This window comes from Anser anser (genome assembly GCF_964211835.1).
Source record: "Anser anser genome assembly, contig: HAP1_SCAFFOLD_136, whole genome shotgun sequence".
Classification (NCBI taxonomy): Eukaryota; Metazoa; Chordata; class Aves; order Anseriformes; family Anatidae; genus Anser; species Anser anser.
Genome location: NW_028154175.1, coordinates 29,901 through 152,548, shown reverse-complemented (window position 1 = coordinate 152,548; position 122,648 = coordinate 29,901). Strand labels below are relative to the sequence as shown.

General features: G+C 35.7%; 2 protein-coding genes across 2 annotated transcripts; both read left to right on the top strand.

Moving 5' to 3' along the window:
- Positions 1–4,299: 4,299 nt before the first annotated feature.
- LOC310890429 (adhesion G-protein coupled receptor V1-like) lies at positions 4,300–18,310 on the top strand (the record flags this gene model as incomplete). The annotated part of the gene is made up of 10 exons (XM_083852788.1): positions 4,300–4,335; positions 4,375–4,984; positions 5,931–6,146; positions 7,125–7,340; positions 8,539–8,628; positions 9,875–10,717; positions 12,143–12,352; positions 16,590–16,720; positions 16,979–17,078; positions 18,072–18,310. The coding sequence occupies 10 exons, from the start codon at positions 4,300–4,302 to the stop codon at positions 18,308–18,310; spliced, it is 2,691 nt and encodes an 896-aa protein (XP_083708914.1).
- A 640-nt stretch (positions 18,311–18,950) lies between these two features.
- Positions 18,951–112,660, top strand: LOC310890428 (adhesion G-protein coupled receptor V1-like). Its single transcript, XM_083852787.1, has 60 exons — positions 18,951–20,629; positions 22,641–22,719; positions 23,209–23,347; positions 23,852–23,993; positions 24,482–24,744; positions 26,331–26,506; positions 27,348–27,472; positions 28,310–28,476; positions 28,562–28,705; positions 29,948–30,055; positions 31,075–31,179; positions 32,594–32,707; positions 35,596–36,161; positions 37,366–37,636; positions 38,435–38,764; positions 41,869–42,045; positions 42,526–42,749; positions 49,977–50,009; positions 51,760–51,886; positions 51,975–52,160; positions 54,010–54,190; positions 54,805–54,968; positions 55,606–55,729; positions 56,120–56,386; positions 58,873–58,999; positions 61,096–61,313; positions 62,537–63,280; positions 64,635–65,008; positions 66,841–67,017; positions 69,995–70,175; positions 70,796–70,998; positions 71,652–71,781; positions 73,402–73,482; positions 74,806–74,945; positions 77,333–77,942; positions 78,889–79,104; positions 80,083–80,298; positions 81,497–81,741; positions 81,936–82,117; positions 82,861–83,675; positions 85,101–85,310; positions 89,548–89,678; positions 89,937–90,036; positions 91,030–91,209; positions 92,767–92,930; positions 93,494–93,587; positions 95,599–95,677; positions 96,167–96,305; positions 96,810–96,951; positions 97,440–97,702; positions 99,289–99,464; positions 100,306–100,430; positions 101,268–101,434; positions 101,520–101,663; positions 102,906–103,013; positions 104,033–104,137; positions 105,552–105,665; positions 108,554–109,119; positions 110,324–110,594; positions 111,393–112,660. Exons 1-60 carry the CDS (start codon positions 20,419–20,421, stop codon positions 111,771–111,773), a joined length of 12,741 nt encoding a protein of 4,246 aa, XP_083708913.1. The 5' UTR covers positions 18,951–20,418; the 3' UTR covers positions 111,774–112,660.
- Positions 112,661–122,648: the final 9,988 nt, after the last annotated feature.

Sequence of the window (122,648 nt, the reverse complement as noted above, 5' to 3'; positions counted from 1 at the left end):
ATTTTCCCAACATTTTCACTTTGTGAGAAAATATTAGAATAAGGAGCTTGAGGGACTTTATCGTCTCCCCTACCTTTTTTTTTTTTTTTTTTTTCAATTTAGATTCCTCCATGACAAGCCTCAGTTAGGAGTGAGAAAGGGGAAATACAAAATGGGGACACAAAGAGGGAAAGAGAGGAAAGATAAACTATGTGTATGTGTTTTCTTTCATTCTGACTTCCCATTGCTATTTCCAATGTCATAAATTAAGTAAGAGGTGGCATATGTAAATATTTCAGTCTTTATTAGAACTCCTGTACACTTTCAGAAGCAAAGTTGATACCTTCCTAGAGTGCTTCCCTCTTTTTTTCCTGTTGTCCAGAATAGTTTAAATTTCTCTTTGCTTGCGCTCTGATTTATAAATGTATATATGTGTATATATCTGTATGTCTGTCATCTTAAAGTTGCTGAGCTCTTTAGAAATGATGGCAGTGGTAGTGGTGATGGGAACATGGATTTCTTCCTTCCAACTGTCCATCAGCATGGTAAGCATTTTGGATTAATCTTTATTTCTTTATGCTAACTGTAATATCCCTCATGAACTACACTACTGACACAGTTTATCATAGTGTTATTTTGCTTGTGGTTTGAGATATATCATAGAGTCCTGTCAAAACATTCTTTCCCATTTTAAAAAAGGCTTAATTTCAACAACAGTCAATACTAACCGTAATACAGAAAATAACAGCTTCTCTATCTTCAAAGCTGTATTTTTATAGAACACAATGTAGTTATTCCAGAAGTAGTTAGAAAAATTAGCTTTGTTTGTAAATTTTGTAAAATTTTCTGGAGAGCAAAGAGGAGAGAAACTTTTTAAATTTAAGGTAATTTAAAAATTACCTGACTGTGTGTTTTGATACTTTCTTTTGCCACTTGCTTTATGCTTTGATCTCTGCATCTCAAAAATACTCTTAATAAAAAGTGGTGTTAGCTCTTTTTTTTCTAAAAGAATGCTTTGATTATTTTTCATTTTTGAAGTCTATTTTTGTCACAACATACAGAAAACAAAGATAATTTAATCTTGAGAAAATTAAAAACATACAATATGCAGAAATAAGATGAAAACAAAAGCACCTACTATGAGGGAAACGCTAATGATGGTGGATTTTGAATTAAACCCTAGAGACCTGAAAATATTGTGTTAGCACCCATTATCGAAATCAAATAATTTATTCCACAGTGACAGCCTGATTTTCTGTTTTATTTGAAAATACAAAGGAGTTCAGTTTGAACCTGAGAGTAAGTCTGTGGTTTAACCACTTTTTGGAACTTCCTGGGAAGTGTTGTTTCCTCTTCTGTGTTTCCAGATTTTTTTTAAAATGCCAGGCTCTTTCTCTTTCTAAGCAGCAAGTTATCTCACACAAGATGATCATTACAGTAGTAGAATTTCCTGGACTAGCTTTTTCTTTGTTCCAGCTTCAGTTAAAATAGTACCTGCTTTTGTCCTGTCTGCACTGCTTACACTGTGTTTTACCACGTAACTCTCCCCTACCCTAAATTCTAGTTCATTTTCCTTAATTAGACAAGTAATTTTATTTTTGATCCTCTCTTAAAATATTTGCATTTTATATGTTGCTTTGGAGTGTTGTTCCATAGAAGGGCTGCCAGGACTGCATTATTGAAAGTGAGTTCCTTATCCATGTGGATAATTATTCCACATTTAAAACAAAAAAAAAACACACCACAAAATGCAAAACAGCAGAAATATTCCAGTTATGCTTTTCTGTGTGCTTTTTGTAACAAACTTCCTTAGCTTTTAAGAAAAGATGGTATAAAAAAATAACTCATTTTGGCACTTGCACTTACAGCCAGCTTGGGAATTGCATCCCACATCGTTGTGACTATTGAGGCTTCTGATGATGCTCATGGCGTCTTTGAGTTCAGTACTGAGTCACTCTCGGTAAATGGAACTGAGCCTGAAGATGGAGATAGCAATATTATGTTGCAGGTTAGAAAGTTTTGGGTCTCATATTGCTATGCAATCCTCTTTTATGTCTATTTTACAGAGCATTCTGCAATATTTTTATAATAGGTCTACAGCATTTTAACTTAACTTTATCATGTACATTTGTCTTGACATTTTATACTTCACTTTCTAAAGTGTATCTTTCAGCTTAAAACTAAAATGTTTTATATAAGTTTAAATTTACTTCTACTTGTTTACATTTGAGGTATGAATATTTTAAAGTAAGTGCTGATGACACAACAAATACAGCAAAGCTAAGATGATAAAGATTACACTGTTTTTAAAATTAGTTTATTTTTAACTCATCATGTCAATGACTTTGCACTGTATATAATGGAGGGGCTGGATTGTGTGCAGCTTGCAGTTGGCAATGACATGCTTAAGATCCTCCGGGTAAGGATTAAGGGACATGGAAATAAGTTATAACAATAAGATGAAGTTGTTGTGGGAGTCTGCTATAGACCACCCAGCCAGGAGGACAACATTGCCAAATTATTCTATAATGAACTAAGGGATATCTCTAGGTCATCTGCCCTTGTCCCTGTGGGTGACTTCAACTTCCCAGATGTTAGCTGGGAATACCATACAGCCAATACAAACAGGTACTGGAAATTCCTGAGGCACGTTAACAATAACTTGTTGGTACAGTTACTCTGGAAGCTGACTAAGAAAGGTGCCCTCCAGATTTGTTGCTTGTAAACAGTGAGGGTCTTGTGGGTGAAGTGGTGATTGGAGGCTGTCCTGGCCATAGTGACCATGAGATGGCTGAGTTTAAAATCTTTGGTAATAGGAGGAAAACTGCCAGCAAAAGTTCAGCCCTAGCTATGGAGACAGCAGACTTCAGACTACTCAGTGAACTAGTTTGTGAGGTCCCCTTGGAACCTGCTTTTGAAGGTATTGGAGTCCATCAGTGCTGGTTAGTTAAGTAACACCTCTTAAGAGCACAGGAACAGGCAATTCCAAAGAGTCAGAAGTTGAGCAAGCTGGGCAGAAGGCCAGCTTGGCTGAGCAGGGATCTTATTCTAGAATTTAGGCGAAAAAGGAAAATCTGTGGGCATTGGAAGCAAGGTCAGTTGAACAAGGACTACAGAGGTGATGTTCACTCAGAGTTGAAGCTGGCCAGTACTGTGGGGACAACAAAAAGTGCTTTTTTTAAAGGATGCTAACAGCAAAAGGAGGAGCAGAGAAAACATTGATCCATTACTTGTTGAGGTTGGTAACCTCACAAATAAGTACGCCAATAAAGCAGAGGTTAATGCCTTCTTTGCCTCTGTCTTTAACACCAATGATGGGCTCGGGGACACCCAAAGCTCTGAATTTCAGGACTGTGATGATGATAAACTCCCAGCCAACTTTGAACTTGTGCAGGATTTGCTGCTCCAGCTGGATGCATATAAGTCTATGGGGTCCAGTGGGATTAATCCCAAAGTACAGAAAGAGCTGGCTGATGTCATTGCAAGACCTCTCTCAATAATTTTTCAATAGTCTTGGAGTCTGGAGAGGTCACAGTTGACTGGAATTAAGTTAAACGAGGAAGTGCTGGATTCTGCACCTGGCAAGGGGCAATGCTGGCTGTACGGACAGGCCTGGGGACAAGAGGCTGAAGAGCAGCCCCATGGAAAGGGATCTGGGGGTTTTGCTTGACAGCAAGAGAAATATGAACCAGCAGTGTGCCTTAGCAGCCAAAATGGTCAACTGTGTTCTGGAGCATAAGGCACAGCAATGCTGGATGGTCAAGGGAAGGGATTGTCCTGCTCTGCTCTGTGCTGGTGAAGCCTCACCTCTAGCACTGTGTGTGCTACAATATATGAAGGACATAAACTATTAGAGAGCATCCAAAGGAGGGCTACTATGGTGGTGAAGGGTCTAGAGGGCAAGAAGTATGAGGAGCGGCTGAGGTCCCTGGGTTTGTTCAGCCCAGAGCAGAGCAGGCCGAGGGGAGGTCTCATGGCGGCCTGCAGCTCCCTCACGAGGGGAGCGGAGGGGCAGGCGCTGAGCTCTGCTCTCTGGGGACAGCGACAGGACCCGAGGGAACGGCACGGGGCTGGGACAGGGGAGGGTCAGGCTGGGGGTTAGGGAAAGGTTCTGCACCCAGAGGTGGTCGGGCACTGGGACAGGCTCCCCAGGGACATGGTCACAGCACTGAGCTGCCAGAGTTCAAGAAGCATTTGGACTACTCTGTCAGACATGCGATTTGATTTTGGGTGGTCCTGTGTGGAGTCAGGTGTTGGACCTGATAATCCCTGTGGATCTTTTGTAACTCAGGATATTCTGTGATTCTGTGACTTTGCTGTATGCCATTTTACACTTTTATGTTCTTCTTTCTTATAGTACAAAGAAATACATAAATCTTTGTGTTTTCCACTTAGGTTGTGAGAACTCATGGGGCCCTGTCTGAGGTGACTCTGTATTGGGTCATAGTCTGTGATCTTACAGAAGACCTGGTCTCTGCATATGGGAATGTAACATTTGATGTTGGCCAAGTGAGAGCAAATATTACCATACAAGTTTCTCCTGACAACGTGCCTGAACTGGATCAGGTGTTTTCAGTTTTGATCATCAATGTGTCCAGTGGTCGTCTTGGAAATCACACTAATGCAACATTAACAGTTTTAGCTAATGATGATCCATATGGACTGTTCATCTTTTCTGAGAGAAACAGACCAATAAAAGTTGAGGAAGAAACAAAAAATATCTCCCTGACAATAGTAAGGCTTGGTGGTCTTCTTGGTACAGTAGTGGTTACATACAGAACTTTAGGTGATGATGAAAAGTCACCCTTTCTTCCACCTGATGTTGTTAGAGCAATACAAGGAGAAGATTATATACCCATTACTGGTTATGTGATCTTCGCAGCCAATGAAAGCGAAGCCACAATATCTTTGCCTATTTTGGATGATTATGATCCTGAGAGGTCAGAATCTGTTTTTGTGGAGCTAAACAATACTGTTTTGATCGACAAAGTACAGGATCGGCCAAGTAAGTGTCTTTCATATGTAAACCAAAAGCTTAAATATGTAGGCTAATATTTATATTTAATAGGATAAAATGCAGCAATTGAAATTACAGTAAAATTTTACCTCTGCCTAACTCTGTATAGTTAAGAATCCTGTAAGTTATATGTCAGAGTATCTCACATTAAGTATGAAGATTCTGTGTGTCAGCATATATTTCCTTTACCACAAAATTTTGTCAGGGGTGGACATTTCTTTCTCCCTTCTGCATCTGCTTTATCCCAGGTGTTTTAGGCCAACTGTATTACTGTATTGGTTTTGTGTGCTAATACCTGCTCACCTGTTGTTTCTGTAAAGCACAATGATAGGAAATAAGCTAGTTGCACTTACTGAAAGCGAAAAAAGCCTTTTAAACATTAAGTGGTGTAGAATTGCAGCTTCATGCTGGCTTTTTAGCGTAGAGGATGTTTGCCCGATCAGATAAATTCAGGTCATTACAGCCTTATTTATGCTTAAGAGCTTCTTGGCATGCCTAATTTCCCTTCCCTCTCCCCCATGACTCTCCCACATTAATCTTGATTTTTAAGGGAAACACTACAAAAAATTCTACTGGGAAACTGAAAGGTTACTTATAGTTCATCATTGCTAGTGTAAAATTCTATTGTCCTATGGACAAATAAATAAGTAATTTTGCTAGTACCTCACCTCTTCAAAGAACTGGTGTTTTGTATGCTCCACAGCAGGGTAGAATAATAAGTTAGTAAGAATGTGGATTTTCTGACATAATATAATTCAAACATCAAAAATATGCTTGTGCAGTTTGTAGTTATATTTTGTCCAAATCTAAAATGAAAATTTTATTGAAAGCTAGTAGTGGCCATCCACTAAACTCAGGTGTATGTATATGAACGGTATAGCCATATATAGGAGGCATTTCAGGCTTGCTCTAAGAGGTTTTTTTTATATTTCAGTTGTAAATTCTCCTCGTCTTGGATCAGTGGGTGAGACTATAGCTCATGTAATTATCAATGCCAATGATGATGCTTTTGGAACACTTCAGCTTTCAGCTTCAGCTGTGCGAGTTGCTGAAAATTATGTTGGACCAATCATTAACGTGACCAGAACTGGGGGAATTTTTGCAGATGTTTCTGTGAAATTCAAAGCTATGCCAATAACTGCAACAGCTGGTAAGAAATCAAAATAGCAGAAATACACATTCTGTGTTAAACCAGAAAGAGCATACTGTATGCTTCGAGTAACCAAAGCAAGCAAGTGTGTATTGAATGCAGTCTAGTAAAACAAGTAGAAAAAATACCAAAGTGTGAGATACTTACTGAGTGTACTTAGGAGACAGGAATTCAGGTCCTATAGAAGAGACCTTACATCAAATTTAAAAAAACTCAGAGATATCATCACTGAAGAATCTAGCAAGAAAACTAAGGAAAGGAATTGGCTGTTTGTTTCCCTGGTGGCCACTCACTTTCTCAAAAAAATAAAATAAAATAAAAAATCCTGTAGTAGTATATATAGCTAGTACTTAGTCCTTTGTACATATTTCAACCTACCATACATGGCTTATTTGAGTTTCTTGGAGGGAAATTGAGAGCTGGTGACTCCTCTGTGAAACAGACAAATGTTAAGCACAATTCAAGAAGACTTTTACTTTGCAAATGAAAGGTAAAGCTCTCAGGTGATCCCTGAAAAGCTCCACGAGGGAAGGAGTGACCTTATGTCCTTTAGTAAAATCTCCTTTGAAAAAGGTACTTCTGTTTCATTTTATCTCTTGGAAAGCCAGACAACTATCAGAAATCAAATATAGAAATGTCACAGTTGTGTGATCTTCTCAATGGAAGATAATAATGGACCTTTTGTAATTGCTTCTTGGACTGACAGTGTAAACTCTGTTTTGGCCAAGATGAGATTTATTTTCATCCATCCAGATATCTAAAAGGCACTAGGAAATAAACAATTGTATTTTCTGGGTATGAAGATAAAGAAAAAAAAAAACACAAAAAAACACACCAACATATGAACACAAGGGAATGCAAAAAGAACAGATAAATATTAGTGCTGATAAACATTAGTGATGTTTCATAATGAACCAGAATGCCTTAATATTCTTCTGTGTTTTGATTGTTTTGTTATTTTTTCATGTACAAATCTAGGTGAGGACTACAGTGTAGCCTCATCAGATGTTGTCTTACTAGAAGGAGAAACAAGTAAAGCTGTGCCAATTTATATAATTAATGATATCAATCCTGAAGTTGAGGAGTCCTTTTATGTTCAGCTGCTGAATCAAACGACAGGAGGAGCCTTGCTTGGATCTTTGACGAGGGCAGTCATAACCATTGAGGCTTCTGATGACCCGTTTGGATCCTTTGGTAAATGAGTCTTATTTGCATATTTTCTCTTGTCCAGTAGCAATCTGCTGATTTGTGGGTGAGTTATTACTGGGCAATGGAATAAAAATTTTCAGAATACAAAAAGGGAAGTCTGGATGAACACAGTAAAGGACAAAATAAGATAAACTAAATTAAAACGTGTAAGTAAGGGCAAATGGTGCCCTTATATAGCGAAATTGAAGCATTCAGTCAACTTATATATCAAGATTTTGTGAGACGAAGGTGGATTTTGGAGTCTCCTAATGGGGATGGATTTTAATTTAATTTGTATTTTTTTATCTATTCTAAATGTTGCATTTCTGCAATAGCTTGAAGCTTAAGTTTACATGCCAAAACCTGTTTAGATAGTGCAGTGTCATTGTTTTACAAAATAATCAGGCAAAGCAGGTTTAAATATCTGGGGAAATTGGAAAGTACAAATATGACTTAAATTGCATTCTTGTATGTTCTGGTTGTTAGTTATTGTAGTTTTTCTTCTTTCTATCATTATCAGTAAAATGGATTGTGGACACTTTCCAAAAATAGTTTCATTACACAGGTTTTGAGAAAAAAATGGTAATTTCAAAAATTTAATGACATTTTAGAAATTTATCTTTTCTATTTATTTTTTCTATTTCAGTATTTCTGGTGTATGTTTTCCAGCCATTTTATTTGACTTACTCTTTCTCCCTTTAGTACCCTACTTTATTTCAGTTATTCCATTTTATCAGCAAAATGTAAAGGAAATTGACAAAAGTAAATAATTCCACATGGATAATTCATTAACTTCATTCTTAACAACTAAAGATTTTATACAAGAAAGACTTATATTTGAAACAATTTAGATGGAATATGTTGACACATTTTTTCCATACGTGACATAAAAAATGATAAAAAATTTCCTCACTGGGAAAAATTACCTTCTGACCGTCTTCTAAAAACTTAGATCATGGCTAGCCTTGAACAATGGATACGTTGGAATAAACTCTTGGGTGGGGGCTGAATTTTCATGCCAATTTTATTTGCAGATAAAATGATACTGAAAGTTCAATTTGAAGTTTAAACCTGATTAACATTTTTTTAATTGTGCAAATGAATGCAATCAAGTGAAATAAAATATATAATTCAGTAACTAGGATGGTGTTTTTATTTTAAATATTACTGTTAATGAAATACACCTCTTTGTGCTGCACTTCAGTGTTCCAGATGACCGAATTTACTGTGGAGGAGCCTGAATCTGGATCAGTACCCATAAATCTGCCAGTAATCCGCAATGCTGGGACACTTGGTAACGTTACTGTTGAGTGGGTTGCTACCATTGGTGGACACCCTGCTGATGAGGACTTGCAGGTTGCCTCAGGCAATATTACTTTTGCCCCTGGGGAAGCCTTTCAGATGCTACTATTGGAAATCCTGGCTGATGATGTTCCAGAAATAGAAGAAGTAAGTCAAGCACTTACATCTTCCTTGAAGATGGTATTAATTTTGACTTGTTCTAGAAATATGTATGATGGAAAACAAGAAATGTTCCGGCAGGAAGGTGCTATAATTTCATGTTATACTTTGCTTGTAATTATTGTTAGAAAAACCACAAATTGTCTAGCTGCATTACTTCTTTTTCTTTTCTTCTCTTTGAGATTGTCCGTGTAGAATTAACTCAGGCCTCCAATGGTGGTGCTATTGGGTTAGATGGCGTGGCAAGTATTATAATACCTGCCAATGATAATCCTTATGGCACAGTTTTCTTTCATCAATCCTTATATCGAGTTCAGGAGCCACTAGAAAGAAATTTGCTGGCAAACATAACAGTCAGGCGAAGGTTTGTATAATGTTTGCTTTATTTGTAATTACTATTTATTCTTCACTTTTGTTTCCACTATAATGTCAAATTTCATGCTCCTCTCATAAAAATATGTGCATCAATTCTTTGATCTGCCATCTCAATGTATTTTCATTTCAAACACATTGTTTTTGAAGTAGATGTCTGTGTATTACATAAATTACTTAAACGTAGTATACATTGAAATGCACAATGTAAACTCAGCGTACACAGTGTACTATTCATTTTGTCCGTTTAATCATCAAATCATTTAAACCTGCATGGTAGCCTGTTCCTGTGATTTGAACAGGAGGACAAAATGGCCAGCCCTTACAGGATGAAAATAAGAGAAGGAAAACAGGTTTTATGCATGTGATCCTAGAGGAAGGATGATAAGTCTGGGTGTCACCGGCTTTTTCTTCCTTGCAAGTAAGGAGAGCTGCCAAGTCCTGAAGAAGACTAAGTTAACTCCTAGAACCAAATGTTTACAAATATGCATTCTTAACAGACTACTACCTAAGCTATAAATAATCAAACTTGCTATCCACAAAAAAATAAGATAACTCAGTTATTCTGGTACTAGTTTCAAAGGGAATGCATTTTGATGTGTTATTTGGAATTTTTCAGCAATTCAGAAAGGGTCAGTTGATTTTGTTCACTTCTATTATTAACCCAGAAACATGTAGAATATTAGACATCCTTTGTCAACTAACAGAACTTTATTTTATTATAATGTCTTTTAGTGAGGGAAGATTTGGTCAGCTGCAGATTTTCTACAGCACTTCTGAGACTGACGTTGTAGCTCTTGCTGTGGAGCAAGGTCAGGATATCCTGGCCTACTACGAGCCTCCTGTACAAGGAATTCCTGACAAACCATCCAAGACCAGAGTGAATGTGTCAGCAGCAAGTGACCCTGTGTATTCCTGTGCAGCTCAGTGCCTAAAAGAACAAGCATGTTCAGCCTTTACATTTTCCAGTGCCTCAGGGATTCCTCTCTGCCTTTGGCTGACGTCAGATATCAGCCCATTAACTAACAACACTTCAGGGTTCCGGACCTACAAGAAAAACGTTACCAGTGCATTCGCCCTCTTCAGCACACAAGCCATCGCTGGCAGTGATTATGAACCTGTTACAAGACAGTGGGCCATAATGCAGGAAGGGGAAGAGTCTGCAAATCTAACAGTTACCATACTGCCTGACAGCCTGCCAGAACTGGATGAGAGATTCACTATAACCCTTTTGAAAGCAGAACTGATGAACGTCTCAGCCAGCTCAAAAAACCAACCAACCATAGGACAGCCAAATACCTCCACAGTTATCATAATGATGAATGGAGACGCATTTGGAGTGTTTAAGATCTACAGTGTAAGTCCCAATGCAACAGAGAAAGGTCTGTATGTTGAAGTAGAGGAACGTCCTCAGACCAACGTGCAGCTAATGATACACAGAACAGAAGGCAGCCTGGGACAAGTGACAGTGGAATGGCGTGTCATTGGTGGGACTGCTACTCCAAACTTGGATTTTATAGGTGTCGGTGAGACTCTGGTGTTTGCTGAAGGTGAGACAAGCTCTCGTTTTGGCTTCTGTTTTGTAAAACTAAGAAAAAGAAAAAAGAACGTGACAAGTACACGATACTGTGGATGTTTTGACAACTGATATCTTCTTCTTAGGCTAAATTTTCCTGAATGCTAAGGATACACGTGCAAAAGAGTATGGTTGTTCATTAGCATGTAGCATTATCTTGCAGAACACACACAGTGGTAGCAAAGCACAATGAAATATCTAAGCACAATAAATACCTAAGGGTTTTTATTAAAGAAATATTGCAGTATAAATATTGCACTATAAAGATTTCCTTTACCACATAAGTAAGGATTAATAAAGTCGAAGATAGTTGTTACAGCAAGGATAATGGAAATGAGAATCAGGCCTAAGTGGTCTTTTGTTAGCCCTCGGTCACTACAGTACTAATTTTTCATGACATCTCTTTAAATTCTGAGATCATATTGTAACATAACAAAACATATTTAAACGTAACATAACAGAACATATTTAAAAGAATTGCAAACAGGACAAACAAGTCCCTCTCAGACATTACTTAAGTACCATGCAGCATGCTGTATTTTATGCTGTATTTTATTTTTTCAAAGTCTGAGTTAATCGAACTGATATTTTGAAAGCAATTTCCAGGTGCGTAGTAAAGATTCTAGTGTGCTAGCTTGATAAATCATCTGAATAGTAAGGCATGGCTGCTGGCAATGATTGTGAGGCTGACATGTAATTACATTACCAGTTATAAGTTTAGTAAAAACTGATTTTGAAGTATTTTGAAAGACAATCTAGCAGGAAATACATATGTATTCTGTAAATTGATATTCTAATGATCATAAAACACAGCTGGGTTATGCACACGCACTGAACAACAGGATTGTGTTGTAAATTTTAATGGATATATAGCGACTAGAGATTAACGGTGTTTGCTGCTTACATTATTATTCTTTGATAGTCCCAAAGGCAAGGAACTAACAAAATGTCATCCCATTTCAATGCATTCCCTGGCTCAGTAAATGTACTCATATTGAATGTACACCCTTGTGTAAATGGTTCATCGGAGAGCTTAGCACCTGGCAATTTATTTTTTTTTCAAGAATGATATTCCCCTTTTCTAAGTTAAATTTTAAAGTCATAGAATTTGTAATGAAAATAAAGAATTCTAGGCACTCCGAAATAATTCCTATATAATTAATTTCTACATAGTATATTTAATGATGTGATCGTTTTATTGGCTTAATGTGACTGATCAATAGTAATTAGATAAAATTTCATAATGACATTCACTGACTTCCAGAAAGGTAAATAAGTTTGTTTCATGCAATTTTAATATATTTTATGTATTTAATTATTTTCAAAATGAGATGATTGAGTCTTTTTACAAGGTGGTTTCCAAGTGGACACACGGTTGTATACGTTCTTCTCCTTGTAGGTGAAACAAAGATGATGGTCACGCTGCCCATTATAGATGATCCAGAGCCAGAGGATGATGAAAGTATTGAAATCAGCCTGGTCCATACTGAAGGAGGGAGTCGAATTTTGCCCAGTTTTGACACTGTCACAGTGATTATTCTGGCAAGTGACAATGTGGCAGGAATTATAAGCTTCCATACAGCCTCAAGATCTGTTATTGGTTGTGAAGGTGTGTTCTTTGTGTTGACCACGCTCAAATTTTAATGCCAGTTTCCATCTTTGTGCTTTCAGTTGATAATGACTCACAATGATTGTGTTTCACTGTTCAGAGAACACCAGCAAGAAGTGAATATCCACATACCTGACATGTACTTTGAACTCTTGCAAGCATTCATAGAATCACAGAATGCTTAAGGTTGGAAGGGGCCTCTGGAGGTCATCTGGTCCTTTCCCCCTCAAGCAGGGCCACCTAGAGCAGGTTGCTCAGGACCATGTCCAGGCTTTTGAGTATCTCCAAGGAGGGAGACCCCACAATCTCTCTGGGCAACCTGTGCCAGTGCTCCCACACAGCACAAAAGTGCTGTCTGATATTCAGAGGGAACCTCTTGTGCTCCAGTTTGTGCCCGCTGCCTCTTGTCCTGTCCCTGGGCACCACTGACACGAGCCTGGCTCTGTCCTGTTCCACCCTCCCTTCAGGTATTGAAGGACACTGATGAGATCCCCCTGAGCCTCCCCTTCTCCAGGCTGAGCAGTCTCAGCTCTCACAGCCTCTCTTCCCTTCCCTTGATCACCTCGGTGTCCCTCTGTTGGAGTCTTCCCAGTACGTTTAGGTCTGTCTTGCACTGGGGAGCCCAGAGCTGGACCCAGTGCTCCAGGTGCAGCCTCACCAGTGCAGAGTAGAGGGGAAGGATAGCTCTCTCAGCCTGCTAGGGATACTTGGCCTAATTCAGCCCAGAATGCCATCAGCCTTCTTAGTAACAAGGCATGTTGCTGGCTCCTGCCCAGTGCAGTGTCCAGCAGGACCCCAAGCCCTTTCTGTCAAGCTGCTCTCCATCAGGGTGCACGCCCTGGTGCCTGGGGCTGCTCCCCGCCAGGGGCAGGACTCTGCCCTTCTCTTTGTTGGCCTGCACGAGGCTCCTGCCAGCCCACTTCATGACTGCCAACATACACACACCTAATAGTCATAAGCAAATCAGATCTATCAGCGACTTACAAAGAATTTAAAATATTCTAGAAAACATTCCTGCAGAAACACTAGGGTAACATCTTCCCTTTGTCTGTCCCATGAACCTGATGTTTTTTTATGGCAGATGATTTGGGAAGTAGCAATTATAAGAGAAAGCAAACATTTGAGAAAGAACAATAATAATTTGGTATGTACTAAACATTTCTACTATTGTTTTAAAGAATACACGGCATGTTTCATCTACAGTTTGATGCAGTTTTGCATAGGATGATAATAGTACTGGTGGTGATTGCTTTAGGTGGCCTTTGATGGAATCTCAGTGTATTGCAGTATCACGTTTCTCTGATGTTTGAACTGATGGGCAGGGAAAGTTCACAAAACAGGAACTTGTCCCCTAATGTGTGCACTACATTTTCTGTTTGAAGAAAAATGGCTTTCTCAACCAAAGGTTTTTTGTTTTGTTTTCCCAACATGAAAGGGCATCATAACCTTTGGTTTTTTATCTAGGTATGGTTTGTGTTAATTCTGTGCCAAGCCAGATGTGATATGATTAGCTAAGAAGAGCTGTTAATGAGCACAAGGAATTAATAAAAACTGTCTCAGTCCCAAAGTCCCTGAATACTTTCAACTGGTTAAATGTTATTCATAGCATGCTACCAAATGCTGGCTGCTTGAAACTGAAGTACTTGGCTATAGTTCTATTATTATATATAGTTATTATTATATTATTTTTCCAGGTTGTGAAAAGAAATAGTTCATTGCCTTCCAGCCAGAAACAAAACAAGTGAACTAAGTGTCTTTGATTAAAAAAAAAAAGAGAGAGAAAAAGGGAGAAATAGAGAAAGAGCAAAAGAGCTAAGGCATTTAGATTATTTTAGTTTGTCAAAATATTTTTTTCATTCGAAAGCAAAATTTACCAGACATAAATCCAAATATCATTACTTTTACAGTTATTGTGTTATTGAAAATTTTCTGTTAAGTGAATACATTTTGTTTTCACAATGTGCATGTTATTTTTTACCTTATTGAGGATAAGTGTAGTATTTTTTATTGGACAGGGGTCTGCGACAGTTGTGTAACTGTATTACAAGAAAATGCACTGCAGTAGCTTAAAGTAATGAGGAAGAGGAGAGCGGCTGATGCTCCCTTCTTCACAGCGATAAATACCCACCTCTTTGTTTCTCTATGTAAGAGATGCATCACTTATTAAGTCACAATGTAGAAATGTAAAAGTATGGATAAGGATTAAATATTAAAAAAAATATTGAATTTAGCCTAATAACACTTTCAATCTTCAGAAATCAATTAGTGTTCATATTAGCATTTCTTCTGGATAGGAATACCAAAAAAATCTTGGTAAAGCTGGTAGGAAACATGGATCAGTAAATAACTACTTGGAATCTGTAATAATGACTTCAAGTTTCTTCTCAGTGTTTGGATTATAGTGGAACAGCTTTCTATATCATAAAGCATTTTTCCCAGTCTTCAATGAAAATTCATTATAACTTATAGAGATATATTGAAATAAGCTTTGCCTTATTTGTGTGTGTGTGTGTTTTCCCAATGGTACTAAACCATTGAAACCACTTTTCTTTTAAATCTTTATTTCTTTGTAATGGATATGCAAAATTCTCAAATAGAACATAGTGGATTGCAGTGCAGTGTTAAACACTGTAATGATTTAGCCTCAGAGGAACCTGTAAATTGGGAGTCTACCATCCAGATATTTGACTGTAGAAGTGGAATCCTTGTGATATCAATAAATTTTGAATTCCTTAATTTTCTTAGAAGCAACATGGACCAACTTAAGCCAAAGATGTCGACATCAATGTCGACATCAATGTTGACATCTCTGAGACTTAACTGAAGTTTGAAATGTTGGGGCTGAATAGCACATTTATGTATTTGAAAATGGGTGTAAACAGTTTTTGTATTACTTCTTTACAATATTAAATTTTATTTAAGTATATTAAGGGCTCTTGAAGTTAAGAATTCCTTTCTCTTTCATTGGTAGCCAATATACATGCATATCTCTGACTCTTCCTTACAAAAAATAAATGTAACTAGAAAATTTTCAGATTTTTCTTGCCAGTTTTAGCTGTACAATGCTGTACAATTCTGTAAGGTAATACAGTAGAATAGCAAGACAGCATCCTAAGTTGCTGCTCTCTAAATTGCATAATCAAAGGGACTAGTTGGGCAGCATAATGTTATTATAACATTATCTTATGTTTTGTTAATTCTTCAATAAGCAAAAGAAATCTCATGTATTGTTTTCAAAAATCTCAGAATTGTAGATTTCTGCATATTTCATGTCTCTGAAAGCCAATGCAGGACAAAATGTGCTGTTGAACTTAAATTCTGTGGACCTGAAAAATGCATATGAAATATGAATGCCATGTACCTACCTATTATAAATAACCATCTGTCCTCTATTGTGAATGTTTTGCAAAATATTGCCTACTGATCTATTCCATGTTGATATAACATGCTAATTTCACATGTCCACATTTAAAATATTTAATGGAAATTTTGTGAAAAACTTGTGAATATAAAACAATTTCCACATTTTACAAAGCCTACTAAGAGGTCTACTCTTTTTAATTAAAGTGCCTTTGGGGTTAAATGTTATAAATGTGCAAAATACCATAGTATTTGCTTCCTTTATATGCACATTGTCCAGCAATACTGATTACCTCTGAGATTATAAGAAATTATTAACATTTTCTGAATGTTTTGTTTTCTAACAGTGACCATATTTGTAAGTTCGAACTCACATAAATGGAACTTACAGATAATTATAAGCATTTTTTTCTGCATGCATTGAATAAAGTCACAAGACAGTGCAAATGTTCAGATAATGTGTATTCTTTCCAGGGAACTGTTGTAGAAAACTACTATTATTGTTGGTACATACAGTAGTTACTGTTTTGTACAGTTTACAGACTTGTATTGCTCTAATGTTTGCGCATGTTTTCATGAACATTCCCTTTCTAAGTTATTCATCTATACCAAGTTCCCTCATATGTTCATAATTATTTCCAAGTGTGAACTAAAAACAGAAAAAAAAAAACTAGAAGAGTTTAAGTTTAGGTTTTTCTTTTCAGCATTAAAAGTGAATGTGGTATATAACTACTGTGAAATTCAAACTGACAAAAATAGCAATATCTTTCAGGAAAAATACTTTAACTGTGTGATGCATGTTTTTGACCTCTCATTTTTATAACCAACATGTAGAAGAGGAGACCCTGAAACACTGCATCTTGTCCTTTATTCCTAGGAGAACAATTACAATTCCACATCGTAAGAACTCCTCCAGGACTGGGAAATGTTACTGTTGAGTGGAAGATAGTAGGACATAATGTAAAACAAAATTTTGCAAACTATTCTGGAATACTTTTTTTTCCTGAGGTAAGTCCATAAACAGTGATGTTGGCTACAGGAAAATAGTGTGATTAGAACTGATCTGAGAAAAAGTGTGCCTTTTCAACAGTCCTTCTTTCTTGGTTTGATTATTTAATTTCTCACTTTTTGACTTACAAACTGGAGGGAGCTTACAATTCTTGATACTTAACTCTTCTTAAAGAAATTGTTCAAAATACTTGTCATTATGATATCACTTGTGTTTTATAAAATAATGGCTAATCAATTTACCCTTAAAACAAATAGGGGACGTTGAATACAACATTGTATGTTGATCTGCTGGATGACCATATTCCTGAAGAAAAAGAAGAATACCAAGTCATCCTATACAACATCAAAACAGAAGGTAATGCAGAACTATAGCCAGCTACATCTTAAAAATACCATTTAATAATATAATATTTTTAATTTTATTATTTCATTTTGGAGGTATAGGACTGAGCAAACTGCAGCTGGTGCAAAGTACGCAAAGTTCATTAACATTTTATTGAAATAGGCTTGGTCCTTATGTATGTATATATAAATCCCACCGTGTCTCCACAAATACACTTAAATGGTTTTCAATCCTGATTTAACTCTGCCTATTTAATTCAATGGTTGTTTCTTCCCTTAATCTTAATGCAAACTGAGTTTACTAATATGTCATGGATAGAGTTGCCATGAAACATGCAGATATTTTTATCTTTTTAAACAATCTTGTCAAGCTGCAGACTTACTGATCTGTCCCTGAATTCAAGGTGGTCAGAATATTTTATTCTTGCCATTAAAATTATAGTGAGAAAAGAAGCCTTAAACTGCATCCGTTCTGAAATACCTTTCTTCAAACTGAAATTAATGTCCAAACACCAAACTAACTTGACATGGATTGTGTTGCTGCGAGGTGCCTTATCAACTTCCGAGAGTCACTGTGGCCCAACGGGATGAGCAAAATTATTCATCAAAGCAATAGTTGGAAAACATATCAGTTTATTGATGTAATGATTGTGAAGTGGAATATAGTTTTAAGCTTTTGGAGGTACTTCCTGGGAAAATGGTTTATTTCCTTTTAAAATATAGGGAAGTTGATATTTGGCACTGGCCTGTTAAGTTTTCTTATTTTTTAATACATTTTTGTGACTTTGTACTTGGTATGCATAAAATTTCTGTTTCTATTTGTTATAGAATGTAAGTATATATATGTGTGTAGGTCCCACACCATCCACATACTTCAGTGAGCTTTGGTTTCGTGGTATTTGCATGGCTACTGAACGTTATTTAAATGTAATATTAACAATAATGTAAGACAAAAATATTAGTTGCATAACACTTCATTCACTGCAGTCCACTGATTCTCTTGCAGGAGTTTCTTCTACAGGTGCTGCTGTTTTGGATAGTCAAGGATATGAAGCTGTTCTAACAGTAGAAGCTAGTGATGAACCACATGGAATTTTGAATTTTGCTTCCACATCCAGGGTGGTTTTAATCCCAGAAGAAAACAAAACAATTCAGCTTTTTATTAACAGAGAATTTGGATCTCTAGGTCTGTATAACAACTCCAAGAGAAAGGAAGTTTTGTTTTGCTTATCATTAGGCAAATAAAAGCCATGATAATGAAAGTTTGGAAAAATCTTTGTTACAGTTGGTATTTTTTTCAGAACTTCTAAGCTTCTTTCTGCAGACTTGGAAACTAAATATTACTTATTACTAGAGTCATAATCCTCATTAATACAGCAAGGGATCTGAAAGCTGTAACAATCAGGTGGCTATTAAGGTTACCATATTTTTGTCTAATGAGTCTGTCTCAAAGCATTAGTCTCTTCAGAAAAAATAAAAAACATGAGAAAAGTGACATGTACACACATCCCACATATTTTTTCTCTGAATTTCAGGAAGTCAGCACCTTAGGAATGTCACATGGAAAAAGTTGTGTCCAGACCATTGAATTCAATTTATGTCTCCTCTGACAATTTCTGATTCCTCTTTGAATCAATTTATCCATTAACATCCTTTAAACTATATAGTATTCAATTCTACAATACAATAGTGTGCTTCATGAAAAAAAAAAATGAATCTTGTGTTTGTTGCCTGAAAATAGCAACTTATGTTGTGAGAAAACATGTATAATAATTTCCTATTTGCCTTTTTGGACTATATTTACACCTCGGTGATAATCTGGCTGTTTCTTTTGCCATACTTGTTTTGAAATGAAGTAACATTTACAGTGCTTTTCAAGATCTGGAGACACCAGAGAGTTTTAGAGACATTTTAATGACACTATTTTTCCATTTATTTTTTAATACCAGTCCATACTCTAGTGTACTCTTTGAACACTATTCAGTAAACTAATGTTTTAAGATAATTGTTCATAGTAAGTGCAAGATCTCTCACTGAATTAAAATAAGCATCGTTACTTATTTATTAATTAGGACTCTTTTATCTCTTACATTTTATTTCATATAGAGCAGCTTTTAATTTCATCTATCATTTTATTTCAGGTTCATACTCCTTATGTTTGCCACTTGACTTACCCTACCAGATTAGCGAGAGGTGGCTTTATTCTCAAAACTATAATGTATAACTTTTCTGCTTGGTAATATTTATCCATGTGTCCCCTAATTTTGTTCTCTATTGAAGTTTGTCAATCTACCCAGGAAAGTATCTAGATTTATTAATCTGTGTTTCCCAGCACTGTCTTTAGAGCCTTTCTTAGATATCTGTCATTCCCAAAAAGTGTCCTTGTTGCAAAAACTCATATTAATGGTACATGAGATGTCCCAGTTAGTCTTTCAGCAATTTCATATTTATGGTCCACAGAACTTCAAATTTCTGGATGCATTTGGACCCAATGATTTTTGAGTCCTATGCAGACAGACAAGTCAGCAAAGGTCAAATTGAAGGCATATTGATAACGGTAACAAAGGTACACTAGCTCCAATGTACTTTGGATAACTCTTTTAATCCTTCTGTTTTGCAGTTAGTCTTTTTATTTTGTGGATGAGAATTTGATCTCTTGTCTTTATCCATTCCAGTGAACATTATATAAGAACTGAAAAACAATTTTTTTTTCTTTTTTTTTTTCTCCTCACAAATTAAACAGGTACTATCAATGTTACTTATGCCACAGTTACAGGATTGCTCACTGTAAGTAATCAGACAGAAGAGACTGTGGCTGAACCAGGAGCTGATTATGTACCTGCTTCTGGCTCACTGATTTTAGAAGAAGGAGAAACATCAGTTGCCATAAATATTACTATTCTAGAGGTAACCTCTAAACCCTTTAATTCTGTACTTTTCTGTATGATTTCAAAAGGGTAATATTTTGGGAACTAAAGCTTGCAGCCATTATTTGAAGCCCTGTGTTATATTTCACTATCATTTAGAAAGATGGTTTCAATCTTAATATTAAAATCACAAGGGATCAAATAGTCACAGAAAGCAGCTCTACCTCTGTCTAAAGGTAATAAAGTTGTCTCATTAAAACTTTACCAACTATCTAGTAGTATTTAGAACAGTGTGCTTCATGGCTGGCTACAGGCTCATACTTTTTCATTGCTGGAGATACATGCCTCTAAAATCGGTCAGTAATTTATTTGCAAGAATAGTTTAGCGTCACCACAGGATCTTTTTCATGATATATAATGTCTTACTTAATTCTTCCACGATAATCAGTTTCAGACCCAATAAAATTATTTCAGGAAAACAGAAAAATGAATTCTAGTGTCACAGTAATATTAGAGACTTGTTGTGTGATCCTTTTTGGTGACTTCTGTGGAAGTTTCTTAAAGGACAATGAGAAGAGGATGTACTGTATTTGTGTTTTGCAGGATGATATACCAGAGGTGCAAGAATTCTTCTTGGTTAATTTAACTTCAGTGGAACTCATCATGAACCATTCAACGTCATCCCCACCTAAGCTAGGTAAAAACATCTTATAGCAAATTATTTTTACTTTTCCTTTTTAATGGTTTATATTATATTACCTTGGGAGATTACCATTATTCCTCTTACTTACCAACTATGCTGAGATGAGACATGGTTATTTAGAAGAAACATCATAGAATATGAAATAGATTTATTATTACACTTAATCTCTTGCTTTTTAAACTCTGGGAAAATTTAAATTAATTTTCGTAGAGGAGTTAGTAATTATCAGTTGGAAAGGACAATTATTTGAAAAGTTTATTGGTGATTTTTTCATCTGATTTTCATTTACAAACTACAAAATGGAAAAAAAAAGTAAAAAAAAAACTTTATGTGGCTACTCTGCTCACTCTTTTAAAAAAGTCTGTTTTTATTCTTTTATCACTTTTAGGAAACATATTTTATGGTTTTCCTACTCTTGCAATGATCTTTATTATTTGCTTAGTCTGCTTCTCATTTTGCTTCTTCAGAATTCAGTAGAATAGTAGTCATTAGCTTTAAGAACTGTTGGATTATCCTGTGGTACTAAAGACTAGTTATATAATGTCAGACATCTTCTTTGACTCTTTTCCCTTTTCTTTGCATGCTTATAGAAGTGACTGAGTTAATTCGTTACAGATTGAAAGGTAACTTGCAAGACTCATTGCTGATTTGTGAATAGTTGAGTCTAAAATATGAAAGGAGTAGCATATAAGAATGAAAGATTCATCCAAACTAAACAGTGTTGTATAGTCTCACTTTCTCTTTGGCTGTCTCCTTGAACCATGACCATTTAACACTGATGTGACACTGCATTGGGTCAGCTTTACTTACAATGAGAAAATAATAGTTTTAAGTCATAAGGAAAAAATGTGTTCACATAACATGTCAGTGAATTCTTCTGGTAGAAGAAATAGCCTGACTCAAATACGTGTGTCCGCGTGTGTGTCTGTGAGCAAACTCTTACAGATCCTGGGTGAACAGATCTGACTTCAGGGTGACATGAGAAAATGCAGGAGTGAAGCAGAAATGTCTCTAATTGCCATTACTCCCTCAGGATTTGTAAACCTCAGTAACACTTCTGTTGTCTGTGTAGAGCTATTGCTCATCGTCATCTCTACCTCATAGTGACAGGCTTAGATTCATGGCAATAATCTTCTACTTTTGTTCAGTTTTATCTGAATTGATGGAAAAATGTATATGGATCTAAACATAATATACTTATGGCAGACTCGGTGAAGTCAATTTGGTTTTAGAAAGTAAGTTGAAGTTTATAAAAAGTAAACAAGTAAGTTAAGGTAGTTGTGTGGTGCGGTTGTCTGAAAAACAACCTATTTTCTGAGAAGTATTAAGTTTTGACTGTAAAGTTCTGGTCTCTGAAGTTAGTAGACTTTTCTGACATTAACCTATTATTTGGTGTTTTTCACACTGCAGTGTATTCAATTACGATTTCAGGCTAATTGTAAATACCTGTATGTCTTTATGGAGCAGTAGAATATTACAGTATGTGAACACCCCACAAATAAATTAATAGTTGTGTATTTGTAGTGAAATCTGAGGTGTGCCATTAGAATGTATGATGAGGCACTGAAGCACAAATAGAAGATGAAATGCTGAATCATTTATTATTCTTCCTCATTGTCTTTCTCATACTCAGAATGGCAAATGCAAAATATTGAATGTCATTGTAATAAACACTTATAGTGAAGACAAATTAAGATTCCATCGCAAATCTAGACTTTATTATTTTCTAATGTTTTATGTGCTGTTTAACTTTCTACATTTTCCTTAGTCTTTTTTTTTTTTATGCATTATTAAATATTACAGTGCTAATTCAAGACGCATTATTGCACTTCTAGTAGTAAGGACTCTTTCCAGTTATCTTGCCCACTCCCATTTTCTCCTACACATTTTTTGTAAAGACACTGTAATATTAGTACCGATTGAATAAATGCTTCTGTGATTCTTGAAAATCAAGAAAATTGATTTTATTGTTCTTTAATTTTTGTCTTTCTGTTTTGCCTTTTAGATGTGGAAGGTTTAGCTTCTCAAATTGTTATCGATGCTAATGATGGTGTAAGAGGAGTAATTGAATGGGAAGGTACCAAGTAAGTCTCATCTTCCTTGAAGAACTTACTGTGCCAATTAGTGATTGGTGTTGCCCATTTTCTTTCTAAAAGTAAAACTCCTGTTAAAAATAGGGCCATGTCTTTGAGATGGTAAAGTAATCATTCAATTCAGCTGAACTAGAAAGTGGGATTCCCACACTGAAAACAAAAATTCACTATTCATCTAATCAGAATTCTTTTACTTATTACTACTTTCACTGTTGTCCTTTTATATCACCAATTTGCCTAACCTCCCCAGCCTGCATCAACTCTTCCAGCCTCACCATTCATGTAAGCAAAAAACAAAACAAAACAAAACAAAAACCTCATGTTACTTAATTCAATTTAGATAAGAGAAAAAAGGTAAAAAGGATGCGTTAGAGAACTATAATGTAGGGAATAATTCAGAGTGAAAATGTAATAAAAATGTACTATCTTTTTCAAAAGAACATAATCAGTGAACATTGAGAATTATTCTTTTTATTTTAGTTTTGAAGTTAGTGAATCTCATGGGAATCTGACAGTAATGGCTTACCAAAACAGAGGATCATATGGCAATGTGTCTGTATTTTTTTATGCCCAAAATTTGGAGGCCCAGCTGGGTTTGGATTTTAATGTAACCTCAAGGGTAAGAAGCAACTCTAAATCTAGTACTTTTTATTCTTTCAGCTTCCGTAAAAGAATATCTTCTTGATTATTCTGCAGAATGATCAGTAGTGATGCTAGATGTTTCAGCTTGTTTCAGTTGCTTTGGTAATCTAAATAGAATGAAATAAAAATATTCTTATTCTTACTATTTATTTCTTTTTTAAAAATATATTTTTTAATATAAAGCAAAATGTAAACTTTCAAACATCGATTTCAAATTTAATTTTGATTAGACATACAAACTTTTTCATAGACTATTTTTGCAACAGGACTTTCAAAATAAATTATTCTTTCTTGTCCTCATTCTGTAATGTGCTGAACCTTTATATTTCTGATTCAATCAGTTTATAAGGAACAGAGAATATGGCTCTTCCTATGCTTTCCCTTCCTTCCTATTTCACAGAATTCTGTTTACCGTAGTCAAAAATTTCTGTGTGATATTAACTGATGTAAGTATTCGGTGCTTTATGTGTTTCAACGCTAGACTCTTTTTTTTGCTGATGGAGAAAGGCATAAATCTGTTGATGTCATGATTTTTGATGATGAGATTCCTGAAGGTGATGAGAAGTTCCAGTTAATTTTAACAAATCCATCTCTGGGGCTGGAATTAGGGGAGAACACAACAGGTAAAACTTAGTTTTAATGTTCCATTTCTTTAGAATTCTGTGGCACACATTTTAATTCCACTTTTCTGAATAATCATATTTCAGAAAGCACCATTGTCCTGCTATGGTGAATCTTTATACTCCTTTGGAAGGTTCTGAAACATCCCTGTGAAATCTGTGCAATTAAAAAGTTTATATGTAAAGCAATGAATCAGAAAGCACGAAGATGAGTTTTTCAATGTGTACTACCTCACTGAACTGAGAGGTCTTTTTAGAGAGTTCATAATCCTTTTCTAGGAGAGACTATATTCTTCCTGTCTAGAGATCTTCCTAGTTAAAGTGAAATGCCTTCCCATTCTCTTCAGGTAATGTCATGGACACATAAGCATTACATACACACTAAAGGAAGAATGTATTTGTGTTTATGTTATGTATTATGTTACTATATATGTATATTTATATTTTACTATGTTAACCAAAGAATATTTTCATTATTTCTTTTTCAAAAGCTACAATTACTATACTTGCCAATGATGATGGCCATGGAGTTTTGTCATTCAATAACAGCAATCACTTCTTTCTGAGAGAGCAAACATCTATCCATTTGATGGAAAGTGTTGCAGTATTGAATATTATCAGAGAACCACCTCAGGGAATATTTGGCACTGTGACTGTTCAGTATCTTGTAAGTGAGATTAATTCTTCAGAGGCAACAATGGATTTGACCCCTTCTCAAGGATATATTGTGCTCGAAGAGGGAGTCAGGTTCAAGGTAATATGCTAGTTATTACCAGAGAAGTCTAGGAAGCTTTTTTTTTGGAAATATTGGAAAGATTTCAGAAATGTCTGTGCTTTATCTTCTGTTTATTTTTTCTACTTCTTTCATTCATAAAGTGAATTGAGTCATGAGCTGTGACTGATTTCCTGTTATTATCTGATGTGGAAGTGTGTGAAAATTAAATGGGCTCATCTTTAGGTGTTTCTTAGTTTGTAAGGGTTGAGGTAAATTGAAAACAGTACACTATAGATAACGTTCATGTGTGCTTTGGAACAGTTCTTTTTATGTAGTCAATCTATAGCTGAAATGCAAACTTACTTTAAATTAAAGTGATAATTTGCAAGCCTAATAGTTAAGATCAAAGTAAAAATCCCATTCTGTAATTTAACATTTTAGTTAGTCTGAACTAAACAGAATGTGCTGCAACAAATACAAAAAGTAGAACAGTTGTCTGTCTTAGGATTGGAAAATAACTTAAGTATTAAGCTCACTGCCTCTATACTGTCCTCACAAGAATGTCAGCTACAAAATGAACTAGCTTAAGTTTGTGAATCCTGACTCTTCTAAGGTTTAATCACAATTCGATTTATTTATTTTTGCCAGTAAAGCTGGTGAAGCTAGTGTTAGCATATTACAGGCAATAGGATAGAAACTGAGACAAACTTTTCTTGGAAACACTGGTTTTCAATTTCTGGCCTTTAGATGCATTTGGAATCACAATGCAGCAGATCTATAAGAAGTTGGAGCCTTCTTAATATAGTTGGTAAATATGGTTTATTGTGGAAATGAACAGAAATATAAAACATTGTAAATTTTGTATTATTTCCAAATGCATCATCACTAACTTTTTATTTTGTACAGCAAGGCTATGCGTACCTATGAAATTTTTTGCTTGTTTGAGTAGTGTGAAGGATGACAGTGAGCCCCAAATGAAAGTGAAGCACTTAGCTTTCTCTAGATTGCTCTTTGCTAGTTTGAGATTGCCTTTAGAAGACCTGATCTTCATCCACAGTGGTGTAGGAGAGGGAAAGAAGCATCGAGAGGAAAGAGTATTTCAAATCTCTCACTATTCTTGCTTTTTTTTTTCCTTTTCCTTTTCTTTCTTGACAGCACCAGTAGTGAGATTACCCTGTTTCCCTGAAGATAGCTTAGCTGCCAACTAAAATAAATTAAAACCAACTTAACTGATTACACTTATAGCTGTGTTGTGAGTATAAACTACCCAAAAATGTATGGAATAAATAGAGAACAAAAGTATGAAATTAGGATCAAAAACTTCAGAGGATCATAGGATGAGAAAAGAAAGAAAAGAGAACAACAACAACGAAAAGTGAATATGCTCATCTTAGTGTTGCACCAATGGAGGCCACTAGATGGATGGCTTTAGAACCTCAGTCTGAACTCAGTCTGAGCTTGCCTCAATTCTGTCCTCTCCAGCTTCATGAGCTGCTCTTCTCCTGCTATGCTATCCAAAGCCTTATAGTGAAATAAATTTAAAAAAAAGGTAGCACATTCTGATAGAGCTGTGTCATCATCTGTTATCATGTCTCAATAACATTGTATGCTTGTTTTGTTATCAGACGCTGCATATTTCTGCGGTACTAGATGAAGAACCAGAAATGGATGAGCACTTCATTGTCACCCTGTTCAATCCAACTGGAGGAGCCAGACTAGGCACGAGAGTGGAAACTATGATTACAATATTACAAAACCAGGCTCCACTAGGGCTTTTCAGCATCTATACAGTTGGAAATAGGTACTTTACACTGATCAGTAAAAAGGAGATAGTTGCTCATACTCCAAAGAGATAATATTTCTCTACAATTTTGTTTTTGATGGATCGCATTAAAGAAATTCAGCAACCCAATTTGTAAATCTGTAACTTTGAAAGGTATTGTGAAATACTATTACTGCTAAACAAAAGAGTAGAAAAATGCATAAAAAGGACTATTCATAATCCAAAATTTCAATTTATTTATTATTATTTTTCTTTATAAACTAATACTTCACTAGTGCCTACATATTCCACTGATAGTATTCCATGTTAAAAGTTCCAAACCTCATATCAGTGTCCAGGAAGTCATACGTTTTATAATTTACTTTCATTTTTAAACCTGTAAAAAATATACTTTCACTGAAGGCTGTTTTTCAGAAGCAAGTGACACATATGGACTGCCATTTTTAAAAACCATTCAGCTGAAACCATACAGATTAAATAAATTTACTATTTAAATAAAAAATGTATGTATGCTATTTTATTAATACATTGATATTTAGAGTTAATAATTTATATTAATATTTAATAATAATATTATCTAAACATTTATTACGTGAATTTAATATACTTAAATTTCAGTCTGTTTAAAGATTTTGTTGAATTGCCTATGATTTTGCATGATTGTAGTAAGGATCATTGGGAAACCCTAATTAATGTAGCTACCAGTCCATCAGATACTGAAACCTGTTATTAATATTTTCTTTTTATTTCTGTTGTATATTCTGCATCTGGAATTGTACAGTAAAAATCTTATTTTTATTACAGCAATGAATATACTATAAAATAATTTTTTCCTTATTTTTATGATTCTCACATTTAGGACAAATTTCATCATAATTGAAGAAGCCAACACTACAGCTTATTTGAAAGTTTCACGGAGTAATGGGCTTAACGTTTCTGTGAGCGTTGAGTGGGAGACATCATCAGATACTGCATTTGGCATCAGTACGTTCACTTTACAGAGAATGTCCACTGCTTTTGTAGAAGTGGAGATAGTAAGAGAGTAGCCAAGCATACAGGAGATGTAGCTTGGGAATGTAAATTCAAGTATTCAGACACAATTCAGTTAATATTTTCCTATGTAAGATTTAGTAGATAAAATACTTTAGCTGCTTAAGAATCACCTTGTCATCAGCCACTTCTGCCAGTTTCAGTAATCTCTATTTCTGTCTTTGCTGCTAATATGAACATTATTGTCACTAGCCATTTATTTATTTATTTATTTGTGTGTGTGTAATAAAATTTGTTCCGTACTACTTGTAACTCAGGATCTTTCTAACACAGTATAAATGACATGTGACATGCAAGAGTCTAGCTCCTGGAGTTTAGTTCTGACAAGACGGTGCTTAGGGACCGTCTTGGAATAAAAACATGAACATGTTGTAAATGGGGAACAAAACATGAACATTTTGTAATTTGTCTTTTTTTTTTTTTTCTTTACTACTTGCTATCTAGCTAATTCTCTTGTTAGCTAAATTCCAAGATCAATTATTATGAGTCAGACTCAAATTGCCTATATGTCTTCCATGTGCAGTTGTAATGAATGAAAAATACATTTACTGCTTAACTCTCATTATATCCTTAGCATTGTAACATTTCTATGTATTTATATACACTTATAACAAATACTAAGACACAACTTCATCATTTCTCATACTAGGTCTGGCTTTGGGAGGTAAATAATGGGAATGGGGTTAGAAAAGATATCAAGAGTAATATAATAGTAAATAGTGTTTTTATTTTATTTTATTTTATTTTATTTTATTTTTTACTATATTGCAGGGGGTGGTATCAGTGTCCTATCTGTCTTGCAAAGTTTTGTGGAAGAATCAGCATCTGGTTGGTGTTTCTTTACCTCAAGAGAAATCCTGTACGGTGTTCTGTTGCGTATGCCTCCAGCTTTGTTTTCTACTGTCTACCAGTGGAAAGGAGTATTTGTTCCTGTTGAGGTAAATGTTTGTTTTTGAACACCAGACATGCTAGTTAATAAGGAATTTAAGTCACAATCTTACTTTTTTTTTATTCTTCTTGCAGAATTTCAGTATGTGGAATCCTACAAGTTGTGTGTCTTTCCAAATTGGAGCCTCTTCCTACCTTGTGGTTACTCATGGAGGAGCCACACAGGGAGCTTCTAACAACAGTGTGTATGCATTCATGGCTGGACACAGATTGTTGTGGGTAAATCGATTTTAATTTTAAAATCTTAAAATAGTATGGGTTGGCAAGGACCAAGGGAGGTCCTCCAGTCTGGCCATGTTTTAGAAAAAAGCACTCTGTGTGACAAGAGTTAGTTTTGTGTCCTAAAATACTACATAACTTCAGTGATGTAAGTTTGTCATAGTTAGTTGTTTACATTGTTTGTATTTTTTATATATTTACATTTGAGGGTGCAGGGAGGATTACCTGGGAATCACAGAATCACAGAATTGTCTAGGTAGGAAGAGACCTCCAAAATCACCTAGTCCAACCTCTGACCTAACATTAACAAGTCCTTCACTAAACCATATCACTAAGCTGAACATCTAAACGTCTCTTAAAGACCTCCAGGGATGGTGACTCAACCACTTCCCTGGGCAGCCCATTCCAATGCCTAACAACCCTTTTGGTAAAGAAGTTTTTCCTAACATCCAACCTAAACCTCCCCTGGCGCAACTTTAGCCCATTCCCCCTTGTCCTGTCACCAGGCACGTGGGAGAACAGACCAACCCCCACCTCTCTACAGCCTCCTTTAAGGTACCTGTAGAGTGCGATAAGGTCGCCCCTGAGCCTCCTCTTCTCCAGGCTGAACAACCCCAGCTCCCTCAGCCGCTCCTCATAAGACTTGTTCTCCAGACCCCTCACCAGCTTCGTTGCCTTTCTCTGGACTCGCTCGAGCACGTCCATGTCCTTCCTGTAGCAAGGGGCCCAAAGCTGAACACAGTACTCGAGGTGCGGCCTCACCAGAGCCGAGTACAGGGGCACAATCACTTCCCTAGCCCTGCTGGCCACGCTGCTTCTTATACAGGCCAGGATGCTGTTGGCCTTCTTGGCCACCTGGGCACACTGCTGGCTCATATTCAGCCGACTATCAACCAATACTCCCAGGTCCCTCTCGGCCAGGCAGCTTTCCAACCACTCATCTCCCAGCCTGTAGCTCTGCTTGGAAGTGGGGGAAGAAATTCTCAAGCAATCAAGTCATAGAACATTTTCTGGAAAATGTATGATAAGTTATGTTAATTCTGTAAATTAGTTGCTTATATATATATATATATATATAAAATATAAAGTTTTAAAAGCTATTTCATGTATAGTTTTATACATAATTTTGGAATTCTTAACATTCTATGCGTACTTTTTCTCACTATATACAATGTAATATAAAATGTATTTGTTTATATACATATGTAGATAAACATAGTCACCCTCATATTTCCCTTGCAGATACAGACTCTTTCTGTTCTGGATACCAGACGTGTGAAACATTTTGCAGTGGAGGAAGAAGACTATTTGATTATTGTGAGTCACACAAACAGTTCCAGTTCCATCCAGGTTTGAATATTCTTCAGTCTTCTCTGGCTTTAATGTGGGTAGTTTGCTTATTTCTGAAAGGATAATGAAAGGAAGTAAATCTATAAGCATGTATTTCTGACATATTATTTTTGTTTCTATTGGAAATTTATAACAGTTAAAATTCCAGACTTGTTTGGATGTATAAATACTCTCTACCTGAGTGTATAATTTACATCTGGTTTGTTTTTATTGCTACTGTTATTTCAGTTTTGAAATGTAGCATGTAAACAAAGAAGTAGCTTCTGAATATAAACCTGTTCCTCTGAAGAGCAGGCACAGCTTCTTGCAGTAGGGTTAATTACCAATTACTGAGGGAACATTGTCATAATATATGCATTTTATAACACCCTCTGGGATAAGATGCTGTTGTTACTCCAGCAGATGATATTTGCAATAATACAGAGGTTGTATTAGTAGAACGAGTAGCTATGCCTTATTGACAGCATTCTGACAATATAATTTTGTATAGGACTTCTCTGAAAAAACATAAGAACATAAGAAAATGTTAGAGCCACAGTACTAAGCCAAGCTGCTTCTGGGATTTGTGGATATCTTCAAAATCTGTTACCTACAATAGCCTAAAAAAGTGACCAGTGACCTAAATGATTGTCCTGAGTACATTTATAGCTAGCTATCTAATAAACGACTTCATGATGGTGAAAACCTATTTTTAATGGGTGTAGGAGCTCCTAAAAATACCAGTGATGATATGTCAGTGCTTTGTGTATGTTGACTATGTTCATTTACAGAAACAAACAAACAACAACAACAACAAAAACACACAAATTGCATTACGTGATACATTTTTATCTGAAATCTTTTAAGGTTTTCATTAGCTGAACTAATTGGTTGCTAGGAAATGTATGCCATCAGTGGACTGGTTTGCGGATTGGATTAACTTGTCTGTGGGAGTTTGATATTTCTATGGTAACAGTTTCTTCATTCTGCTGTGATATTTGATCTGTGTCTGATTGTCTGTTCCTTTTCTTCCTCATTAGTCTGCCTTAATCACAGTGAATGAGCCCAGGGGCAGAAATGAATTTGTGCCGCTCACTCTAATTAGAGAGAGGGGAACCTATGGGACGGTCATCATAACTTTTGAGGTGAGTTTATCCAAAAGACTTCATACAGTAGTCTGTTGGATTAAACTGAGAGGCTGTAATCATAATTTATTGAAGTGTTTGCAAAAGGGGAAGAAGGACAAAATACCTACATCTACATTAGGTAGATCTGTTTCATAAAAGGGATTCATATTAACCGTCATATAGAAAATACTGTAATTATCTGACTGTTTAATTGACTGTTTAACGTTAAGAGGTACTAGAGAAAACCGAGTATATTCTGTCATTTAGAAAGGTACGTGAGGCAACATCAGTATGTATTACTAGAAAATAATGCATATTAAGTATGTAAGAAGTGTCTTATCTAAGTTTTTTTAATTTTTTTAAAAAATATTTATTTTACATACAAATATTCACGTGAGTCTTTAATGATTATCCCAACTTTGAACTGTGAGTGCTCAGGATTTGGTGAATTTCTGTATCTATAATCATCTGTATCTTGATCTCTATCTTGAATCCCCTGCAAATGAAGCTTTTGAAATAATTAATCATGTTGAATACTTATCCTGTTATTTACATATGTGATTTGAATGTGATACAATTACTGACTTCATTGCTTTCTTTTTCTTATCTAGCTCAGACTCTATTATTTACTTTAAAATTATATATAAAATCTTTCATATAGATATTTCTGTACTAGTTGCCTGGTCCTATAGGGTAAGGCTTTAATCTAGACCTCAAAGCTTTAGTCTAGACCTGTCAAAACCAGAAAAGCTTTGCACTGGATTTTATTAATACTAAATATAGCATGAATAGTTAAAGTACTGAATATGATTCTCTGTGCAATTTTTTGCAAATATGTTTGTTTTAAGGTACAGTAAATCTTACTCTCTGGACAATTACTTAGGTCTGTCTCACATCATTATATATGTATGTTGAAAAATAATTTACAAAATGTTCTAAAACCAAAAAATCCCATATGACCTTTAAGAGGCTTTGTAGTATTTTGAGTTTGACTGTTAAATTTAGTATCTTTAATATCACAAGTTAAGATAGAAGGGACACAAAACCAGTAAGTACTATTACTTTGTCTTGGAATTTATTATGAAATACTATTGATTCAAACTGAATTTGCATGAATATCCTTTCTGTAATATGAAAGAGTCAGTTATGCATCAGAATATACTAAAGAGTCCCCATAGGCCTATATGGAAGTAGTTTTCTTCCTCTTATTCTGGAAATACGGGATTTCTTCAGAGTGGTTGTTCTGACTTACACTGTCTGCCAGAAAAGAGCAGATTTTCACAACTGAATGTTCATGTAAGTTGTAAGTTGGAGATGGCTGAACAGATAGTCATTTGTTATGCAAGTCACACTGCATATTGGTTATTGTACTTGCACTGGATTTGTATTCCTGCTTTATAGACTTCTCATCAGACAAATCAATTCTTTGCAGATAAAAGATGGTCCAAACCCAGCTGAAGAAGACCTAAGTCCAGCTAAGGGAAATATTACATTCACACCTGGGAGATCAAAGCTGATTTATAATTTAACAGTGCTTGATGATCAGGTAGGAACAAGCTGACTTCATCTTAGGCTTTGATACGTAGAAGGTTAACTGAAGTTCTGGAAAGACTTAGAGTAATAAGTTACAAAAAGGCTTGGCTTAAATAAGGTTAAAAGCAGTTCTATTTGATGAAGTGATGTTAAATTTTGGCTCTCTGGTCTATTATTTTTACTCTTTCCAAGCTCCCTCTTTAATTCTCATCAGTGAATAGTTTTAGTTTATGTGCATATCCTGGCTGAGCAGACATGTTATCTTTGTCACTAAAGAAAGAATATTACACATTGAAGATTCACAGGGAAAAGGCAGATTCAAAAATATTTTTTGTCGTTGTTTGTTTGTGGTTTTTTTTTTTCAAATATGTTTCAGGGTAGAAACATATTTGAAAAAATCCTAAAAATAGATGAGATTCCTGAAACAAACATGCAGTCTTGTGGAAAGCATGAATACTAGGTGATAATTAACATTTTTCTGTTTTCAGATTGGCCAATTGAAAAAAAAAAACAACACACACACAAAAAAAACAAACCAAAACAAAAAAAAACCACAACATAACTCATAGGTTGTGAGGCTTTCTTTTTATCTCAGAGTAAACAAAACATTCTTCTAATTTGCAACTTGTGATTTTCCTTTTTTCTTACCTGCACTTTTCTTTTGTGTTTTTCTTTTCCTTTATAATAAGCTTAAGAGGGAAAACTGAGACATCAAAATAAGTATATATGATGCAAAACAACTTAGTAAGAAATTCATAAGAAAACAATAATGGTGAAAGGTGTGTGTCTCAGAAGTGAGCACAGAACTGTAAAGCAGCTTGTTTCCTTTTTACTCTTAGTTATAAAAAATGTCCTTCCACATTTCTACTGATACTCTAGTGTTAAGAGGCTGTGCCAACCTGGGGTGCTGAAGTGTAGAAACATCTCTTTCCAATTCAATGTAATATTTCAGTGACTTACACACAGAAATAAATTATTAGGGTCTTTTCTCTTGGGAGGATGTGATTTTATTTATTTTTATTCTGAGAAATGCTCTCAAACTTCTGTTTCTAAAAGTTTGATCTGTATTTGGTGTGTCTAGTCAACGTCTTTCCACTCTTTGAAAGTCTTTCACAAGTGTATGTGAAAGATGAATTTTGCACAAAAACCTTTATTGATGATGATGATGATAGAGTTCACAAGAATCCAGTAACACTACTGTCAGAACTTAATTTGAGCTTTTAGGATCTGAGTTAGGGAAACCAATGAAACAAGTATTTTTCTGAATTGTGCAGCCTTACAGAAGGTAGGGGACTGCAGTTCTGATTTCCACAGCTCTGCATTTATAGTACTTTTCCTGTGCAGGTTTCCTTTTTAAGTATAATTGCAACTTTAAGAGAAAATTAAAGAGGCAAGGCAGCACTGGAAATCATTTATACTATTATATTCGAAGTTTGACTCGTGTATTTATTGGTCAATCATGATGTAATTGAAAGCTCCACAATGCCTTATTTATGTAGGATACTAAGATTTTATCTGCAACTAAAATGGCATGTACGTTCTGACTGTCAAATGCGTATTTTTGTACTGCAAGACAGTATATGAACTAGTGAACTAAAACAAGCGTAAGTTAACATCAATTTTAATAAGATAAAATAGGAAATAGTAGTGTAGGAGAGAGGTGACAGAGAGCTTGCAAATCTCACGCTGGAAAAAAAAACAAACAACCTGCATCAGTCAATAATATTATGCAAGTTTAAGTGCCACAAGTCAAACAAGGGACAAAATTGGCCTCAGCTACAAAGACAGCGGCGTGCATACCCTTTGTGCCCTGAAACAGGATCTAAGGGTGGCCAATTAACAAATGTGTAAAAAGAGAAGAAATATTGGACCACAAGGAATTCTGAACTTTTTTTGCTCAGTAAACAGAACTACATGGAAAGGATTCATCAGCCCTATAACAAAGCAATGCCATTAGTAACACATAAGCAATTTTGTTGTGGAATTTATCTCAGAAGCAAATAATACTGTTTTTTCTGAGAGTCCACAACAAGAATGAGATGTGAGGATCTTATGTAATATTTAAATATTTCCTTCTAATCTCTCTGTATTAATAAAATAATGATATTTTCCAGTTCAACAGACTTAGCCTATCAAGACTGGGGAATAAAATGTAATAATATAAAGTAAAAAATATTAAATTCTGCAATTCAAGGCTTATAAACCCTTCTTTTTTGTCTGCTGCATCAGTTATTAGAGACTAAAGAGCTAAAACTAAAGTGCAGTTCTAAACAAACCACATGTAGAAATGCCAAAGTCTAATTAATAGATAAGCATCAGCAAGCACATTCTCAGAGCTGTGACTGAAGCTGTGCTGGGAATGTGAGTCTGTCTGAAAGTAGGAACTGTTCTTTTTCCCGTTGAATAGGAACAAAAGGGCCAAGGTAGGTTGTGTTCATATGTTGTTCCTCTGTTCTTTCAGGCATGCATAGATGTAAAATGGTGTTAACATCAGCAAATAAAGATGTCAGACTAAATAACTGTCAGGAACACTTGTGTCCAAGCAGAGCAACTTCCACAAGTTGAGTTTGGATCTCCTCACACTCTCTAGTTGGAAAGATAGAGCTTCATCTGATTCTTGCCTAGTTTTTGTTTGCCCTTTTTTTTTTTTTGTCTTTTCCCACTTTTTCATATTTCCATAGCATAGAAGTATGTCTTAGAAAATGGAAACATTCAATTTTGAGAAGGGATTTTCAAAGTTGCAAGCGAGTTTCTTTTTGCCTGTTTATTTTAATGTGAAAAGGGTTGTAATGTTTGTATTATTTCCCTTTATTGCTAAATATACATAACATATTTCTAAGTAAGTGTTCTGCATGTATTTGAAATGGGACTTACACCCTGTTGCTACTATTATTTTTCCAGATACCTGAAAATGATGAATTGTTTGTTGTTCATCTCAGGAGTGTGGAGGGAGGGGCTGAAATCAACACCACAAGGAATTCTGTTCAGATTAATATTAAGAAAAATGACAGCCCTGTGCGATTTGCTCAGAGCACTTACATGGTGCCTGAGGAAGTCGAAATGCTCACAATTCAAGTGATTCGTGGTAAGGATGACAGTGGAAAATTAATTGGACCTGATGAATGTGAAGTCTCCGTCAGTTACACCATCATAACTGGGAATTCAACAGCACACGCGCAGCTCAATTTAGACTTCCTAGATCTTCAGCCAAATACAACTATTGTCTTCACACCTCTAGTTCATGAAGTATATATGAAATTCAAGATCCTTGATGATGCCATACCAGAAATTGCTGAGACCTTCCAAATTATGCTCCTTAAGGACACGTTACAGGGAGATGCTGTTTTGGTTAATCCATCTGTTGTTCACGTCACCATCCAACCAAATGATAAACCCTATGGAGTGCTTTCAATCAACAGTATCCTGTTTACTCAAACTGTTATCATTGATGAAGACCAAATTTCAAGGTACTACAGATCTTCAAACAGTATCTCGTCATGTTAAGGGATTTGTTTGGCACTGTAAAGCATCCTTAGGATTTCACTGACAGTAATTATAAAATCAGTAGTGAAAAATTAATATAGAAATCACCTACTGTGTAATTATTATAAACGATATAGAATTTTCAAGGGAGAAAATGTCTAATTATGCAGAAGTATTTTAATATTTATGAACTATATATGAGAACTGTAAATATTTAATGACATTATCAAAATACTGAAAAACCCTTAATCTAAAAGATGGATCAGTGAAGTTGTGATGCGGCCACACACCCATTCATATAAGTGGAAAATATATTTCAGGCTTCCTTTCCCAGTAAATCTTTGTCTATACTGTATTTAAAGTCAGTCTCTGGTTAAAAAATGGTGGTGAGTGTCTTCTGTGAAGTACTGAATACCCATAGACTTCCAAAAAAGTTAAATACATGTAATTTTACAGATAAATTAAAAACAAATCTCCACACAAATCTTTACAAGCAGAACTAATATCTATACAATATTGCCAGTTTTAGTAAAAATGTCCACTGCTAGCTAGTGATGGTGGTTCATCCCCAGAGAAAGAGGTAATGTATCAACCTATGATTTTATGAACAATTTCTAGTATGTAGAGCCCAGCACTTCAATATTCACTTTTTTTTTTTTCTTTCTTATACACAGATACAGGAAACGTGACATTTCCATAATCACAAATATTGATAAATTATATTTCAGTGCATAGGCAAATAGTTGAGTCACTTTATTTTAAATAAAATCATTATTTAAACACTCATGCCTGACAATTGTATTTTGATATAGTCCATAAAACAGTGTAGAAATTTAGTTGAGAAAAAGTTTTCTGAAATTTAACATCTTTCCTGAGAAAAAATATAAACATGCCAACTTTCCTCTTCTCAGTATCTTTCTTACTGTAAACAAAATAAATTTTAACTAATGTCTTTAGATATATTACTCATGTCTTTATGTATATTATCTCATGAATAAGCAACCTGAGAAAAGTCTACTTCTGTGGTATGATTTCACAAATTTTAAGTCCTGACTCAAATGTCAGTAGCAGCAGTTAATATCGATTCCACTGAAGTCAGTATAAATCTTCCAGGGAACAGATAGCTAAGTAAACCGATATTAATTATAATTGCATGTTACAGATTTTTATTTTCATTCAAAACCACAGGTTTGAAGGGATCACGATCGTAAGAAATGGTGGAACACATGGAAATGTTTCTGTGACCTGGGTCATAACTCGAAATAGCAGTGATCTGTCACCTGTGACTGCAGACCTTGTTCCAGAGACCGGGGAGATACATTTTGATCAAGGACAGATGCTGGTCACACTTTCACTGACCATTATTGATGATAACATACCAGAAGAAGCAGAGCCCTATCTTCTGAAGCTCTTAGCTCATACAATACAGGGAGGCGCAGAAGTCAGCGAACCATCTGAGGTAAGTTTGATTTCAGAACTTGTTTTGAGGAGGTGATAGATAATAATTAGGGAGTAGGATTAGGATTAGGATCCACCAGTTTTGGTGGATTGGCTAAATTGAAGTAGTTGTGCTTGAGTTTAAGTGAAGCAAGCTGATGTATTCTCAGTATAAAGAGCCACATCCAAAGTCTTTGGCTTAACATATTTTATAAGGCCAGACCTATTTAATGCAGTAGCATTTAGCTTAGAATATTCCCATCATAAATATCATTGCATAACTGCTATCTTGATTGGTTGCTTGCTAAGAGAAGGTTGAGCATTTATTTTCACTTGCTTATTTGCTGTAGGTACTGGAATGTTTTACACAGAGTAACAGCTTCAAGAGGATGGCTTAGTGATTAAGACTAACCTCTGAACTTTTAAATAAGGGGTAATTAGCATTACTGACAATTCTGTGACTCAGGTCCCTACTTTGCTTTTTGAACATATGATTGGAATGAATTTGGTGAATTAAATGATTTTTTCACAGTCTGAAATATATTCAAATTATTCACTTTGGCTGCTGAACCAAAAATCAGTTATTCAAAGCTCATTCTGACATAGATGAGGCATAGCAGGAAAGTTGCTGCTATCAGTGGTGTGCTGCTTGTGCACAAGCAACACTTTGGGGCTGTCAATCTGATTTCTTTCTTGAGTGCCAATTCACTAACGATAAAAATGTATGATGACAGTCAGGACATACTTTCATGAAAACGTGAAAACTGTGGTGTATATTAATTGTAGCATTGAGTAAGTGATGCTGTTTTCTGTTTTGCAGCTTTTGTTTTACATTCAGGACAGCGATGATGTTTATGGCGTAATAAAGTTTTATCCTTTGGAGAATCAGAAGATTGAAAGTAATCCAACAGGACGCTTTTTATCCTTGAGTTTTGTAAGGGAGAAAGGAACAGTTGGAAATGTGCAGTTAGTTTATACTGCACTGTATATTCCAGCTGGAGCTCTGGATCCTGAGAGAGCAAAAGATGGCATTCTAAATATGTCTAGAAACAGCATCCTCCTGTTTCCAGAAGGAAAAACACATCATACTTTGAGTATACCAATAAGAAAAGATGCATTTCTTCAAAATGGTGCTCATTTCCTCATACAGGTATCTCAGCTGTTTTGTTTTTGTTTTTGTTTTTTAGCTTATTTAATATGAGGAATATGATTCAATAATTGATCCTTCCCCTTGACTGTAATTTAAATGACCATTCCTGTAAAAAAAAAAAAGTGCTTAGCTCTGAAGCAAAGATTTTCTTATTTAAAAAGACATCTTTCATAACTATGCTATAAAGTTTTCTATCCCTAATCATTAGTAATTAAACAAATTTTAAAACTAAAGAGGATTCAGGTACTAATCATGGAATTTATCAAAATGAGATCAGCGTTGTCTGTTGCTTGCCCCTTGAAGCATGTTTCTGCTTGGCCTCTGACTTGGAACGTGAAAAAAATAAGGTTCTTAAAATTAAATTACTGAAGCAGGAAAAATTTCAGAAATGACATGCAAGTAAATGTATCTTGGGCTTGATACAGGTCCTTCTCCAGCAGGTCATCCCCCAGCCTGTACTGATACTTGCGGTTGTTCCTTCCCAAATGCAGGACTCTACACTTGCTCTTGTTAAACCTCATCTGGTTTCTTCCTGCCCAACTCTCCAGCCTGACCAGGTCCCTTCCAACCCCTACAATTCTGTGATACTGTGATCTTTGCTCTTCCAGCTGAACTATTCTAAATTAAAAAGGGTCAAATATACATTATATATTATATGTATATTATATTGCATTTATATATAAATTTGTTAGGAGAACTTACTTTTTTTTTTCCCTGTATAGTTTTCTTCACTTTTTTCTTTCCTTTTTTTTTTCTATCTCAATTTGTAAAAGATAACTTTTATCATCGTTGAAGGTGTTGATGTTATATCCATGAATTTCAAATTTGCCAGGTTTTATATTTTCCTTATAGTCTACCAAAGACGTTGTAATCACTTCTAAGACCTTTGAAAGATTTCCTCCCTCCACATCCTTCTCCCTACATTCTCTTACAGGAGGAATAATGAGAACAAAAAGTTTTGCCAGAATTATATTGTTTATCTAATATGCAATTTTATTTATTTATTTATTTATGGCATTCACAGTTAGATTAGGAATTGCCTTCTGAAATACTAGAACACGTTAGTATGTTTTATGATTGCAAGAGGTTTGAGAGATCCACAAAATTCTTAAATGTCTAATTCCATGTATTCAATGTTTTTTTTTTTTTTTTTTTTTTTTTTGTCCTTTGACTGTAGTCAAGACACACATCTGATAAATATTTCAGAATGTTCAGTCATTCCAAGCACTTTGCCTGGATTTTCAAACTGTAGATTCCAATCTGTTTTTTTTTTTTTCTGTACTTTCTCCATGAACTATAAATAAAATCTTTGTTTGAAGAAATTAAATCAGAGGAGCTTTCCAGCTCAAATAATTAATTTAGAAACTCATAGAGAAGGAAAACACCACTATTTATCACTGTGACAATCCTTCTGCATCGTGAATAAATGATAATCTCAGTGAACATGTTTAGAATGAGTTGTACTTAGGCAAAATAAAGAATTGACTCAGGAATCAGCAGAGAAGCAAATGAAACTGTAGGATGAATAAAGGTACAGGAGATAATGTTAATGTGAGATATATTCCTTAGTGACACCTTCAATTAAATAACGTGCTGTAATCAGAGATGCGGTTTTTGGTATAGCTAGGAAGATTAACTCTGAAAATTAAGCTCATAAACTAATTGTTATTGTTCAAATAACTATATATTTTTTTCTCTTTGTACTGGTTTCCTTTAAAAGGTACTAAAGGAAACATTGCAGAAAGAGTAAAATCTCTGTTCTTTATTGATTATTACTTTATTCCAAAGGTACCATACAGGATCCAAATACAGCATACACTTTAAATAGAGCAAATTGTTTTGGCTGTGTAGTATTTCAGAAAGTTTACTGAGCTAATAACCGCACAATGGTGCACTTTCATCCTGTTAATTGCAGAATCGGGGCCTATGCTAGGAGAAAGCTCAGAAAAGAGGAGAAACAAACAGTGCCATCATCTGTTCTTCAGACTTTTGATAACAAGTTGGAATGGTTGAGAATCAGTTACTAAATACAGTATTTGTAAAACATTTCCATCTATCATCAGATAAATGTTCATGCATATTTCTGGGTGTTACTCAAGCAGTTGTGGAACAAAATATGATACAGCCCACATATTTATAGAGTTTGGTTTCAAGAACTGTAAGACTTTAAAAATCATCTTTTGAAATGGTGAACCATGATTACTATATGAATTTAAGAAAGGCCACTATTTTATCCCCAAAAAATAAAGCTTTACTCTATGATAACACCTGATAACTCCAAGAAAAAATGTCAGTGGGAGTTTATGCCCCAGTGAAATGTTCACAGAAATATATGCAAATCTGTTATGGAAACATTTATTGTAATGATGCATGTAGACAGAATCACATGGAATAAATAATATTTAAAGGAAATAATTAAACAGGCAAGTTCTGCTTTCCTTGGTGTGTCACTACTGGTGCTGGGCTTAGCGAGTGATGCTTCCCTTTTAAAGAAAAGGATGAAAAAAAATCTATTTCCTCTTAGTATCTATAATCTATCAGAAATGCAGTGACAAGTAAAATACAGTTTTGAAATACTGTACTGAATTTAAATTCTTAATGTGGCTCTGGTAGTTCTTAGATAGAGAATTCCTTAAAATTTTGTGGAGAGGAAAGAAAAGTGGATTATTATTTGGCTGTTTGATCAAGGGCTGTAAATTATTATGACTTCAGTGATTTCCCTAGATTTTTATCAATGCAAGACACAAAAAATGATGTTAGACAATTGCCTATGCTGCTCATCAATGACTGTTGTTAATAGCTCTAGTAATGTATCAGCTGATCTGGAACAGAGTCTCTCTCTCTGGCTTGATCTGTGTTTAATTACATACACTAACATGATTTGTCTGGGAGGTGTACCATTCTGCTGACAGCTCAACAATATCCACTTAATTTCTTTGACATGTCTACTTACAAATTTTTATAACAGCAGTGCTATCAGTAGGAAGAATTTGCTCTGGAGATGTATACTTCCTTTATATGAAAATTACTCTGAAATGTCAGAACTGTTCTGACTTGGTGCTGAGGCTTCTTATTTCTCACTTTTCTTTTACTTTTTCCTACAGCTGGAAGGAGTTGAACTGGTGAATAGAATTCCTCTAGTCCCATCTGTGAGTCCTAGATTAGGCGAAATTCGAAATATTTCTTTGAGGATTACTCCAGATATTGCAAATGGAGAAATAGGCTTTATTAGCAATCTACCGATTATTCTTTCTGAACCAGAAGATTCCCCTGCTACGCTGGTAAGTAAGCCTTTTTATATTGTCTTTTGCTATGGAAAACTTATTTGGAGAAGGTGGAGTTTGCTGTATTCAGTGTAGCATTTGACAATTAATGTGAGGAAAAGCCTTCCTGTAAGTTCTGTCTTATCCTAAATATTCTCTTCTTTAAAAAAAAAAAAAAATGCTCTGAAATAATCTGTTACTGATTTCCAGAGAACTGAGATTGGTCTTTGCTTTCTGTGTAAGTATCTAAAACCAGTTAGCCCTTGATGCTCACACAGAGCAAAAGATACTGCAGTTAGTCTCTCTCACCAATTGCGAGCATAGTCATGTAAAGTAGGACTGAGACAAATCCTGAATAAGATAGATCATTTCCCATTCTCAAATTAGAACTGGCCAAACTTTTGTTTTTATTATTATTTATTCAAATAGTAATTTGCAAGGGAGTAATCGGTTTTGCATCTACTTTTGCAAGTCACAACAAATTAATGTGTTTCACAGGTTTCCATTGCATTGCATCGAGATGGGACTGATGGTCAAGCAACTGTGTTCTGGAGTTTGAAACCCTCTGGTCCCAATCAAAAGGCGGTAACACAGGATGATATAAGTCCTTTTAACGGCTCCGTGGTTTTCTTATCTGGACAAAGTGATACCACAATTAACATCACCATTAAAGCTGATGATGTACCTGAAATGAACGAAACTGTGTTATTAACTTTGGACAGGTATTGTACCCTATTCTCTATTCATATGTATCAGCTGCAGTACTCAATTTATGCATAACAGATTAGCACAGTGTTAATTACATGGTATTGCTTGCATTGTGTTGATATGTGTCTGAAGAAATAGTGGGCCCTTGTTTCAGACTGTGTATGGGTTCTTTGACTGGAGATCAATGTAAGAAACCATTTTGCATTTATTATCTAATGACTTAACTGTTTATATTTTCATGAAAATTCTGTATGCTATTTAGAAAGTTCTTTCAGTTTTGATCTTTTTTATAGCTCTTGGTTTTAACACTTTTTTTTTCGGAAAAATAATATTTAGTAAGATAATGGGAAAAACTAAAGTGAGAACTAAAAAGCAATGCAGAACTTTTTCTGTCAGAAAAAACATTTATAACTTGGGTGTCACTGTAGAATTAGACTTGCAGTTTATTTGTTTGATCTGCATGTTCAATATTCCTTGATAATTAGATACTTCTGTCAGCTCATAGCCCCCAGAATATCCCAGTGTGACTATTATTGCAGTCTTCTGCTAATGAGAATGCAGTGGGGTTTCTGAAGCACAGTGTTCTGGTCTCCCTTCTCATCTAGTGGAGGATTTTAGGATAACAGGCTGTAAGGGCCCTCAGGTGATACTATTATCTGCATGTGAACACTGTTCAGAAAACTTAAATTAGTTTATAATCAGGAGTCTTTTCCCTCTTTGAGTTACTAACAAGAGTGTCTTGGCTATATCGTCTGTCCTGCTTCCCACAGCTCAGTTACATAAGTAAATACAGAAATACCACCACACGTGCTCTTGTATTACCTCCTATTTGTCTAAGGTACATTTTCCACTTTTACTGAAAACATACTACAGTGGTCTGCCAGCACCAGCTTCCACACTGAACATCTACTACTTACATAGTCCTTACCTTATGCAGAAGAAGTATTTTTATTCTGTACAGGAAGCGTAGGCTAGCTCTTAGATATCCACAACAGATATCCACAGTGATTCCACATTAGCAAACAATAGGCAAGAAGCTCCTCACGCTGTTGTTGATCACTAGAAGATCCCATTTCAGAAAACATGGTTTTCGAACATCTTTATGGCACACAGGGAAGATGTTATTCCTTTGCGGGATTGGCTTGCTTGATTAAAAGGTGGCTGGTTAATGCATGTAGTTCAGAACTAGTTATTTTATTCTACCTTGGCTACTCATTACATTAAAAAGGCAATCCTTTTCAGAATAAAAACAGAGACTATTGCAAGCAGTTCTCCGCTTTCTTTCTGTGGGAGAAACTGGTTTGTCTCAAGGAATTTTTTTAGAGTCTCTGGCACAAAGGGGGAAACTAGGATTAGAAATGATGGTTCAAGTTTTGAGTGTAAGGTGGCCAAGAATGCAGAGTGGTATTGAGGTAAACAAGTAAGTAGATAGAAGTAAGCAGCATGAAAGGGTAACTTTTTTGATTCACGTGTGTGAAAGTACAGTTTTCTGCCATTTATCCTGAGTTACAACTGTAGGCTATACCTTGAAAATGGTGGCTGCAACAGGGATTGAACTGGCAGCTGAACAAATACAACCAGTGTTCTGCTTTTGCTGTGTATGGTGCAAGCCGTAGGCTCTGTTGATCATGAAGTGGATGGTGAAAAGTGTGCCAACAGTAAGCAGCTTTCCCACACTTGGCAGGGTCAGAGAGTGAACCGAGGAACAGGTGGTCTGTCCTGGAAAAAGAAGTAAGCAAGGAGGAGATAGAATCTGAACTTTTCTCTAGACCTTGGTAGCATCCCTCACTTCAACTAATTAGCAGAAGCCAAGAATGAAATGACTGCAGAGATCATCCTTTCAGTACTAGACATGACTCTTCAAATTAGGGTTGAAGGATACTGGCAGGGTTACGTGTACGCCCGTGCTATTGCTTTCAGCCTGGTTGGTATTTTGTGGACAAATAGAAGATTTCAGTTTCCGAGGCTGGCAGCCAGCACCTCACAGCAGTAGTGAATGAGCATGAAAACAAAGACGCACTGTGCTGTAGATGTGCTTGTACTGTTCCGTAAATTGTAGCATAAGTCAGCGAGAAAAGAAAGCATGTAAGAACTTTAATGAAACTACAGACATAGACATATGTTCATAAGCATTCAATGTATTGCAATTATTAATAGCACGGGTAAAATAATCAAAATAATTAGTTCTAACAAGGATGTATTATTTACGGCTTAGTGGTATTGTCAAGGCAGTTCAATTTTAAATAAGCTTTAAGTGCATCCATAACTATATTTTTTCCAAGCCATTAAAAACAATGTTATCCTTTCTTGCTTTATGCTCTCTATACTTAGACCACAGATATTAAAACTAGCTCTGAATTTTGTCCACAAACTGGAGGAAAATGTATAACATGAAAAATATGATTCCAAAGAACACAGATGAGTAATGATGAGTAATGAAGGAGCAAGAGAGTCTTGTATCTGCTGAAGCTTCTTTATATTTTCTTTTTTTAGGAGCAGATTCAGGTTGAATGCCTGCCCTATCTGAATAGGCCTGAATTGAGACCAAGCATAAATAAAACCAGATGTCTGTAGTGAAATCTATGTGAGAAAGGAAAGACCTTGGTCTTCTTGATGAATGTAGGTGGAACAGGCCATGGAAATTGTGTGTGTGCTTTGTGAGAGCATATATGCATACTAGGGCTGTTCATTTTACCTGGTAAGCACAAACAGAAATCAGTTTTTTTTAAATCTGATTGCTGTTTTTTCCTTCTACACAACGTAATCTCTCACTGGCAGTTATCAGCCCCCCAGTTAAGGTGCAGACAGCTATCAGTTTGGCACCTGGCACAACCAGAGGGCCAGAACCTGCAGGGTATGTGGGCTGGGGACGTGGCCTGTGTTTGTGCTCATGAGTGAGTGGTGGTGAGACTGAGAACTTGGAGACTTTGGGATCTGGGGATAAATCACTTTTATTTTGTGGAAGTGATAATCAACAAACAGACAACTGTTTAGGCAGTCCTTATGCTCCAGCATTTTTTGAGTCTTAACTCATGGAAGTTAGGATGCCAGAACAGATCCATATGCATATGTTACGACATAAATCTCATTTACTATATATAATAAACTGAAGCAACGTTATTTGAAGATTTTTATTGTTCTAGTGATTTCTGTGATGGGATACAGATTTCCATAGGCTGACATTCTGTCATCAGTTTATGTGGAAAATGATTAGACCTATGAGTTATGAAGTAATTTTTTGAAAATTACAAATGTAAAATACAGACTTGACTATTTCACTGTGAAATATCTGGCAGTTTTTAAACATTTTTGGGTTTTAGAGGTTGCTACATGTCAAAAAGTTAGAAAAGCATAGGAGGGCCATTTAAATCACTGTGTAGTGTTGATGGACAGGGCTTAAGGGTTTATGTGTTGTGGGTTACTCACTGCCATACTGCTTAATGGAGCTAGGATTTTCTCCTTACTTGGTAATTCCCTTTGGTTAGTGTCTGTTTCAAAACCATATCTATCTTACTTATGTAAATTTTCATAGAATCACAGAATAGCTTGGGTTGGAAGGGACCTTAAAGATCATCAGTTTCCAACCCCAGTGCCATGGGCAGGGATGCCACCCATTAGATCAGGTCGGCCCACAGCCTAGTCCAACCTGGCCTTGAAAACCTCCAGGGATGCCTCAAGGGTTTGATCAGACTGCGTTTTAACGGGGAAAAAGTCATTTGAAAATAGTAGAATGTTGAAATGAGTGCGCTGGACACCTACTGCTTGTTTTCATTACTTCTCAAAATAACAACATATCTCTCCTGCTATGACTCAGAAAAATTAAAATAGCCTCAAAAATCAAATAAATGATGGATTAAACCTGGAGAGAAGGTGTTTCCTCTGATGAGAGGCACTATGGAAAGTCTAATGTGGCAAATCCTACTTTAATGCAGTTCTTTAGAGCTAGAGCCTGCCTCTAATTAAATCAGTAGATAATCCTGAAAAAATTGAAGAGGGGGTGAACACTGAATGCAAGCAAATTGAGTAATGTTCCACAAGCAATTTCACTTCCCCCTTTTTGAGATACCCTGATAGAAAAGAAAGTCTTTTAGAGAAGTGTGGTTTAATAATGACAGCCGTGTAGATTCACAGTGGAAATTAAGTTTCTCATGTGTCTTTCAGAACACTCAGGTTCTGCAGAAATTCCAGATTTTGTCAAAAGTTATTAACTTCAAAGCTATTTTTCATTTATTTATTTAATTATTTTGTGGTTCTAGTTAGTTCTTAACATTGAAATTCTCATGGTACCTTAAACTTAGTCAAAACTCTAATTTCTCCTATTTTCTTGTACTGCATGTTTAAAAAAGTGTAAGAAACATTTTGAAGCTCCTGTCAGTTGTCCTAATTCATCTGTAGTTCTTGCTACATAATAATTATGATTTTTTTTACTGAAAGAATTTCCCTAATGATCAGTCATTTCACATTAGTCTTGTTGTATAAGAAATGCTTTACACACTTTGAGGTTGTATTTCTTTTGGCAGCATCATAAGCATTGCCAGGGTTTACTGTCTGTGACGATATGAAACTTCATGTCCATACATAGCCATTTTACAGGAAAAAATAAGCTGAGGATAAAAACAGGGAAGTGGCTTTCCCAGTGATTGGTATCACCTTATTCCTGGTCAAGAGTTCTTTTCACTAGCTGGAGGAGCTGCTGGCCACGGTTAAGCCACCATGTCAAAGCAGCTGTTTTAACTTTTATTGCTGCTTCTGAATAGCCCTCTTTGTCCTGTTTCCATACTGCTGTCAGAGGAACACCTAAAGAGCTGGTTTCACATACCACGAGGAGTGAAACGGGACTGAACTGGACCCGTGTAGTGTCAGGCAGTCTGGGAGCATCTCCTCCGTGGTGTAAGGGTGGTATATGAACGCCCCTCTGTTCTTCGAGGTTGGAAGTGCACGTGGCAGGGGATGGGGCTGGTGTCCTGGCAGCTCTCTGGTGGCACGGACCCTGTGTCCAGCCCCGTAGCTCCTCCGGGTCGATCTGAGCTGGCTGCTGGAAGTATTATGCAGCTATTTGCTGAACGCTTCACCTTGCCTGGTTTAGCCCTGTATGGACTTAGGTTTAGCACATGAAGAGTACACTGAACCGAAAAGCAAGCATTTGGATTAAAAGGATAAAAGTTTGCAGGATGTGAGTATGATAATTGCATTACAATGTAATTGTTCAAAACAATAGAATTGGGATTTTTTTTTTTTTATTATTCCTAGAAAAAAGTAAACCTGTGAGAATACTTTACAACAAACATTTTGGATTTAAATTTAAAATGTACTTTCCTAATTTATCTTTGTTCTCTTAATTCTTCTTTTTTTTTTCAATACTATTTTTTAAAAATTTCTTGTTAGGGATATGCATTCTATGTTATGAAAAGTTACATGTATATGCCTTAGAGTATAGATATAAAGAATACTACTGAGTGCACCATTCTTCGAATCACAGAATGGCTCAGGTTGGAAGGGACCTTAAAGATCATCCACTTCCAACCCCTCTGCCATGGGCAGGGATGGCACCTACTAGATCAGGTTGGCCACAGCCTCATCCAACCTGGTCTTGAATACCTCCAGGGATGGGGCAGCCACAGCTTCGTTCATTCATTGTTTGCTTAACAGCATCTTGGAGCTGGAAACCTAAACCTAGCTGCTTCTATTAAGTTTCTGCATAGGATGTTTTATGACTTTTTGGAGAAGTAACTAACATTACTGTGCCAGGGCAGTGATAGCGGTCTGACCACTCATGATATCAGCCAGAGAAAAAAAATGACCAGATAATAAATAAATAAACAAACAAACAAACAAATAAGTAAATAAATAAAAGGATCCAGGTGTTCAAGATGGGGTTTGTATGGAGAAACCACCTGAACAATGTTCTTTTTTACCAGTTGATGGACTGAATTTTACTGGTTGCTTCCTGACCTGAAAGCTGTCTAGGTTTAATACATATCAAAAGCTCACTTGATATAGTGATTCATTTTTATTTTCTGTTGTAAATTATTTTACTAACAGCTTAGCGATATAATTAAATTTTAGCATTACCAACTCTGGAATCTTCTCCTTGATCTTTTCATTGTGTTAATATTTTGCTGTTTTTTGAATGCTTTTGCATGTTTCTGAGGGAAGGGAGAATGTCTCAATATATACCTAGCTTCAGTGAATATCAATAACAAATTTCAATTAATTCAGACTTCCTATTCGAAAGAACGTCTGTGAATGTATTTACTTCTCAGAATTTAGAGTGAACTCTTGTCTGTATTGAATTCCAAATTTAAATTATTTTTGAGATTAGTGGAGCCCAATTATCACCTTACAAACACTGTTTTAATCTGTTTTTGGTGCTTTGATAGACGATACAGTTTTTGTATTTAATGTATTTTTGATTAAGAAAGCCAAAATACATGATTACTATTGCAGAATAATGCTGCCCTTTTGACTGACTTCATGTGGCAGTTTTGTTATAAATGCTTGGTTGAAACTTGATTTAATTTTTTAACCTTTTGATTAGCAAATACCTTTTCCTTTCCCCTTTTTCTTTTTTTTTTTTTGTCCCTTTATTTCCTTGTCCCCTCTTTTTCCCCTTTTTCTCCTTCTGCTTCTCTTTCTTATATTTGTATTTATGTTATACATGTATATATACTACTTTGGTAATCTGATTAACTAAAAAATTGTTGTAAATGAGGTTTGCTGTGATTTTGTGCCTAATTACTTTTCCTTGTGTACCCATCAGTACTCTTTCTGTGCTTATCTGTTTTTATCATTACTTTGTCAGACTGATGAAACACCATATCACAGAGGCACGTAGATGTATTTCCCTAATAAAGGGTTATAATCGTGGATGGCTGCTGCAGTTGTGATCACGCAGTCAGTAATCAAGCTCTTTGAGGAGGGCTTGGTAGGGAACACCTTGAGTGGCTCTTGACATGCTGAATTGGTCATGGGGTCACTCCTCCTAAGTGGGAACTGCCCACTTGCTGGCCTTTGTCAACAGGAAAATGCCAAGCAAGCAGGGTTCCCATAAAAAGAACATTATAAACTTTTGGAAAGTAAAAAGAAAGCCTTCTTTTTTTTCTTTTTCTTTTTTTTTTTTTGTCCCTTTTGTTAGTTTTTTGTTCTTTTATAAGATGGGTAGTATTGAAATTTTAGTAAGTGGCACTTTCATTACTTTCTACATCCTCTTTTTTTTTTTTTTTTTTCCTCTGTGTTGACAGGGTAGAGACAGAAAGGTTTGTCGTGTTCTTTGGGTAAGTGCGGTGAACTGTTTTCTGTCCTCAGTGAATCAATGCTTTGTTTCAGAAGTGGTTGGTTTGGACAGAAACTGTCTTTATCATTTCTTTCCCCCCCAAGAATCACGTCTCTGCATCTCTTCAGACAACGCATGCTTCCCCTTTGGTGTTTCGTTTGATGGCATGGGGTTCTTGCTTGAAGGCATTTCTTTATGTAGGATCTGTGAATGATGAAAGTTATGAATGCATGGCTCAGTGTTTGATATTTGAGTGTTTCATGGAATAATGAATTAATTGTTTTAAACTGCTACAAATACAGTTTGCCCCAACTAAATGGCTGAACTGATTAGAGTTACAGAGTAATTTTCTCTAGTCAAAGACAAGGAAAGTTATCTTGATTTAGACTAACATGCATATAATTTATATAACACAGGTTATTTTTTCTACCGACTTTTTTTTTTTTTTAAACATGTAACAAACATGAGCACGTTACTCTATTAAATAGGTATTACCTATTTTGCATCCTGTACCCTGTCCTGTAGACTGTGCTACAACAATGCTAAGTTGTTTTTGTGTGTGTAGGTTCCAGTTACTTAAAACGTGCTTCTGGACACAGTTCTGGGCCTGATTTCAAAAACTGGATATAATAGATCACATTTCTTCATGAAATAGTGTTTGATAAAGTCTAGGTTGTAGCACAGTGAAAGCACAAAAATATGTACAGTATGCAGGACCACGATTTCATTGAAAAATACAATACTGACAGGAAACGTGAAAGATGCAAAGGAATCTAAGTACCTAAAACTACATGTAATAAATCATATGCAGACCATCAATCTGAAGGTGTATTCTTGATGCATCCTGCAATAGTGCTTCTCTGGAATTTTTAATATAAGAAATTTAAAATGATGAAAATTACTGCTTCTGAGGAAAGGCAAGCAAGTAATATGCAAGGTTCATTACTGTTATCAGATACTGCCCATTCCTGTCACAGAGTACGATCAAGATGGTGTAGGAGAAGCCCAGAGAGAGAAATCCTTTACTGAGAGGAATCTGAAGTATGCGTATTTGGTCAACGTACTTCATTCTTGCACCATTCAGCATGTGCTTTAAAGGAGTAATGAGAAAGGGGAATGAGTCTGAGCTACTGAGAGCAGGTCCAACATTTTGTAGAGTCAGACAGGGATCCTACAGGTAGTCTCCACATCTACAGAAGGCAGGCTAACACAGAGCTGAGGATGAAATCCATGGTATCGAGGGTCAAATTTCTGCCTCTTTATGTCAGTAGTAAACTTTGACAAACAAAGCAATAATGGAAATTTATGCTTTTCAGTGTAATCTCAGCATAGGTGATTTTGGAATTTCCTTTATACCTTGATCCAAGTACAAAGTAGTTCTGAATTTAACTAACTTTTTTTTTTTTTTTTTCCTGGCACTATTCTGTTTCTTTTCCTGTGTGTTGTGTGCATGTGTTATCAAAAACAGACAAACAAACAACAGAGTTACTAGCTATAAAAAGCTAATCAGAAACAAACAAACAAAAAGTTACTTCAGAGGCAATTATTTATTTTATTTATTTATTTATTTATTTTTTACGAATGGATAAAACATTCTGATGTTGTATCATTCTTAACTTGTTTTAATCCTTGTAGGTAACTGTTGGCTTTCATAATTTATTCATAAAATTTGTCAATATCCTGATCTCCTCTGTATGGATTTGCTAAACAGAGTTGCAACTTGAAAAAAACCTCTTACCTTCCTTTCTCAGGGTCAGTGTGGAAAATCAGATACTGAAATACGGGTTTACTACTTGTGAAATTACAATTTTGGAAAACGATGATCCTGGAGGAGTGTTCGAATTTTCTTCCTCTTCCAGAGGTCCCTACAGCATCAAGGTAGCTATCCGAGTAACGTCACTTAAACATTACAGACGACTTAGTTCTAACAGAGTGCTAGAAAAAGATTAATTTTATTTTTTTGCAGGAAGGGGAGTCTGTTGAGCTGCAGATTGTTCGCACTAGAGGAAGCCTCATCAGACAGTTTCTGCGCTACACTGTAGAACCAAGAGATAATAATGAGTTTTATGGAAGCACAGGAATTCTGGAGTTTAAGCCTGGTGAAAGAGAGATCATAATTACTCTACTGACAAGGATGGATGGGATTCCAGAGGTAAGAATTAATATTTTTCTCTCTTTAAATTGCATTCACATACATATTTGTTTGTCACTTACTAAAATATAGATGGTTTCACCTGTAAATACCAGCAATTTTTCTGTAACATTTGAAGGCTTTCTTTTTCTTAAGTGTGAGAAATAGATAGAGGAGGAGTGACTGAAAGGCCTATAAGATAGTCAAGCACCATATGAAAGCACTTTATATCAATACAAATCAGGTCTTGTCAGTCTTGCCTGAATATTCATTTCTCTGATATCTCTATTGTTTTGTAATCCCAGAAATCTGCACAATTTGAGGCATGTGTCTGTTGCTTTTCTCTTTGCTTTCTGCTTTTCTGTAGCTTGTTCCCTTTCCTGTGCATCAGCCATCCTGGATTCCATCAGGAAGTTTGCAAGGGTTTGATTTTACCACATTTATGTTAACATAAATTTTAGCTGCTGTGATTCAGCATTTTTTGCTGCCTTTACATGCACATTCCTATGCTGTATTTTGCATAAGCAGTTAGTTGTGTTTGTCTGATCCTGCTAATGAGCTGATCTAGGAGTAAGATGTCAGAAAGCCAGCTTTACAAAACATAAAGGTTTTAGGAAGGTTAATAATCTTTTTGTAGGGCCAGGTGGTCATCAGTCATGGATTGAAGGAGGGATGGAGGACCATATGATGAGGAAATCAGGGGATCACAGCAACTCCAACTTCAATTGCATAGGCTGCTGTAGAAATTCAGGTTTCTTTTCCCTACATACTCCAAAGAAAGGAGACATAAGAAGTCTGAACTCCACTACAGAAGCCAGGAACATAAGTTAATCTAGTAAAACTTAGGCACTAAAACAGCGGGTTATTTAATAGTTCCATTCCCAGTTTTTACTAGTTCATCAGCAGGCTGAGATAAAAGTATTTCCCTGCTTACAGCAGTATTATTAGACTAGGTAAGTCATCCTGCTGAAATGCTCAGGCAAAAACATACGAATTGTAGTGTCAGGACTAAAAAATAAGGAGGTCCTTTTATACTCTTCTATCTCCAAGAGTGGCCAAAAGCCACATACATGAGCAGGACATATATAATCACTTTCCTCCAGAATGCCATCCCAGCCTCCAATGGTGGGCAGTCCAAGGATGTCTGGAGTAATGGATGGTATCTTTGGGTGCCTTCAGATTTTCTTTCTGTTAATTGAAGCAGTTACGCTTTGAACGCAGGTAAGGTTTTAGCATCCATGACATTCTGTAGTACTGAACACCATTGTTTAATTGAATTGTATGTGAAGAACCAGTTCATGTGTGTTTCTTTACTGCTAACCACCAGCCAGTTTCACTGAGTTCTCCCCAGTGTAGAGTAATGCTGTTTTCTAGATAGATAAATGCAATATTTTTTTCTAATGTTCTCTGATACTTTTTTGAAAGTACCATGTCCCATTAGATTAATAAAGCCAGTTGATCAATTCTTTCTAAATTAGCATGCTGTCCATGGTTTAAAAATCTTTGCTTTACCTGTTACAAAGCCAGGAATCTTAAGAAGTCTTGGAGGAAAGAAAATTTACATTTCAGAGTGTGTTACAAACATTACTTGTGAAATTATGCGATTCTAAATTAAGTACACAAAATAAGTCCTTGCTTATAATAATAATAGACTTTTGGAGAAACTGATGCTTTTAGAGATAGAAAGTTCTCACAATTTCCTTTATTTGATAGCATTATACAAACGTTTATTGCATGTAGAATGTGTGTGATTTCATTTTAAGTTTGTATCCCTTTCTGCCTGATGGGGGACTGTGGACTATAGACCATTTTGTTTTTGATGTGGATGTTGAATATGTATTTTTGTTCTGACTGAGTTTCCCTCTTCTAGCTGGATGAGCTATATTCTGTGGTACTTAGTGGCTACAGTGAAATGCCAGGCAAGTTGGGGAATGCCACAATGGTCAATATAACCATTTTGAAGAATGATGATCCGCATGGTATCATTCAGTTTCTACCTTACGAACTAACAGTAACAATAAGTGAAAGCAAAGGAGAAGTCATCCATACCGGTAATTCCTTTTTATTAGAGTTACTTCTTTATCTGCTGTCTGCTTCTGCAAGTCTTATTTTCCCTGTTCTAGGATAACAGAAGTCTAGGAGACTTCTTACTAAAATCTCCACTCAGGACTTTACAGATTGGTACAATGCCAAGCAAGATGAGCAGCGGAGAGTGAAGTGGAGAAGTATGGGTGTGGAAAAACAGAGGGATTAACTGAGTAAAAAGGATTGCTAGAGAATTTTCCAGACAGGAGGGATGGAGTACTGATGTATGTGCAAAGTGCAACGTGGAGGTAGTAGCTCTGTTGGTGGAGAATGAAGAATGGGGTGTTATATAAGAGAAACATAGAGTTAAATCTTCCTATGGGTGATTTTAATTGATCTATTCAGTTATCAATTACTTTTACAGGCAAGAATTAACATGTGAAATTAAAGCAGTTTGCACTGCTTTAGTAATCTGTCTTTGTGTGTCCTTTTCTGTAGCACTCCAACATGTTACTGGTTTCATAAGAAGTGAAATTGGTTATTATTGTATTTCCTTTTTCTCAGTTTCAGATGTTTCAGATGTTCCTTTTTGATTTCTGTTGCTCTGAATATGCACACTGACTCTGTTTATGTTTTTTAGCTGTTTACAGAGTTGTAAGAAATCAAGGAAACTATGGAAATGTTAGTGTGTCTTGGGTTGTTGATCCAGCATGTACCAATGACGTCTATCCAGAGCAAGGGACTATTTTATTTGATAATCTGGAGTTTTCAAAAAATATCACCATTTACTCACTGCCAGATGAGGTAAACACTTTTACAGTGTTTTGGGGTGAGAATATGGGACAAAGAGTAAGTACTAAAACATTAGAGTATAAGGAGAAAAAAGGAATGTGTGTTTCTCAAGAGCCTAATAACTTGTAGGAAATATCAAAATACTTGGGTAGAACTGAGATAATGTCTGCAAATCATAGAGAAATTTCAGAAGCTGTGCATACCTCTAAACAAAAAAGGTAGAAGCTGAGAGTAATTGTACTGTGGTAAAGTTATAGGAAAGTTTGACTGAAACTCGTATCTTGATAACTGGAATCCTAATTTCAATCCTAATCCTATATGCTGATAAATTTGAAGTAATATAAGAAAGATTACACCTAATGATAAATAAATAAAGCTGTAAAAAAAACTACATGTATCAGAAACATAAAACTGGAAGGTAACTTTTGGGTCATCTGTGCAAGATAAAGAGGAAGGGACTTACTTACAAAAACTGTAGATGGATGATAATTTCTGTATAACTGTATGAATTATCATCCCTCTTGAGACACATAAGGACTGACAAATAAAAACAACACTCAGAAATCTCTGGCTTATTAATCCCCCTAACTTTTCATTTTAAATTCTTCAGTGTTTTGTATGCTAGAAATTAATGTCTTAATACTTTCAGGTGCCTGAAGAGGAGGAAGTATTCACCATCAGTTTATTCAATGCTACCGGTGGAGCCAGGCTGGGCAATGTAACCACTGCAATTTTACAAATAACAAAGAATGATGATCCCATTTATTTTGCAGGTTAGATATTATTGTTTATAAATGTGGAATACATACACTACCTAAAACGGATTTTTTTCACAAACCAGATCATTGCGAAATCGTAATCCCAAAAGAGCAAGTGGAAAAGCTCCCCAAACTTTTTTTTTTTTTGTAGTTAATTTATATTTGTTTCCTTCAGAACCTTCCCATTTTTTTGTGTGTGTCATTTTTCTCTTTGTTGATGTTGAGATCAGTTAGGAGGCAAGGTACAAAATATTCTCTCGTACCTGAATTATTTCCTACCTTTATCACATACATCTTATTGTTTCATTGAAGAGGAAGATCCTACTAGAGAGAATTAAGAAAACAGAGCAAATGCAAGCAACTCAGGCTTGAACTCAGACAGATTTGTTGCTTTTGTATTTTCAGAACGTGTGACAGTGAGTGTTCAAGAAGGAAGTGTTGCAAACTTTACAGTCCTAAGGAATGGATCTGCTGATGTCGCTGTTGTTGTCCAGTATATTACTGTTAATGGAGATGCAGCAGCTGAAGAGGGAGACTTTGTTCCCAGTGGAAAGAACAGTGTCATTTTGTTTGATGTTGGAGAAAGGGAGCAGAATTTATCTGTGTATATCAACGATGATGATACCCCTGAAACTGATGAAACATTTTATATTATCCTTTTCAATTCTACAGGTAAGTCTTCCTTTTTTTTTTTTTTTTTTTTGCTGGCAATTTCTTAGTATCTTGGTCTTATCATAAAGCAATATTTAAATGCCAAGAATTATACGAATAATGTTTGCTTCAAGATTTTTATACAATAAATGCATACTGTGTTTGAATTTTCATCCTTAATTATTTTATTGGAAACAAAAATCAAATGATAGAGTTGATACTTTGCCTGCAAAAACAACTGGAGTGAAAGTCCCTTTTCAAATATAAATGCTCCAAATTAGATGGACTTCAATACAAAAACACAAAGCAAAAAAAAAAAAAACAAAATTTAGTACCCAACAGTCTTAGGAAAAGAGGTATTCTTTTAGTTATTTTTTTCATGCTCCAGAGTGTATTACAAAACTACATGATTTTTGTAAAAACAAACAGAACTGCCATATTTTGGAGGAAGGGTATGTAATTGCTCTATTTTATTAGTAGCGAAAAGTATGCATACATTTTTTTCACTCTGAGACTATAGTTTTAAAAGGCTTAATTTGCAGAAAAATATATGTCACAATTTACCCAGGGGACCACCTCTAAAGAAAGGATTTATTACCTTAGAAATAACGTATTTTTGTTTATTTATTTATTTTTCAAAGTTTACACTTAAAAAGGAATGACCAAAATTATTCAGCCCATTCCTCACGTTTTTGAAATACATATCTTTTAGAATAAATTATCACTGTTATGTAATATACATGAGAAAATAAAAGTGAAGTATAAGAAATTCATAATTTTTCCAGAGCCCTAAGTATTTAATAAAGACCCTCCCCACACCTAGCTCCAACAAAACTCATGGTGTTGTGGGAGAGTCATTTGCAATTGTGTTATCAAATTTTAATTTACTGCCCTTCATTTTTTACTGTTCTCTAGTTGAGAGGTAATAACAGGCTCTGAATCTGCTGCAAATCTTTGCAATGCAAAGCAAAGCTGTATTGAATCAGCCATTGAAACCTGAGGGGCTGTAATTTAATAAAGCAAAGAAAGATGATGGCAATTAACCATCAGACTATACCTTCAGATTGTGTGACACGTTCTCAAAGTAAAATACCTACCAGGTATTCAGTTCAAGATTAGGAAACCTAAAATTAGATTTCTTCATCTGTAAGCACGCTAAGCATCTTAGTTCTCATTACAGTCTCTGATGGTCTTAGTCTTTAGCAGTCGATAAGACTGAAGTGATTGAGGTCATGCTACAGTGGACACCCTGCGGCTGGCCTGTGAGTTTCTCACAAGGCAGCATTGATCTTGAGTTGAATCCTTCCCTGAACATTGGTAGCAGGCAGCCAGAGGTTGACAGGGAAAGCAGTAATTTGAGTATAAGGCAGCTAAGCTATTTCCCAAGGTCGGCTGGTATTCACTGTAGTACCCAGGTCTCTTATAAAATATCAGACTAGGGAAAGGATTAGACAAAACCATTCTTCTTCCTTCATAAGTTTTCTCTTTTGTTGTCTCTTTCTACTTTAATAACTTTCTTCAGGATCTACTGGTAGCTCCCAATACTACCCCATTGGGAACATATCATGGCTTTTCTCCTAGCACATGGGGAATGGGTATCCATAGCCTCCTTTTTCCTCTAAAATGAGCATCATATAGTTTTACAGCCATTCTAGAATCACTAAGAATAAAGAATATTTCTATACATATTCCTGAAAGCAAAAGTTGGTTTTCTTTCTATGATTGGTTACATACAGTGGCCTTGACTGTTCTGAAATTTTTTTGGGGACTGTTGTTCCTGAGAGAAAATACAAATAGAGGTATATGAAGTTAGAGGAATAAGCACATTGTTTAACGTGGAACAAAATTTAGTCGGACACTTTCAAAGAAGACAAAAAATGGGGTGGGTGTGGACACATTATGTTCATCTATGGACAATGCAATGGAGTTAGAATTAACATCCCTTAATATTTACCTGTACTAATATGCACACTGAAAGCCTGCTAGCTTCCCATCTACATAATAAGAATCTTATGTTTCTTCCTTTTAGATATTCTTTGATATGGGAGTGAATAAACTCTTAGACATTGCTCATAGCTTGTATTTAGTTTAAATGCAATACTTTTCTTCTAGGTCTAAAGAAGGTCGGGGCTCTCTGAATACCTTACTCTTTTATTCTGTACCTCTGAATATCTTATTCTTTTGACTTGTCCAGATGATCAAACAGAAAATGTTACCTCACATAACAACTACATGCAAGGATACTGTGTAGTAAGAATCACATCTTCTCAGTTCATGTCATTTTTCCTGAAAATCTTACGTCTTGCTCTCTGGATGGTACACTACTTAAATACTTTTACTCTGATTTGCCTGCTGCTGAATACCTCAAATTCTGTTTTTCACTGACTTTTATAATTGTCCTTTTCTTTGTATAAAAGCAATTGTAGTGAGTAGAAAACATAATTGGATTTAGAGTTACCTACATTTCTGATTCCAATTTTAATAATAATAATTGTCCTCTTTTTTAGGAGATACAGTTATCTTTAAGGCTGGAATGGCAACAGTTATTATTGAAGCAAATGATGATCCTAATGGAATTTTCTCTTTGGAACCTTTAGAGAAGCCAGTTGAAGAAGGCAAAAGTAACATTTTTTGGTAAGTAACGTTTAAAGAATATCTTTGCACTCTTTTGGAACTGGTGTATGTGGTACTTTATAAATAGCACTTTGATTAAATCAAATGCACAAGTGTGCATTGATAGAAGTGCACTATAGAAAAACAGTTTTACAAAATTTTGGATTAAATGATTTGTAATGTGTTGAAGACATCACCTGTAATACTATGGAGTACACAGTAAATATTAAAAAGTGCACAGAAGCTCATGTTGAAATGTAACTAAATAAGACTTCAGCATTGATGTTCTGTTATAATCTCAGGAACCTGTAGATACAGAAAAATCTGAATGATTGAGCACAATATAACCTAGGCTGACAGAAAAAGAAAAAAAACCACTCAACAAATAGCTAAATAAAACTGTGTGGCACTAGGTGGCTTTTTGTACCCATCTTTGAAATTTTCAACTGCAAACTACTGTATTCTTTCTTTCTGTTTTTGTATTTTTTTTTTTCTTTTATCTGTTAATTACAGATTGAAATCTATACTTAAAGTCCGGATGTGACACTCTTCATTAGTCTGACCTTTGAAAGTATTTTCCTTTGTGCCACCATGATATATTGAAGAATTAGCAGGGTTAAAAATTGAATGCACTTGGCATCTCGCCTTGTTACATTCATTTCATAAATTTACTATGGGGTTTTAATTGGATGAAAAAATGATTTTTCGTTAAGAAATCTTGAGACAGGCTGTAAAGAGAAGTTAGGTCACAATAAATGCGATAGTGCAAATAGTTAGGGAAGAGGTTCTTCTTGCATTTAAAAAATCATCCTTTTTTTTTTGTCTGTTTGTTTTAAAGCCTTGAAGCAGATGCTTATGGCTGTGAATTGGTTCTTTATGCTTGTGTCAATACATCTGAAATATGAATAGTCTCAAGAAAAGAGGATATTAAGTTCATTGTGTGTTTGTTGTTGTGCTGTTCACTGTTTTGGGCTTTGTTGTTTTTTTGTCCTTTATAGTCTAATCTGCAGGATAATTTTTGTGGATTTGGTGGTGTTAAGAATATTGTTTTGATGTAAACATGCTTATATACAGGTGCTTTATGGAATTATAGGATACCAAGATCTCCAACATCTGAGGAACCTGCTCAGTCATCATTGATAAAATATATTTACTAGGGATCTGTCTCTTCCATACTGTCACTACTTTGACAGTTGTGTAGCATATAAAAAAGTGGTCAAAGTAGCATGTAACCAAACCACCGAAAACACAGAGGTTTTAATGAGGTAATTGGAGTTAGTGCAGCAGCGCTACACAGCTGGGATAGAGCACCCTGGTTAACGCCACAGAAGAAAAACCTTTGGAAGCAGAAACAACATAAATGTGTTGCTGTGGCTGGACTAGTTTAGCTGAATTAATTCTTCAACCTGATATAATCTATTTATAAGGCATTTTATGTCACCGTGCAAACCGACAGAAGCAAACTTCCTGTATGTAAGCGCACTCTTAATAAAGGCACTGTATGGGTCACTTTTTATTTGTAGTGCCTTTTTGAAATTAGTGTAATTGTGTTAGCAGATAGTTACCAAAAAAAAAAAAATCTTTTCATTTACTACGTTCTTAATCACAAATAACAGTAGATTTCTGAAAGCCGTAGAATGTAATTCTAATTTAATACAAGTGTAAGAAAAAGTTTAAGTAGACTTGATGACTGAAAGGAGAAACGTTTGTGGTTAAATGTAGATGATTCTCTTTCCTGTCTAAGAGTGTCCAAGTATATTAATTTTTAATGTTAACTTTCTGAACTATTATGCATTCATATTTATTATTATAAATTGGAATTACAAGACACAGTGATGTGTAGCTTCACAGTAGTATTCTGCATGGACCTGCGTATGCTACTTCTGTTTTCTAAAGTACGTATTCCGGGAGTAGAATTGTACTGCAAAAGTGGTTGCCTTTAAAAGGAAGGCTTCATGGAACAGTTGTAGTATATTAGCATTTTACTTTATATTACATAGTATATTACTTCTTACTGTAAGGAAGATTACAGTAAAAGGAGTCTCCACATTTTCCTTTTCTACTCAACGCTGATGCATGCCTGCCAGGACTCTCATTCTTTCTGTATCACTGAACAGGATTTTGAGACACAGAGGACACTTCGGCAATGTTTCTTTGACCTGGCAGTTGTTTGATAATAACTCTGCACTGAAGCCAGGAGAAGAATTCTATGAAACTTATGGGACTGTGTGCTTCATGGATGGTGAAAGGTCGAAGTCAATAACACTACGTGCCATTTCAGATAGAATTCCTGAATTCAATGAATTTTACATTCTAAAGTTGGTGAATGCTTCAGGTATTGTCTTCCATATCACCATTTCCTTCATATCTGGTAGAAAAGAGTTATGTTTAATCAATCAAAAAGAAACCAACACTAGAAAGAGCATTGCTTTGAATCATGTCTTGATATCCTATGCTTTTCTGGTAAGGTTTTAGGTCTTATTTTTCATTTAATCTTGATTTCCATATATAGAGAGTTACTCAGTTCCCGAATTACTGTTAAACACATTTTGGTGATCTGAACTTTAAAAGGGATGCCTCTTGGTTTTTGAAATTAAACTTCTTAAAGTTCAGAAGTTTCATTTCAAAAACCAAGAGTTCTGAATTTCAGATACATAGATCTCCATGCACAAAATATAAAACAAAGATACTAACAAAGAAATAACAAAGGTATTAAAGGTTATGTGTGTCTACCATAATAGAGGTTGCTTTTTTGTTTGTTTGTTTCCCTAGAGGAGGTAAAATACTTGTAGTTACCACTTCACATGACTTAAATTACAACTTTAAATTGCTACTGGACACATTTCCTAATCTGGATTAATTCCACTTTAGTACTATTCATGGTCTTCTGTGCTCTGATACAAGTGAAAATGTGTGTTGGCCTTTCCTGTAAGTGAAGTCCATACGGATGTACAAAAGATTTCCTGCTTATAACAGGTAGATCACTGTACACTTTGAACACGGAGATTCTCCATTCACAACATGATCTTCATATCATGAATTCTTACTGTGCAAAGATAGATGACTAACACCAGGACTGGGCAGCAGTTTTAACACACAACTGGTTACTGTTTCTGCAAGGTGTATGTACTTCTGTATCAGAGGCAACAGGCAAGATTTTGCCATTCTCTATTCCTGTAAGTCTTTGAGCAATACAAGAATTGAATTTGGCCCCCATGCTTATCAAACGAATCAAAGGTAACCTACCTTATTGGCTAATTAAGAAAAGATGGACCTTGTCATGTTTCACCTGAAAGACATCTGTGTGTTTTACAGCTGAAAAATAGCATGTGGGTTTGTTTTCTACTGAAATTACATCAGCACAGTGTTTTAAGAATAATACAATTAACCTATGTAATTTTCAAGTTAGATCATTTGCTATAAGTCCAGAGGATCTTAAAGGAGGGTTTGAGGTTTTTTTAGAAACTTGTTTTATTAAAAAAAAAAAAAAGTACTTTGAAACTTTTTTCTGAGTGTGTTGTTTAATCATTAACTTTTACTCTAACTTCTATTACGCAGGTGGGTCTCCTGGTCCTGGTGGTCAGTTATCTGAAACCAGTCCTACTGTAACTGTCATGATCCCTTTCAATGATGACCCTTTTGGAGTGTTTGTTATAGATCCAGAGAGCCAGGACAGAGAGATAGTGGAAGATACTCTTTCTGAAGATGACCTTTCCTATATTACGGACTTCACCATCTGGAGACAGCAAGGCACCTTTGGTGTTGTCCGACTAGGTTGGGAAATACTGTCTAGTACCTTCCAAGCTGGACTGCCATCAATGGTAGATTTCTTGTTGCTTGGATCATTCCCAAGCTCAGTACAATCACAGCCCCACATGAGGCGCCATCACAGTGGAACAGACGCTCTGTATTTCAGTGGAAAAGAGGATGCATTTGGCATTATCGGTCCTGAATACCCATACAATGGAAATAATGCAGTAACCAATTTTACATTTTCAGCTTGGTTAATTCCTAATGTCAGTACAGATGGCTATATAGTTGAAAAGGATAACGATAATGGGACTTTATATTATGGTGTGAAAATTCAGACAAATGATTCTCATGTTTCTGTAGTGCTTCATTATACAGCATTAGGGTCCAATATGACATACATGGCTAAAACATCAGTCATGAAATACCTGGATGAGAATACTTGGCTTCACGTTCTGATTACTCTGGATGAAAGTATAATTGAATTTTACGTTGATGGAATTCTAGTTCTGGGAGGAATGAAGAGTCTAAAAGGAGAAGCAATTCTTGATGGTGAGCCTTTGCTATTTTTCTCCATATATAAAGCTCTGAAATGCATAGTCTAGCCACTTCAAAGGTGGAAGAAATACACTGAAATGATTATATCTGTTAAGTTAATTGAAAGGAATGGATAAGAATTCTTTGAGGATTTTCAGAAAGCCTATGGAAATTGTGTGAATGTTCTAAAAAATTCAAACTGCTGCGATGTTGAGTGAGAGTAGAGGACTATTAATTGTATGGTGTACTATTTTATTTCTGCTTTTAAAATTCCAGGTTGAAGTTTAAGAAATCAAATTTTCCATTTGTAAAAAGAATAGTACTTCTGCAATTAGTAATTTCCATCACACTTGCAGTACTGTAGCTAAGCTGAGAGGCTGAGAGGTTTTTTTTTTTTCTCTCCCTCGGTTTCTAGAACAAATATATGTGAAATGCAATTATGCTTTTATTGCTAGAAGGATATGTCTGTGCTGTAAATTTTCTTTATTAGTGGGGATGGCGTGTGTCTGGGGATAATGCAATAGTAAGGCAAGTATGTCATCTCTCTCCGTTGAATGTTGGGTAATACACAGTGGTGTGCATAGCAGCCCAGTTTTTCTCAGCATCCTCCACTTTGTGCCCTGGGACTTTTATCAGTTCCTGTGGTTGCTCATCTCTACAACTGCCACTCAGTGTCATATGTATGACAATACACTGAAGAGCACAGCTTTTTTTGTTTGTTTGTTTTCTTTCGTTTTCTGAAAGGCAACTGAAAACAGCTGATGTGTGTGTTTTAGCACAAGAGCATAGCATGGCACAGAATAGGATAGAGTAGGAATGAATATGAGGCAGCTGTGATCCTATAGTTTGGAGACAGAGAAATATAAATGCTGTTGTAAAAAGAGTTTGGAATTTGCATGGAATTACAGTGTGGTGGATGAAATGGATGTCCAGAAGGGTTAATGCAGTAATCATGAGTATCATCAGAATGGATCAGCTGCCCTAGCAGAGGGAAACAAAGTAGGATTTGTTCAGCAAAACAAGGGCTAAAAGGGGTTGCAGTTCTGCTCTGAAAATCTGTGGAGGAAAGAGGGAGCCTCAAGTCTCTAAGACTTATAAAAATGAGGGATGATGATAATGTGCTGCTAGAACTAATAGGATGAAAAACTTGGACAGCATAGGATGGAATTGTTTGGCCTGTGAGGACTTACCTGTAACATTGAGATGAGGCTCAAGGAACCTCCTGATTTTGGATCTCAAGATCAATATGATTCCTCATCCAGGGACAATGAACAGTTTACCATTGGTTTTTAAGAAAAACAGGTAGTCAGTTGCTGACTGTTTCATACAAATACAATAACATGAGAAAAAATTATAATTTCCTTCTCAGGTCCAGGAATAGTAAGAATTGGAGCAGGAATCAACGGCAGCAGTAGGTACACAGGGTTAATGCAGGATGTAAGGCTTTATGAGCGTAAGTTGACACGAGCAGAGATCTATGAACTTCATGCAACTCCTGCAAAAAGTGATGTCCACCCTGTCTCTGGGTATTTGGAGTATTGGCAAGGAGAGACCAATAAATCATTCATCGTGTCTGCAAAGGATGACAAAGAGGAAGAAGGAGAAGAATTATTCATACTAAAGCTCATTTCTGTGCGTGGTGGAGCTCGAATTTCACAAGAAAACACCACAGCAAGATTAAGAATACAGAAAAGTGATAATGCTAATGGTTTATTTGGCTTCACTGGAGCATGTATCCCTGAGGTAAGGTGGTCATAATGGAAATTGTAGGTGATATTTCAGGCACAGAAAGCTAAATGGCAGGACCAAGTGACCTGAACAAACCCTAGATTTTGCAGTGTTTGCTTTTGTGGTTAAGCAAACTTTTCCTAGGATTTGGAGATGCATATGTTCTGTTAATACAACCTCAGTTCCACTGGGATTTACTATATAATTTTAAAAAACTAAAGAAAAAAATGGTTAAGAAAATTTAGTTTACTATATAAACTGAAGACTAAGGCTTAATTTTTTTTTTCTAGAAAAATATTTTACCTTCACTTCTGTTACATTTGAGTTACCAGTTAAAATGTAAGATTTACTTCTCTGGTTTTTTTTTGAGAATGGATTATTGCAAAGATTTTTATTTTAGTTTTCTGTGTCACATGATGTGTTTGAGATAATTTTACTAGAGATCATGCAATGACAAAGTGTTATGGATTTTTCCACCTTCATTTGCTGTCATAAACTAAGTTATAATTTGCATATGTTTGATGTCAGTTGGTTGATTTAGTAGTGGTTTTTTTTGTTGTTTTAGTTTTAACAGATGAAATCTTTTTTCAGTGGTATCCATTCTATATGCAGAGTGTAAACTTGCTACTTTTTGAGGAGGCTTGAAATAAACATAAATCATTCTTTACTTCTTTAATCAATTATAAGGGGGAATAACATGATAGCTATCTCTACTGGTATTGGATTATTTTGTGGAAAAAAAAATTTAATATAGTTTTCATTTGGGAACTCTTATGAGCTTTAATTACATTCTTTTTTAATCAAAGTGCTTATGATGTTTTTAAAATAACTGTCTTGCCTGAGTGATACTAGTTTTCAGTTTGGTTCAGTTTGCTTATTGTGTGCCTACCATATGCTATGATAATAGATTCCTTCAGGTTCAAGTACCTCTGATACGCTGTGATGCCACAGATCATCAGCCAACCATGAAGAAAAAAAATAATTATATGGCACGGTAATTGTTTTGCACCTATCATATGTCCATTTCACCAGGGAAGTATTAGAGCTCTTAGTGGTGATGCAGGAACACAGCATTTTTTTACCAGTAGTTTAACTGTGCATATCTGTCTACTAGGCAGCTGAAGTCACACACAGTATCTATGCTTTCTTACAAAGCAGCCCTGAAATTTATCTAATGCATAAGATAGCTTTAACCTTTCCAATAACTTTCAGATAAAATTATTTTCTATGTTAATTTTATGAACGTTATTTTCTAAAATAGAAGGTCAGTACCAATTAAAGCTTCATTCCAGAGACGTGAAGTTGTCGCTGCAGAAGTCATGTTATCTGTGAAGATACAGAATTGTAAGGAGGACAGTAGAAGAGAAAAATCTGTTTTTCTGAATGATGATGGTATAGTTTATTTCTATCCATAGTGTGTCTGGTTAGAGAAAGTGCTGATCCAAATCTTTCTTTAAATTATTGCTAAGGAAAATTACAATATTGACGTTATTATAAAGCAATAGTTTCATTTGCTTTCGACAGGTACATTTCAAGCATATTGATTCTGTCTCTGACGCATAGTTTTAGGAAAGGGGTTGTGTCCAGGACGAACTGCAGTGTATTGTTATTTGTTACCTTAATAGTCCTCAGGGAGGCATCAGACTTTTGCAGATTCCACTAGGATTGTTCTGATTGGCATCAAGGTCAGTTTCAGCTTCCTAACACTCCAAAAGAGCTGAAAGTAACATGACAGCAATTTTTTACTTGAACATTTGTCTGGCATTAAATATTTTCGTGTTATTTAATGAAATTGCCTTGATTTACTTTGACAGTAATAAACGTTCCAAATTTTTGCTTTCTTCCAGACTGCTGATGAAGGTTCCACTATATCCTGTGTTGTGGAGCGTACAAGGGGAGCCCTAGACTATGTGTATATAAAGTACATTATCTCACAGGTTGATTCCACTGGCATTAATTACTCTGTTACCGATTTTTCTAATAGCAGTGGCACTATCACATTCGTTCCTTGGCAGAGATCAGAGGTAAACCCTACCTTCCTATTAACAATTCATCCTGTCCTTTACAAACCTCCTGGAAAATACCTTCTGAGGGTGCTTGGCTGGTTTGCATACTAGAGAGTGTTTACTTCACATGGCTTTTCTTATTATTATTTTTTATTTTGTTATTTTATGTTGTTATTTTTTTGTTATATATATATTTTCTTTCTTTCTTTTTTTCCATCCCTGACAACAAGAAAGTGTTATTTGTAGCTCTGTGTATATGTCAGTTCAAAAGTCACCATGTGTGCATGTACATATTAGATATATGTACATATACATAAAAAATATTAACTGTATTTATGTGTATGTGTACATATACTTTAAAAAGTGTAGATAGTCCATGTACTTTCGAAATTGGAAAATGATCAGGTTTGATCTGAGTGTTGTAACTCAAATTTATGTCCACAACAATTAAATAGGCAATAGTAAGATTCATTGCTGTTCTTGCACTCAAGGCTATCCAGGTTCTGTCTCCTTTTAAATTCAAAATCAGAAACAGGAGATTAAAGGTGTTCTTGTAACAATAGCTGTTTTTGAGTCTCCCTGAAATGATTACTGTCTGCTTTAATCTATTCCTCTGCATAAAGTGTGCGAGCAACTGGAACATAAGGAAATTATTCAATATTCTGGCCTTAGAGACACCTGAAATTGGTAATCAGAATTGCATCTCTGAGTTGGGGGAGAGAAAGAGAAATGATACATAAGGGAAGCTTTAGCTGCTTCTGAGAAAGCTTTCTAAAAGTCTTACGAAATTCCTTATCTGAATTAGTTTAAAAAAAAAAGAAAAAGAAAAAAGAAATACCAGGATACCAGGATACACTGAAGAGTAGGAATTCAAAGCTACAGAGGCCCACAATTAAAAAATTATGTGGGCAGACTGGAGGTCCAAAAGAGGGCCAGAAAGATGATCAAAGAGCTGGAGAACCTGTCCTCTAAGGAAAGACTCAAGGGGTTAGATCTTTTCACCCTTTAGAAGGGGACTTTGATCCCATTATTACAGTACCTAAAGGGCAGCTCCAGAGTTGACAGAGGCTCTCTCTTCTCAAGAAACCACAGGAGAAGACAGAGGGCAAAGAGTACAAAGATAGAGTGGGAGAGGTTTTGTCTTGAAATTTTTTACAACTACTGGAACGACTTCCTTAGGGACAGGGTCGGGTTGTCCCGACCTCAGCATCTGGGCCAGGGCAATCCCAAGCACAAACACAGGCTGGGCAGAGAAAGCACTGAGAGCACCCCTTGGGGGGGGAAGGACCTGGGCGTGGTGGTTGATGAGAAGCTCGACATGAGCCGGCAATGTGTGCTTGCAGCCCAGAAAGCCACCCGTACCCTGGGCTGCACCAACAGCAGCGTGGGCAGCAGGGCGAGGGAGGGGGCGAAGGAGGAAATTCTTCCCTCAGAGGGCGGTGAGGCCCAGGCCCAGGCTGCCCAGAGGAGCTGCGGCTGCCCCATCCCTGGCAGAGCCCAAGGCCAGGCTGGATGGGGCTGAGGGCAGCCTGGGCTGGGGGGAGGTGTCCCTGCCCATGGCAGGGGGTGGCGCTGGGTGGGCTTTAAGGTCCCTTCCAGCCCAAACCAATGTATGGTTCTATGGTAGAATTCCCATCACCAGGGGTGCTTAAGATGCAGTTGAACATGGTGCTGGATTATTTCATCTATTTTTTTTTTTTCCATGAAACATTGAACTTCATCTTTTGATGTCCCATCCAACGTGGGCTGTCCTATGATTAAAATTCTGTGGTAATAAACAGCGTGTGCTAGAAATAGAAATAAAAATAATCTGTTTCAATGAATTCAATCCTGATGTACAGCACAGAATTGTTAAATTTATTTGAAGAAGTGGTGCGGGACCACAGTACTGTAGAAACAACATACACTTTCTATTATTGTTTGTATAATAAGGATGAATTGTGAGTAGAAAATACCATCCTCAGTTTCACTTATATCAGGCTGCAGAAGTCAATGTGGACTCAAATTCGCTGAAGTCATTTGCAGGGATCCCAGTGACTTCACTAGAACTGTGAATCTGGATAATGTGATGACTGGCAAAAGCGTGTGGTATCTGAAAATAGTTCATTCATGTTATAATAGTTTGTTCATTCAGCTTTATTTCTCTGTGAAATGATATTACTGCATTTCATACAATCATATATAGCAGAAATTTCCAAAGCTTTTCTAGCATGGCAACATAGACGAGGCCCACATTACTCTATCTAGTGGCAGAAAATGGCTGATGTAGGCTCTTGCTACACAGCTTACTGGTCCAATTTACTGCATACATACAGAGGAGCTAATGTGCATGGCTCTAAGAAACGGGCTGGTAGCAAGCTGCTCTTCAGGTGGGATATCCTAAGGGACTTTCAACTGACATTTGTAATCTACTCATTACCATGCCTCTAAATATGATCAGCTACTTAAATGTTTTCTATATGTTTGTCCGACCATATCGAAACATAAAGAAAGATGGAATTTTCTGAAGTGAATGTGTTAGCGTGTTTAGAGCAAGGTTATGTTAGTAAATCGTATGATCTGCAGGTCAAAGCGTCAGGTGGTATAATAAGCTCAATTTATTTGCTCTCTAAATTGGATTAATCACTGTAATGTCTCTTCATAAGCATAATTTCAAAAAGATTTTAAAATTTATCAGATATTTCATGTTCAGTACATGGAAATTAAACTCTGCTTTTGTGAAGATATACAAAACCAACCAAACAAGTATTTATTATCACTTATTTATGTAGTTTGAAACAATTCAGAAAATATGCCTTCCATTTCCAGTAGCTTGGAAGCATTGTTTTTGGAAAGCATATTCTAGACATAAAATGTTATCTTAGAAATTAGTTGAATTTATGTGGAGAGCAAAAATAGTGTCCTTTGCTTTCAGAACTATACAGCAGATACAGCTGACTGACTAATCAAAGAATGTTGCATGGTTTGATTTCTCCATGATTTGGTCCTTCTCTAGGTGTTAAATTTGCATGTTATTGATGATGACATTCTGGAGTTAAATGAATATTTCCGTGTGACATTAGTCTCTGCAGTGTCTGGAGATGGGAAACTAGGTTCAACTCCTACCAGTGGAGCAAGTATAGATCCAGAAAAGGAAACTACTGATATCAGCATCAAAGCCAGTGACCACCCATACGGTAACAATGATGGGAATTATACAGCTTTGTTTCAGATTATTGTGTAGTTCTTTCCAGTCAGATGAAAACTTTGCTTGGTTGTAATAGTTGAGGAAGCAATCTCATATATTCCACTTTATCTGACTTGAATTAATTCATTGTTTATATACATGAATGAATACTGAATTAGTTTTCTTTTATAATTTTACAAAAAGGCCTCAAATCTTCCCTGCCCAAACAAGCAATGATTCTCTTGTGAGGGCAAATAAAGGCTCTGCATGTAGTTGATCCTGTCCAGGTTTTTCATCAAATGAGAATTCCTGACAATGAGAGTCATTTCTCCATATGTCTTGTACCAGTAAATACGCAAAACCGTGGCCTGTGAGGCTCTTTTGGGAAGAGAAGGTTTTATTATTGTGCTGTGCCTTTTATCAAGACTGACAAGAATATCAGTGAGAGAGGGTAAGGCACACAGCACATCTCTGGAAATAGTGTGATTGAGGCTTAAGGGTATACTGGTATATGTGGTTTTTAATTTCAGAACCATCACAAGATATGTTATCAATCACTTTATTTAAATTGTTTATCATCTTTAAAATTTGTTATGAAAAGCCATGTAAGTAGTAATTCTTGTCTTCCAGGTCTGCTCCAGTTCTCTGTGGGGCCACCTCCTCAGCCAGGTGATAAAATGATTCTTCCAGCCTCTTCTGTGCCCCATATTACTATTAAAGAAGAAGCTGGACACGTCAGATTACTGGTAGTTCGTGCACAAGGCCTTCTTGGAACAGTTCTGGTGGAATACAGAACAGTGCCAGTCACAGCTTTCAGTCCCAAAGATTATCAGGTATGGCAACTGCCAAGGTGGTATAATTGTTTTGGAATTAATTAGAGTTATTTATCGTGGAGATAGCTTTCAGTTTGACTGCTCTAGCCCAGCTATGATTCTTTCACAGAAAGACTACTTTACAAGGTGATGTGGCAAATGGATATGTAATATTCACTTAAAAATATACATCATGTGACTTCTCCATTCTTTTCTCTGCAGTAAGTTGCATTGTCTAGGAAAAGCCTCTGGTTTTGAACTTTTTTTTTTTTTCTTAACAGAGTTTTCAGTGTAGCAATTTGTGAGTTTTGCTGTTGTTACAGACCATATTATTCAAGTGCATGTACAGGTTAACATTATGCTTGTACATACTGGGATTTGTATATGCCTAGCAAAATAACCTGCATGTATCTGCACTTGCTTGTCCAACTGATCATTTGTGCAGAAAAATAAGAAAAATGTACATGAATGCAGATGCTCACCAGTATGTCAACTTAGATGTCTTCTTCTTTTTTTTTTTCTTTTGTAAAACAGATTTTTCAGATTTTTTTTTAAAGCTTAAGTGAGGAAAAGTAGATGTTTTGAAAAAGACAAAATGAAGGTTCTGTTTCTTTTTTTTACATGGATGAAAACATTAGACTTGAACAAAAATATGAAGAGCTCTTATATTGCAGGCTGTTGTGGGTACACTGGAATTTCAGCCAGGAGAAAGATACAAGTACATTACTGTTAACATCACTGATAATACTATTCCTGAATTAGAAAAAACGTTTAAAGTGGAGCTGTTGAACCCAGAGGGAGGAGGTAAGGCACATATATCAGTCCCTTAGTTGTATTTTCATGACCTCTACTCGTTCATAAAAATCTTGTCTTTCTTGGCATTATTTTCTATGTTATTTCTGAAAACAAACAAAAAGCACCTCTACATCCCCACCCCCATACAGCTGTCTTTTTTCGTAGGGAAGAACTGTTCCTCAGTTCTTTTCTTAATCCTTGGTGGAAACAACCAGATCCCATAGCAAGTATATTATTACCATGTATTAGGGAAAGTGTATCACTGCCATCTGTTAGGTCATCTAAAGGCAATTGCTGCTTTTCACTTTGTATAACTTCATGGTTGGTAATGAGAACTAAAATAATGCAAAAATATATTAGCAATATGTTGCATTTCAAAAATATGGAATATTTATAAAATATTTAAGGCTAAACAGTCAAAGTGTTGTGTTTTTGTTTGTTTGTTTTGTTTTTTTTTTTTGTTTTGTTTTGTTTTTTCTTCCACATGAGTGAAATCAGAAGAACTGCAATACATAGGTCAAATGGATTATAGCAGTAATAGGCTGTGGATGTTGAGGGCCATAGGGAGTTTGCTGAGCTGTAGCTGCAGAGGTAGCTCGTAGATAACTGTCTGTAAGAACAAGACAAACACTTGAAAGAATTATTGGTTTGAAGGGCTAGTCTGAAGGGACGGCAAAGCATAGTGGTGCTGCCACATAAACCCCTGAATACCTTACAGATTTTTTTTTCCATTTGAGAAAAATTTTAACGGAGATTGTAAAGCTTGTTGGAGGGAAAAGTAATTAGAAACACTGACAGCCATAAATTGATTTTTTTTTTTTAAACTGATGTTATTTTTTTAAACAATTCAGAAATTGCAAGTGTGGTCCCTTCTGGGAGGATGTATCAGATTTCCTTGAATTAATCCAGCTCTCTGCTATGATTGTATGTGTCTATGGTGCAACATGGTCTCAGTGATTCTTTTGGTAAAGTCTTGAGACTTTTCACGTATTTTGTCTTTTTGGTTGAATAGTTGTTTTGTTAAAAGGAGTCAAACTTTTCTCTTTCAAATTGTTGTGACAGAAAATTTACAACTAACTTTAGTAATCCAGTAACTATATAGCCTTTTTAAAATGAGCCTTCTTTTTGGCCTTTCCAACACAAACACAAAGCTTATGAAGTCCCCATTAGTTAAGTTTTCTGCAGATTTTCCCAACATTTTCACTTTGTGAGAAAATATTAGAATAAGGAGCTTGAGGGACTTTATCGTCTCCCCTACCTTTTTTTTTTTTTTTTTTTTTCAATTTAGATTCCTCCATGACAAGCCTCAGTTAGGAGTGAGAAAGGGGAAATACAAAATGGGGACACAAAGAGGGAAAGAGAGGAAAGATAAACTATGTGTATGTGTTTTCTTTCATTCTGACTTCCCATTGCTATTTCCAATGTCATAAATTAAGTAAGAGGTGGCATATGTAAATATTTCAGTCTTTATTAGAACTCCTGTACACTTTCAGAAGCAAAGTTGATACCTTCCTAGAGTGCTTCCCTCTTTTTTTCCTGTTGTCCAGAATAGTTTAAATTTCTCTTTGCTTGCGCTCTGATTTATAAATGTATATATGTGTATATATCTGTATGTCTGTCATCTTAAAGTTGCTGAGCTCTTTAGAAATGATGGCAGTGGTAGTGGTGATGGGAACATGGATTTCTTCCTTCCAACTGTCCATCAGCATGGTAAGCATTTTGGATTAATCTTTATTTCTTTATGCTAACTGTAATATCCCTCATGAACTACACTACTGACACAGTTTATCATAGTGTTATTTTGCTTGTGGTTTGAGATATATCATAGAGTCCTGTCAAAACATTCTTTCCCATTTTAAAAAAGGCTTAATTTCAACAACAGTCAATACTAACCGTAATACAGAAAATAACAGCTTCTCTATCTTCAAAGCTGTATTTTTATAGAACACAATGTAGTTATTCCAGAAGTAGTTAGAAAAATTAGCTTTGTTTGTAAATTTTGTAAAATTTTCTGGAGAGCAAAGAGGAGAGAAACTTTTTAAATTTAAGGTAATTTAAAAATTACCTGACTGTGTGTTTTGATACTTTCTTTTGCCACTTGCTTTATGCTTTGATCTCTGCATCTCAAAAATACTCTTAATAAAAAGTGGTGTTAGCTCTTTTTTTTCTAAAAGAATGCTTTGATTATTTTTCATTTTTGAAGTCTATTTTTGTCACAACATACAGAAAACAAAGATAATTTAATCTTGAGAAAATTAAAAACATACAATATGCAGAAATAAGATGAAAACAAAAGCACCTACTATGAGGGAAACGCTAATGATGGCGGATTTTGAATTAAACCCTAGAGACCTGAAAATATTGTGTTAGCACCCATTATCGAAATCAAATAATTTATTCCACAGTGACAGCCTGATTTTCTGTTTTATTTGAAAATACAAAGGAGTTCAGTTTGAACCTGAGAGTAAGTCTGTGGTTTAACCACTTTTTGGAACTTCCTGGGAAGTGTTGTTTCCTCTTCTGTGTTTCCAGATTTTTTTTAAAATGCCAGGCTCTTTCTCTTTCTAAGCAGCAAGTTATCTCACACAAGATGATCATTACAGTAGTAGAATTTCCTGGACTAGCTTTTTCTTTGTTCCAGCTTCAGTTAAAATAGTACCTGCTTTTGTCCTGTCTGCACTGCTTACACTGTGTTTTACCACGTAACTCTCCCCTACCCTAAATTCTAGTTCATTTTCCTTAATTAGACAAGTAATTTTATTTTTGATCCTCTCTTAAAATATTTGCATTTTATATGTTGCTTTGGAGTGTTGTTCCATAGAAGGGCTGCCAGGACTGCATTATTGAAAGTGAGTTCCTTATCCATGTGGATAATTATTCCACATTTAAAACAAAAAAAAAACACACCACAAAATGCAAAACAGCAGAAATATTCCAGTTATGCTTTTCTGTGTGCTTTTTGTAACAAACTTCCTTAGCTTTTAAGAAAAGATGGTATAAAAAAATAACTCATTTTGGCACTTGCACTTACAGCCAGCTTGGGAATTGCATCCCACATCGTTGTGACTATTGAGGCTTCTGATGATGCTCATGGCGTCTTTGAGTTCAGTACTGAGTCACTCTCGGTAAATGGAACTGAGCCTGAAGATGGAGATAGCAATATTATGTTGCAGGTTAGAAAGTTTTGGGTCTCATATTGCTATGCAATCCTCTTTTATGTCTATTTTACAGAGCATTCTGCAATATTTTTATAATAGGTCTACAGCATTTTAACTTAACTTTATCATGTACATTTGTCTTGACATTTTATACTTCACTTTCTAAAGTGTATCTTTCAGCTTAAAACTAAAATGTTTTATATAAGTTTAAATTTACTTCTACTTGTTTACATTTGAGGTATGAATATTTTAAAGTAAGTGCTGATGACACAACAAATACAGCAAAGCTAAGATGATAAAGATTACACTGTTTTTAAAATTAGTTTATTTTTAACTCATCATGTCAATGACTTTGCACTGTATATAATGGAGGGGCTGGATTGTGTGCAGCTTGCAGTTGGCAATGACATGCTTAAGATCCTCCGGGTAAGGATTAAGGGACATGGAAATAAGTTATAACAATAAGATGAAGTTGTTGTGGGAGTCTGCTATAGACCACCCAGCCAGGAGGACAACATTGCCAAATTATTCTATAATGAACTAAGGGATATCTCTAGGTCATCTGCCCTTGTCCCTGTGGGTGACTTCAACTTCCCAGATGTTAGCTGGGAATACCATACAGCCAATACAAACAGGTACTGGAAATTCCTGAGGCACGTTAACAATAACTTGTTGGTACAGTTACTCTGGAAGCTGACTAAGAAAGGTGCCCTCCAGATTTGTTGCTTGTAAACAGTGAGGGTCTTGTGGGTGAAGTGGTGATTGGAGGCTGTCCTGGCCATAGTGACCATGAGATGGCTGAGTTTAAAATCTTTGGTAATAGGAGGAAAACTGCCAGCAAAAGTTCAGCCCTAGCTATGGAGACAGCAGACTTCAGACTACTCAGTGAACTAGTTTGTGAGGTCCCCTTGGAACCTGCTTTTGAAGGTATTGGAGTCCATCAGTGCTGGTTAGTTAAGTAACACCTCTTAAGAGCACAGGAACAGGCAATTCCAAAGAGTCAGAAGTTGAGCAAGCTGGGCAGAAGGCCAGCTTGGCTGAGCAGGGATCTTATTCTAGAATTTAGGCGAAAAAGGAAAATCTGTGGGCATTGGAAGCAAGGTCAGTTGAACAAGGACTACAGAGGTGATGTTCACTCAGAGTTGAAGCTGGCCAGTACTGTGGGGACAACAAAAAGTGCTTTTTTTAAAGGATGCTAACAGCAAAAGGAGGAGCAGAGAAAACATTGATCCATTACTTGTTGAGGTTGGTAACCTCACAAATAAGTACGCCAATAAAGCAGAGGTTAATGCCTTCTTTGCCTCTGTCTTTAACACCAATGATGGGCTCGGGGACACCCAAAGCTCTGAATTTCAGGACTGTGATGATGATAAACTCCCAGCCAACTTTGAACTTGTGCAGGATTTGCTGCTCCAGCTGGATGCATATAAGTCTATGGGGTCCAGTGGGATTAATCCCAAAGTACAGAAAGAGCTGGCTGATGTCATTGCAAGACCTCTCTCAATAATTTTTCAATAGTCTTGGAGTCTGGAGAGGTCACAGTTGACTGGAATTAAGTTAAACGAGGAAGTGCTGGATTCTGCACCTGGCAAGGGGCAATGCTGGCTGTACGGACAGGCCTGGGGACAAGAGGCTGAAGAGCAGCCCCATGGAAAGGGATCTGGGGGTTTTGCTTGACAGCAAGAGAAATATGAACCAGCAGTGTGCCTTAGCAGCCAAAATGGTCAACTGTGTTCTGGAGCATAAGGCACAGCAATGCTGGATGGTCAAGGGAAGGGATTGTCCTGCTCTGCTCTGTGCTGGTGAAGCCTCACCTCTAGCACTGTGTGTGCTACAATATATGAAGGACATAAACTATTAGAGAGCATCCAAAGGAGGGCTACTATGGTGGTGAAGGGTCTAGAGGGCAAGAAGTATGAGGAGCGGCTGAGGTCCCTGGGTTTGTTCAGCCCAGAGCAGAGCAGGCCGAGGGCAGGCCTCATGGCGGCCTGCAGCTCCCTCACGAGGGGAGCGGAGGGGCAGGCGCTGAGCTCTGCTCTCTGGGGACAGCGACAGGACCCGAGGGAACGGCATGGGGCTGGGACAGGGGAGGGTCAGGCTGGGGGTTAGGGAAAGGTTCTGCACCCAGAGGTGGTCGGGCACTGGGACAGGCTCCCCAGGGACATGGTCACAGCACTGAGCTGCCAGAGTTCAAGAAGCATTTGGACTACTCTGTCAGACATGCGATTTGATTTTGGGTGGTCCTGTGTGGAGTCAGGTGTTGGACCTGATAATCCCTGTGGATCTTTTGTAACTCAGGATATTCTGTGATTCTGTGACTTTGCTGTATGCCATTTTACACTTTTATGTTCTTCTTTCTTATAGTACAAAGAAATACATAAATCTTTGTGTTTTCCACTTAGGTTGTGAGAACTCATGGGGCCCTGTCTGAGGTGACTCTGTATTGGGTCATAGTCTGTGATCTTACAGAAGACCTGGTCTCTGCATATGGGAATGTAACATTTGATGTTGGCCAAGTGAGAGCAAATATTACCATACAAGTTTCTCCTGACAACGTGCCTGAACTGGATCAGGTGTTTTCAGTTTTGATCATCAATGTGTCCAGTGGTCGTCTTGGAAATCACACTAATGCAACATTAACAGTTTTAGCTAATGATGATCCATATGGACTGTTCATCTTTTCTGAGAGAAACAGACCAATAAAAGTTGAGGAAGAAACAAAAAATATCTCCCTGACAATAGTAAGGCTTGGTGGTCTTCTTGGTACAGTAGTGGTTACATACAGAACTTTAGGTGATGATGAAAAGTCACCCTTTCTTCCACCTGATGTTGTTAGAGCAATACAAGGAGAAGATTATATACCCATTACTGGTTATGTGATCTTCGCAGCCAATGAAAGCGAAGCCACAATATCTTTGCCTATTTTGGATGATTATGATCCTGAGAGGTCAGAATCTGTTTTTGTGGAGCTAAACAATACTGTTTTGATCGACAAAGTACAGGATCGGCCAAGTAAGTGTCTTTCATATGTAAACCAAAAGCTTAAATATGTAGGCTAATATTTATATTTAATAGGATAAAATGCAGCAATTGAAATTACAGTAAAATTTTACCTCTGCCTAACTCTGTATAGTTAAGAATCCTGTAAGTTATATGTCAGAGTATCTCACATTAAGTATGAAGATTCTGTGTGTCAGCATATATTTCCTTTACCACAAAATTTTGTCAGGGGTGGACATTTCTTTCTCCCTTCTGCATCTGCTTTATCCCAGGTGTTTTAGGCCAACTGTATTACTGTATTGGTTTTGTGTGCTAATACCTGCTCACCTGTTGTTTCTGTAAAGCACAATGATAGGAAATAAGCTAGTTGCACTTACTGAAAGCGAAAAAAGCCTTTTAAACATTAAGTGGTGTAGAATTGCAGCTTCATGCTGGCTTTTTAGCGTAGAGGATGTTTGCCCGATCAGATAAATTCAGGTCATTACAGCCTTATTTATGCTTAAGAGCTTCTTGGCATGCCTAATTTCCCTTCCCTCTCCCCCATGACTCTCCCACATTAATCTTGATTTTTAAGGGAAACACTACAAAAAATTCTACTGGGAAACTGAAAGGTTACTTATAGTTCATCATTGCTAGTGTAAAATTCTATTGTCCTATGGACAAATAAATAAGTAATTTTGCTAGTACCTCACCTCTTCAAAGAACTGGTGTTTTGTATGCTCCACAGCAGGGTAGAATAATAAGTTAGTAAGAATGTGGATTTTCTGACATAATATAATTCAAACATCAAAAATATGCTTGTGCAGTTTGTAGTTATATTTTGTCCAAATCTAAAATGAAAATTTTATTGAAAGCTAGTAGTGGCCATCCACTAAACTCAGGTGTATGTATATGAACGGTATAGCCATATATAGGAGGCATTTCAGGCTTGCTCTAAGAGGTTTTTTTTATATTTCAGTTGTAAATTCTCCTCGTCTTGGATCAGTGGGTGAGACTATAGCTCATGTAATTATCAATGCCAATGATGATGCTTTTGGAACACTTCAGCTTTCAGCTTCAGCTGTGCGAGTTGCTGAAAATTATGTTGGACCAATCATTAACGTGACCAGAACTGGGGGAATTTTTGCAGATGTTTCTGTGAAATTCAAAGCTATGCCAATAACTGCAACAGCTGGTAAGAAATCAAAATAGCAGAAATACACATTCTGTGTTAAACCAGAAAGAGCATACTGTATGCTTCGAGTAACCAAAGCAAGCAAGTGTGTATTGAATGCAGTCTAGTAAAACAAGTAGAAAAAATACCAAAGTGTGAGATACTTACTGAGTGTACTTAGGAGACAGGAATTCAGGTCCTATAGAAGAGACCTTACATCAAATTTAAAAAAACTCAGAGATATCATCACTGAAGAATCTAGCAAGAAAACTAAGGAAAGGAATTGGCTGTTTGTTTCCCTGGTGGCCACTCACTTTCTCAAAAAAATAAAATAAAATAAAAAATCCTGTAGTAGTATATATAGCTAGTACTTAGTCCTTTGTACATATTTCAACCTACCATACATGGCTTATTTGAGTTTCTTGGAGGGAAATTGAGAGCTGGTGACTCCTCTGTGAAACAGACAAATGTTAAGCACAATTCAAGAAGACTTTTACTTTGCAAATGAAAGGTAAAGCTCTCAGGTGATCCCTGAAAAGCTCCACGAGGGAAGGAGTGACCTTATGTCCTTTAGTAAAATCTCCTTTGAAAAAGGTACTTCTGTTTCATTTTATCTCTTGGAAAGCCAGACAACTATCAGAAATCAAATATAGAAATGTCACAGTTGTGTGATCTTCTCAATGGAAGATAATAATGGACCTTTTGTAATTGCTTCTTGGACTGACAGTGTAAACTCTGTTTTGGCCAAGATGAGATTTATTTTCATCCATCCAGATATCTAAAAGGCACTAGGAAATAAACAATTGTATTTTCTGGGTATGAAGATAAAGAAAAAAAAAAACACAAAAAAACACACCAACATATGAACACAAGGGAATGCAAAAAGAACAGATAAATATTAGTGCTGATAAACATTAGTGATGTTTCATAATGAACCAGAATGCCTTAATATTCTTCTGTGTTTTGATTGTTTTGTTATTTTTTCATGTACAAATCTAGGTGAGGACTACAGTGTAGCCTCATCAGATGTTGTCTTACTAGAAGGAGAAACAAGTAAAGCTGTGCCAATTTATATAATTAATGATATCAATCCTGAAGTTGAGGAGTCCTTTTATGTTCAGCTGCTGAATCAAACGACAGGAGGAGCCTTGCTTGGATCTTTGACGAGGGCAGTCATAACCATTGAGGCTTCTGATGACCCGTTTGGATCCTTTGGTAAATGAGTCTTATTTGCATATTTTCTCTTGTCCAGTAGCAATCTGCTGATTTGTGGGTGAGTTATTACTGGGCAATGGAATAAAAATTTTCAGAATACAAAAAGGGAAGTCTGGATGAACACAGTAAAGGACAAAATAAGATAAACTAAATTAAAACGTGTAAGTAAGGGCAAATGGTGCCCTTATATAGCGAAATTGAAGCATTCAGTCAACTTATATATCAAGATTTTGTGAGACGAAGGTGGATTTTGGAGTCTCCTAATGGGGATGGATTTTAATTTAATTTGTATTTTTTTATCTATTCTAAATGTTGCATTTCTGCAATAGCTTGAAGCTTAAGTTTACATGCCAAAACCTGTTTAGATAGTGCAGTGTCATTGTTTTACAAAATAATCAGGCAAAGCAGGTTTAAATATCTGGGGAAATTGGAAAGTACAAATATGACTTAAATTGCATTCTTGTATGTTCTGGTTGTTAGTTATTGTAGTTTTTCTTCTTTCTATCATTATCAGTAAAATGGATTGTGGACACTTTCCAAAAATAGTTTCATTACACAGGTTTTGAGAAAAAAATGGTAATTTCAAAAATTTAATGACATTTTAGAAATTTATCTTTTCTATTTATTTTTTCTATTTCAGTATTTCTGGTGTATGTTTTCCAGCCATTTTATTTGACTTACTCTTTCTCCCTTTAGTACCCTACTTTATTTCAGTTATTCCATTTTATCAGCAAAATGTAAAGGAAATTGACAAAAGTAAATAATTCCACATGGATAATTCATTAACTTCATTCTTAACAACTAAAGATTTTATACAAGAAAGACTTATATTTGAAACAATTTAGATGGAATATGTTGACACATTTTTTCCATACGTGACATAAAAAATGATAAAAAATTTCCTCACTGGGAAAAATTACCTTCTGACCGTCTTCTAAAAACTTAGATCATGGCTAGCCTTGAACAATGGATACGTTGGAATAAACTCTTGGGTGGGGGCTGAATTTTCATGCCAATTTTATTTGCAGATAAAATGATACTGAAAGTTCAATTTGAAGTTTAAACCTGATTAACATTTTTTTAATTGTGCAAATGAATGCAATCAAGTGAAATAAAATATATAATTCAGTAACTAGGATGGTGTTTTTATTTTAAATATTACTGTTAATGAAATACACCTCTTTGTGCTGCACTTCAGTGTTCCAGATGACCGAATTTACTGTGGAGGAGCCTGAATCTGGATCAGTACCCATAAATCTGCCAGTAATCCGCAATGCTGGGACACTTGGTAACGTTACTGTTGAGTGGGTTGCTACCATTGGTGGACACCCTGCTGATGAGGACTTGCAGGTTGCCTCAGGCAATATTACTTTTGCCCCTGGGGAAGCCTTTCAGATGCTACTATTGGAAATCCTGGCTGATGATGTTCCAGAAATAGAAGAAGTAAGTCAAGCACTTACATCTTCCTTGAAGATGGTATTAATTTTGACTTGTTCTAGAAATATGTATGATGGAAAACAAGAAATGTTCCGGCAGGAAGGTGCTATAATTTCATGTTATACTTTGCTTGTAATTATTGTTAGAAAAACCACAAATTGTCTAGCTGCATTACTTCTTTTTCTTTTCTTCTCTTTGAGATTGTCCGTGTAGAATTAACTCAGGCCTCCAATGGTGGTGCTATTGGGTTAGATGGCGTGGCAAGTATTATAATACCTGCCAATGATAATCCTTATGGCACAGTTTTCTTTCATCAATCCTTATATCGAGTTCAGGAGCCACTAGAAAGAAATTTGCTGGCAAACATAACAGTCAGGCGAAGGTTTGTATAATGTTTGCTTTATTTGTAATTACTATTTATTCTTCACTTTTGTTTCCACTATAATGTCAAATTTCATGCTCCTCTCATAAAAATATGTGCATCAATTCTTTGATCTGCCATCTCAATGTATTTTCATTTCAAACACATTGTTTTTGAAGTAGATGTCTGTGTATTACATAAATTACTTAAACGTAGTATACATTGAAATGCACAATGTAAACTCAGCGTACACAGTGTACTATTCATTTTGTCCGTTTAATCATCAAATCATTTAAACCTGCATGGTAGCCTGTTCCTGTGATTTGAACAGGAGGACAAAATGGCCAGCCCTTACAGGATGAAAATAAGAGAAGGAAAACAGGTTTTATGCATGTGATCCTAGAGGAAGGATGATAAGTCTGGGTGTCACCGGCTTTTTCTTCCTTGCAAGTAAGGAGAGCTGCCAAGTCCTGAAGAAGACTAAGTTAACTCCTAGAACCAAATGTTTACAAATATGCATTCTTAACAGACTACTACCTAAGCTATAAATAATCAAACTTGCTATCCACAAAAAAATAAGATAACTCAGTTATTCTGGTACTAGTTTCAAAGGGAATGCATTTTGATGTGTTATTTGGAATTTTTCAGCAATTCAGAAAGGGTCAGTTGATTTTGTTCACTTCTATTATTAACCCAGAAACATGTAGAATATTAGACATCCTTTGTCAACTAACAGAACTTTATTTTATTATAATGTCTTTTAGTGAGGGAAGATTTGGTCAGCTGCAGATTTTCTACAGCACTTCTGAGACTGACGTTGTAGCTCTTGCTGTGGAGCAAGGTCAGGATATCCTGGCCTACTACGAGCCTCCTGTACAAGGAATTCCTGACAAACCATCCAAGACCAGAGTGAATGTGTCAGCAGCAAGTGACCCTGTGTATTCCTGTGCAGCTCAGTGCCTAAAAGAACAAGCATGTTCAGCCTTTACATTTTCCAGTGCCTCAGGGATTCCTCTCTGCCTTTGGCTGACGTCAGATATCAGCCCATTAACTAACAACACTTCAGGGTTCCGGACCTACAAGAAAAACGTTACCAGTGCATTCGCCCTCTTCAGCACACAAGCCATCGCTGGCAGTGATTATGAACCTGTTACAAGACAGTGGGCCATAATGCAGGAAGGGGAAGAGTCTGCAAATCTAACAGTTACCATACTGCCTGACAGCCTGCCAGAACTGGATGAGAGATTCACTATAACCCTTTTGAAAGCAGAACTGATGAACGTCTCAGCCAGCTCAAAAAACCAACCAACCATAGGACAGCCAAATACCTCCACAGTTATCATAATGATGAATGGAGACGCATTTGGAGTGTTTAAGATCTACAGTGTAAGTCCCAATGCAACAGAGAAAGGTCTGTATGTTGAAGTAGAGGAACGTCCTCAGACCAACGTGCAGCTAATGATACACAGAACAGAAGGCAGCCTGGGACAAGTGACAGTGGAATGGCGTGTCATTGGTGGGACTGCTACTCCAAACTTGGATTTTATAGGTGTCGGTGAGACTCTGGTGTTTGCTGAAGGTGAGACAAGCTCTCGTTTTGGCTTCTGTTTTGTAAAACTAAGAAAAAGAAAAAAGAACGTGACAAGTACACGATACTGTGGATGTTTTGACAACTGATATCTTCTTCTTAGGCTAAATTTTCCTGAATGCTAAGGATACACGTGCAAAAGAGTATGGTTGTTCATTAGCATGTAGCATTATCTTGCAGAACACACACAGTGGTAGCAAAGCACAATGAAATATCTAAGCACAATAAATACCTAAGGGTTTTTATTAAAGAAATATTGCAGTATAAATATTGCACTATAAAGATTTCCTTTACCACATAAGTAAGGATTAATAAAGTCGAAGATAGTTGTTACAGCAAGGATAATGGAAATGAGAATCAGGCCTAAGTGGTCTTTTGTTAGCCCTCGGTCACTACAGTACTAATTTTTCATGACATCTCTTTAAATTCTGAGATCATATTGTAACATAACAAAACATATTTAAACGTAACATAACAGAACATATTTAAAAGAATTGCAAACAGGACAAACAAGTCCCTCTCAGACATTACTTAAGTACCATGCAGCATGCTGTATTTTATGCTGTATTTTATTTTTTCAAAGTCTGAGTTAATCGAACTGATATTTTGAAAGCAATTTCCAGGTGCGTAGTAAAGATTCTAGTGTGCTAGCTTGATAAATCATCTGAATAGTAAGGCATGGCTGCTGGCAATGATTGTGAGGCTGACATGTAATTACATTACCAGTTATAAGTTTAGTAAAAACTGATTTTGAAGTATTTTGAAAGACAATCTAGCAGGAAATACATATGTATTCTGTAAATTGATATTCTAATGATCATAAAACACAGCTGGGTTATGCACACGCACTGAACAACAGGATTGTGTTGTAAATTTTAATGGATATATAGCGACTAGAGATTAACGGTGTTTGCTGCTTACATTATTATTCTTTGATAGTCCCAAAGGCAAGGAACTAACAAAATGTCATCCCATTTCAATGCATTCCCTGGCTCAGTAAATGTACTCATATTGAATGTACACCCTTGTGTAAATGGTTCATCGGAGAGCTTAGCACCTGGCAATTTATTTTTTTTTCAAGAATGATATTCCCCTTTTCTAAGTTAAATTTTAAAGTCATAGAATTTGTAATGAAAATAAAGAATTCTAGGCACTCCGAAATAATTCCTATATAATTAATTTCTACATAGTATATTTAATGATGTGATCGTTTTATTGGCTTAATGTGACTGATCAATAGTAATTAGATAAAATTTCATAATGACATTCACTGACTTCCAGAAAGGTAAATAAGTTTGTTTCATGCAATTTTAATATATTTTATGTATTTAATTATTTTCAAAATGAGATGATTGAGTCTTTTTACAAGGTGGTTTCCAAGTGGACACACGGTTGTATACGTTCTTCTCCTTGTAGGTGAAACAAAGATGATGGTCACGCTGCCCATTATAGATGATCCAGAGCCAGAGGATGATGAAAGTATTGAAATCAGCCTGGTCCATACTGAAGGAGGGAGTCGAATTTTGCCCAGTTTTGACACTGTCACAGTGATTATTCTGGCAAGTGACAATGTGGCAGGAATTATAAGCTTCCATACAGCCTCAAGATCTGTTATTGGTTGTGAAGGTGTGTTCTTTGTGTTGACCACGCTCAAATTTTAATGCCAGTTTCCATCTTTGTGCTTTCAGTTGATAATGACTCACAATGATTGTGTTTCACTGTTCAGAGAACACCAGCAAGAAGTGAATATCCACATACCTGACATGTACTTTGAACTCTTGCAAGCATTCATAGAATCACAGAATGCTTAAGGTTGGAAGGGGCCTCTGGAGGTCATCTGGTCCTTTCCCCCTCAAGCAGGGCCACCTAGAGCAGGTTGCTCAGGACCATGTCCAGGCTTTTGAGTATCTCCAAGGAGGGAGACCCCACAATCTCTCTGGGCAACCTGTGCCAGTGCTCCCACACAGCACAAAAGTGCTGTCTGATATTCAGAGGGAACCTCTTGTGCTCCAGTTTGTGCCCGCTGCCTCTTGTCCTGTCCCTGGGCACCACTGACACGAGCCTGGCTCTGTCCTGTTCCACCCTCCCTTCAGGTATTGAAGGACACTGATGAGATCCCCCTGAGCCTCCCCTTCTCCAGGCTGAGCAGTCTCAGCTCTCACAGCCTCTCTTCCCTTCCCTTGATCACCTCGGTGTCCCTCTGTTGGAGTCTTCCCAGTACGTTTAGGTCTGTCTTGCACTGGGGAGCCCAGAGCTGGACCCAGTGCTCCAGGTGCAGCCTCACCAGTGCAGAGTAGAGGGGAAGGATAGCTCTCTCAGCCTGCTAGGGATACTTGGCCTAATTCAGCCCAGAATGCCATCAGCCTTCTTAGTAACAAGGCATGTTGCTGGCTCCTGCCCAGTGCAGTGTCCAGCAGGACCCCAAGCCCTTTCTGTCAAGCTGCTCTCCATCAGGGTGCACGCCCTGGTGCCTGGGGCTGCTCCCCGCCAGGGGCAGGACTCTGCCCTTCTCTTTGTTGGCCTGCACGAGGCTCCTGCCAGCCCACTTCATGACTGCCAACATACACACACCTAATAGTCATAAGCAAATCAGATCTATCAGCGACTTACAAAGAATTTAAAATATTCTAGAAAACATTCCTGCAGAAACACTAGGGTAACATCTTCCCTTTGTCTGTCCCATGAACCTGATGTTTTTTTATGGCAGATGATTTGGGAAGTAGCAATTATAAGAGAAAGCAAACATTTGAGAAAGAACAATAATAATTTGGTATGTACTAAACATTTCTACTATTGTTTTAAAGAATACACGGCATGTTTCATCTACAGTTTGATGCAGTTTTGCATAGGATGATAATAGTACTGGTGGTGATTGCTTTAGGTGGCCTTTGATGGAATCTCAGTGTATTGCAGTATCACGTTTCTCTGATGTTTGAACTGATGGGCAGGGAAAGTTCACAAAACAGGAACTTGTCCCCTAATGTGTGCACTACATTTTCTGTTTGAAGAAAAATGGCTTTCTCAACCAAAGGTTTTTTGTTTTGTTTTCCCAACATGAAAGGGCATCATAACCTTTGGTTTTTTATCTAGGTATGGTTTGTGTTAATTCTGTGCCAAGCCAGATGTGATATGATTAGCTAAGAAGAGCTGTTAATGAGCACAAGGAATTAATAAAAACTGTCTCAGTCCCAAAGTCCCTGAATACTTTCAACTGGTTAAATGTTATTCATAGCATGCTACCAAATGCTGGCTGCTTGAAACTGAAGTACTTGGCTATAGTTCTATTATTATATATAGTTATTATTATATTATTTTTCCAGGTTGTGAAAAGAAATAGTTCATTGCCTTCCAGCCAGAAACAAAACAAGTGAACTAAGTGTCTTTGATTAAAAAAAAAAAGAGAGAGAAAAAGGGAGAAATAGAGAAAGAGCAAAAGAGCTAAGGCATTTAGATTATTTTAGTTTGTCAAAATATTTTTTTCATTCGAAAGCAAAATTTACCAGACATAAATCCAAATATCATTACTTTTACAGTTATTGTGTTATTGAAAATTTTCTGTTAAGTGAATACATTTTGTTTTCACAATGTGCATGTTATTTTTTACCTTATTGAGGATAAGTGTAGTATTTTTTATTGGACAGGGGTCTGCGACAGTTGTGTAACTGTATTACAAGAAAATGCACTGCAGTAGCTTAAAGTAATGAGGAAGAGGAGAGCGGCTGATGCTCCCTTCTTCACAGCGATAAATACCCACCTCTTTGTTTCTCTATGTAAGAGATGCATCACTTATTAAGTCACAATGTAGAAATGTAAAAGTATGGATAAGGATTAAATATTAAAAAAAATATTGAATTTAGCCTAATAACACTTTCAATCTTCAGAAATCAATTAGTGTTCATATTAGCATTTCTTCTGGATAGGAATACCAAAAAAATCTTGGTAAAGCTGGTAGGAAACATGGATCAGTAAATAACTACTTGGAATCTGTAATAATGACTTCAAGTTTCTTCTCAGTGTTTGGATTATAGTGGAACAGCTTTCTATATCATAAAGCATTTTTCCCAGTCTTCAATGAAAATTCATTATAACTTATAGAGATATATTGAAATAAGCTTTGCCTTATTTGTGTGTGTGTGTGTTTTCCCAATGGTACTAAACCATTGAAACCACTTTTCTTTTAAATCTTTATTTCTTTGTAATGGATATGCAAAATTCTCAAATAGAACATAGTGGATTGCAGTGCAGTGTTAAACACTGTAATGATTTAGCCTCAGAGGAACCTGTAAATTGGGAGTCTACCATCCAGATATTTGACTGTAGAAGTGGAATCCTTGTGATATCAATAAATTTTGAATTCCTTAATTTTCTTAGAAGCAACATGGACCAACTTAAGCCAAAGATGTCGACATCAATGTCGACATCAATGTTGACATCTCTGAGACTTAACTGAAGTTTGAAATGTTGGGGCTGAATAGCACATTTATGTATTTGAAAATGGGTGTAAACAGTTTTTGTATTACTTCTTTACAATATTAAATTTTATTTAAGTATATTAAGGGCTCTTGAAGTTAAGAATTCCTTTCTCTTTCATTGGTAGCCAATATACATGCATATCTCTGACTCTTCCTTACAAAAAATAAATGTAACTAGAAAATTTTCAGATTTTTCTTGCCAGTTTTAGCTGTACAATGCTGTACAATTCTGTAAGGTAATACAGTAGAATAGCAAGACAGCATCCTAAGTTGCTGCTCTCTAAATTGCATAATCAAAGGGACTAGTTGGGCAGCATAATGTTATTATAACATTATCTTATGTTTTGTTAATTCTTCAATAAGCAAAAGAAATCTCATGTATTGTTTTCAAAAATCTCAGAATTGTAGATTTCTGCATATTTCATGTCTCTGAAAGCCAATGCAGGACAAAATGTGCTGTTGAACTTAAATTCTGTGGACCTGAAAAATGCATATGAAATATGAATGCCATGTACCTACCTATTATAAATAACCATCTGTCCTCTATTGTGAATGTTTTGCAAAATATTGCCTACTGATCTATTCCATGTTGATATAACATGCTAATTTCACATGTCCACATTTAAAATATTTAATGGAAATTTTGTGAAAAACTTGTGAATATAAAACAATTTCCACATTTTACAAAGCCTACTAAGAGGTCTACTCTTTTTAATTAAAGTGCCTTTGGGGTTAAATGTTATAAATGTGCAAAATACCATAGTATTTGCTTCCTTTATATGCACATTGTCCAGCAATACTGATTACCTCTGAGATTATAAGAAATTATTAACATTTTCTGAATGTTTTGTTTTCTAACAGTGACCATATTTGTAAGTTCGAACTCACATAAATGGAACTTACAGATAATTATAAGCATTTTTTTCTGCATGCATTGAATAAAGTCACAAGACAGTGCAAATGTTCAGATAATGTGTATTCTTTCCAGGGAACTGTTGTAGAAAACTACTATTATTGTTGGTACATACAGTAGTTACTGTTTTGTACAGTTTACAGACTTGTATTGCTCTAATGTTTGCGCATGTTTTCATGAACATTCCCTTTCTAAGTTATTCATCTATACCAAGTTCCCTCATATGTTCATAATTATTTCCAAGTGTGAACTAAAAACAGAAAAAAAAAAACTAGAAGAGTTTAAGTTTAGGTTTTTCTTTTCAGCATTAAAAGTGAATGTGGTATATAACTACTGTGAAATTCAAACTGACAAAAATAGCAATATCTTTCAGGAAAAATACTTTAACTGTGTGATGCATGTTTTTGACCTCTCATTTTTATAACCAACATGTAGAAGAGGAGACCCTGAAACACTGCATCTTGTCCTTTATTCCTAGGAGAACAATTACAATTCCACATCGTAAGAACTCCTCCAGGACTGGGAAATGTTACTGTTGAGTGGAAGATAGTAGGACATAATGTAAAACAAAATTTTGCAAACTATTCTGGAATACTTTTTTTTCCTGAGGTAAGTCCATAAACAGTGATGTTGGCTACAGGAAAATAGTGTGATTAGAACTGATCTGAGAAAAAGTGTGCCTTTTCAACAGTCCTTCTTTCTTGGTTTGATTATTTAATTTCTCACTTTTTGACTTACAAACTGGAGGGAGCTTACAATTCTTGATACTTAACTCTTCTTAAAGAAATTGTTCAAAATACTTGTCATTATGATATCACTTGTGTTTTATAAAATAATGGCTAATCAATTTACCCTTAAAACAAATAGGGGACGTTGAATACAACATTGTATGTTGATCTGCTGGATGACCATATTCCTGAAGAAAAAGAAGAATACCAAGTCATCCTATACAACATCAAAACAGAAGGTAATGCAGAACTATAGCCAGCTACATCTTAAAAATACCATTTAATAATATAATATTTTTAATTTTATTATTTCATTTTGGAGGTATAGGACTGAGCAAACTGCAGCTGGTGCAAAGTACGCAAAGTTCATTAACATTTTATTGAAATAGGCTTGGTCCTTATGTATGTATATAGAAATCCCACCGTGTCTCCACAAATACACTTAAATGGTTTTCAATCCTGATTTAACTCTGCCTATTTAATTCAATGGTTGTTTCTTCCCTTAATCTTAATGCAAACTGAGTTTACTAATATGTCATGGATAGAGTTGCCATGAAACATGCAGATATTTTTATCTTTTTAAACAATCTTGTCAAGCTGCAGACTTACTGATCTGTCCCTGAATTCAAGGTGGTCAGAATATTTTATTCTTGCCATTAAAATTATAGTGAGAAAAGAAGCCTTAAACTGCATCCGTTCTGAAATACCTTTTTTCAAACTGAAATTAATGTCCAAACACCAAACTAACTTGACATGGATTGTGTTGCTGCGAGGTGCCTTATCAACTTCCGAGAGTCACTGTGGCCCAACGGGATGAGCAAAATTATTCATCAAAGCAATAGTTGGAAAACATATCAGTTTATTGATGTAATGATTGTGAAGTGGAATATAGTTTTAAGCTTTTGGAGGTACTTCCTGGGAAAATGGTTTATTTCCTTTTAAAATATAGGGAAGTTGATATTTGGCACTGGCCTGTTAAGTTTTCTTATTTTTTAATACATTTTTGTGACTTTGTACTTGGTATGCATAAAATTTCTGTTTCTATTTGTTATAGAATGTAAGTATATATATGTGTGTAGGTCCCACACCATCCACATACTTCAGTGAGCTTTGGTTTCGTGGTATTTGCATGGCTACTGAACGTTATTTAAATGTAATATTAACAATAATGTAAGACAAAAATATTAGTTGCATAACACTTCATTCACTGCAGTCCACTGATTCTCTTGCAGGAGTTTCTTCTACAGGTGCTGCTGTTTTGGATAGTCAAGGATATGAAGCTGTTCTAACAGTAGAAGCTAGTGATGAACCACATGGAATTTTGAATTTTGCTTCCACATCCAGGGTGGTTTTAATCCCAGAAGAAAACAAAACAATTCAGCTTTTTATTAACAGAGAATTTGGATCTCTAGGTCTGTATAACAACTCCAAGAGAAAGGAAGTTTTGTTTTGCTTATCATTAGGCAAATAAAAGCCATGATAATGAAAGTTTGGAAAAATCTTTGTTACAGTTGGTATTTTTTTCAGAACTTCTAAGCTTCTTTCTGCAGACTTGGAAACTAAATATTACTTATTACTAGAGTCATAATCCTCATTAATACAGCAAGGGATCTGAAAGCTGTAACAATCAGGTGGCTATTAAGGTTACCATATTTTTGTCTAATGAGTCTGTCTCAAAGCATTAGTCTCTTCAGAAAAAATAAAAAACATGAGAAAAGTGACATGTACACACATCCCACATATTTTTTCTCTGAATTTCAGGAAGTCAGCACCTTAGGAATGTCACATGGAAAAAGTTGTGTCCAGACCATTGAATTCAATTTATGTCTCCTCTGACAATTTCTGATTCCTCTTTGAATCAATTTATCCATTAACATCCTTTAAACTATATAGTATTCAATTCTACAATACAATAGTGTGCTTCATGAAAAAAAAAAATGAATCTTGTGTTTGTTGCCTGAAAATAGCAACTTATGTTGTGAGAAAACATGTATAATAATTTCCTATTTGCCTTTTTGGACTATATTTACACCTCGGTGATAATCTGGCTGTTTCTTTTGCCATACTTGTTTTGAAATGAAGTAACATTTACAGTGCTTTTCAAGATCTGGAGACACCAGAGAGTTTTAGAGACATTTTAATGACACTATTTTTCCATTTATTTTTTAATACCAGTCCATACTCTAGTGTACTCTTTGAACACTATTCAGTAAACTAATGTTTTAAGATAATTGTTCATAGTAAGTGCAAGATCTCTCACTGAATTAAAATAAGCATCGTTACTTATTTATTAATTAGGACTCTTTTATCTCTTACATTTTATTTCATATAGAGCAGCTTTTAATTTCATCTATCATTTTATTTCAGGTTCATACTCCTTATGTTTGCCACTTGACTTACCCTACCAGATTAGCGAGAGGTGGCTTTATTCTCAAAACTATAATGTATAACTTTTCTGCTTGGTAATATTTATCCATGTGTCCCCTAATTTTGTTCTCTATTGAAGTTTGTCAATCTACCCAGGAAAGTATCTAGATTTATTAATCTGTGTTTCCCAGCACTGTCTTTAGAGCCTTTCTTAGATATCTGTCATTCCCAAAAAGTGTCCTTGTTGCAAAAACTCATATTAATGGTACATGAGATGTCCCAGTTAGTCTTTCAGCAATTTCATATTTATGGTCCACAGAACTTCAAATTTCTGGATGCATTTGGACCCAATGATTTTTGAGTCCTATGCAGACAGACAAGTCAGCAAAGGTCAAATTGAAGGCATATTGATAACGGTAACAAAGGTACACTAGCTCCAATGTACTTTGGATAACTCTTTTAATCCTTCTGTTTTGCAGTTAGTCTTTTTATTTTGTGGATGAGAATTTGATCTCTTGTCTTTATCCATTCCAGTGAACATTATATAAGAACTGAAAAACAATTTTTTTTTCTTTTTTTTTTTCTCCTCACAAATTAAACAGGTACTATCAATGTTACTTATGCCACAGTTACAGGATTGCTCACTGTAAGTAATCAGACAGAAGAGACTGTGGCTGAACCAGGAGCTGATTATGTACCTGCTTCTGGCTCACTGATTTTAGAAGAAGGAGAAACATCAGTTGCCATAAATATTACTATTCTAGAGGTAACCTCTAAACCCTTTAATTCTGTACTTTTCTGTATGATTTCAAAAGGGTAATATTTTGGGAACTAAAGCTTGCAGCCATTATTTGAAGCCCTGTGTTATATTTCACTATCATTTAGAAAGATGGTTTCAATCTTAATATTAAAATCACAAGGGATCAAATAGTCACAGAAAGCAGCTCTACCTCTGTCTAAAGGTAATAAAGTTGTCTCATTAAAACTTTACCAACTATCTAGTAGTATTTAGAACAGTGTGCTTCATGGCTGGCTACAGGCTCATACTTTTTCATTGCTGGAGATACATGCCTCTAAAATCGGTCAGTAATTTATTTGCAAGAATAGTTTAGCGTCACCACAGGATCTTTTTCATGATATATAATGTCTTACTTAATTCTTCCACGATAATCAGTTTCAGACCCAATAAAATTATTTCAGGAAAACAGAAAAATGAATTCTAGTGTCACAGTAATATTAGAGACTTGTTGTGTGATCCTTTTTGGTGACTTCTGTGGAAGTTTCTTAAAGGACAATGAGAAGAGGATGTACTGTATTTGTGTTTTGCAGGATGATATACCAGAGGTGCAAGAATTCTTCTTGGTTAATTTAACTTCAGTGGAACTCATCATGAACCATTCAACGTCATCCCCACCTAAGCTAGGTAAAAACATCTTATAGCAAATTATTTTTACTTTTCCTTTTTAATGGTTTATATTATATTACCTTGGGAGATTACCATTATTCCTCTTACTTACCAACTATGCTGAGATGAGACATGGTTATTTAGAAGAAACATCATAGAATATGAAATAGATTTATTATTACACTTAATCTCTTGCTTTTTAAACTCTGGGAAAATTTAAATTAATTTTCGTAGAGGAGTTAGTAATTATCAGTTGGAAAGGACAATTATTTGAAAAGTTTATTGGTGATTTTTTCATCTGATTTTCATTTACAAACTACAAAATGGAAAAAAAAAGTAAAAAAAAAACTTTATGTGGCTACTCTGCTCACTCTTTTAAAAAAGTCTGTTTTTATTCTTTTATCACTTTTAGGAAACATATTTTATGGTTTTCCTACTCTTGCAATGATCTTTATTATTTGCTTAGTCTGCTTCTCATTTTGCTTCTTCAGAATTCAGTAGAATAGTAGTCATTAGCTTTAAGAACTGTTGGATTATCCTGTGGTACTAAAGACTAGTTATATAATGTCAGACATCTTCTTTGACTCTTTTCCCTTTTCTTTGCATGCTTATAGAAGTGACTGAGTTAATTCGTTACAGATTGAAAGGTAACTTGCAAGACTCATTGCTGATTTGTGAATAGTTGAGTCTAAAATATGAAAGGAGTAGCATATAAGAATGAAAGATTCATCCAAACTAAACAGTGTTGTATAGTCTCACTTTCTCTTTGGCTGTCTCCTTGAACCATGACCATTTAACACTGATGTGACACTGCATTGGGTCAGCTTTACTTACAATGAGAAAATAATAGTTTTAAGTCATAAGGAAAAAATGTGTTCACATAACATGTCAGTGAATTCTTCTGGTAGAAGAAATAGCCTGACTCAAATACGTGTGTCCGCGTGTGTGTCTGTGAGCAAACTCTTACAGATCCTGGGTGAACAGATCTGACTTCAGGGTGACATGAGAAAATGCAGGAGTGAAGCAGAAATGTCTCTAATTGCCATTACTCCCTCAGGATTTGTAAACCTCAGTAACACTTCTGTTGTCTGTGTAGAGCTATTGCTCATCGTCATCTCTACCTCATAGTGACAGGCTTAGATTCATGGCAATAATCTTCTACTTTTGTTCAGTTTTATCTGAATTGATGGAAAAATGTATATGGATCTAAACATAATATACTTATGGCAGACTCGGTGAAGTCAATTTGGTTTTAGAAAGTAAGTTGAAGTTTATAAAAAGTAAACAAGTAAGTTAAGGTAGTTGTGTGGTGCGGTTGTCTGAAAAACAACCTATTTTCTGAGAAGTATTAAGTTTTGACTGTAAAGTTCTGGTCTCTGAAGTTAGTAGACTTTTCTGACATTAACCTATTATTTGGTGTTTTTCACACTGCAGTGTATTCAATTACGATTTCAGGCTAATTGTAAATACCTGTATGTCTTTATGGAGCAGTAGAATATTACAGTATGTGAACACCCCACAAATAAATTAATAGTTGTGTATTTGTAGTGAAATCTGAGGTGTGCCATTAGAATGTATGATGAGGCACTGAAGCACAAATAGAAGATGAAATGCTGAATCATTTATTATTCTTCCTCATTGTCTTTCTCATACTCAGAATGGCAAATGCAAAATATTGAATGTCATTGTAATAAACACTTATAGTGAAGACAAATTAAGATTCCATCGCAAATCTAGACTTTATTATTTTCTAATGTTTTATGTGCTGTTTAACTTTCTACATTTTCCTTAGTCTTTTTTTTTTTTATGCATTATTAAATATTACAGTGCTAATTCAAGACGCATTATTGCACTTCTAGTAGTAAGGACTCTTTCCAGTTATCTTGCCCACTCCCATTTTCTCCTACACATTTTTTGTAAAGACACTGTAATATTAGTACCGATTGAATAAATGCTTCTGTGATTCTTGAAAATCAAGAAAATTGATTTTATTGTTCTTTAATTTTTGTCTTTCTGTTTTGCCTTTTAGATGTGGAAGGTTTAGCTTCTCAAATTGTTATCGATGCTAATGATGGTGTAAGAGGAGTAATTGAATGGGAAGGTACCAAGTAAGTCTCATCTTCCTTGAAGAACTTACTGTGCCAATTAGTGATTGGTGTTGCCCATTTTCTTTCTAAAAGTAAAACTCCTGTTAAAAATAGGGCCATGTCTTTGAGATGGTAAAGTAATCATTCAATTCAGCTGAACTAGAAAGTGGGATTCCCACACTGAAAACAAAAATTCACTATTCATCTAATCAGAATTCTTTTACTTATTACTACTTTCACTGTTGTCCTTTTATATCACCAATTTGCCTAACCTCCCCAGCCTGCATCAACTCTTCCAGCCTCACCATTCATGTAAGCAAAAAACAAAACAAAACAAAACAAAAACCTCATGTTACTTAATTCAATTTAGATAAGAGAAAAAAGGTAAAAAGGATGCGTTAGAGAACTATAATGTAGGGAATAATTCAGAGTGAAAATGTAATAAAAATGTACTATCTTTTTCAAAAGAACATAATCAGTGAACATTGAGAATTATTCTTTTTATTTTAGTTTTGAAGTTAGTGAATCTCATGGGAATCTGACAGTAATGGCTTACCGAAACAGAGGATCATATGGCAATGTGTCTGTATTTTTTTATGCCCAAAATTTGGAGGCCCAGCTGGGTTTGGATTTTAATGTAACCTCAAGGGTAAGAAGCAACTCTAAATCTAGTACTTTTTATTCTTTCAGCTTCCGTAAAAGAATATCTTCTTGATTATTCTGCAGAATGATCAGTAGTGATGCTAGATGTTTCAGCTTGTTTCAGTTGCTTTGGTAATCTAAATAGAATGAAATAAAAATATTCTTATTCTTACTATTTATTTCTTTTTTAAAAATATATTTTTTAATATAAAGCAAAATGTAAACTTTCAAACATCGATTTCAAATTTAATTTTGATTAGACATACAAACTTTTTCATAGACTATTTTTGCAACAGGACTTTCAAAATAAATTATTCTTTCTTGTCCTCATTCTGTAATGTGCTGAACCTTTATATTTCTGATTCAATCAGTTTATAAGGAACAGAGAATATGGCTCTTCCTATGCTTTCCCTTCCTTCCTATTTCACAGAATTCTGTTTACCGTAGTCAAAAATTTCTGTGTGATATTAACTGATGTAAGTATTCGGTGCTTTATGTGTTTCAACGCTAGACTCTTTTTTTTGCTGATGGAGAAAGGCATAAATCTGTTGATGTCATGATTTTTGATGATGAGATTCCTGAAGGTGATGAGAAGTTCCAGTTAATTTTAACAAATCCATCTCTGGGGCTGGAATTAGGGGAGAACACAACAGGTAAAACTTAGTTTTAATGTTCCATTTCTTTAGAATTCTGTGGCACACATTTTAATTCCACTTTTCTGAATAATCATATTTCAGAAAGCACCATTGTCCTGCTATGGTGAATCTTTATACTCCTTTGGAAGGTTCTGAAACATCCCTGTGAAATCTGTGCAATTAAAAAGTTTATATGTAAAGCAATGAATCAGAAAGCACGAAGATGAGTTTTTCAATGTGTACTACCTCACTGAACTGAGAGGTCTTTTTAGAGAGTTCATAATCCTTTTCTAGGAGAGACTATATTCTTCCTGTCTAGAGATCTTCCTAGTTAAAGTGAAATGCCTTCCCATTCTCTTCAGGTAATGTCATGGACACATAAGCATTACATACACACTAAAGGAAGAATGTATTTGTGTTTATGTTATGTATTATGTTACTATATATGTATATTTATATTTTACTATGTTAACCAAAGAATATTTTCATTATTTCTTTTTCAAAAGCTACAATTACTATACTTGCCAATGATGATGGCCATGGAGTTTTGTCATTCAATAACAGCAATCACTTCTTTCTGAGAGAGCAAACATCTATCCATTTGATGGAAAGTGTTGCAGTATTGAATATTATCAGAGAACCACCTCAGGGAATATTTGGCACTGTGACTGTTCAGTATCTTGTAAGTGAGATTAACTCTTCAGAGGCAACAATGGATTTGACCCCTTCTCAAGGATATATTGTGCTCGAAGAGGGAGTCAGGTTCAAGGTAATATGCTAGTTATTACCAGAGAAGTCTAGGAAGCTTTTTTTTTGGAAATATTGGAAAGATTTCAGAAATGTCTGTGCTTTATCTTCTGTTTATTTTTTCTACTTCTTTCATTCATAAAGTGAATTGAGTCATGAGCTGTGACTGATTTCCTGTTATTATCTGATGTGGAAGTGTGTGAAAATTAAATGGGCTCATCTTTAGGTGTTTCTTAGTTTGTAAGGGTTGAGGTAAATTGAAAACAGTACACTATAGATAACGTTCATGTGTGCTTTGGAACAGTTCTTTTTATGTAGTCAATCTATAGCTGAAATGCAAACTTACTTTAAATTAAAGTGATAATTTGCAAGCCTAATAGTTAAGATCAAAGTAAAAATCCCATTCTGTAATTTAACATTTTAGTTAGTCTGAACTAAACAGAATGTGCTGCAACAAATACAAAAAGTAGAACAGTTGTCTGTCTTAGGATTGGAAAATAACTTAAGTATTAAGCTCACTGCCTCTATACTGTCCTCACAAGAATGTCAGCTACAAAATGAACTAGCTTAAGTTTGTGAATCCTGACTCTTCTAAGGTTTAATCACAATTCGATTTATTTATTTTTGCCAGTAAAGCTGGTGAAGCTAGTGTTAGCATATTACAGGCAATAGGATAGAAACTGAGACAAACTTTTCTTGGAAACACTGGTTTTCAATTTCTGGCCTTTAGATGCATTTGGAATCACAATGCAGCAGATCTATAAGAAGTTGGAGCCTTCTTAATATAGTTGGTAAATATGGTTTATTGTGGAAATGAACAGAAATATAAAACATTGTAAATTTTGTATTATTTCCAAATGCATCATCACTAACTTTTTATTTTGTACAGCAAGGCTATGCGTACCTATGAAATTTTTTGCTTGTTTGAGTAGTGTGAAGGATGACAGTGAGCCCCAAATGAAAGTGAAGCACTTAGCTTTCTCTAGATTGCTCTTTGCTAGTTTGAGATTGCCTTTAGAAGACCTGATCTTCATCCACAGTGGTGTAGGAGAGGGAAAGAAGCATCGAGAGGAAAGAGTATTTCAAATCTCTCACTATTCTTGCTTTTTTTTTTCCTTTTCCTTTTCTTTCTTGACAGCACCAGTAGTGAGATTACCCTGTTTCCCTGAAGATAGCTTAGCTGCCAACTAAAATAAATTAAAACCAACTTAACTGATTACACTTATAGCTGTGTTGTGAGTATAAACTACCCAAAAATGTATGGAATAAATAGAGAACAAAAGTATGAAATTAGGATCAAAAACTTCAGAGGATCATAGGATGAGAAAAGAAAGAAAAGAGAACAACAACAACGAAAAGTGAATATGCTCATCTTAGTGTTGCACCAATGGAGGCCACTAGATGGATGGCTTTAGAACCTCAGTCTGAACTCAGTCTGAGCTTGCCTCAATTCTGTCCTCTCCAGCTTCATGAGCTGCTCTTCTCCTGCTATGCTATCCAAAGCCTTATAGTGAAATAAATTTAAAAAAAAGGTAGCACATTCTGATAGAGCTGTGTCATCATCTGTTATCATGTCTCAATAACATTGTATGCTTGTTTTGTTATCAGACGCTGCATATTTCTGCGGTACTAGATGAAGAACCAGAAATGGATGAGCACTTCATTGTCACCCTGTTCAATCCAACTGGAGGAGCCAGACTAGGCACGAGAGTGGAAACTATGATTACAATATTACAAAACCAGGCTCCACTAGGGCTTTTCAGCATCTATACAGTTGGAAATAGGTACTTTACACTGATCAGTAAAAAGGAGATAGTTGCTCATACTCCAAAGAGATAATATTTCTCTACAATTTTGTTTTTGATGGATCGCATTAAAGAAATTCAGCAACCCAATTTGTAAATCTGTAACTTTGAAAGGTATTGTGAAATACTATTACTGCTAAACAAAAGAGTAGAAAAATGCATAAAAAGGACTATTCATAATCCAAAATTTCAATTTATTTATTATTATTTTTCTTTATAAACTAATACTTCACTAGTGCCTACATATTCCACTGATAGTATTCCATGTTAAAAGTTCCAAACCTCATATCAGTGTCCAGGAAGTCATACGTTTTATAATTTACTTTCATTTTTAAACCTGTAAAAAATATACTTTCACTGAAGGCTGTTTTTCAGAAGCAAGTGACACATATGGACTGCCATTTTTAAAAACCATTCAGCTGAAACCATACAGATTAAATAAATTTACTATTTAAATAAAAAATGTATGTATGCTATTTTATTAATACATTGATATTTAGAGTTAATAATTTATATTAATATTTAATAATAATATTATCTAAACATTTATTACGTGAATTTAATATACTTAAATTTCAGTCTGTTTAAAGATTTTGTTGAATTGCCTATGATTTTGCATGATTGTAGTAAGGATCATTGGGAAACCCTAATTAATGTAGCTACCAGTCCATCAGATACTGAAACCTGTTATTAATATTTTCTTTTTATTTCTGTTGTATATTCTGCATCTGGAATTGTACAGTAAAAATCTTATTTTTATTACAGCAATGAATATACTATAAAATAATTTTTTCCTTATTTTTATGATTCTCACATTTAGGACAAATTTCATCATAATTGAAGAAGCCAACACTACAGCTTATTTGAAAGTTTCACGGAGTAATGGGCTTAACGTTTCTGTGAGCGTTGAGTGGGAGACATCATCAGATACTGCATTTGGCATCAGTACGTTCACTTTACAGAGAATGTCCACTGCTTTTGTAGAAGTGGAGATAGTAAGAGAGTAGCCAAGCATACAGGAGATGTAGCTTGGGAATGTAAATTCAAGTATTCAGACACAATTCAGTTAATATTTTCCTATGTAAGATTTAGTAGATAAAATACTTTAGCTGCTTAAGAATCACCTTGTCATCAGCCACTTCTGCCAGTTTCAGTAATCTCTATTTCTGTCTTTGCTGCTAATATGAACATTATTGTCACTAGCCATTTATTTATTTATTTATTTGTGTGTGTGTAATAAAATTTGTTCCGTACTACTTGTAACTCAGGATCTTTCTAACACAGTATAAATGACATGTGACATGCAAGAGTCTAGCTCCTGGAGTTTAGTTCTGACAAGACGGTGCTTAGGGACCGTCTTGGAATAAAAACATGAACATGTTGTAAATGGGGAACAAAACATGAACATTTTGTAATTTGTCTTTTTTTTTTTTTTCTTTACTACTTGCTATCTAGCTAATTCTCTTGTTAGCTAAATTCCAAGATCAATTATTATGAGTCAGACTCAAATTGCCTATATGTCTTCCATGTGCAGTTGTAATGAATGAAAAATACATTTACTGCTTAACTCTCATTATATCCTTAGCATTGTAACATTTCTATGTATTTATATACACTTATAACAAATACTAAGACACAACTTCATCATTTCTCATACTAGGTCTGGCTTTGGGAGGTAAATAATGGGAATGGGGTTAGAAAAGATATCAAGAGTAATATAATAGTAAATAGTGTTTTTATTTTATTTTATTTTATTTTATTTTATTTTTTACTATATTGCAGGGGGTGGTATCAGTGTCCTATCTGTCTTGCAAAGTTTTGTGGAAGAATCAGCATCTGGTTGGTGTTTCTTTACCTCAAGAGAAATCCTGTACGGTGTTCTGTTGCGTATGCCTCCAGCTTTGTTTTCTACTGTCTACCAGTGGAAAGGAGTATTTGTTCCTGTTGAGGTAAATGTTTGTTTTTGAACACCAGACATGCTAGTTAATAAGGAATTTAAGTCACAATCTTACTTTTTTTTTATTCTTCTTGCAGAATTTCAGTATGTGGAATCCTACAAGTTGTGTGTCTTTCCAAATTGGAGCCTCTTCCTACCTTGTGGTTACTCATGGAGGAGCCACACAGGGAGCTTCTAACAACAGTGTGTATGCATTCATGGCTGGACACAGATTGTTGTGGGTAAATCGATTTTAATTTTAAAATCTTAAAATAGTATGGGTTGGCAAGGACCAAGGGAGGTCCTCCAGTCTGGCCATGTTTTAGAAAAAAGCACTCTGTGTGACAAGAGTTAGTTTTGTGTCCTAAAATACTACATAACTTCAGTGATGTAAGTTTGTCATAGTTAGTTGTTTACATTGTTTGTATTTTTTATATATTTACATTTGAGGGTGCAGGGAGGATTACCTGGGAATCACAGAATCACAGAATTGTCTAGGTAGGAAGAGACCTCCAAAATCACCTAGTCCAACCTCTGACCTAACATTAACAAGTCCTTCACTAAACCATATCACTAAGCTGAACATCTAAACGTCTCTTAAAGACCTCCAGGGATGGTGACTCAACCACTTCCCTGGGCAGCCCATTCCAATGCCTAACAACCCTTTCGGTAAAGAAGTTTTTCCTAACATCCAACCTAAACCTCCCCTGGCGCAACTTTAGCCCATTCCCCCTTGTCCTGTCACCAGGCACGTGGGAGAACAGACCAACCCCCACCTCTCTACAGCCTCCTTTAAGGTACCTGTAGAGTGCGATAAGGTCGCCCCTGAGCCTCCTCTTCTCCAGGCTGAACAACCCCAGCTCCCTCAGCCGCTCCTCATAAGACTTGTTCTCCAGACCCCTCACCAGCTTCGTTGCCTTTCTCTGGACTCGCTCGAGCACGTCCATGTCCTTCCTGTAGCAAGGGGCCCAAAGCTGAACACAGTACTCGAGGTGCGGCCTCACCAGAGCCGAGTACAGGGGCACAATCACTTCCCTAGCCCTGCTGGCCACGCTGCTTCTTATACAGGCCAGGATGCTGTTGGCCTTCTTGGCCACCTGGGCACACTGCTGGCTCATATTCAGCCGACTATCAACCAATACTCCCAGGTCCCTCTCGGCCAGGCAGCTTTCCAACCACTCATCTCCCAGCCTGTAGCTCTGCTTGGAAGTGGGGGAAGAAATTCTCAAGCAATCAAGTCATAGAACATTTTCTGGAAAATGTATGATAAGTTATGTTAATTCTGTAAATTAGTTGCTTATATATATATATATATATATAAAATATAAAGTTTTAAAAGCTATTTCATGTATAGTTTTATACATAATTTTGGAATTCTTAACATTCTATGCGTACTTTTTCTCACTATATACAATGTAATATAAAATGTATTTGTTTATATACATATGTAGATAAACATAGTCACCCTCATATTTCCCTTGCAGATACAGACTCTTTCTGTTCTGGATACCAGACGTGTGAAACATTTTGCAGTGGAGGAAGAAGACTATTTGATTATTGTGAGTCACACAAACAGTTCCAGTTCCATCCAGGTTTGAATATTCTTCAGTCTTCTCTGGCTTTAATGTGGGTAGTTTGCTTATTTCTGAAAGGATAATGAAAGGAAGTAAATCTATAAGCATGTATTTCTGACATATTATTTTTGTTTCTATTGGAAATTTATAACAGTTAAAATTCCAGACTTGTTTGGATGTATAAATACTCTCTACCTGAGTGTATAATTTACATCTGGTTTGTTTTTATTGCTACTGTTATTTCAGTTTTGAAATGTAGCATGTAAACAAAGAAGTAGCTTCTGAATATAAACCTGTTCCTCTGAAGAGCAGGCACAGCTTCTTGCAGTAGGGTTAATTACCAATTACTGAGGGAACATTGTCATAATATATGCATTTTATAACACCCTCTGGGATAAGATGCTGTTGTTACTCCAGCAGATGATATTTGCAATAATACAGAGGTTGTATTAGTAGAACGAGTAGCTATGCCTTATTGACAGCATTCTGACAATATAATTTTGTATAGGACTTCTCTGAAAAAACATAAGAACATAAGAAAATGTTAGAGCCACAGTACTAAGCCAAGCTGCTTCTGGGATTTGTGGATATCTTCAAAATCTGTTACCTACAATAGCCTAAAAAAGTGACCAGTGACCTAAATGATTGTCCTGAGTACATTTATAGCTAGCTATCTAATAAACGACTTCATGATGGTGAAAACCTATTTTTAATGGGTGTAGGAGCTCCTAAAAATACCAGTGATGATATGTCAGTGCTTTGTGTATGTTGACTATGTTCATTTACAGAAACAAACAAACAACAACAACAACAAAAACACACAAATTGCATTACGTGATACATTTTTATCTGAAATCTTTTAAGGTTTTCATTAGCTGAACTAATTGGTTGCTAGGAAATGTATGCCATCAGTGGACTGGTTTGCGGATTGGATTAACTTGTCTGTGGGAGTTTGATATTTCTATGGTAACAGTTTCTTCATTCTGCTGTGATATTTGATCTGTGTCTGATTGTCTGTTCCTTTTCTTCCTCATTAGTCTGCCTTAATCACAGTGAATGAGCCCAGGGGCAGAAATGAATTTGTGCCGCTCACTCTAATTAGAGAGAGGGGAACCTATGGGACGGTCATCATAACTTTTGAGGTGAGTTTATCCAAAAGACTTCATACAGTAGTCTGTTGGATTAAACTGAGAGGCTGTAATCATAATTTATTGAAGTGTTTGCAAAAGGGGAAGAAGGACAAAATACCTACATCTACATTAGGTAGATCTGTTTCATAAAAGGGATTCATATTAACCGTCATATAGAAAATACTGTAATTATCTGACTGTTTAATTGACTGTTTAACGTTAAGAGGTACTAGAGAAAACCGAGTATATTCTGTCATTTAGAAAGGTACGTGAGGCAACATCAGTATGTATTACTAGAAAATAATGCATATTAAGTATGTAAGAAGTGTCTTATCTAAGTTTTTTTAATTTTTTTAAAAAATATTTATTTTACATACAAATATTCACGTGAGTCTTTAATGATTATCCCAACTTTGAACTGTGAGTGCTCAGGATTTGGTGAATTTCTGTATCTATAATCATCTGTATCTTGATCTCTATCTTGAATCCCCTGCAAATGAAGCTTTTGAAATAATTAATCATGTTGAATACTTATCCTGTTATTTACATATGTGATTTGAATGTGATACAATTACTGACTTCATTGCTTTCTTTTTCTTATCTAGCTCAGACTCTATTATTTACTTTAAAATTATATATAAAATCTTTCATATAGATATTTCTGTACTAGTTGCCTGGTCCTATAGGGTAAGGCTTTAATCTAGACCTCAAAGCTTTAGTCTAGACCTGTCAAAACCAGAAAAGCTTTGCACTGGATTTTATTAATACTAAATATAGCATGAATAGTTAAAGTACTGAATATGATTCTCTGTGCAATTTTTTGCAAATATGTTTGTTTTAAGGTACAGTAAATCTTACTCTCTGGACAATTACTTAGGTCTGTCTCACATCATTATATATGTATGTTGAAAAATAATTTACAAAATGTTCTAAAATCAAAAAATCCCATATGACCTTTAAGAGGCTTTGTAGTATTTTGAGTTTGACTGTTAAATTTAGTATCTTTAATATCACAAGTTAAGATAGAAGGGACACAAAACCAGTAAGTACTATTACTTTGTCTTGGAATTTATTATGAAATACTATTGATTCAAACTGAATTTGCATGAATATCCTTTCTGTAATATGAAAGAGTCAGTTATGCATCAGAATATACTAAAGAGTCCCCATAGGCCTATATGGAAGTAGTTTTCTTCCTCTTATTCTGGAAATACGGGATTTCTTCAGAGTGGTTGTTCTGACTTACACTGTCTGCCAGAAAAGAGCAGATTTTCACAACTGAATGTTCATGTAAGTTGTAAGTTGGAGATGGCTGAACAGATAGTCATTTGTTATGCAAGTCACACTGCATATTGGTTATTGTACTTGCACTGGATTTGTATTCCTGCTTTATAGACTTCTCATCAGACAAATCAATTCTTTGCAGATAAAAGATGGTCCAAACCCAGCTGAAGAAGACCTAAGTCCAGCTAAGGGAAATATTACATTCACACCTGGGAGATCAAAGCTGATTTATAATTTAACAGTGCTTGATGATCAGGTAGGAACAAGCTGACTTCATCTTAGGCTTTGATACGTAGAAGGTTAACTGAAGTTCTGGAAAGACTTAGAGTAATAAGTTACAAAAAGGCTTGGCTTAAATAAGGTTAAAAGCAGTTCTATTTGATGAAGTGATGTTAAATTTTGGCTCTCTGGTCTATTATTTTTACTCTTTCCAAGCTCCCTCTTTAATTCTCATCAGTGAATAGTTTTAGTTTATGTGCATATCCTGGCTGAGCAGACATGTTATCTTTGTCACTAAAGAAAGAATATTACACATTGAAGATTCACAGGGAAAAGGCAGATTCAAAAATATTTTTTGTCGTTGTTTGTTTGTGGTTTTTTTTTTTCAAATATGTTTCAGGGTAGAAACATATTTGAAAAAATCCTAAAAATAGATGAGATTCCTGAAACAAACATGCAGTCTTGTGGAAAGCATGAATACTAGGTGATAATTAACATTTTTCTGTTTTCAGATTGGCCAATTGAAAAAAAAAAACAACACACACACAAAAAAAACAAAACAAAACAAAAAAAAACCACAACATAACTCATAGGTTGTGAGGCTTTCTTTTTATCTCAGAGTAAACAAAACATTCTTCTAATTTGCAACTTGTGATTTTCCTTTTTTCTTACCTGCACTTTTCTTTTGTGTTTTTCTTTTCCTTTATAATAAGCTTAAGAGGGAAAACTGAGACATCAAAATAAGTATATATGATGCAAAACAACTTAGTAAGAAATTCATAAGAAAACAATAATGGTGAAAGGTGTGTGTCTCAGAAGTGAGCACAGAACTGTAAAGCAGCTTGTTTCCTTTTTACTCTTAGTTATAAAAAATGTCCTTCCACATTTCTACTGATACTCTAGTGTTAAGAGGCTGTGCCAACCTGGGGTGCTGAAGTGTAGAAACATCTCTTTCCAATTCAATGTAATATTTCAGTGACTTACACACAGAAATAAATTATTAGGGTCTTTTCTCTTGGGAGGATGTGATTTTATTTATTTTTATTCTGAGAAATGCTCTCAAACTTCTGTTTCTAAAAGTTTGATCTGTATTTGGTGTGTCTAGTCAACGTCTTTCCACTCTTTGAAAGTCTTTCACAAGTGTATGTGAAAGATGAATTTTGCACAAAAACCTTTATTGATGATGATGATGATAGAGTTCACAAGAATCCAGTAACACTACTGTCAGAACTTAATTTGAGCTTTTAGGATCTGAGTTAGGGAAACCAATGAAACAAGTATTTTTCTGAATTGTGCAGCCTTACAGAAGGTAGGGGACTGCAGTTCTGATTTCCACAGCTCTGCATTTATAGTACTTTTCCTGTGCAGGTTTCCTTTTTAAGTATAATTGCAACTTTAAGAGAAAATTAAAGAGGCAAGGCAGCACTGGAAATCATTTATACTATTATATTCGAAGTTTGACTCGTGTATTTATTGGTCAATCATGATGTAATTGAAAGCTCCACAATGCCTTATTTATGTAGGATACTAAGATTTTATCTGCAACTAAAATGGCATGTACGTTCTGACTGTCAAATGCGTATTTTTGTACTGCAAGACAGTATATGAACTAGTGAACTAAAACAAGCGTAAGTTAACATCAATTTTAATAAGATAAAATAGGAAATAGTAGTGTAGGAGAGAGGTGACAGAGAGCTTGCAAATCTCACGCTGGAAAAAAAAACAAACAACCTGCATCAGTCAATAATATTATGCAAGTTTAAGTGCCACAAGTCAAACAAGGGACAAAATTGGCCTCAGCTACAAAGACAGCGGCGTGCATACCCTTTGTGCCCTGAAACAGGATCTAAGGGTGGCCAATTAACAAATGTGTAAAAAGAGAAGAAATATTGGACCACAAGGAATTCTGAACTTTTTTTGCTCAGTAAACAGAACTACATGGAAAGGATTCATCAGCCCTATAACAAAGCAATGCCATTAGTAACACATAAGCAATTTTGTTGTGGAATTTATCTCAGAAGCAAATAATACTGTTTTTTCTGAGAGTCCACAACAAGAATGAGATGTGAGGATCTTATGTAATATTTAAATATTTCCTTCTAATCTCTCTGTATTAATAAAATAATGATATTTTCCAGTTCAACAGACTTAGCCTATCAAGACTGGGGAATAAAATGTAATAATATAAAGTAAAAAATATTAAATTCTGCAATTCAAGGCTTATAAACCCTTCTTTTTTGTCTGCTGCATCAGTTATTAGAGACTAAAGAGCTAAAACTAAAGTGCAGTTCTAAACAAACCACATGTAGAAATGCCAAAGTCTAATTAATAGATAAGCATCAGCAAGCACATTCTCAGAGCTGTGACTGAAGCTGTGCTGGGAATGTGAGTCTGTCTGAAAGTAGGAACTGTTCTTTTTCCCGTTGAATAGGAACAAAAGGGCCAAGGTAGGTTGTGTTCATATGTTGTTCCTCTGTTCTTTCAGGCATGCATAGATGTAAAATGGTGTTAACATCAGCAAATAAAGATGTCAGACTAAATAACTGTCAGGAACACTTGTGTCCAAGCAGAGCAACTTCCACAAGTTGAGTTTGGATCTCCTCACACTCTCTAGTTGGAAAGATAGAGCTTCATCTGATTCTTGCCTAGTTTTTGTTTGCCCTTTTTTTTTTTTTGTCTTTTCCCACTTTTTCATATTTCCATAGCATAGAAGTATGTCTTAGAAAATGGAAACATTCAATTTTGAGAAGGGATTTTCAAAGTTGCAAGCGAGTTTCTTTTTGCCTGTTTATTTTAATGTGAAAAGGGTTGTAATGTTTATATTATTTCCCTTTATTGCTAAATATACATAACATATTTCTAAGTAAGTGTTCTGCATGTATTTGAAATGGGACTTACACCCTGTTGCTACTATTATTTTTCCAGATACCTGAAAATGATGAATTGTTTGTTGTTCATCTCAGGAGTGTGGAGGGAGGGGCTGAAATCAACACCACAAGGAATTCTGTTCAGATTAATATTAAGAAAAATGACAGCCCTGTGCGATTTGCTCAGAGCACTTACATGGTGCCTGAGGAAGTCGAAATGCTCACAATTCAAGTGATTCGTGGTAAGGATGACAGTGGAAAATTAATTGGACCTGATGAATGTGAAGTCTCCGTCAGTTACACCATCATAACTGGGAATTCAACAGCACACGCGCAGCTCAATTTAGACTTCCTAGATCTTCAGCCAAATACAACTATTGTCTTCACACCTCTAGTTCATGAAGTATATATGAAATTCAAGATCCTTGATGATGCCATACCAGAAATTGCTGAGACCTTCCAAATTATGCTCCTTAAGGACACGTTACAGGGAGATGCTGTTTTGGTTAATCCATCTGTTGTTCACGTCACCATCCAACCAAATGATAAACCCTATGGAGTGCTTTCAATCAACAGTATCCTGTTTACTCAAACTGTTATCATTGATGAAGACCAAATTTCAAGGTACTACAGATCTTCAAACAGTATCTCGTCATGTTAAGGGATTTGTTTGGCACTGTAAAGCATCCTTAGGATTTCACTGACAGTAATTATAAAATCAGTAGTGAAAAATTAATATAGAAATCACCTACTGTGTAATTATTATAAACGATATAGAATTTTCAAGGGAGAAAATGTCTAATTATGCAGAAGTATTTTAATATTTATGAACTATATATGAGAACTGTAAATATTTAATGACATTATCAAAATACTGAAAAACCCTTAATCTAAAAGATGGATCAGTGAAGTTGTGATGCGGCCACACACCCATTCATATAAGTGGAAAATATATTTCAGGCTTCCTTTCCCAGTAAATCTTTGTCTATACTGTATTTAAAGTCAGTCTCTGGTTAAAAAATGGTGGTGAGTGTCTTCTGTGAAGTACTGAATACCCATAGACTTCCAAAAAAGTTAAATACATGTAATTTTACAGATAAATTAAAAACAAATCTCCACACAAATCTTTACAAGCAGAACTAATATCTATACAATATTGCCAGTTTTAGTAAAAATGTCCACTGCTAGCTAGTGATGGTGGTTCATCCCCAGAGAAAGAGGTAATGTATCAACCTATGATTTTATGAACAATTTCTAGTATGTAGAGCCCAGCACTTCAATATTCACTTTTTTTTTTTTCTTTCTTATACACAGATACAGGAAACGTGACATTTCCATAATCACAAATATTGATAAATTATATTTCAGTGCATAGGCAAATAGTTGAGTCACTTTATTTTAAATAAAATCATTATTTAAACACTCATGCCTGACAATTGTATTTTGATATAGTCCATAAAACAGTGTAGAAATTTAGTTGAGAAAAAGTTTTCTGAAATTTAACATCTTTCCTGAGAAAAAATATAAACATGCCAACTTTCCTCTTCTCAGTATCTTTCTTACTGTAAACAAAATAAATTTTAACTAATGTCTTTAGATATATTACTCATGTCTTTATGTATATTATCTCATGAATAAGCAACCTGAGAAAAGTCTACTTCTGTGGTATGATTTCACAAATTTTAAGTCCTGACTCAAATGTCAGTAGCAGCAGTTAATATCGATTCCACTGAAGTCAGTATAAATCTTCCAGGGAACAGATAGCTAAGTAAACCGATATTAATTATAATTGCATGTTACAGATTTTTATTTTCATTCAAAACCACAGGTTTGAAGGGATCACGATCGTAAGAAATGGTGGAACACATGGAAATGTTTCTGTGACCTGGGTCATAACTCGAAATAGCAGTGATCTGTCACCTGTGACTGCAGACCTTGTTCCAGAGACCGGGGAGATACATTTTGATCAAGGACAGATGCTGGTCACACTTTCACTGACCATTATTGATGATAACATACCAGAAGAAGCAGAGCCCTATCTTCTGAAGCTCTTAGCTCATACAATACAGGGAGGCGCAGAAGTCAGCGAACCATCTGAGGTAAGTTTGATTTCAGAACTTGTTTTGAGGAGGTGATAGATAATAATTAGGGAGTAGGATTAGGATTAGGATCCACCAGTTTTGGTGGATTGGCTAAATTGAAGTAGTTGTGCTTGAGTTTAAGTGAAGCAAGCTGATGTATTCTCAGTATAAAGAGCCACATCCAAAGTCTTTGGCTTAACATATTTTATAAGGCCAGACCTATTTAATGCAGTAGCATTTAGCTTAGAATATTCCCATCATAAATATCATTGCATAACTGCTATCTTGATTGGTTGCTTGCTAAGAGAAGGTTGAGCATTTATTTTCACTTGCTTATTTGCTGTAGGTACTGGAATGTTTTACACAGAGTAACAGCTTCAAGAGGATGGCTTAGTGATTAAGACTAACCTCTGAACTTTTAAATAAGGGGTAATTAGCATTACTGACAATTCTGTGACTCAGGTCCCTACTTTGCTTTTTGAACATATGATTGGAATGAATTTGGTGAATTAAATGATTTTTTCACAGTCTGAAATATATTCAAATTATTCACTTTGGCTGCTGAACCAAAAATCAGTTATTCAAAGCTCATTCTGACATAGATGAGGCATAGCAGGAAAGTTGCTGCTATCAGTGGTGTGCTGCTTGTGCACAAGCAACACTTTGGGGCTGTCAATCTGATTTCTTTCTTGAGTGCCAATTCACTAACGATAAAAATGTATGATGACAGTCAGGACATACTTTCATGAAAACGTGAAAACTGTGGTGTATATTAATTGTAGCATTGAGTAAGTGATGCTGTTTTCTGTTTTGCAGCTTTTGTTTTACATTCAGGACAGCGATGATGTTTATGGCGTAATAAAGTTTTATCCTTTGGAGAATCAGAAGATTGAAAGTAATCCAACAGGACGCTTTTTATCCTTGAGTTTTGTAAGGGAGAAAGGAACAGTTGGAAATGTGCAGTTAGTTTATACTGCACTGTATATTCCAGCTGGAGCTCTGGATCCTGAGAGAGCAAAAGATGGCATTCTAAATATGTCTAGAAACAGCATCCTCCTGTTTCCAGAAGGAAAAACACATCATACTTTGAGTATACCAATAAGAAAAGATGCATTTCTTCAAAATGGTGCTCATTTCCTCATACAGGTATCTCAGCTGTTTTGTTTTTGTTTTTGTTTTTTAGCTTATTTAATATGAGGAATATGATTCAATAATTGATCCTTCCCCTTGACTGTAATTTAAATGACCATTCCTGTAAAAAAAAAAAAAGTGCTTAGCTCTGAAGCAAAGATTTTCTTATTTAAAAAGACATCTTTCATAACTATGCTATAAAGTTTTCTATCCCTAATCATTAGTAATTAAACAAATTTTAAAACTAAAGAGGATTCAGGTACTAATCATGGAATTTATCAAAATGAGATCAGCGTTGTCTGTTGCTTGCCCCTTGAAGCATGTTTCTGCTTGGCCTCTGACTTGGAACGTGAAAAAAATAAGGTTCTTAAAATTAAATTACTGAAGCAGGAAAAATTTCAGAAATGACATGCAAGTAAATGTATCTTGGGCTTGATACAGGTCCTTCTCCAGCAGGTCATCCCCCAGCCTGTACTGATACTTGCGGTTGTTCCTTCCCAAATGCAGGACTCTACACTTGCTCTTGTTAAACCTCATCTGGTTTCTTCCTGCCCAACTCTCCAGCCTGACCAGGTCCCTTCCAACCCCTACAATTCTGTGATACTGTGATCTTTGCTCTTCCAGCTGAACTATTCTAAATTAAAAAGGGTCAAATATACATTATATATTATATGTATATTATATTGCATTTATATATAAATTTGTTAGGAGAACTTACTTTTTTTTTTCCCTGTATAGTTTTCTTCACTTTTTTCTTTCCTTTTTTTTTTCTATCTCAATTTGTAAAAGATAACTTTTATCATCGCTGAAGGTGTTGATGTTATATCCATGAATTTCAAATTTGCCAGGTTTTATATTTTCCTTATAGTCTACCAAAGACGTTGTAATCACTTCTAAGACCTTTGAAAGATTTCCTCCCTCCACATCCTTCTCCCTACATTCTCTTACAGGAGGAATAATGAGAACAAAAAGTTTTGCCAGAATTATATTGTTTATCTAATATGCAATTTTATTTATTTATTTATTTATGGCATTCACAGTTAGATTAGGAATTGCCTTCTGAAATACTAGAACACGTTAGTATGTTTTATGATTGCAAGAGGTTTGAGAGATCCACAAAATTCTTAAATGTCTAATTCCATGTATTCAATGTTTTTGTTTTTTTTTTTTTTTTTTTTGTCCTTTGACTGTAGTCAAGACACACATCTGATAAATATTTCAGAATGTTCAGTCATTCCAAGCACTTTGCCTGGATTTTCAAACTGTAGATTCCAATCTGTTTTTTTTTTTTTCTGTACTTTCTCCATGAACTATAAATAAAATCTTTGTTTGAAGAAATTAAATCAGAGGAGCTTTCCAGCTCAAATAATTAATTTAGAAACTCATAGAGAAGGAAAACACCACTATTTATCACTGTGACAATCCTTCTGCATCGTGAATAAATGATAATCTCAGTGAACATGTTTAGAATGAGTTGTACTTAGGCAAAATAAAGAATTGACTCAGGAATCAGCAGAGAAGCAAATGAAACTGTAGGATGAATAAAGGTACAGGAGATAATGTTAATGTGAGATATATTCCTTAGTGACACCTTCAATTAAATAACGTGCTGTAATCAGAGATGCGGTTTTTGGTATAGCTAGGAAGATTAACTCTGAAAATTAAGCTCATAAACTAATTGTTATTGTTCAAATAACTATATATTTTTTTCTCTTTGTACTGGTTTCCTTTAAAAGGTACTAAAGGAAACATTGCAGAAAGAGTAAAATCTCTGTTCTTTATTGATTATTACTTTATTCCAAAGGTACCATACAGGATCCAAATACAGCATACACTTTAAATAGAGCAAATTGTTTTGGCTGTGTAGTATTTCAGAAAGTTTACTGAGCTAATAACCGCACAATGGTGCACTTTCATCCTGTTAATTGCAGAATCGGGGCCTATGCTAGGAGAAAGCTCAGAAAAGAGGAGAAACAAACAGTGCCATCATCTGTTCTTCAGACTTTTGATAACAAGTTGGAATGGTTGAGAATCAGTTACTAAATACAGTATTTGTAAAACATTTCCATCTATCATCAGATAAATGTTCATGCATATTTCTGGGTGTTACTCAAGCAGTTGTGGAACAAAATATGATACAGCCCACATATTTATAGAGTTTGGTTTCAAGAACTGTAAGACTTTAAAAATCATCTTTTGAAATGGTGAACCATGATTACTATATGAATTTAAGAAAGGCCACTATTTTATCCCCAAAAAATAAAGCTTTACTCTATGATAACACCTGATAACTCCAAGAAAAAATGTCAGTGGGAGTTTATGCCCCAGTGAAATGTTCACAGAAATATATGCAAATCTGTTATGGAAACATTTATTGTAATGATGCATGTAGACAGAATCACATGGAATAAATAATATTTAAAGGAAATAATTAAACAGGCAAGTTCTGCTTTCCTTGGTGTGTCACTACTGGTGCTGGGCTTAGCGAGTGATGCTTCCCTTTTAAAGAAAAGGATGAAAAAAAATCTATTTCCTCTTAGTATCTATAATCTATCAGAAATGCAGTGACAAGTAAAATACAGTTTTGAAATACTGTACTGAATTTAAATTCTTAATGTGGCTCTGGTAGTTCTTAGATAGAGAATTCCTTAAAATTTTGTGGAGAGGAAAGAAAAGTGGATTATTATTTGGCTGTTTGATCAAGGGCTGTAAATTATTATGACTTCAGTGATTTCCCTAGATTTTTATCAATGCAAGACACAAAAAATGATGTTAGACAATTGCCTATGCTGCTCATCAATGACTGTTGTTAATAGCTCTAGTAATGTATCAGCTGATCTGGAACAGAGTCTCTCTCTCTGGCTTGATCTGTGTTTAATTACATACACTAACATGATTTGTCTGGGAGGTGTACCATTCTGCTGACAGCTCAACAATATCCACTTAATTTCTTTGACATGTCTACTTACAAATTTTTATAACAGCAGTGCTATCAGTAGGAAGAATTTGCTCTGGAGATGTATACTTCCTTTATATGAAAATTACTCTGAAATGTCAGAACTGTTCTGACTTGGTGCTGAGGCTTCTTATTTCTCACTTTTCTTTTACTTTTTCCTACAGCTGGAAGGAGTTGAACTGGTGAATAGAATTCCTCTAGTCCCATCTGTGAGTCCTAGATTAGGCGAAATTCGAAATATTTCTTTGAGGATTACTCCAGATATTGCAAATGGAGAAATAGGCTTTATTAGCAATCTACCGATTATTCTTTCTGAACCAGAAGATTCCCCTGCTACGCTGGTAAGTAAGCCTTTTTATATTGTCTTTTGCTATGGAAAACTTATTTGGAGAAGGTGGAGTTTGCTGTATTCAGTGTAGCATTTGACAATTAATGTGAGGAAAAGCCTTCCTGTAAGTTCTGTCTTATCCTAAATATTCTCTTCTTTAAAAAAAAAAAAAAATGCTCTGAAATAATCTGTTACTGATTTCCAGAGAACTGAGATTGGTCTTTGCTTTCTGTGTAAGTATCTAAAACCAGTTAGCCCTTGATGCTCACACAGAGCAAAAGATACTGCAGTTAGTCTCTCTCACCAATTGCGAGCATAGTCATGTAAAGTAGGACTGAGACAAATCCTGAATAAGATAGATCATTTCCCATTCTCAAATTAGAACTGGCCAAACTTTTGTTTTTATTATTATTTATTCAAATAGTAATTTGCAAGGGAGTAATCGGTTTTGCATCTACTTTTGCAAGTCACAACAAATTAATGTGTTTCACAGGTTTCCATTGCATTGCATCGAGATGGGACTGATGGTCAAGCAACTGTGTTCTGGAGTTTGAAACCCTCTGGTCCCAATCAAAAGGCGGTAACACAGGATGATATAAGTCCTTTTAACGGCTCCGTGGTTTTCTTATCTGGACAAAGTGATACCACAATTAACATCACCATTAAAGCTGATGATGTACCTGAAATGAACGAAACTGTGTTATTAACTTTGGACAGGTATTGTACCCTATTCTCTATTCATATGTATCAGCTGCAGTACTCAATTTATGCATAACAGATTAGCACAGTGTTAATTACATGGTATTGCTTGCATTGTGTTGATATGTGTCTGAAGAAATAGTGGGCCCTTGTTTCAGACTGTGTATGGGTTCTTTGAGTGGAGATCAATGTAAGAAACCATTTTGCATTTATTATCTAATGACTTAACTGTTTATATTTTCATGAAAATTCTGTATGCTATTTAGAAAGTTCTTTCAGTTTTGATCTTTTTTATAGCTCTTGGTTTTAACACTTTTTTTTTTCGGAAAAATAATATTTAGTAAGATAATGGGAAAAACTAAAGTGAGAACTAAAAAGCAATGCAGAACTTTTTCTGTCAGAAAAAACATTTATAACTTGGGTGTCACTGTAGAATTAGACTTGCAGTTTATTTGTTTGATCTGCATGTTCAATATTCCTTGATAATTAGATACTTCTGTCAGCTCATAGCCCCCAGAATATCCCAGTGTGACTATTATTGCAGTCTTCTGCTAATGAGAATGCAGTGGGGTTTCTGAAGCACAGTGTTCTGGTCTCCCTTCTCATCTAGTGGAGGATTTTAGGATAACAGGCTGTAAGGGCCCTCAGGTGATACTATTATCTGCATGTGAACACTGTTCAGAAAACTTAAATTAGTTTATAATCAGGAGTCTTTTCCCTCTTTGAGTTACTAACAAGAGTGTCTTGGCTATATCGTCTGTCCTGCTTCCCACAGCTCAGTTACATAAGTAAATACAGAAATACCACCACACGTGCTCTTGTATTACCTCCTATTTGTCTAAGGTACATTTTCCACTTTTACTGAAAACATACTACAGTGGTCTGCCAGCACCAGCTTCCACACTGAACATCTACTACTTACATAGTCCTTACCTTATGCAGAAGAAGTATTTTTATTCTGTACAGGAAGCGTAGGCTAGCTCTTAGATATCCACAACAGATATCCACAGTGATTCCACATTAGCAAACAATAGGCAAGAAGCTCCTCACGCTGTTGTTGATCACTAGAAGATCCCATTTCAGAAAACATGGTTTTCGAACATCTTTATGGCACACAGGGAAGATGTTATTCCTTTGCGGGATTGGCTTGCTTGATTAAAAGGTGGCTGGTTAATGCATGTAGTTCAGAACTAGTTATTTTATTCTACCTTGGCTACTCATTACATTAAAAAGGCAATCCTTTTCAGAATAAAAACAGAGACTATTGCAAGCAGTTCTCCGCTTTCTTTCTGTGGGAGAAACTGGTTTGTCTCAAGGAATTTTTTTAGAGTCTCTGGCACAAAGGGGGAAACTAGGATTAGAAATGATGGTTCAAGTTTTGAGTGTAAGGTGGCCAAGAATGCAGAGTGGTATTGAGGTAAACAAGTAAGTAGATAGAAGTAAGCAGCATGAAAGGGTAACTTTTTTGATTCACGTGTGTGAAAGTACAGTTTTCTGCCATTTATCCTGAGTTACAACTGTAGGCTATACCTTGAAAATGGTGGCTGCAACAGGGATTGAACTGGCAGCTGAACAAATACAACCAGTGTTCTGCTTTTGCTGTGTATGGTGCAAGCCGTAGGCTCTGTTGATCATGAAGTGGATGGTGAAAAGTGTGCCAACAGTAAGCAGCTTTCCCACACTTGGCAGGGTCAGAGAGTGAACCGAGGAACAGGTGGTCTGTCCTGGAAAAAGAAGTAAGCAAGGAGGAGATAGAATCTGAACTTTTCTCTAGACCTTGGTAGCATCCCTCACTTCAACTAATTAGCAGAAGCCAAGAATGAAATGACTGCAGAGATCATCCTTTCAGTACTAGACATGACTCTTCAAATTAGGGTTGAAGGATACTGGCAGGGTTACGTGTACGCCCGTGCTATTGCTTTCAGCCTGGTTGGTATTTTGTGGACAAATAGAAGATTTCAGTTTCCGAGGCTGGCAGCCAGCACCTCACAGCAGTAGTGAATGAGCATGAAAACAAAGACACACTGTGCTGTAGATGTGCTTGTACTGTTCCGTAAATTGTAGCATAAGTCAGCGAGAAAAGAAAGCATGTAAGAACTTTAATGAAACTACAGACATAGACATATGTTCATAAGCATTCAATGTATTGCAATTATTAATAGCACGGGTAAAATAATCAAAATAATTAGTTCTAACAAGGATGTATTATTTACGGCTTAGTGGTATTGTCAAGGCAGTTCAATTTTAAATAAGCTTTAAGTGCATCCATAACTATATTTTTTCCAAGCCATTAAAAACAATGTTATCCTTTCTTGCTTTATGCTCTCTATACTTAGACCACAGATATTAAAACTAGCTCTGAATTTTGTCCACAAACTGGAGGAAAATGTATAACATGAAAAATATGATTCCAAAGAACACAGATGAGTAATGATGAGTAATGAAGGAGCAAGAGAGTCTTGTATCTGCTGAAGCTTCTTTATATTTTCTTTTTTTAGGAGCAGATTCAGGTTGAATGCCTGCCCTATCTGAATAGGCCTGAATTGAGACCAAGCATAAATAAAACCAGATGTCTGTAGTGAAATCTATGTGAGAAAGGAAAGACCTTGGTCTTCTTGATGAATGTAGGTGGAACAGGCCATGGAAATTGTGTGTGTGCTTTGTGAGAGCATATATGCATACTAGGGCTGTTCATTTTACCTGGTAAGCACAAACAGAAATCAGTTTTTTTTAAATCTGATTGCTGTTTTTTCCTTCTACACAACGTAATCTCTCACTGGCAGTTATCAGCCCCCCAGTTAAGGTGCAGACAGCTATCAGTTTGGCACCTGGCACAACCAGAGGGCCAGAACCTGCAGGGTATGTGGGCTGGGGACGTGGCCTGTGTTTGTGCTCATGAGTGAGTGGTGGTGAGACTGAGAACTTGGAGACTTTGGGATCTGGGGATAAATCACTTTTATTTTGTGGAAGTGATAATCAACAAACAGACAACTGTTTAGGCAGTCCTTATGCTCCAGCATTTTTTGAGTCTTAACTCATGGAAGTTAGGATGCCAGAACAGATCCATATGCATATGTTACGACATAAATCTCATTTACTATATATAATAAACTGAAGCAACGTTATTTGAAGATTTTTATTGTTCTAGTGATTTCTGTGATGGGATACAGATTTCCATAGGCTGACATTCTGTCATCAGTTTATGTGGAAAATGATTAGACCTATGAGTTATGAAGTAATTTTTTGAAAATTACAAATGTAAAATACAGACTTGACTATTTCACTGTGAAATATCTGGCAGTTTTTAAACATTTTTGGGTTTTAGAGGTTGCTACATGTCAAAAAGTTAGAAAAGCATAGGAGGGCCATTTAAATCACTGTGTAGTGTTGATGGACAGGGCTTAAGGGTTTATGTGTTGTGGGTTACTCACTGCCATACTGCTTAATGGAGCTAGGATTTTCTCCTTACTTGGTAATTCCCTTTGGTTAGTGTCTGTTTCAAAACCATATCTATCTTACTTATGTAAATTTTCATAGAATCACAGAATAGCTTGGGTTGGAAGGGACCTTAAAGATCATCAGTTTCCAACCCCAGTGCCATGGGCAGGGATGCCACCCATTAGATCAGGTCGGCCCACAGCCTAGTCCAACCTGGCCTTGAAAACCTCCAGGGATGCCTCAAGGGTTTGATCAGACTGCGTTTTAACGGGGAAAAAGTCATTTGAAAATAGTAGAATGTTGAAATGAGTGCGCTGGACACCTACTGCTTGTTTTCATTACTTCTCAAAATAACAACATATCTCTCCTGCTATGACTCAGAAAAATTAAAATAGCCTCAAAAATCAAATAAATGATGGATTAAACCTGGAGAGAAGGTGTTTCCTCTGATGAGAGGCACTATGGAAAGTCTAATGTGGCAAATCCTACTTTAATGCAGTTCTTTAGAGCTAGAGCCTGCCTCTAATTAAATCAGTAGATAATCCTGAAAAAATTGAAGAGGGGGTGAACACTGAATGCAAGCAAATTGAGTAATGTTCCACAAGCAATTTCACTTCCCCCTTTTTGAGATACCCTGATAGAAAAGAAAGTCTTTTAGAGAAGTGTGGTTTAATAATGACAGCCATGTAGATTCACAGTGGAAATTAAGTTTCTCATGTGTCTTTCAGAACACTCAGGTTCTGCAGAAATTCCAGATTTTGTCAAAAGTTATTAACTTCAAAGCTATTTTTCATTTATTTATTTAATTATTTTGTGGTTCTAGTTAGTTCTTAACATTGAAATTCTCATGGTACCTTAAACTTAGTCAAAACTCTAATTTCTCCTATTTTCTTGTACTGCATGTTTAAAAAAGTGTAAGAAACATTTTGAAGCTCCTGTCAGTTGTCCTAATTCATCTGTAGTTCTTGCTACATAATAATTATGATTTTTTTTACTGAAAGAATTTCCCTAATGATCAGTCATTTCACATTAGTCTTGTTGTATAAGAAATGCTTTACACACTTTGAGGTTGTATTTCTTTTGGCAGCATCATAAGCATTGCCAGGGTTTACTGTCTGTGACGATATGAAACTTCATGTCCATACATAGCCATTTTACAGGAAAAAACAAGCTGAGGATAAAAACAGGGAAGTGGCTTTCCCAGTGATTGGTATCACCTTATTCCTGGTCAAGAGTTCTTTTCACTAGCTGGAGGAGCTGCTGGCCACGGTTAAGCCACCATGTCAAAGCAGCTGTTTTAACTTTTATTGCTGCTTCTGAATAGCCCTCTTTGTCCTGTTTCCATACTGCTGTCAGAGGAACACCTAAAGAGCTGGTTTCACATACCACGAGGAGTGAAACGGGACTGAACTGGACCCGTGTAGTGTCAGGCAGTCTGGGAGCATCTCCTCCGTGGTGTAAGGGTGGTATATGAACGCCCCTCTGTTCTTCGAGGTTGGAAGTGCACGTGGCAGGGGATGGGGCTGGTGTCCTGGCAGCTCTCTGGTGGCACGGACCCTGTGTCCAGCCCCGTAGCTCCTCCGGGTCGATCTGAGCTGGCTGCTGGAAGTATTATGCAGCTATTTGCTGAACGCTTCACCTTGCCTGGTTTAGCCCTGTATGGACTTAGGTTTAGCACATGAAGAGTACACTGAACCGAAAAGCAAGCATTTGGATTAAAAGGATAAAAGTTTGCAGGATGTGAGTATGATAATTGCATTACAATGTAATTGTTCAAAACAATAGAATTGGGATTTTTTTTTTTTTATTATTCCTAGAAAAAAGTAAACCTGTGAGAATACTTTACAACAAACATTTTGGATTTAAATTTAAAATGTACTTTCCTAATTTATCTTTGTTCTCTTAATTCTTCTTTTTTTTTTCAATACTATTTTTTAAAAATTTCTTGTTAGGGATATGCATTCTATGTTATGAAAAGTTACATGTATATGCCTTAGAGTATAGATATAAAGAATACTACTGAGTGCACCATTCTTCGAATCACAGAATGGCTCAGGTTGGAAGGGACCTTAAAGATCATCCACTTCCAACCCCTCTGCCATGGGCAGGGATGGCACCTACTAGATCAGGTTGGCCACAGCCTCATCCAACCTGGTCTTGAATACCTCCAGGGATGGGGCAGCCACAGCTTCGTTCATTCATTGTTTGCTTAACAGCATCTTGGAGCTGGAAACCTAAACCTAGCTGCTTCTATTAAGTTTCTGCATAGGATGTTTTATGACTTTTTGGAGAAGTAACTAACATTACTGTGCCAGGGCAGTGATAGCGGTCTGACCACTCATGATATCAGCCAGAGAAAAAAAATGACCAGATAATAAATAAATAAACAAACAAACAAACAAATAAGTAAATAAATAAAAGGATCCAGGTGTTCAAGATGGGGTTTGTATGGAGAAACCACCTGAACAATGTTCTTTTTTACCAGTTGATGGACTGAATTTTACTGGTTGCTTCCTGACCTGAAAGCTGTCTAGGTTTAATACATATCAAAAGCTCACTTGATATAGTGATTCATTTTTATTTTCTGTTGTAAATTATTTTACTAACAGCTTAGCGATATAATTAAATTTTAGCATTACCAACTCTGGAATCTTCTCCTTGATCTTTTCATTGTGTTAATATTTTGCTGTTTTTTGAATGCTTTTGCATGTTTCTGAGGGAAGGGAGAATGTCTCAATATATACCTAGCTTCAGTGAATATCAATAACAAATTTCAATTAATTCAGACTTCCTATTCGAAAGAACGTCTGTGAATGTATTTACTTCTCAGAATTTAGAGTGAACTCTTGTCTGTATTGAATTCCAAATTTAAATTATTTTTGAGATTAGTGGAGCCCAATTATCACCTTACAAACACTGTTTTAATCTGTTTTTGGTGCTTTGATAGACGATACAGTTTTTGTATTTAATGTATTTTTGATTAAGAAAGCCAAAATACATGATTACTATTGCAGAATAATGCTGCCCTTTTGACTGACTTCATGTGGCAGTTTTGTTATAAATGCTTGGTTGAAACTTGATTTAATTTTTTAACCTTTTGATTAGCAAATACCTTTTCCTTTCCCCTTTTTCTTTTTTTTTTTTTGTCCCTTTATTTCCTTGTCCCCTCTTTTTCCCCTTTTTCTCCTTCTGCTTCTCTTTCTTATATTTGTATTTATGTTATACATGTATATATACTACTTTGGTAATCTGATTAACTAAAAAATTGTTGTAAATGAGGTTTGCTGTGATTTTGTGCCTAATTACTTTTCCTTGTGTACCCATCAGTACTCTTTCTGTGCTTATCTGTTTTTATCATTACTTTGTCAGACTGATGAAACACCATATCACAGAGGCACGTAGATGTATTTCCCTAATAAAGGGTTATAATCGTGGATGGCTGCTGCAGTTGTGATCACGCAGTCAGTAATCAAGCTCTTTGAGGAGGGCTTGGTAGGGAACACCTTGAGTGGCTCTTGAC

Coding starts and splice junctions, on each gene's coding strand:
- LOC310890428 (XM_083852787.1), top strand. CDS start 20,419: ATGAATTCTAGTGTCACAGTAATATTAGAGACTTGTTGTGTGATCCTT. Junction 67,018..69,994: donor TTCCTTGGCAGAGATCAGAG/GTAAACCCTACC, acceptor GTCCTTCTCTAG/GTGTTAAATTTGCATGTTAT. Junction 70,999..71,651: donor TCAGTCCCAAAGATTATCAG/GTATGGCAACTG, acceptor CTTATATTGCAG/GCTGTTGTGGGTACACTGGA.